The following is a 144,179-nucleotide window of genomic DNA, read 5'->3' as shown; positions in this document are numbered from 1 at the left end:
AATTTTAGAATAGAGTTCATTACTAAAATTAGAAGTTAAATTTGACTTGTCATCAACTTAATTAAGAGATACGAAGTGTTAAAATTAGAATTAGAGCATGTTGCAAAGTTGGTGTAATTCTTGAATTATATATGAATGATAGGATTTTGAGGTTTGAGAGGTGATAAATGAGTAATAATGGATTTAAGTATATGGATGTGAGTTAGGAATATGTAAGGGGGGAAAATATGAAGTTTTTGAGCTAAGTTGAGTAATTTTTGTGCATAAATTGGAATTCTGGGCTAGTGTGTATCGGTATACAATCAACATGTACCGATGCATCAAGGGTAAATTTTCAAAAATTATTCAGTGTGTATCGATTCACAGAAAGTGTATCGATGCACCCCTTAAAATGAAAACATCGAATGTAATTTGTGTATCGATACATAGTTGGTGAATCGATACACATGTTAAGGAATGTACCGATACACTACAGAGTGTATCGATGCCTACCTTAAATAAAAGATGAAAGTAGCCTTTCTTTTAGTTTAAGGAATAGAAGATTAGAATATGTCAATTAAAATATTGATATGGATCCATGTATTATTATGTAGATATAGAACATAATCCCATTCCGGAACAATCGAAGAATTAGGATTGAATCAAGCAAGCAAGGCTAAGGTGAGTGCAATTTAATTGTACTTATGTTATCGAACAAACATTGGCTTACGATGAGCCAGTAAAGGAGTTACTATGGTAAAAAGTACTCCTAAAATATTATTTAATTTGTGATTGATGTGATTCTTATATGTGCATGAGTACATGAAAATGGGTATATGTGTCATATGTTACTATATGTGACATGATCTACATGATTACATGTATATGCGACATGTGCTACTGAACTACATGAATATATGAAAATACAATACATACCATGTGGAATTGACATAAGTGACTATAGGATCACGATTTTTGTAAAATAGCAAGGACTTATGTGATAACAAGAGAAAGTGATATAAACTAGGTGGTATAGATATAAATGATAAGTTAAATGACATGGACATATGTGATTATATGAGAAAGAATATAAGCTATGTGATTATGAACTGGTGGATATAAGTCTAGTTGAAGATATAATAATAAGATATAAATTACATGAGTTAGATATATAGGAACTGGTATAACCAACTTATGAGATTAAATGAAAAGTGTGATAAGTTAAATAACATTGACCTATATGACAATATGAGAATAGTATATAAATTAGGAGCATTGACAGAAGTGATTATACGAACATGTAAGATAAGTTCTAAGGGGAAGAGTTATGGGCTTAAATGAACATATAATATATGAGTCATATGGTAAAGATCTATGAAGCTATAGGAAAATGTTATGGGAGTTATGTGATGATAAGTTATAAGAATATATATATATATATGTAACAAGCTATGTGAAATTGAATTAAGTAAATATATGAAACTAGAATATAATTAATGTGTTATAAGTGATTATGTAAAATTGTGAGATAAGTTATATGACATTGATATACGGAATATACGAAAAGTATGTACATGAATACATGTATAAGTTTATATGTTATTCTATGTGCTATGTGATGTATATATGAACAAGATATGTCATACGTGTTTACATGAACACATGAGAAATGATATGATCTATGTGATTTCATGATATATGTTACATGATATGGGTTATATGACAAGAATGATATACAAGCTACATGGAAACGAGTTATGAGATTTCATGTTTATATGATACAAGTGATGTGAATATGTTATAAATATGAAAGATAATGCCTATGTTATGTGTCATGAGATCTAGAGGTATAGTTTGCATGCCAAGAGTAGAGGGTCTACGCGGTCCTTCGGGACATATATGTATTATTTGGAACATTTTCGAGGTCATTTGAGACACATATTTGATCCTTAACATATGTATATGATTCTTAAGGAATTTCTATGTGGTACTTATGGACATCTTATATGGCACTTGGGTGCATTTCTACGCGACACTTCGGTGCAATTCTATATGGCACTTCAGTATATTTATACGAGTTATGGTGACAGCATATGTGCACAACTTCAATGTACTCGCATACCTTGAGTTCTCAGTAATGTACATGGGCTTATAAAAGATATCAAAAGTGTTTGAATTATTATATGATATCCTGTTATTATTGTTTACACTGTGTACATGAGCTAATAAAGAGATAATGACAAATACAATAAATGTGATGTATATGCTTTTGGTGATAGGAAATGTGTTACAGGAACTATATGATGTTATGTGTGCTTCTTTGTGAAATGATATATGTGTTATATGATATACAAAAATTATAAGTACAAGATCATATGATAAAAGGGGTTAATGATAATGATAGAGATCATGATAATGATGTTGATGTTGATGTTGATCATGATGGTATATGTGCATGTATGCATTCTGTTATGTGAAATGTTCTATGGTTTCTATTATATATTTTATATGCCTCACTAAGTCAACGACTTAGCGTGTGGTTGTTTCACACGTAGGTTTCAAGAAGAGAAAGAATGATAAAAGTTAAGCAAGACATGCCAGTTTCTCATTTCCAAAGATCATATCAGAAAAGAATTTAATGGTATATATTTTGTAATACTGATTGTGGGTGGCATATAAATAAAGATTTGAATCTGATATGCTCTAATCGATTTTGTAAAAACATATATGATTGTATTTTATGTAATTATTCAGTTGTATTTAGTAAAAGTTTTAAAATTATTCACTATTTTGTACAAGTAAATATTTTGAAAAGTCAATGTGACACATCGGATTCGTATCCGGGTCGGGTACGGGTTGGGGGTGTTACAATATCAGCTTGGGTTGAGAGGTTATTTTAGTTGTTGCTCCTTAGACCACTTCATTAAGGACTATCTAAGGGCTTAGAGTACAACTCTCACATCAACTTATAAATTTGCACTATCTATTTAGTGAGGTCGAGGGACCTCAATAGGTTGTGGTGGTATGTCTAGATAACATAGTAGGGGGAAACTATATTAGTAGTCGGTGTTGAGTAGGGATTAACTTCTAGGCAATACGCGGTGAGAGCCTAAGAGGAGTATGACACTGCAGACATGATTTCTGATATATTTACAGTATTTTCCATTCAGTTAATACCTTAATAGATTCAGATTCCACTCATTTATATATTTGTTATGATTTGGTTTGAGAGAGAAATATTCTAGTGAATGACTTAGAAATAGGAGTTCGCGTATCCAGTCCCTTAGAATTACACATCATAGTTGACAAGGTCCACCAAAGACGTCTAGTAGAAATCCAAAGCTAGATCTTCTTATTTGATTTAATGGAGTTATCGTTTTGAGAGTTTGACATTATCTTTTTATTTGACACGAAGTTACGTCTAGTGTTAGACATCCTAGTTGACAAACTCATAAGGGTTGATGACACCAAGTTAGTAATGACCTTTAAGAGGTTGGGATGTTTTGAAAAGGTTGTTTTAGCCATGAGGGCTTAAACAATGATCAATTGGGGTTGTGAAGATTTCTTGGCTCACATGGTCAATGCCAGAATTTCTGTTCCAACACTCGGGGATATTTACATGGATGAGATTTTTTTAAGTGTTTTTAGAGGAGTTTCTAGGGCTACCACCTAACTGAGAGTCAGAGTTCCTCATTAAAATATTATTGGGTTTAGCTCAAGTTTTAATTACTTCAAACTTCATGAAATCGATAGATTTAAAAAGGTAAAGAACCAAATTCAAGAACTACTAGAAAATGGTTTTATCCGTCCGAGCATATGTCCATAAGAAGTGCTAATTCTCTTCATCAAGAAGAACGATAGGTTGATGAGGTTATGTATCGACTACGGGAAGTTGAATAAGTTAACTATTAAGAACTGTTATCCTCTTCCTATGATAGGGAAACGGTGACGGGTTAATGAACGTTGCTCTTGTTGAAGAATCAAACCTAGAGAGCTCTAGACTCGATGAAGAACACTGGGGAATGAATAGGGGAAGGTGGCGACAGCAAGTAGGGTTCTTATGGTTTCTTTTAGGTGCTAGAAACAAGGTAAGAAATAAGATTAGAACAAGATAAACAAAAGATAAAGAAATTGAAAATAAAGTATGATAACCAAGAAATCAAAAGATCTCCCTTATGAAGGTGAACGGAAAAGATGATGATAGTGAGGATGGATTTGTGGAAAATAAATGGATAAGTGTCCTATCGATCCCTCCTAGTCACAATGAAAAGGCAAACACGATAATATGACTCTAACAAACCCTCCTAGTCGCGATGAAAAGGCAAATTGGAGTGTGAAGATTAATCTCCCTCACAAGAACTTGAAAGAACTCCAGGAGAAGAAGCTTCGAAGGCACAAGGCAATCAACGCTTGCAAAAATGAACTATCATTGTATTATAAATCAAAGAAATCTGATTTACAAAGTTGAATGAAGCCTCTTTTAGGCTGAGTTCTAAAGGTCCTAAATAACTAACGAATAAAATAATAATAAACTAAACATGTCTTGACTCTAATTCCTAATAAAATAATAATAACTAAAAATAATGTTTTAACTCAGTGTTAATTCCTAATAAAATAATAAATCTAATCCTAAAATATAATGCATCATCCTATATTAAATTATATTACAAATAATCAATATAAATATTGAAAATTCGTAATATTTACAAAATCACGTATTGATCTCGTATAAAAATTTCTGCATGCGCTATCTTCAGAAAAATGAATGTATTTTGAGTTACCGATATCGAATTGATGCAATTAAAAATCCATTAGAAAGATAAGAGAAATAATATTGTATCTCCAGAAGACATGTTGACCAAATAAGATCAGGATACCATTCAAAAAGTCATTGTAAGTCTGCTATTGTTCTGATCTTCTTTTCCAAGGCTTGGACTAGTGGATCATTTGGAAGAGTTATTACTTCTTCCTTTGATGTGAGCCTTGAAATGCATGTATCATCCTCCCTTTATTCAAAAATATTTTACCTTGAATCTGAAACATTAAAGGGAGAAACATTAGAATCGTTTAATGATTCACTCACAATATGCTTACCGAATAGATATGCTTTGAATCTTCGAGACATTGTTCTTCTAATATGTTCGAGTAGAAATATTAGTCCAAAGAATCATGTATTATGGACTCTGGTGCATGTATCATTCCCCCACTCCTCAAAAGGATTTGTCCTTGAATATGAAAATCCAAGAGAAAGAGAATTAGATGTGTTGAAAGGAAAACTTGTGAAACATTTACCAGGATCAATGTGATGTGTCTTTATGTGTTTTAGTCGAGGTTTCTTCTTTGTAGGAATTAATTTCTAGTAGTCTTGAAATACTTTTTTGCATGCAAGTCTTGTAATATGATGTTTAGGTTGAAATTCAACATGGTGTCGACCACTGTTGGCTTTCTGTATGATTGCTTCAGATAATTTCTCCATGGTTTTATTCGTGTGTGGCGAGAATGAGTGTTTAAAAACCATGTCAATTGGTTTGTTAAAGTAATCCCTTAAGTCTCCTAAGTGTGGTTCATGAATTAAGAATTCTCGAAATGAGATTTGTTGATTGTAGAACCTGTTTAGTTGGCAAGGAAACTCATATACAAGATAAAGCTCATTAAAAACACTTTTAAAAGTATGGGTAGAAATATTAGAAATATTTGAGTTATCGTGATATACATCTTTAATAAGTTCAATTCTTGGAATATTAATTTTCTTAGGAGTACACCTTTGTGGTAGTGCATTGTCTACTATGTTTTACTTACCTCGATCTGTTATGCACTTAAAAGAGTTGTGTTTAGCATGGATGACAACTTCAAGAGTCTTACTATGTAAAAAGGAGAAGAAGTACGTTACAATATCATTAAAATGAGTAATAAAATACTTGCCTTTAGACTCTCGTAAATCGTGACTCTTCATTGATATGACATACGTATTAGGGCTTTCAAGTGGTAACCCGTCAGGAGGGTCACCTAGCATTATTCGAGAACTCTTGGCGATGGAAGATGGTGTGGGCCAGTCTCGTGTTACTTTTACTTTCTTATCATTTACATGGATTCCTTATGCACGAAATATAAAGCCTGTGGAGCTGTTCAAGTCATGTTTCGTCATTAAGATGGCGTCACGACTAAGGCTTTCTTGGATGTAGCCTTTTTGTAACAGATCTAACTCTTTGGTTTCTTCGAGATTATATGTTTGATGAGATATGATGGAACCTTGAATTAGATTGGTTTGGTGTTGTTTTCCTCTTTTCGGTGGTAATTTCTTAGGTGGATCACGTAACACTTCTCAAAAATCATGTAACAAAGATGAAAACACACTAGGAAAATCCTTGTTAATGTTAGAAATTGAAACAATTGATTCACTAAAGCAAACAAGGATGAAAGGTTATTTGTAAAGAAGGTTCTCTCTCAGTTGTTTTGTGCTCACACATAGATTTTGAGTCACTCTTTTCTTCTCACAATTAGGTTCACTCACCTTCCATGTGTCATTATTCTTTTGACTTTTGTAACTAGTGACCTCTTTTTCTTTTGCCTCCTTCTCAGCTTTTTCTTTTTTTCTTTCCCTACCTATTCATAAATTATCATATGATCTTTAGGGGTTGGAAGTGTGTCATTCTTTGTTGGCCGTTCTTTCTCCTTGTCAGGTTTGCCATCTCTTGGCTTTTTCAGAGAAGATGGAATAGAAGATGAGGAAGGATTTGAAGGATTACCTTGGTAAGAGGATAAAGTACCTTGGTAATGTTATCTGAATCGGAATCTCCTTTGGATTTGTGCTTCGATTGTCACGGCTTTCTTTAGTGTATATTCAAGGTTTTCGTACCCATGGAGGTCAAGAAGATCAATGATATTTGAATTCAAGCCAACGAACAATCTTGATACAATGACCTCTTCTTTTTTTTTATGTTAGCCCTATTGAGTAAGGACTGCATCTCCTTGTAGTAGTCTTCAACTAAACTTCTACCTTGTCAAAGTCGGTGTAGTCGTAGTTTAACTTCTCTAGTATAATTTGTCGGTAAGAATCACTTCCTCATGGTTTGTTTGAGGTCAGTCCAAGAAGTGATTGCTTGAATTTGGAAGTTCTGGATATTTTTCCTTGTTTGCATCCACCAAGTTTGAGCATATCCTTCGAATTGCATAGTGATGAGGGGAACTTGTTTAGCTTGGGGCAGTCATGGTATGCGAACATGAGATCAACTTTTCCTTCCCAATCGATGTACCTTTCTGGATCGTTATCTCCTTTGAAAGACGAGATCATGAACTTTGGTTTTGCAAAGAGTTCGGGTGCTTGGAAACGTGGTTGTTCTCGCTTGGGTACCAAAAACTCAGCATTGTTTGGCCTTGGAATCTGGTTTGGTAGATCCAGTTGTGGTTATTTTCATTCTCTCATGGTTTCATCAAATCTTTCAATTTGAGTATTGAATCGGAGTTTGATTACTAGCAAAGGAGATAAGAAAAACCTTAAAGCTCTAAGAGACCAAACAAGGGTTAGACTCCAAGAGAATGAGAATGCAAAGAAGGAAGAAGTATTCAAACTGTTTATTCCTACTAACACAAGAAAGATAATGTGTTAGATAATGAAAAAGAACAATAAAAAGGAAAAACAAAAGAACCTAAAGCACTAAGGGTCAAAGGAAAAAAAAGAACCAAACCAGAAAACCTAGAAAAAACATGATCAACTTAAGAAACGTTTTTGAGAGGGTTACTTGTGACTAAAAATTTTGTAACAATTCTTGAATGTCTTTTGATACGTCTAGAAATCACCTGTAAAATTTCAGAACCGAATACCTTCATAGTATCCAGTAGACTCTGTTGAACGGTGAGTCCTCAAACAATCTGTTTTTTGTGATCGCTTTGTTCGAAGGTGTTCTTAATCTCCAAAAATTCTGATATTTTGTGTGAATGATCTTAAATATATTAAATTTCAATATGAAACTTTTCACCACGAAATTCATTTTTTATAATTTTCAAGAAATTCGACAAGATTCTAGACCGAATCTGCCGATGAAACTTGAATGATGTATTTGAAGGATCTAATAAACTCATATTGGGGTGAAATTTGTACTGGAGATTAATCTTAGGATGAATATAATATCTGGATAAAATCATCCCTAAATTCGTTCGTTTGTTATTTTTTTTTTAAATTTTGGCTTTTTCCCCCTTTTTTTGGATTTTTTGGCCTTTTTTGTTTTGTTTTTTGAAAAAAAATAAACTAACAAGAAGGATTTGAATATAAATTAAAACTAAATAAAAAGAACCTGAAATGATGAATCTTTTGCGAACTAGCTCCATTGGGGTACCTTGACGATTTTGTGTGCAAGAACAAGCAAGATTGCTTGTTTCTTTCCAAAAATCGGCCCAAATCTGATACCAATAGATAGAGAAGTGGAGGCGGGCTAATAAACGTTGCTCTTGTTGAAGAATCAAACCTAGAAAGCTCTAGACTCGATGAAGAACAATGGGGAATGAATAGGGGAAGGTGGGGATAACAAGTAGGGTTCTTAGGGTTTCTTTTAGGTGCTGGAAACAAGGTAAGAAATAAGATTAGAACAAGATAAACAAAAGATAAAGAAATTGAAAATAAAGTATGACAATCAAGAAATCAAAAGATCTCCTTATGAAGGTGAACGGTAAAGATGATGATGGTGAGGATGGAGTTTTGGAAAATAGATGGATAAGTTGCAATTAAAAGGCAAACACGATAATATGGCTCTAAACAACCCTCCTAATCGTGATGAAAAGGAAAATTGGAGTGTGAAGATTAATCTCCCTCACAAGAACTTGAAAGAACTCCAGGAGAAGAAGCTTCGAAGGCACAAGGCAATCAGCACTTGCAAAAATGAACTATCGTTGTATTATTAATCAAAGAAAGTTGATTTACAAAGTTGAATGAAGCCTCCTTTATATAGGGGCTGAGCTCTGAAGGTCCTAAATAACTAATGAATAAAATAATAACAAACTAAACATGTCTTGACTCTAATTCCTAATAAAATAATAATAACTAAAAATAATATTTTAACTCAACCTTAATTCCTAATAAAATAATAAATCTAATCCTAAAAGATAATGCATCATCCTATATTAAATTATATTACAAATAATCAATATAAATATTGAAAATTCGTAATATTTACAAAATCACGTATTGATCTCGTATAGGAATTTCTGCATGCGTTATCTTCAGTAAAATGAATGTATCTTGATTTCCCTATATCGGATTGATACGATTCAAGAACCATTGGAAATATAAGAGAAAGATAATTGTATCTCAAGAAGACATGTTGACCAAATAAGATCAGGATCCCATTCAAAATGTTGTTGCAAGTCTACTTCTGTTCTGATCTTCTTTTCCATGGCTTGGACTAGTGGATCATGGTATGGCCACATTAGATCAACTTTTCCTTCCCAATCGATGTACTTGTCAGGATCGTAGTCTCCTTTAAAAGACAGGATTGTGAACTTTGGTTTTGCAAAGAGTTCGGGTGCTTGAAAACGTGGTTGTGTTCGCCTGGGAGCCAAAAGTTCAGCATTTTTTGGCCTTGGATTCTGATTTGGTAGATCTAGTTGTGGTTCTTGTCGTTCTCTCACGGTTTCATCAAATCTTTCAATTTGAATCATTAGTCGGACAAGTACGGCTAAGATAGCCGTAATTGTCTTGTTGTTATTGTCGTCCATCCTGAAATTATAACACTTAAAAGAAAATATTAAAGTAAAATAAAAATAAAAGAAAGAAAATTCAATAAAGCAAGAAACCTCATAAGTCACTCCAAGAAAGTAACACAGCAAGAGGCAAGTAAGCTGATCTTGTACTCTTTAAAACTCACTTTACCAAGTACTCTTCCATAGTTCGTATCGGAGTTTGATTACTAGTAAAGGCGATAAGAAAAACCTAAAATCTCTAAGAGGGTAAACAAGGGTTAGACTCCAAGAGAACAATAATGCAAAGAAAGAAGAAGTATGCAAACTCTTTAGTCCTAGAAAATGCTGGATCAACTTGAGCAACGTTTTTTAGGGGGCTAACGGGACCAAAATTTTAGAGAAATTCTTGAATATCTTTCGATGCTTCGAGAAACCACCTATAAAATTTCAGAACCAAATACCTTCAGTAGTATCCAGTAGGCTCTGTTGAACGGTGAGTCCTCAAATAATCTGTTTTTTGTGATCGCTTTGTTCGAAGGTTTTATTGATCTCCAAAAATTCGGATTTTTTGTTTGATTGATTGTCAATATATAAAGTTTCAATATGGAAATTTTCACCGCGAAATTTCTCCTGTAGAATTTTCAATAAATTCAATAAGATTCTAGATCGAATCTGCCGATGAAACTTGAATGATGTATTTGAAGGCTCTAATGAACTCCGAATGGGTGAATTTTGGATTGGAGATTACTCTTAGGATTAGTATGAGATATGGAGAAAATAAGTCGTAAATTCCTTCGTTTACAATTTTTTTTGAAATTTTGACTTTTTTTGACTTTTTTTGTTTTTCTTTAAAAAACAGTAAACTAGCAATAAGGATTTGAATCTAAATGAAAATTAAATAAAATGAACCTGAAATGATGAATCTTTTGTGAACTAGCTCCGTTGGGGTACGTTGACGATTTTGTGTTCATGAACAAGCAAGATTGCTTGTTTCTTTCTAACAATTGACCCATCTTTGATACCAATTGATAGGGAAGCGGTGGTGGGTTAATGAACGTTGCTCTTGTTGAAGAATCAAACCTAGAAAGCTCTAGACTCGATGAAGAATAAAGGGGGATGAACAGGGGAATGTGGTGGCAGCAACTAGGGTCTTTTAAAGTTTTTTTAAGTGCTGGAAATAAGGTAAGAAATAAGATTATAATAAGATAAACAAAAGATAAAGAAATTGAAAATAAAGTAAGATAACCAAGAAATCAAAAGATCTCCCTTATAAAGGTGAACGGTAAAGATGATTGATAATGTGGATGGATATGTGGAAAATCGATGGATAATGTCCTATCGAGCCCTCCTAGTCGCAATGAAAAAACACGATAATATGGCTCTAACCAACCCTCCTAGTCGCGATGAAAAGGCAAATTGGAGTGTGAAGATTAATCTCCCTCACAAGAACTTGAAAGAACTCAAGGAGAAAAAGCTTCGAAGGCACAAGGCAATCAGCACTTGCAAAAAAGAACTCTCGTTGTATTATTAATTAAATAAATCTGATTTACAAAGGTAAAATGAAGCCTCCTTTATATAGGGGATGAGTTCTAAAAGTCCTAAATAACTAATGAATAAAATAATAACAAACTAAACATGTCTTAACTCTAATTCCTAATAAAATAATAATAATTAAAAATATTATTTTAACCCAACCTTAATTCCTAATAAAATAATAAATCTAATCCTAAAACATAATGCATCATTCTATATTAAATTATATTACAAATAATCAATATAAATATTGAAAAATTGTAATATTTACAAAATCACTTATTAATCTCGTATAGGAATTTTTGCATGCGTTGCTTCACTAAAATGAATGTATCTTGAGTTCCCGATATCGGATAGATACGATTCAAGAACCGTTGGAAAGACTACTGTTGTTCTTATCTTCTTTTCCAAAGCTTGGACGAGTGGATCATTTGGAAAATTTATTACTTCTTCCTTTGATGTGAGCCTTGTGATCCATGTATCATCCTCCCTGTCTTCAAAAAGATTCGACCTCGAATCGAAAACATTAAAGGGAGCAACATTTGAATCGTTTAATGATTCATTAATATTATGCTTACCGAATAGGTTGATGATCTCTTTGACCAACTAAAGGGAGCATGCATGTTTTCCAAGTTCGAATTGAGATTAGAATACTATAAGCTAAAATTCAAGGATTTTGATGTAGCAAAGATGACTTTTAGGACTCGATATGGCCACTTCAAATTCCTGGTAATGGCGTTTAGACTCACCAACGACATTTATGAATTTGATGAATATAGTTTTCCACCTCTACCTTGACTAGTTCATGGTCGTATTCATCGATGATATCCTCGTGTACTCACGATTAAAACAAGAGAACGACCAGTACCTCAACATCATTTTGTAAATGGGAATCGCTGAAGAGCATATCAGAGGTGAAGAGCATATCAGAGGTGCGTAGCATCTTGGGTCTTACTGAGTGCTATCGTTAGTTTGTTAAGGGTTTATCGATGATAGCTACCCCTATGACCAAACTACTCTAGAAGGGAGTTCCCTTCGTGTGGGATGAAAAGAGACAGAAGAGCTTTATTAGTTGAAGGATATCTTAAGTTAGGCCCTTATTTTAACTCAGTCATAATTGGGTAAGGAGTTCATTGTGTTTAGCGATGCATCGTTAATTGGGTTAGAATGTGTTCTGATACAAAAAGGGAAGTTAGTGGGGTATGTATCCCAACAAATCAAGCCTCATAAGCGTAACTACCCTACTCATGACCTAGAACTAAAAGTAGTAGTATTTTCTCTAAAGATTTAGATATACTATTTTTTTGAGAAAAGTGTCATATATTTACAAACCATAAGAGCCTAAAGTATCTACTCACACAGAAAGAGTTGAAACTGAGGCAACATAGGTGGGTAGAGTTGTTAGAGGACTATGATGTCATGATTGAATATCACCCATGAAAGGCAAATATAGTTGTAGATATCTTTAGCAGAAAATCAATAATAGAGTTACGAGCCTTATTGGTGCGTTTGAGTTTAACCATTGATGGTGGATTATTAGTTGAGCTGTGAGTGGAGCCCGAATTAGTAGTTGAGGTCAAGAGGTTACAGAGTTCGGATGATCGTTTAAGGGGTTAGGTTGAGCGAGTTCACCAAGAAGGGGCACCGGGTTTGAGTTGCGAGATAAGGATGTGTTGTTCTTCAGGGGTCATTTGTGCGTACCCGCAAACTAGCAGTTGCAAAATAAGATTCTCTACGAGGCATATTATAATTCATTCTCCATTTATCTGAGTAGTAACAAGATATACTAGGAGCTCCGATAGTTATTTTGGTGGCCTAGTATGAAAAAGTTAAATATATGAGTCTGTTTCTAGATGCTTAGTATGTCGACAAGTTAAGGCGAAACACCAGGTTCTTTCAGGGTTACTCCAGCCCATACAGATTTTATAGTGGAAATGAGATAGGTTAATTATGGACTTCATGATCAGGTTATCGATGACTAGACTAAGACATGACATTGTATGGGTTATGATAGACCATTTGACAAAGAAAACCCATTTCTTTCCAATTCGGATGGACTATACCTTAGACATATTAGCTCAACTATACATATAAGAGATAGTGAGATTACATTGATTATTAACTTCGATCATATCCGATAGAGACCCACGTTTAACTTCCTCGTTTTGGAAAATATTTCATGAATCCCTAGGCACCATATTCCATTTTAGCAACACTTTACATCCTTAGTGGGCAGTCTGAGCATGTGACTCAGATCCTAGATAACATGCTTAGGTATACCATTTTAGACCTCGAGGGTAGTTGAGAAGACTACTTACCATTAGTAGAGTTCACCTACAATAATAATTATCAGTCAAGCATTCAAATGGATCACTATGAAGCCTTGTATAGACATAAATGTAGGACTCCATTATGTTGGACAAAGCTTAATGAAGGAAAATTTGTTTTTCCCGATTTGATCAGAGAAACCAAAGTGAAGGTTCGATTAATCCAGGTTCGATTAAGAGAAGCCTTCAACAAACAAATATCGTATATAGACTTGAAACACAAGGATATCGAGTTTGTTGTGGGGACAAAGTGTTTCTCAATATATCTCCACGGAAGAAGGTTTTACGATTTGGACGCAAGCGAAAGTTGACCTCGTGTTTCATAGGGCCTTCAGAGAGTTGGACTTGTAGTTTACTAGTTAGCTTTACCCCCCAGAGTTAGAGTGCATTCACAATATGTTTCATGTATCCATGCTTAATAGAAATTGTTTCTATCCTTCACACGTCATACACTTAGAACAAATTGAGGTGAGCCAAGACATGTCTTATGAGGAAGAACTAATAAGGTTTTTGGCGAGAGATGTATGGGAATGAAGAAACAAGAGGATTCCATTAATGAAGGTTCTGTGGAGAAACCATGGAGCCGATGAGGAAACATAGGAGATCCATGAAGATATGTAACACTAGTATCCATGTCATTTTTATCCAGTTAACTTTCAAGGACGAAATTTCTTCTTAGGAGAGGAAAGTCGTAATGCCCCGAATCTTAGGCTAGTAGTTTTAGGCTAACTTAATAGGTATGGATAAAACCATTAGAATTGTAGGAAGCCTTCGTCTAAATTTGAGTTTGGATAAGACTTGGTTTAAGCCCAATTAGAAATAAAAATGATATTTTTTATTTGAGATCAAATTTTGAGGGACCAAGAAGGTGAATTGCCCTTTTTATTTTTGAAAGGATAAATCTCACTGATTAGGAATGAGGTCATAAAGGAACACGTCTCTTTTTCCTCACACTTCTTTGCCTCTTACTTCTTTTCTTTCCATCAAGTTGAATTAACAAAGGTGTTAACTTTGTGGCCTTATAAGGTTAGCTCAGAATCATCAAGGTGAAGGTTGTAATCACCTCTCTTAGAGTTTCTTTTTAAGCATGCAAAAGTAAGGTTTGGTTATAGAAACCATATGAAGGGTTTTAAAGGGGTTTAGAAACCCATGTATGTCTAGTTCATTTTTGGGGATTTTAGCCTTAGGAAACCTTCTTAACATCTTTCTAAATTTCTAAGCAAGTTAGTAACTCATGTATTTGATCCTTTTCTAATGAAAAAAATTTGAAGAAAGCTCCAAAAGAACGAAAAATGAGAAGCTAGCACTTGGTTGAACCTTGAGTGTTTCTAACAGTTTAAGATTCAAGGTAACACCTTTATAACTCATCTATACCACTTGTAGATCACTAGATGTGTTTAGTTGGCATGTATGAGTTAATAAAGCACGAAATACATCCATGGTATATTTCTATTTATGATGTTATACAACATGAAAAATGACTCATTATGACCCATATCAGCTTTCAAAATACTTAAATAACGTTTAAGGGCCCTAGATAGACAAGTGGATTAAGTTGGGTGGCATCTTTCGAGCAAAAAAAGATCATTTCAAGGCTCGAGTATTGTTACTAAATGAACAGTATCGATATTATTCGTTAGATATCAAAAACAATAAGGGGTTATGATTGGGTAGTATCGATACCCGCTCATAAGGTATCGATATTGTTCGTTGGGTATCGATACTAGCGTTAAGTTACAAATCCTAGTAGCTAGTTTTGCTATCGGTACTCTTGGAGTATCGATACCACTCAAGAAGAAAGTATTAATACCCTAAGTAACAATATCGATATTGAATTTTAATTTCTCAAAACATCAAATCCAATTTTGGTATTGATACCCAAGATGGTATTGGTGCCCTAGTAAAGAACTATTGATACTCTCAATAAGGGTATCGATACTACAAGGCTTCCTCAGATTCTAGTAGACAATTTTGGTATCAATATTGAGGTTGGGTATCGATACTAAAGGGTCAATACCAATACTAAAAGGCTTAGTATAGGTACCATCATCCTAATTCGATCAAGAAATCCAACATGATCCAAGGGCTTGAGAAGGGTTCTATAATCACCAAAACTTTTTAAATGAACTTACTATGAGAACAACTAATAAACACAAGAAACACTAAGAATGATATGAATAAAATATCATAAAACTAGTCATTGTGTGACACTCGAGAAACAACAAGGACATATGAGTTACTATAGCAGTACGATGATTGTCTTGTTTAAGTAGAACATCTGGATATAAATCAGCTAGTTTCAAGGAACTTCATTTTTGGCTAGGTGCAGATGCCCCAGATACTCTCAGGGAGTAACTTGGTCGGGTGTACATTTTTTATGTAGTTCTGGATCTCACCCCAGATACCTCTGGATATCACGGGTAGGCTAGAATGGTGTGTGTCCCGATATGTAGAACCCTCCGACATACCATAATGCCTACCTCAACTCTTCATGTATATGTTCTTGCATATTTATAACTCTCCAAAATAGTTATTATGTAGTATTTTTTACCTAGGTGAGATTGAACTTAGCATTGTTAGGATCATTTTTATATATTTTTTCATCATTTGCATCATGGGATTGAGCTGATGGAATTTGGGTTGATTTTAATGCTTTATGCTGAAAATTGGTAAGATGATGTTGTGGCATTATTTGAAGTTGCAGATTATGTTGCGCTGCGATGCTAGGCAGAATTAATGAATAGAACCTGCAGCAACTGGTAACTCAACAGGCAGTTATGGAACTTTCTAGATTCAGAAAGATTTCTAATACAGTTGTAAAATAACTGGAAAATATTAAAAAAATCATAATTTTCCTATTAGATGATGCTTTGACCTTTTGGGTTTATAAATAGGGCCTCTCTTCACACTTTTGGAGGATTCTTTCAACTTTCATTTTTTCTCCACCATATTCAATCCGTGAAGACAAACTAAGTCCCTCACCGGGGAGTGCATCAACAGTAGTGGGCAGCCGTGTAGTAGCGATGACTAATTGGAGTTCAATCTTGTCTTCGTGTTATTTTCTTGACAGAGGGATACACTTTGCTAAGTTGAATGAATACTTTATTATTTTTATTTGGTTATGAACATAAATTGTTCGGTAAAATGCTTGAATTATGGTTTTTCTTAAGTTACATATTTATGAGTTGAATTGTTATTGGATGTTTTTAGAGATGAATGCATTCTTTTGTGTGTTAATCTTGATTATTTTTAGAGATAAGAATTGATGAGATTTCATGCTACTTTAGTTCCAACATTAGTGTTTATGAAAGTAAACTAAATCAGATAGAGATGCATGATGTCGATTGTTATGCTTTGTTAACTGTTTAATCTACGGTTTTGATAAGAATGAACTCCATTAGATTAGTGTTTAATTCTTTAGAGAGGAATAATGTATTAATTGTTGCATAACTCATAACTGTATTCCCACGACATAACCATTCTATCAGCAACCAAGTAATCACAACATTCTTAGGTCCATCAGTCTAATTGCTTTACTATTTGCTGTAGCATTTCTCTTCTTCCATTATTCCGATTTCTCTATTTTGGTATTTGTTTATTATTTTACCACTTCAACCACATAGTTTTATAAATATTTGTCACAAAACTCTTGTGTAACAAATTGCTCTATGTGGTTTGATACTCGTAGCTTTTTGAGCTACCACTTTATTACATGAACGATAGTGTATGCTTGCACTTTTGTAGCATTATTCTAGCACTTCATAGTACAAGATTTTTCATCATTGGGCATCATCAAAATTTCCTAAAAGAAAATTAACTTCATTGATTTCCTAATATTAATCCTACATCATCACAAATGCAATTCCTAAATGCTATAACAAAATGTTGAATTCATGCAATTAATACTAAACAAAATGCATTCATAATCACGAACAAACAACAAAAAACTAATAAAAGAAACACAACATAAACTAGACAACACATATTTATGCCTCTGCTTATTATCATGATCATATAGTGAATATATGTAGTATAGTAAAGTTATTAGTGTGACACTGATCTTGTGAGCTCAACGTTTAGAATTTGTTTTCATACGCATGTTCTTAGGATATCTCTTGCGAAGCATTATCACCGTTAGTGGTTTTAGACTTGTTGAGGTATTAGAGTACGTCTTGATTCTTTCTAGAGGGCATGTGCTATTCATATACCTTCATGTATTGAGTCGTAACTTTATTATGTAGTACTTGATATATGTATTTTGAGATGTTTGGGAGCTCCCCTTATGGTAAACTCGAGTATTTATGTTTTCATGTATACTTTAAACGATGATATTTTCAAATGAGTATTATGATGTCGTTTTTTTAGGTTAGCCACTTTATGGTCCCGTTTAATATTCTAATCATTCAATCTTTGATTCGGGATCAGATTAAGGTGTTACAAAGTGCTTAGAATACTTATTAATCATTATCGTCATCACGCTAAGTTCATTATCATATACCCTTATTCATGCCAATTTCATACACACCATAAAGAAATTTAAATTTAGTTTCTTTCATTTTTTATTTATCTTTTATTTTTATTTATTATATTTGTAGACACTCATTTTTGTCCGGGTCTTTTTTATTATTATTTATATAAATATTATTATTATTATTTTATTAATATTACATTTACATATTTTGCAAGCCCACTGGAGCCCAGATTACAAGCCTACTCAACCTATCCCAAGACCCAAAGAGTAATCCAACAGTAGATTCTCATCTACAATTATTCCATCACTAACCATCAAGGAGTGGTGCACCGACTTTACCACCTCAGAGGCATTAACTAAGTTAGATTACATTGCAATGAGAGGCATCATTTTTTAGGACGAATATCCAAGACGAAGCAACGAACCATTTCAGACTCAGCATCTAAGCGAATGCATGTCTGTAAAGTGTACTGTCTTATAATGTGGAGGCTTTTATCTCAGGTGGAAATTTTATATGGTATTCATCGTTGGGATCAACATTTTTTGCATATGCATTTGCATCATTGCATTTTACACAACATTCATTTAAACATTTTACATGCATTAATCATACTTTGTGGGAAACTTTGAGGAAGCGTTTCTAACTGTGCAACTGTATTCACACAGTACTGAGAATAGAAGCAAGAAGTTGAAATCAGCGAGGGAAGCTTGTTCGGATGGTTGTAGGGTTGAGCCTTCCAGAATGATCTGAGAAAGGAGTCCACATATCCTGAGGTTTATGATATTGAAGCCGTGTGTAGTTACCACATAGGAAGCTCCAGACATTCCGTTGAAAACTGTAAGGCACTGAAACGCAAGATCCAGAACATGATTTACTCAGGTGCATGGGCAATCGAAGAATAATGGGGCATTGCATCTACCACTTGCACTGAGAGATTATTTTGTTTGAACTCATTTTTGTTCTACCTTTAATATTTTCTTAAATATTTTTAATCTTAATGTTTGAATTTATGCTACCTTCTAAGGTGGAATAATTGAACAAATTTTAATATTTAGTTCTTTGAATATCGAATGAATTACGTATTCTTTTAATTCTTCAAGAATTATAGATTTTTGAACTATGACAAGATTAGACCTTTATTATCCTGTCTAAAACCCAGAAATAAAATCTCGATTTTTACCCAGAATAATCCATGGTCACTACCAAAAGAACCAAATTTTGACATTCCCTATCTTCGAGACCTCGAAACATTTTTTTGACCTTTAAACTTTGCATTTATCCTTTCGATACACAAAATTCATACCATTACCTTTCTTTGAGCCAATAAAGACACCATTGTCTTCTTAGATGTAAAACCAACATTTTTCTACCAATAAGACCTACAGACATTGAGAACAAGATGTTCACTTGAACATGAAGCCTCTTACAAGAAGACACAGCATGGGGCATCTCAAAGCAATTTTCTGAGGACGAGCCTGAGCAACTGAGAAATGTTGGGAGCAAGAAGCAGAAAAACAAAATTAATTCAAAAATAATTCTATCATGCATTAATTACATTTTTTTCATGTGAATAAAAATTATTCCTGAAAATCTATCCCCTTGGTGATACCTCTTCTACAAAGACTTTCATGTATGAGATGATGAACGGCTTTCTTTCTTTATCCCTTCACAACAGGAGAAAATATATATCCCTTGCGTCCTTATTTGAGCCTAAATGATATTTTCTTCTGATTCAACCCTAACCAAGGATCACCCTCCACACTGGGGGGCAAGTTGGAGGAAATCTGCTTGCATGAGTGAAGACCATTGATCTAGATAAGATACCGAAATGTGAACCAGATGCAGAGTGCAAAGATCAAATAAAAGCGAAGAACAAAGAAAATCAAAGAGAAATAAAAAAGAGGAAAACAAGCAGAAAGAAAAAGAAAAAAGAAAAAAACAAAGAAAAAAGAGGACAAAGAGCACAGACAAAGAGTCTCTCGACTCAAATGACGCATCGAGCTTCAAACCGCGAGATTGATCAAGCACAATCACTTCAGAATCACTTCACTCGAAGATCATATAACATTAAGAGAAAGACATATACGAGCAGATCCAACTTGAGCAAAACCATATTGAAGGCATCAGATTGAATTGATCATTGTTTCAATTACCCTTAAACACTTATTTGGGCCTTTTATCCATTTCTTTTATAACCATGAACCCCAGTCTACATTATGTGCCTTAAAAGTCCATTCTAATCATACATGGATTTCTAAACAGAAGAGACTATCTTCAGATTTCATCCCGCCCATCAGGATTAATCTTTTATTTTCAAAAGGTTTTCTAAAATATTTAATGCATGATAGATAAAAAAAATAACAAAAGGGGGTTCAAGACGTAAATTCTGAGTAACGTCTTGAAACCAAAGGAGGATTCAAGTTGAAAACCTGAAAAGATGGCTCGAATATAAAGAATGTACAATTATTGCATAGGAGGCGATCACACAAATTCTTTGATGAGGCATCGCACAACCCGAATAAGATCACGAGAGCTGGGAGTCGGAGAACACTTCCAATAACTGAGTACAGAAGCTACTCCATCAGATCAGTGAACAACAATAAATGAGAATACCAAACCTTTGACCAAAAATAACCACTTGAAATTTTTTTTAACCTTCCTTAATTAACCATTTCTCAAAAATAGCAATAATCTTGACACTTGTCAAATAACTATAATTTATTGAATGATTAACAGTGTAATTAATTCTTTGATATCCGATGAACTCTTGTTTTATGATATGTCAATTATAAAACCTCGAAAGGGGCAATATTTTGATTAACTATTTTTTCAAAACTCTTTTAATTGATATTTTCATACTTTTGAAAAAAAAAAGAAGAAAAACGTTTTTCAAACAAGACAATCTCTTTGGAGTGGATCTTGATAGTTGACATGTGGCTCTCAGACCCAAAGTTCATGCTTAGAATCAGTGATGAAGCAAGAAACATTAAATGTTGGGGCATCTTTAGAGATTCAACATCGAAAATTGGAGGCATATCTTGGAATTCAAAGAAGATTTCTCTGAAGTTCCAGATTGAATCTGGGGCAAGAAAAGACAAATTTATGGGGTAAATTTTAATGGGGCAAGGAAAACAAATTGTATCAGGTTGAGGTTTGCAAGAGTACACCATAGTGGAAATGCAGACAAACTGAATCAATGATAGAGTGAAGACTTCTCTAGCAACCATTCTCCTTCCAGATCGAGAAAAGCATAGATCAATACATACATACATATATATATACTTACATCAATACATACATACATCAACACATACATACATGTTACATGAGTTTGCATCTTTGCATCAAACATTTATCATCAGATTCATTAAAGATATTTTTTCCCCTCTCATGAGGACAAATTCAAAAATTCATCAAATCAAACACATTAAATAAATTTCATCTTGGCATCCATCATAACATCCAAGATAGACAATCATAAATATACCATTTCGATCTTTCAGGAAATAAAAGCTCGGAAATAACCAGATGTTTTCAACCTGAAAGAACAATGCAATCCACAGATTTAGCTTCTTGAAGTCAACAATCAGATCTTCTGAAGACGTTTCCTCAACGTACAAGAATCAATAGAAAGACTTTGAGCTCTTGAGATTATTTTCTTAAAAAACAAAGTGTCGTCTCACTAGAGATAGATTTCTTAAAAGAAAATTTTGTCTCGCTTGAGACAACTTTCTCTTTAAAACAAATTATGTCTCGCTTGAGACATTTTTCCACAAAGTTTGAAAATTTTAAAACAAATTGCGTCTCGCTTGAGATATTTTTTTGTTGAGATACAAATTTTGAATTTGTTTCACTGGAAACAAAATTAATCTCACTTGAGATTGTTGTTTCTTTCAAAACAAACTTTGTCTCGTTTGAGATAATTTATCTAAAAACAATTTTTTGTCTCATTTGAGACAATTTCCCTAAAAACAAATGTTGTCTCATTTGAGAAAATTTTCCAAATTATGAATTTGTTTCATCGGAAACAAACATCATCTTTGAGTCGTTTCTTTTGAAACAAAGGATCTTTGAGTATGTTTCACTTGAAACAAAATAAAAAATCATTGAGTATGTTTCTTCGATAACAAAATTTTGTCTCTTTTGAGAAAGTCTCTTTTGAAAAATCTTTGAGTCTGTTTCTTTGGAAACAACATTAACCATCTTTGAGTCGTTTCCCTTGAAACGAATTTTGTCTCTCTAGAAACAGTTTCTCTTGAAACAAAAGTCTGTGAGTTGTTTCTTTTGAAATAAAAAACTTTTAGTTGTTTCTTTTGAAAAAATCTTTGAGTCTGTTTCTTTTGAACCAAAGTTTTGTTTCTCTTAAGACAATTTCGTGAAAAAATCTTTGAGTCATTTATTTTGAAACCAAAATCTTTGAGTTTGTTTCTTTTGAAACAAAGTTTTATCTCTCTTGAGACAGTTTTTCTTGAGAAAAATCTTTGAGTCTGTTTCTTTTGAAAAATCTTTGAGATTGTGTCTCTTAACAAAATCATCTGTGATTCTATTTCTTTAAAAACAAATTTTGTCTCTTGAGACAATTTTTAAATGAAAAAACCAACCTTTAAGATTGTTTCTTTTTAGAAAAATTCTTGAGTCTGTTTCTTTGGAAACAAAATTTACAATCTTTGAGTATGTTTCCTTTGAAACATCATCTTTGAGTCGGTTTCTTTTGAAATTATTATCCCTAAAGATGGCCAGAACTCTTCATCATGTATGAGCCGTGTCATCTCATGACCAGATCTCTTCATCACGTAGGAGCCGCGTCACCCCTAGATAACTAGACGTTCTCATCACGTAGGAACCGTGTTATCGCCCTTCCTAAAGATGGCCAGAACTCTTCATCACGTATGAGCCGTATCGTCCCCCGACCAGATCTTCTCATCGCGTAGGAGCCGTGTCACCCCTAGATAACCACCCGTCCTCATCGAGTAGGAACCGATTTATCACCTTTCCTAAAGATGGCCAAGAACTCTTCATCACGTATGAGCAGTGTCATCCCTCGACCATATTTCCTCATCACGTAGGAACCGTGTCACCCTTAGACGACCAGACCTCTTCATCGCGTATGAGCAGTGTCGTCCCCACCAACACACATATCCAATTTATAGGTAAAAAAAAGAGAACCAGACAAAAACGTGTTGTCTTGTAGTCTTTGCCCTATTCTTGTTAACACAAGAATGTGCAAAGAGGGGCAGCTGTAGACACCCGTTTTTGTCCGGGTCTTTTTTATTATTATTTATATAAATATTATTATTATTATTATTTTATTAATATTACATTTACATATTTTGCAGGCCCATTGGAGCCCAGATTACAAGCCTACTCAACCTATTCCAAGACCCAAACAAAACCCGGTTTAAGCCCATATATGTGCCCCAGGATCCGACCCACTTGACAACCCAGCTAAGGTTTCATCTCAACGTTCCAGCCACCCCAATCTCACAACCCTTGGATCTGGACCTATCCAACGGTCCAGATCACTTTAGGGATTAGGGTTTGAAACCCTAAAATTATCAACAGCCATCAAACCACTGTCGCCAGTGAGTTTCAGCTTCCTCAGTCACGCGTGCACTGCACCGTCCAATTTCCCAGTCGACGAGCCATCGCCGAAAGCTTCCCGAGCCGATCAGAGCCCATCCCTCAAGTAGTCAACAGTGACAACATACCAAATCAATTAGCAAATCAGAGAAAAACCCCAATAAAAAACAAAAATAAATCTAAATGAAATCCCGAGGGAGTCAAATCCGACTCTGTCAAGCAGAGATAGGGTACTTGAACCCTATTCTCTTAGAAAAAAGAATCATCATTCACATCCAGAAATCACAAAGAGGGGATCAAAGACACGGAGGGAGAGAGGAGAGGTATTCGGGGAGGGTGAAAAAAAACGAGAGAGAGAAAAAATGAGAGCATCGGTTTGAAAAAATAAAACCCATTCGAAACTACAACAAAAATCAAATAGAAATAGAGAGAGAGGTATCTCACCGTGGTTTGAGGCCGTGGAGGCCTGAAGGTCGCCGTGCTCTTTGTTTCCTTCGAAGGTAACTACCTAGATCTAGGCGTTTAGGGTTGGTTTTAGGTCGAGTGAGGTGTTTTTTGAGTATAGGGAGAGGAGATGAGCATTTTGGGGTCCCTTTGACTTCCTCTGGTCACCGGCGCCGTCGCTCGCCACTGCGAGCTCCGCCATTGTTCCCTTCCCCGGCGAGGAGAGGTTGAGAGATTTCTAAATCTCTCTTCCTTCTCTGCTTTGGCTGAATGGAGAGAAATGAGGGGATGAGAGGAAAATAAGCTCAGTTTTGGGCTTATATTACCCAGCTAAAACGACGCCGTTTAAAGGGGTAAGGGGTTGCGTGTTGTGTAAAAAGAGTTTAACTACACTGTTGGTCCCTTATGCTTTGTAATGATATATTTCAGCCAGTAAATGGATTGTTGTTTTATTCGATTTCGAGCTCTTATATTTCAATTTTTATATTTTAGTCATGTTCTTATATATTAAGTATTTATGTTAATATTTGAATTCTGTTATGAAATTTTTAGATCTTTTATTTTAGTCACTGTTTGAGCATTTCGTTTAATTATTGTATAGTCCTTTATATTTATGTTTAGTTCAGTTTAGTCGTAATCTTTATTTGTGGGTTATTTACATTTTCTGGTGCTTGTATTATTTAATACTTGCAATTTGAGGTTATGAGTTATTTATATTTGTTCATTAGTCCCTGATGTTTCTGTTTTTTATTTTAGCCCTAAATTTTCTATTTTTTATTTAGATCCTTTAATTTTTTGTTTTTGTCATTTTAGTCCTTTAAACTTCTGTTTTAGCTATGTCAACCCTTTTAGTTTGTTTAAATTGTTATTTTGGTCCTTTTATTATCTTATAAATATATTTGTTTTTATGCATGACATTTGCCCTCATATTTCATTTTGTTTATATTTAGGTAATGTATGTTTCCTTTATTTCATTTTAGTCATCATCACATAAAGCTTTGATACTTTGGGTTTATTGCTTGTTAGGTCCTTTATGATCTGTATTTTTATTTCCTAAAATTATTTTAATTAATTTCTTATTTTTTTCATGTATGTATATTCATATATTTTTATGTAAGTGTATATTATATTAGATTACATATGTGTACATCTATTTAATATTTTAGTCTTTTTATTAAATATGATTTGTCTTTATTTTAGTATATCTTATTTGTAGATGCACATTTTAATCTGAATTTGTAACTTTGTTTTATGGACAATTATATATGCATGTATACATGCATATATATAGATATATATAAATCATGTAATTATTATAAGTATTTTGTATAAAATTTTATGTCTTTGTTACGCATGTACATATTTTATATATGTATTTCAGTTTACATTTTCAGTTTGGATCCTTTACATAATTAAAAATGTTTTTTATTTCTAGCTATTGATTTTAAATTCCTTTATTTGCTATCACTTGAACGAAATTTCAAGTACACGTATTTGTGTAACGGGTGTGGAAAGTACTACTTGATCAAAGTGGTACAATCCAATACGACATTCGAACAAATACGAACTTAAAATAAATCCATTTTCTTTTACTAATTAATTTATTTTAATGATGCAATGTGTGTGTTATTTTTAATTCACTATTTATTTCCTTTTATTCAAATGCAAATGTCAATTTTATTTATATTTGATTCGCATATTTATCAATGAGGGAATATTCTTTTATTGACAAAAAATAGTCGAGTTAGCTTTTCCGATGGAGGATTGCTAATTTCGATATTTCTTTTCGAATTAAAGAATTTTCCCTAATATTAATTAATTCGAAGAAAATTAATTAAATTTCAATAAATGAATCACATTTTAACTGTATATTCAATTTATATTTTCCATCATGTACGACAACGTGTAAGCGACACAGTACCAGTTTTTGGGCGTTGTGGGGTGCTAATCCTTCCCCACACGTAACCGACTCCTGAATCCGTTTTAAATCGAATCTTTGGTTACGCAGACCAATTTTTGTCTTATAAAAATGATTTTCCTTAAAATTGTTTCTAAAAGACGCTTTTAGGTTATTCGACCTACCTAACCCAAAGGTCGATGGCGACTCCCTTTCAATTTAAATCAAATTAATTCCAAATCACCAATTTTTCCAAATTAAAGTCATAATCGTTTTTTAAAATAATATTTAATTATTTTACCTAAAAAAAATGGTTATGACAATATTCATAATTTATTATTCATTATCTTCCAGTTGAATCTAATCATGTTCAATTTTGTGTCAGGAACTTCTCGGCTATAACTTTAATCTTGGTTAAGTTTTTCTACCTTCGTTATTTGTTTTCTTTATTCGTTCTTTGTCCATCTTGTTTTCAGATCTATGGAGGATTACTTCAAAGAAATGGATTCTTTAATGCGACAAGAAAATATTAGTGAGAACAAATATAAAACTTTGAATTGATTCATAATAAGCCTCCATCCAAAAGTCCGTGATGAATTTGAAATACAAGACTACATAAACCTTTCGAATGTACTACAGAGAGTAATCACATCTGAAAATGAACAGCAAATGAGACATTTGCTCAGAATACAATACCAAGGTACAGCATTCCCTTCCATGTCTTCTAATCCTTTTGTCACGATAATGGAATCTAGGGATGAGAAATTTATTGAGGGGATAGCCTAGAATAACTACAAATGATATGACCGAAAATCGTAATAAGCCCCAAACAAGAGATACTCATTGTCTTACATGAAAAAGATATGACCATACTAGTCGTGAATGTCCTAATTTACTTATTCATGACGATGATGCTTATTCATCAAAAATCGAAATCAAATTGTCCCGACTCTAAGGAGAATGTTACTATGAATAATGAATCAGACACTTACAGTGATGAATATGATGTTGAAGGTATTATAATGGAAGATATCAATTCCCAAAAAAGAAATATCTTACTGTCCCTTAACCTTACACCATTGGAACAAAAAGATTCACTTGAAAGTCAAGCGATGACTATGACTATTTAACACGTTGATGAATATATATAACTGTCACTTGAAATCGAATGAAATGATAGACAACTCTGCTTGATTCTTAGAGAGTTTATTACGTTAATTAATATTTGGGTAAACTATAACTATGACCATTTAACTATGGGAGAATTTTATTTGATCATCAATCTTTTAATTTTATTAATCGAACTATTTAATTATTTAAATGGTATCAATCAAGTAATTTATAGTTAACATTTTATGGAAGAGTTGACATGATTGTTAAAAACATTGGCAGTATGGTTTAATCTATATTACTTATAAATTCTATCAATTTGGTCTTAAAAGGAGACTAAATATATAATTATACCAATTTTATTAACGGACATATCATTTCATTCGTCAAAAGTTAACGATAAATTATTTAAATAATTAAGTGGCTTTATCGATAAAACTAAAAAAATTAAATCAAATTAAAATATGTAATAATTTAAGTGATTATGAGTATAATTTACTCTTAAAATTTTACAACTGCGGGAATGAAGTTAGGAGAAAGTATTATATATTTGGTGATGCTGAGTCAACATCTACCAAAATTTATTCAAATTGTAAAACATTTAAAGGGTATTAATTTATTTCAACTAACAATTTTCGTTTATTTCGCGTACGATAAAATGGCAAGTTGGCAAAACCCAAATTAACCAAACATATTAAATAAGGCTTAATATTAAAATAAATTATCAAATTATATATTTTTTCTTGAATAAATGTTTATCAATAAAAAAATAAACCAAACATTTTAAATAAGGTTTAATATTAAATAATTTTATGATTTTTTTTAAAAAAAATAAATATATTATCAATAAAAAATAGATAACTCTACGCAGGCATCAAAGATTCAAATATGGATGGCGCCGTATCCTTTATTATCACCGCCCCATCGTGTGATCTTTTCAACTATAATATCATTATAAAAAGAGAAAATAACCTTAGTGACCAAAAATCCCATATAATATACGATTTTAATCAATTTTTTTCGGATTTGCCAAAATGACCAACAAAATCACAATGCGATCGCTAATTCGCAACGCGATCTCCATTATCGCAAATCAGTTTCCAGATTCGCAACGCGATTATTACTATCGCAATGCGATTTTCCAATTTCGCATTGCGATTTATTTATTCGCAGCGATTTTCCCAATTCGCAATGCGAATAAGTAAATCGCAATGCGAATTTGGAAAATCACAATGCGAATTTGGAAAATCGCAATGCGATACTGACTATCGCAACGCGATAGTACAAAATCGCAACGCGATACTAACTTTCGCAACGCGATACTTACTTTCGCAACGCGATACTGACTTTCGCAACGAGATAATACATAATCGCAATGCGATTTTCAAAGCGCCATTAGTATCGCAAAGCGTATTTTATTTTCAAATTCCAAACACGAATATTAATATATTGGAACACTGAACCATCCACAGTATTTCCCGTAATCGCAACCCTAAACCCTAAAACCTAAAATCACAACTCAGTCCCATCTCCATCTCTCACTCTCTCACCCATCTCCGACGAAATCTGTCCACATCTCCGGCGAAATCCGTCTATCTCCATCTCTCAGTGCCACCCTTACAATCAGAAATGGAAAATCAACCAAATCAACCACCGAGGGTTAGTTTTTTTAATTATTTTCTTTTTGAAATTTTTGCATTATTATTAGGTTTTTCATATTGAAATTGATGATAAGTTTACTGGTAATTTCAATAATAGATTAACCATTTCACTTAGATTTCTTATTAAATCAACCGAGAATCGCAACGCGAAATGAAAATCGCAACGACAAAATCGCAACGCGATTTTATTCTCTCGTTGCGATAGTCAAATTCGCGTTGCGATTGTCATTTTCGTGTTGCGATTTTCATTTTCAGAAACTATTCTTCTTCTGCAAATTGAAACTTGAATGAATTGCATTACTTCAACCAAAAAACAAAGACAAATAAGAAATTCACAGTGTTGCAAATTTAAGTTTGAAGAATAAACTACTACTCTTTATGTTTATTATTGTTTTTGGTATATCTTCACAGTGTAGTTTTTGGTATATCTAACTTAGTATGTTTATTGTTTTTGTAGAACTTTTATTCGGCTCAATTGACCTTAAGAAATAAAGTCAGCCTGGCCAAAACAATTGTGTCGAAGCTTTCACCTGCACAAAGAAAAATGTTTAAGGATACTTGCTTCGGGCCATGGCTGAAAGTACAACATCCCGGTGGAGATGCGATGTTGACACACCTGTTTCTTCAAACCATGACTAGGGATCTACCAGATACTATACAACGTCGTGATGAAGAGATATGGTTTGATTTTCCACCGGCGTATACGTGTTTTGGGCGGGAGGAGTTTTGCTTAATCACCGGTCTACTCTTCGGACATGATGATGTAGGTCGGTACACTAGACACATTACCCGCCCATCATGGTTATCCCGGGTTTTTCCTGAGCTGGAGAGGTCGAATCTACACGTAGAAGACCTGACGAGATTATTGAATAGGAAAGATGGTTTTACTCAGATGGATGACGTCGATGTTGTCCGAGTATGCCTTCTAATACTTTTGCATGCCGGCTTTTTAGGCAGAGAGGCCAGACAACCTATTCCGAATGATCTAATCAAATTGGTAGAAGACCTAAATGCGTGGAACCTGTTTCCGTAGGGCTCGTATTTATGGAAAGCTACATGGAATAAGTTATCGTCTGCCTTGGATGATCGAAAAAGTTTGCATGGCGATGGTTCCAAATACACTTTGACAGGCTTTATTTGGGCCTTTAAGGTAAGAATTTTTATATAATGTTTCCAAAATTATAAGTAATTATTTAACAATTACTAATGTTTGTTATTATATTGTTTGTAGATTTGGATATTTGAGGCCTTTCTCGCCATGAAGACATATGCAATAAAAACTTCAAATGATATTCCCAGGGCTATTTCCTGGAAGAGGAAACGGACCTTGCAATGGGAAGATTTACTACGGTATACGACAATAAATAATGTAAGTTAACATAAATACTACCATATGTTTATAAACAAGTTATTACTAGTACACGTTTAACTTTGTTTGAGCTTTTATATTGTTAGGAGGCCAACACTCCATTACAGAGGCTGACACCCACGGAAGCTGAGCTTGCCACTGATGATGAGCAGCCTCCACTTCGGGAGCCATCACCTCACCCAGAGCTATCACCTCACCCAGAGCCATCACCTGATCGACCCGACTATACACCTCCACAACGACAGCCATCACCTATTCTGTCACATCATCGAGCCTCTTCTCCACCATCACCGCAAGATAGGTGACTGGCAAAGATGCCATGACGTTTATCTCCCTGTTCTCCACCTCCACGGGATGCGTTAGGGGAGTTACGTGATGAGGTCAATGCCTTGTGTGAGGAGGTCGGTACTTTACGCAAAGACGATGGTGCATGGCGTGTTGGGGTGTCTACTTTACGTGGTGAGGTAGCCGCTCTACGTGAGATGGTAGCATCGTTGCTGAATGAGGTTCATACTCTACGCAACGAGGTAAGTTTAAGATTTTTCATATTTAACTTGATGATAAATTTACTCGTAATTTCACTTAGATTAACCATTTCACTTAGATTGCTTAATAAATTCATTCGGTTGCTGCCAATACTGCTAAACTGTTTTTGTTAGTATCTGTTTTTGGTTTTGTTTTTGTCTTTTGGTTGAAGTAATGCAATCCATTCAAGTTTCAATTTGCAGAAGAAGAATAGTTTACTTTCGCAACACGAAAATGATTTGTGTTTCGCGTTGCGATTTTGTCGTTGCGATTTTGTCATTACGATTTTCATTTCGCATTGCGATAGCCATTTCCGCGTTGCGATAGCCATTTCCGCGTTGTGATAGTCATTTTCGCGTTGCGAAAGTAAGTTTCGTGTTGCGAAAGTAAACTATTCTTCTTCTGGAATGTTTATATATGTTGTCCTTTTAAATGTTTATATAAGTGCTTACTTCTGGAATGTTATCTGATGCATTTTGTGAACTATGATAGAATAATGACTTGGGTGAATACAATGCAAGTTTGAAACATATTTGCCTTTGTTTAATATCATGTCTGATTATTTACTGATTTATGTATTAATTTTTTTAGCGGCCCGATAAGGTGGATGTTTTACGTCGGGTTTTCCTTGCACGACGGAGTTCACACATCAGACGGCGTGCACGTGCTATTACATCTCCGTTCACCCCAATGGTGCGAAGACTCCGCAAGAAGAAGACCAACTCACCTTTCATCCCTCAAGAGTCCCCTCCAATCGTTCAAGAGGCCCCTATCATCCCTCAAGAGTCCCCCCCCCCACCGTTCAAGAGGCCACTGTCATCGTTGAAGAGGTCCCTCCCACCATTCCAGAGCCCGATTCACATGGGGTAATATATCGAATTATTGAGAAACCCCCACCGTTGTCGGACATGATGGATGAGAGTTGGCTCTCGTATGAGTTACCGGCTAGTACCCTTCCGGTATCTGAAGTGGAGAGGAGACAACTACCGGAAACAATTCTGGATAATACCCTTTGGGCTAAGACCGCAGTTGATTTTTATCTACATGAGCGGAGCCAAGGGTGTTACACTGACATAAGCAAACTCAACGATGAGATGTATTTGTTGCTTAATCGGTCTTGGTGGGGTGTGTTATTAGGGGTTGAAGACAGTGGCTATTTCGATGGGGAGGTAAGTCTTATATTTATCTTATATATGATTTTGATTAATTTTTTTAAAAAATTAATGTAATTCACTAATATATGTCTTTTTTTGTAAAACAACATATCGATGCGTGGGTGTCACGTCTTCTAATAATAAGGAAGCTTAGGAAAAATTAAAAAAATTCGCGATATACAATAATGTCGGCGGCTTTTCACGCAGTTCACTTGAAGAATCAACGAGATGAATCATTTTCGTTGGGCAATGGACAAGCTAAACTTTATCCTGCATGGTGGGAGGTCGATAAGGTTAGTGTTTATTTTTTAAATTTTTTAAAGGTGTTTATAAATAAGTGCGCAAATAAATGAATTATTACTTATGATTGCAGGTGTTTATCTCTGTTTTGGAACGTCGTCATTGGCTTCTCGTCCAACTTCAGCTTCCATCCCTGAAGATAATAGTATATGACAGCATGATAAATTACATATCACTGTCTGATTTGAGAGATATTATCAAGGGATGGAGCTCTCATTTGGCTAAATTCTTTGATGGGATTAATTATTGGACTCATTCTGGACACAAGAAGCCAAAGAAGTTCAATGTCACAGTTGTCAGAGACGAGATCGCGCCACAACAATCACCGGGAGCCAGAAGGGATTGTGGTCCTCTCGTATGCATGTGCTTGGCGCGTTTGACGACGGGAAGCACAGAGTTTCTACCTCCCACCGATAGAGATAGAGCTGCAATAGGCTTGTGGTTTCGGCATTATATGGCTAGAGCGATATATTCGAGACGCTGCCTACCTGCATCCGCGTTATGAAAGTATCCATTGTTAATTGGTAAGTCAAATGCAAGTTTTGTTAACATATATACTCCTTTTGGTTTGAAAATGTTTGGTTAAGTACCTAGAATTCAATAATTTGTTGTTTGTAGGTTTTAGATGTGTAGGAAGTCTTTTTTGAGCAAATGTTTGGTTTCTGCAGGTTAATCCTTAAGTGAGCTGCGTGAAATGGATGTATGGGTGCAAAAGTTGATTCATTGATTCAATAATTGATGAGGAAATAAGAATTATTATTATTTTTTGATTGTTTAATTGATTTGTAAATGTTGATTTGTTTAATTGATGTGTACATAATTCTTATTTGTGTTTGTTTAATTGATTGAAATATAATAGTTGATTTGTTGATTTTCAATATGCATTATGTTGAAGGCAAAACAGACTATCGCAACACGAAACTGACTATTGCAACGAGAGAATCGCAATGCGAAATGAAAATCGCAACGAGAAAATCGCAATGCGATTTTCATTTCGCATTGCGATTTTATCGTTGCGATAGCCATTTTCGCGTTGCGATAGTCATTTTCGCGTTGCGATTTCCCCGTTGCGATAGTCAAATGAATGTCTAATAAGTGATAACAACTGAACAGATCATAGCAATGTTCAAACTCAAGTTACTAATACATGCCTAACTGAAAATGTTAAAAGTGCACACATAAAATACACATAATACAACGTTTGCATTTAAAAATCACCTAAGTTAATAGTCCCAAAAGGTGAAGCCGGTTGTGATTGGGATTTTGAAGATGATTGCGATTTTAATTGCCTTTTGCTTGACACCATATGAGCTTTGGATTTTGATGAGGATCCATATTTTGGTAGAGGAAAATATGATTGTGATGGCACTGGTGAACCACATGTCAACCTTGTATGACCACTTTCCTTGCACCGACTACATGTCGATCTCTTCTTCTCTTCACCCTTAGACGGTATACGATCGTGACTTTTTGGTCGGCCAGGTAGCCTTCTGTCCATGGCTGGTGGCAAAACTGTTTGTAAGTCATCTGGTATGTCCCACTCAGAAGGATGTTGCGAAACTAAAACATGTTGCGAACTTTGAAAATCGCATTGCGATTCTGTATTATCTCGTTGCGATAGTCAGAATCTCGTTGCGAAAGTCAGAATCGCGTTGCGAAAGTCAGAATCGCATTGCGAAAGTCAGTATCTCGTTGCGAAAGTCAGTATCGCGTTGCGATTTTGTATTATCGCGTTGCGATAATCAGTATCGCATTGCAATTTTTCAAATTCACATTGCGATTTACTTATTCGCATTACGATTTACTTATTCGCATTGTGAATTGGGAAAATCGCAACGCGAAATTGAAAAATCGCATTGCGATAGTCATAATCGCGTTGCGAATCTGGGAACTGATTTGCGATAATGGAGATCGCGTTGCGAATTAGCGATCGCATTGCGATTTTGTTGGTCATTTTGACAAATCCGGAAAAAATTGGTTAAAATCGTATATTATATGAAATTTTTGGTCACTGAAATTATTTTCTCTTATAAAAGAATGGCATAAATGAATATTGTTAAAGGAAACTACATTTTGAATAAGAAGATGTTTGCTCAAGAATCAAGGCAGGGTGAAAAATATCTTCCAAAGCAAGTCAAGAATCGATAATCCTGGAAAGTGAAGTAAATGGTGTGGGGCTGAACAAGATGCAATTTAACCTTTTTCATCAGTACATATTCTACACGCTCACAAATCACTTTCAACCTATTCTACTTAGAAACCCCATGCAAAATTAAATGCATAAAGGGTCCCAGAAACATGTCAAACATTCATCAGTTTGGATGAAGCACCAAAATTGGGACACCCTATGGCTATTTCCCTCCTTTATCTTCTCTTCTGTTTTCAACCTGTGGAACAACCTAGAAAACACACATAATAACTACTGTTTAGCTTTACCCATGAATCTAAAATTGCTTTTTTGAACAAGGCTACATAAGTACTTTGATAGCGGTTTGTTTAGAACTATAGATTGTTATATAGCAGTAATAACACTAATAATATATATTATGTACAACTAAAAACGTGATCGTAAAGGTAGTTTAAATCCTGGGTGACTAACCTGATCTTGTGTTGAAGCAAGAGGCTGAGAGGATGATCTTCTTGATCTTTTACCAGGCCTGGCCTTCATTTTGCGTCGATTTGTTGCAGTAAAACCTAGTGCAGGGAAAATCCAGAATGATTAAATAAAAGCAGGCGGATTAGTAGAAGGTGAAGAAATAATACCGGAAGTAGTGTGGTTCCTTGTGGTGGGAGCATTGTGTTTGCAATTGCAATCAAGAGTGGAGTCAGAGGTGTCAGGCACGTGACGGTCCAGACGGAGATTAAAGCGATCTTTGTTGTCAAGCATAGTACGGACGAACCATGCTTCCATGGAGTTGAGGAACTTCACATGCTTCTCCTCCGTCCACGACTCTTCGTTTGGGTTGCTCGGCACTTGCGAGTACATCTCCGATACACAAACAGGCGCCGCCTTTGGTTTGGTTTGTTCAAATGCCAAAAGTCCAGATTTTAGTGGTGATGGAAATTTTGCACAGCTAATCTAGAAGTTGGGGTGAGAGAGAGTTTGGGGGGGGGGGGGGTTATAGAGTTGAGGCTCCTTTTTCACCTACTTCAAATAACAATACATTATTTATTTATTTGGATATCAAATAACATACATTAGACCCTCTAGTCTTTCTTTTAACTACAGTTTTCCAAAGGTCAAGCTGAGACGTGATCCTACCAATGCCTAACCGCCACCTGTTTTGGATAATTAATTTTGGTAACTGCATAAAATACTATTTTGTTTTTCAATAAATAAAGATAATTAACGAAAATTTTTAGGAATCAACAAAATTTTAAAATTTAGCGAAAATCAAGTACCTCAGTGATAAATAAATAGTTGAGAATTCGAATACTAAGAATGTTGAAGTGTAAATATTTAATATCAAATGATTAAGGGTTATATTTAAACAGATAATATTTTGTATTTATCTCAAATTAATAAAAAAAGTAATATTTAATATTTTTATACTATTTTAAAATTTTAAACATAAAAGCGTTAATATATCTCTAATAAAACCGCAAAATTCACAATTCAAACATAAAAAATATTAGAAATATGGTAATTGTTTTTTTTATGTGAGTGAAGCAGTATTAATCATGTTCAATAGTATAATTTAATAAAGATATTTTTATTTTCTAAAAAAATATCTACTTGTTTTTACATCATCGGACTGATTATTAGGTTAAAAAATGATGAGGTAGCTGATTCACATAATTTCTTATTTCTGTTGGTTGATGTTTTTAAATGATTTACAAACTTTTCACCAAAAGCATCTACTTGCTTTTTGGGATTTTTCTCATTATATAATTGAAGAAAGACCCTACTGAAAATATTATTAATTTTTTAATATTTTTGATAAAATGTTACTTAAAATATTATTTTTTATTGAAAATGTTAATATTGGACGCTACCTAAAATGTTATTTTTTTATCGGTTTTTCTATAGGAAATTAAGTAGCGAAATTAACGTTTCATGTAGAAAAAAATAATATTTTCAGTAACGTTTTATCGAAAATGTTAAAAAATTAATAATAATTTCAGTAGCGATTTTCTTTAACCGTATATTAGGTTGTCGTATGACATATACTGCATAACTCCTTTTACATCACTAAAAGTATTAGATTAAAAATTTTGTTGATAAATCATTACATCATTATTATTAGTATAATACTTTTAGATTTAGATATGAACATTGATTGTTAATACAAAAAATCTACTACATTATCACCAAAAACATAAAAGTATTATATATTCAGTTGCCAAATATCTAGATTTATACACTAAAAAAGCAAATTAAGTCGTCGATGTTGTTTTATGGGTAAATTACGTATTTAATATCTAAACTGTTAATTTTGATCCATTTTAGTATCTAAATTTTTAATTTTTTCAAAAAAATATCTAACTTTTAGTTTTTGTTTCAATTTAATACCTACCATTAAAAATTTAACGAGCTTAGTACCTAAACAATTAGTTTTGATCCATTTTAGTACTTAAATTTTAAGTTTTAAAAAAACTCAATGTTAAATTTTAAATAAGAGTACTATAATGAAATAAAAATTAAACTTTAAACATAGTTTTAAAAATTTAGATACTAAAACAGGTAAAAACTGATAATTTAAATATTAAACGCTCATTTTATAGACTTTGTTTTTTTTTTATTAAAATCATACCAAGAGCTTTCAACTTTATAGTGACAAGAAATTGTCACAGCAGGCAAGGCCTGATTATTTCATCTACTGATCATCAAAGATCTTTCATACTATCTTGTCATGTTTGAATAATGCTGGCTTGGTCTTTAATATCAAAGTAGTCAGATTTTTTTAATATCTCCTTGTAAATAGACAACTTAAACTCTTTTTTTGAAGGGCTTAAACTTTTTTAATAGACTTCTTCAATATAATAAAAATAAAAATTATTTCTTATGTGTATTTTTACTACAAAAACTTCATAACTTAACCTATCATTTAATGTCATATATACATTTATAACGGTAACATGCATTATATAATCATAAAAGTCATCAAATTAAATTAAATTTGAATTTTTTTTATAATTGAAGAAAATAGAGTATCAATATCACTTAATCAATGAAATAATAAATTTTATTTAGAATATTAAAAATAAAAAATTAACTCAATTTGAAATGAACTTATTTTTATTAGTAAATATTTTAATTTGAATGTTTTTTAATAAGATAAATCCATTGCAATACAGTGGGAAATGGGGAATGCTCACGTACGACAACCTTAATATACGGCTAAAAGAGACGTTTCCGATAAAAAATGACCGGAAACATTATTAGGCGTTAAAAATGATCGGTTTTATTATTATTGGACGTTTTAAACGGATTTTTAAAAAAAATGAACGGAAATATTATTAGGCATTAAAAAATGACCGAAAATATTATTAGGCGTTAAAAAATATCCAAAAATATTAAAAATGATGTTTAGGTAAAAAAATAATATTATCGGTAATTTTTTATCAATTTATTATTTAAATAATAACAAAATCAATAACATTTTATTTTAACCTTATATTAAAAGTAAAATTTTTCCCGTTAGAAATGGAAGTAGATATTTTTATTAGTATATATTTATTCATTGCAGGCGAGGATGGGTGGAGAAAATATCTGGGATGGGTTTTGGGGGCATAAAAGAAATAAAAATGAATATGGAAACTAAGATATTTTGGGGATCAACCAAAGAATCTGCTTTTTTTATTTATGAATCTGCTGGGTTTGTTTCCAAAACAGCTTCTTCCTTCTCTGCGGATTCCAAAGTTTTTCTTTTTATATTCTCCCAATTTGTTAGTTGCATAGGGCAGCAGCTAAACTCATAATTAACGGGTAAACTATATTATTGATTGCTTAACTATTTAACTCTTTTATTTTAATCAACAATTTTTCAATTTTATTAATTAAATCACCTAATTATTTAATTGCATCCAATTAAATCACTTGCCGTTAACATTTAACGGTACTGATAACTAGGGGTGTTTAAAAATACCTGATCCGATTGACTCGATCCGTACCTAAAAAAAAGGGTAATTTTCTAAAAAATTTACCCAACCAGGACAGGTACCTAACCCGTGATTTATCCCGGGTACTTGGGCTAGGTTTGGGCCAAAAACTTTTTTATAACCGAGCACTTGACCCGACCCAGTAATTTTAATATATATATATATTTATTTATTTAGTTTAAAATATATTTTAAGTTTAGGTTTCGTAATATTTTGACCTTAAAATTAAATTTAAATTCTTAAATTTTTCTTAGGTTTGTATTATGTTCTTTTAAATTTTAAATTTTTTAAAGAAGTTTTTATTAATTTGTCAAAATAAGATTCGAAAAAAATCACGATCGATATCAATATTTTTAATATTTTCTTTTGAATATAAACTTTAATTATATATCCAAATATTTCTATTAAAAACTAACTTCAAATCACTAATTTTTGTACGTGGATAATATATTATAATTTTTTAATTTTTTATGTATTTTTATTTAAATTTAAATTTAATATATATATATATATGAATCGGGTACCTGTGACCCAAAAATGTGAGTACCCGAATTTTATGGGTACCCGGACTTAACAGGCTGAGTCACAGGCCGATATATACACTACTCGAAAAATCGAGTACCCGAAAATTAGGGTACACAATTTTGAACACCCATAACTTAATTTTAAAATGCATCATTTAAAATATAACATATTGTAAAAATAGAAGAAAATAAGTAAATTAACATGGAAATTGAAGGATTAGATTCTGAAAAATCTAGATAGATTGGGTGCACCTTAGACACCTGTAGACGCTCATTTTGTCCGAAATTTCATTCGATCCCATTACATCCTTCAACCCATTTATAAGCCCCACGACCAGTCACATGTCGACGATGTTTCCATATACCGATCGATGAGCATCCTTTCAAGAGAATACGAGTTTTATGGCAAGAATAATAATTTTTTGAAAAGAATATTATTATTTCCTAAAGTACAGTAGATCCAAATTAATCTAAGAAGGAAAATAATCTCTCTTTTATGAGGAGAGATTTTCAGATCTCTTAATAAGGGAAAAAATATCCCATTTGAAAATGATAAATAGTCAAGTCTCAGCACCATCTGCACCTGGCTCACAAAGCGGTTCTTCTAGTGGAGATGAGGGTTCCTCCACGTTGTCCACATCTAGGTCGAACAATCTGGTACTTGCATGCCTTCCCCTTGAACTTGAAGGCATCTCGACATTGAGATCGAAGAAGCTCGCAGTAGAATGCCTCCCCCTGAAGCTTGAAGTCATCGTGTCAAATGGAAACTGCACAGATTGTTGCGTCGACGACATCTCTATATTCAGGTCAAAGAAATTTACAGATGAATGCCTTCCCCTTGAACTGGACTCGATTTTACTATACGGATTGTTTGTGAACCCACCTCGGTACACATTGTAAGGAGTGGATGATGAATGTATTTCCATTGAACTTGATGGGATGGCACCATGATGCGAATTTCTCATTATGGCGTTACAATCATTACACATTATTGTAGTTGGGTTGTCAACCTGATCAGCTTGTTGAGCTAGCCCATAATGAGAGCATAATGACATACCACGAATGGCACGTACTTCAACAAACATCATCATCGTTCGATAGTTCGAATGTTGTATAAGTTAACGAAAACATCGATGTTGGAAATATGTACTGAAGCAAGGACAGTCTTCTACTACTTCCAACATAAACCTTCCTTGAAATCTTCGTTATCAACTCCTCAAGAGTTATGTTTCTCTTGAAGGATATTTTAACAAAATAATTTGATGCGAACACAACGCCGATTTCATTTTCCCGAATTTCTCCATCATAGTAAACAATAGCTTAAAGTTTAAAAGATAGAGAGTCTTATATCCGCAAAAATAATAGCTGAAATACGCCTAATTAAATAAATAATATATGAATTAAAATATAACGTAATAAAATATTTATAATAATTTAAATTATATAATTTATATTATTATCGTATCGGCAAAAAAGTCTCGACGTATGATCCCGCTTTCCAATTTTACAACCACAAAAAATAATGAAAAATAATTAGTACAATAATTTTTTTTCTTCAAATAATCATATATATAAAAAATATTATATATTAAAAAATCACCTTACAAAGAAAGATCGAACAAACTAGTGAAGCAAATATAGGAGGAATTGATGGGGGTGATGTTTATGGTTGAGGGGGTCTTATTTATAATTGAAAGGAAAGTTTAAAGGCCGATAAATTTGGAACCAATAATGAAAGGCGTAGATTATGATCCGCGCCTTTCTGGCACGTGTCATAATTGCAGAAAGGCGTTGATGATGATCTGCGCCTTACTCCGCGCGGTGCAACATTATTCGTTTTTCTGCAAAGGATGTTAGATCGGTAAAATTTTTTAAAAGAGTGTCTGACAGTTAATTAAAAATTGTCAGGGTGATTTTTAGGTAAAAATGATTAAATAGGCAACTTAAACTCTCTTTTTGAAGGGATTAAACTTTTTTAATAGACTTCTTAAATATATTAAAAACGAAAATTATTTCTTATGTGTATTTTTACTACAAAGACTTCATAACTTAACCTATCATTTAAAGTCATATATACATTTATAACGGTAACATGTATAATATAATCATAAAAGTCATCAAATTAAATTAAATTTGAAATTTTTTTATAATTGAAGAAAATAGAGTATCAATACCACTTAATCACTGAAATAATTAAATTTTATTTAGAATATTAAAAATAAAAATTAACTCAATTTGAAATGAACTTATTTTTATTAGTAAATATTTTAATTTGAATGCTTTTTAATAAGATAAATCCATTGCAATAAAGTGGGAAATGGAAGTAGAACCTAAAACGTGGAAATAAAAAATATATATTTTTATTAGTATATATTTATTCATTGCAGGCGAGGATGGGTGGAGAAAATATCTGGGATGGGTTTTGGGGGCATAAACGTAATAAAAATGAATATGGAAACTAAGATATTTTGGGGATCAACCAAAGAATCTGCTTTTTTATTTATGAATCAGCTGGGTTTGTTTCCAAAACAGCTTCTTCCTTCTCTGCGGATTCCAAAGTTTTTCTTTTTTATATTCTCCCAATTTGTTCGTTGCATACGGCAGGTAGCTAAACTCATAATTAACAGGGTAAATTATATTATTGACGCTTAATTATTTAACTCTTTTATTTTAATCATCAATCTTTTAATTTTATCAATTAAATCACCTAATTATTTAATTGCATCTAATTAAATCACTTGCCGTTAACATTTAACGGTACTGACGACTAAGGGTGTTCAAAAATACATGATCCGATTGACCTAACCTGTACCTAAAACAAGGGTAATTTTCTATAAAAAAAAATTACCGACCGGGCCAGGTCTCAACTTTTAAAACTTACAATACAGTCTCTCAACATTTAGTTTTTTTGCAATATGGTCCCTCAACATTTAGTCCATTTGTAATATGGTCCCCGATGTAATTGTTGGGGGACCATATTGCAAACGGACTAAATGTTGGGGGACTTTATTGTAAGTTTTAAAAGTTGGGAGACTTAAATGAAATCTATAGAAAAGTTCAGTGATCTTTACTATACTTTACCCTAATTATAATTAACCCCCTTTTCAAACTCATTCCATAACAATAGGAAGCCACCGCGTGAACCTGAAGCTGATCTGTTCCACACCTGATCCACCCCCTTGCATATTTGATGAAGAATATGGCGATGAGATGATTTTGTATTTCATGGACTGCATTCGATGGCCATGTTTGGTGGAATCAAATGGCCAACTACTAATGGTCACTCAAATATGGGATATCATGAACTCTAGGGAAATATTAGTAGAATAAGGAGGAGGGGGAGAAGGAGGAGGAGGAGGAGGAGGAGGAGGAGGAGGGGGAGAAGAAGAGTACGGTGAATACATACTCATGTATTATCAAACTGCTACAATCGAGATTTTAAAGATCCAAACAACTGAAGATACAGTGGGTGTAACAAGGTTAACTGATCTGGGTAATCGATCCTTATTCCTGGACCCCGGGTGTTGACTTCCACTGCAAAATCCCAATCAGTTTGATAAGAATAGTATTTACTTCTTACAAGTGTATGATTATGGAGATCACCGCGGTTCTTCACGTCCATTAGTTTGTCGTGAAGCGGTGTTTATCACCTTGACGATGGTTGCATTCAACGATGCTTCCCGAGCAGTCAATCTGGAAGCATTTCCAGACATTGGTTTTCACCAAATATGAAATATGTTTAAATTTAATACGCATTATTTCAACACTTTTTTTTGTATTTGTTTTCCATCTTTCGTCCTATTTTAATGTCTATTTCTTATTTATTATTCATTTGACCATACAAATTCAAGTTTACTTCGCATTTTTTTTCACCTGGTATTTGGCTTGAACTAATTCCAAGTAATATATGTTTTTAATGGAAAGTCAGCCAGCGGTTTTGAGCCATGTAATTTGATTTCATATTTTTCTTTAACATTTTCGAATGCTGTCTTAGATTGTAATGTGTTCCTATCTGGAATTTGGATAACTTTGTGCAGTACAGTTTTAATTGGAGTTGAAGACACTCAAATTCGTACTCTAATGTTATATTATATTGAAGACACTCAAATTCGTCCTCAAACGTTATATTATATATATATATATATTATCATATTATATATATATATATATATATATATATATATATAATTTATTTATTTATTAGGGTACAAGTCCAATAAAGGACCAAACCATGGCCCAAATACAAGCAATTCCGGGGCCCAACCGAAAGACGGTTCCGACAGCTTGGCGACTCCGCTGGGGACACAGGTGAGTGAGTCAGGCTAAGGTAATTTCCAGTTGTCTTTTTAACGAAAATGATAAGTTTAAATTTTAAGGTAATATTTCGATCCTTATTACTTATTTTTGATTATATTTTTTCGAGTAAATAGTTGGACTGACCGTTTTCTAATGATTTCAGCTTTCCAAACATTTTTCATCTAAGGCTCTAAACCCGAGCTCCGAACCTGTTTTAAGTGGGGGTGAAAGCAACGCCTTCGTGTGAATTTATTCACCGTATGAGCCTAGCAAGTAACCTTCGGGATTCATATACCTTATGCCTTCGTGTGAATTTATTCTCCGTATGGGCATAAGGGAATGTGTCCTCTCGAGTTTAACTTAGTCCATACAAGCCTGTGATGGGTTTCGGACTAAGGGTCTGGTCGGCCCAAGGGGGCGCCAGCAAGGAGAACTCGAGTACCGTTTTTAGAACCTAAACCGGGAGACTTTGAATAAATAGAGCCTACCCCAAAACCACATTCCAAAACCTAGGACATTTCTTTCCTAACCTTTTTTTGTGTCCTTATTTTTTTTTCTTTACCATTTATTTATTTATTTTATTATTTTTTTCTTTTTTTTTATTTCTATTTTACTAACCTTTTTGCCTTTGTGTTTGTTTTTAGCATTTGCATCATAACAAGAGGCCATTAATCCCTAAAAAGGTGTTTATTAAAACTCAAATAATCTGAATTCATGGACAAAGGTGTTGTAATACAAGAGATTGAAAACGCTGAGGCACGACTATGGTCCGAGAAGACTCAGAGTGAAAAGGGAGACAGTTTCAAGGAAGCTATGTGTCAGAGTTGGTTCGCTACACCCCTATCAGCCTAAAACAGAACAATGTACAAGAGCTTCGAGATATCTGGGACAGTTGGAAGAATGATCGGAGACAGAAGTTCAGCCAACGGTACGGTGACATTGCACTCTTGCTTCATGTTAAGACTGATGAGCCCTTAATCAGAGCCATGGTTCAATTCTGGAACCCAGGATATAGTTGCTTCACTTTTAACCAAGAGGACATGATGCCCACCATCGAAGAATACACTACACTGCTGCATTGTGAAAGCATCAAGCTTGAGCGAGCCTACATTAAACACATCAAAAGCCAGCCCTTTAAGAATGCACTGGCCAAAGTTGCAGGAGTAGATGAGAAATGGGTAATCGATCGGACTCAGCGTAGAGGCAGTGGAGAAGGAATTGAATGGATTCACATAAAGCAACTAATGAAAAACCACCCTGATGAGTGGAAGACTATAGACCTTTTTGCACTGGGTCTGTACGGTTTGATCATCTTTCTGAAGGCTTTGGGGTGCATTGACGCTGCCGTGGTGGAACTATTTGAGCAACTTTCTAAACGAGTTAACCCAGCACCAGCCATCTTGGCCGAGACCTTTCGATCTCTCAACCATTGCCGAAGAACTGGCGGAGAAAGATTCACCGGGTGCATTCAGCTACTTCAGGTCTGGATTCACAGCCACTTCTGGAAGACTGACGGGGTTGCCTACCACCGTTTCAGCACCACCTATTCACCTCTAGGTGAATTTATCACCTTAAAATGGCATGAAGGCGCCTCGAAAGAAAAATGGATGAAGGTCTTTACACATCTTCAGGACCGGGATATTGTCTGGAGAGCCCCCTGGCTATTTCTCAGTGACGTTCTTTTCCGATGTGGTGACTCTGACACTGTGACCTTACTTGGACTTTGGGGAGCAGTCGGGTATGCTCCGCTATTAGCACTTAGACAGTATGGAGCACGTCAGTTTGTCCCAGCAACGTGCGGGTTGGCTAGGTCAGAGTTTGAGTATCACGGCGACAGCTATAAGAAGATGATCAAAGAAGCAGCCGATTCGTGGAGGAAAGTATTCCGGATGGATGTTGTAGCTGCCAGAAGCATGCTCACTCCGGATTATGTGGAGTGGCGAAGATTGAGAAAGAATGACAACATCCCTGTGCCAGACTGTGATGACACCCGAACCATGGAAGAACATCTCAGGCATGTCCCTTCTGAACTCGAGATAGCCAAGACCGAGTTTGAAGCCGTGAATAGTGAGCTGAAGCAAATGATAAAGGAACTTGAAGCCGAGCGCTATCAGTGGAAGCTAGATGCTGACTCTCAGAAAGACCGGGCAAATAAACTGGAAAGAGAACAGAAAAGAGTCTGTTTTGAGTTCGAAGACTTGAGAAAGGGGTATCAAGATAAGGTCAAGGATAACGCCAAATTGAAGGTAACCTCTGAATACTGGAAAGACGAAGCTCATAGCCTGAAAAGGAAGTTTAAGAGGCCTGATGAGAAAGCTTGGAAGGAACAGATGAAGACTGCCCAAAGACGCTTGGCAGATAGTCAATATCAGAACCAGCGCTTGAGAGTTCGGGTAGCTGACTTAGAAAAACAACATGAGAAAGATGGCAAGACAATAGTTGAGTTAGAAGCTATTGTAGATGGGTTCAAGAGGCAAGCAAACGAGCTTCAGATGGTGCCCTTCGACGGAGGATTACAATGGCGTTTCCGTTGGGAACAAGCACAACGAAGGGTGAGGGCCCGAGACGCAACCATCCGAGATTTCCTGGATCAAGTGCAAAAAGCAGCCCGTCATCTTCACGGCCTAGCAAGGGAAGCTGGTGTGGTTCGACAAGGCATTCAACCAGTGACAGATGAAGGCAGAAGACTTGTCAACCTACTGGAAGCTGTTCGGGGTCTAGAGGATTTAGTCCGAATGTACCTTTAATATGTTTTTATGTCTCTTAAAAGATAATACATTTTTGTCTGAACAAGGGTTATTTATAATAATGAACACTTTTCTGGATCAATGCCTCCAATTGCATACATCATGCATTGCATTTCTTGCATTTTATATTTCATGTCTGTTTATTTTATATTTTTTCCATGTTTTTACATTTGTATTAACTAACAGAACATGTCTCAGACACCGAGCTTACCACCACAAGCATCAGATACACATCACCCGCACAATACTCGAGCAAAAAAGAGACAAATGGAAGCCAGAATGGAGAAGATCGAAGAGCACATGACAAGACTTCAAAAGGAACTAGAAGATAAGATGGCTCAGAACAGTGAAAGTACTCTTGAGTGCATCAAGAAAAATCAGGAGTCCTTGGTTGACCAAATCGTAGCCAAGTTGTCGGGTCTACAACAAGCTAGTGCATCAGGGGGCATTTCTTCCGAGGGAGTGGCCATACCACCAACCCCGTAAGTGGTTATCTCACCCGGAATATTACCCGGGGACGCATCTGCTACTAAAGGGAAAGCAGCACTACCCGGGGACTCATTCGTTACCAAAGCGAAAGTTGCACCTGCTGTGAAGATACAAACTTCTACAATCATCCCTGATGATCATCCGGATGATTATCATGTCCCAGACTTTGATGAGGAAGATAAAGCCAAAAAGATGGAAGAAAAGATAAAAATATTAAAAGATCAAATAAAGATGGTCCAGGGAGACCATGATTATTATGGAGTGGACGCAATGGAGCTGAGCCTAGTTCCAGACTTGGTGCTTCCACCAAAGTTTAAAGTTCCCGAGTTTGAGAAGTTCGACGGGAACAGTTGCCCTTCAGCCCATATCACTATGTTCTGTCGAAAGATGACAGGATATGGCGGGAATGACCAACTCCTGATCCATTGTTTTCAGGAGAGCCTGTCCGGTTCAGCTATTCGGTGGTACAACCAGCTTAGCCGAACTCATATCAAGACGTGGAAAGACTTAGCCAAGTCTTTCTTGGAGCAGTATAAGCATATCAACGATATGAGACCAGACCGGGTCATGTTACAAAGCCTAGAGAAGAAACACAATGAGAGTTTCCGACAGTACGCACAGAGATGGAGGGATTTATCTGTGCAAGTTCATCCACCCTTGGATGAAAAGGAAACAAGAAAGCTGTTTGTACAGACCTTGAAGGCACCTTACTTCGGGCACTTGGTAGCAATCACATCGGGAAGTTTCTCAGATTTAGTCATGGCCGGTGAAATGATCGAGTTGGCCATTAAACAAGGAAAGATTGAGGGATGAGACTCCAGTAAAAAACCTCCCATGAAGAACAAAGAGCGAGAGATCAACAATGTCAGCAAGGGGGTTACGATCTCAAGCTCAAATTCCACAGCAGCTGTACCATCCGGTACTTCTAGACAGAACCAGAGAGAACCAAGAAGAGAAAGGGAAAGGGAGCAATTTGACCCCATTCCCATGACGTATAAAGAATTATACCAACAGCTCTTCGACACTCATGCAATGTCGCCTTATCCTATGAATCCAATAAATCCCCCTTACCCGAAATGGTATGACGAGAGCGCTCACTGCGAATACCATGGCGGTGTGCAGGGGCATTCGATTGAAAGTTGTCTCGCATTCAAGAGACTTGTGCAACAAATGAGAAACAAGAATTGGATCACTTTCAACTCCGGAGCACCAAACGTCGCCCAGAATCCCTTGCCCAATCATCAGGAGACATGAATCAATGCCATTACTACTGAAGGGGGAAGGATAATTAAATCAAGTGTTTCGGAAATTAAATCTCCTTTGGCTTGGGTATGGAGCCAAATGGTAAAGGCAATATTTCTTGCACCATATCCAGATACGACAGAAAATGAAGATGGTAACCATTGTTGTTACCACAACAAAGAAGGGCATAAAGTGCAAGATTGCCCAGAGTTCAGATTGTTAGTCCAACTCATGATGGATCGAAAGGAGCTGGAGTTTTATGAAGAAATTCAAGAGTCCTTGGAAGCAGATGTTTGTGCCACTGGAGAATCATCAGACAGGGGATTTGGTAGAGGTAGTCCTTTGATAATTACCCCTAAGGCAAGCATGACAGTAACAACACCAGCCAAGGTGGTAATCTCAGCACCTCGGCCTTTTCAATATAAGGACAATCGGTAAGTGCCATGGAAGTACGAGTGTCAGGTGAGTACTTCCGGAGGGGGTAATAGTAAAGTGAGGCAAAGACCACTTGAGCCGTTCAAAGAGGATGTGCTAGTTGTCAATGAACCTATAAAGGAGGAAGAAGCTAAAGAGTTTCTCAAGATCTTGAAGCACAGCGAGTACAACATTGTAGAATAACTCCACAACTTACCTACACGTACTTCAATGCTAGCACTATTTTTAAGCTCGGAAGCACACCGAGAAGCGCTATTGAATGTCCTTAATCAAACGTTCGTACCACAAGACATACCAGTCAGCAAGATGGATCGACTGGTGAACAATATTCAAGCTGATAATCTCATCTCATTTTCAGATGATGAGATTCCATCCGGAGTAAGAGGCCGAACAAAGGCGTTACACATTACTACTTACTGTAAGGGGCACGCTTTACCAAGTGTTTTAATCGATAATGATTCAGCCCTGAACGTGATGCCTTCAATTACATTGAAGAGGCTACCAATAGATACCTCTCATATGAGAGCTTGTCAGAATGTGGTCCGAGCATTTGATGGGACCAAAAGAGAGGTAATCGGAAAGATCGAGGTACCATTGACCATTGGACCAACCACCTATGATGTTGAGTTCCTTGTGATAGATATCATGGCAAGCGTGATAACGGAGGCTCCATACATCGAAGTAGACGAGGAAGCGGTAGAATGTTCGTTCCGCTCCTTGGAGTTTGTGAATGCCACATTCGTGGCGGAAGGAAAGAGAATCCCAAGACCTCGACTCTCCAAATGCACAAGGATGGAGATCAAGCAAACCCTAGGCCGAGGCGCCAGAACCGGGAGAGGTTTTGGGAAATATTTGCAAGGAATGATTAATCTTGTCTGTCCTATCCCAAAATTAGACCAATTTGGGCTCGGTTTTCAGCTCAATTATCATGAAAAGAGAAAGGAGATCCAAAAGAACCGGGAGAGAAGGTTGGCCAGATTGACTGGAAACGAACTCCAATGGAAGCCTATGACATTCTTGCCGCTCTTCAGAACATTCAAGTCAGGTGGTTATGTGTTTGAGACCACCATATCCGAGTTAGAAACGGCTCTGGAAGATCTGAACGTTAATGCCGTGAACACAGAAGATGTTGACAACGGAGATAGATCCAGGATATGCCCTCTGCCACATGGGTTCGTACCTAGCAGTTGGTCGGTGGAAGAACTACCTGTGGTTTACAAGAATCTTTCAGAGTAATATTCGAACTATCCCTATTTGCCTATACCCGGGGCAATAGGTGATCTTTTGTAAGGGTTAATAAACATTTGGTTTAAGTTTAATAAAAGATGCATTTTTCTTTTCCATGGCAAACAAACTTTTCTTTTATTTTTGAATTCATTCTCTATCTCCTTCATTCCAGTACTTCATTTCCAATTACTCTCAAAGTTAGTTCTTGACCATTCCGTGTGGGATATTATCTTCTCACACATGCATATCTTCCTCCTTTCAGGTTCCCAGATAACGATAATGTGGGCACTGATGATCCTGATCCAGAGGTGGATTTTGAATCAACCATTTGTCTTGGGGAATTTGATGAATGCGATAATCAAGAGGAGTACAACTTGCCTACCGAATTGTTGAGAATGATAGAAAAAGAAGAAAAGCAAATACTGCCACATAAGGAGGCGATCGAAATCTTAAATTTGGGCACTGAGGAAGATCGAAAGGAGGTTAAAATCGACACAACTCTTTTGACTGAAGCAAGAAAAAACATGATAGTCTTACTTCAGGAGTACGGAGATGTGTTCGCTTGGTCGTATCAAGACATGCCGGGACTAGACACAGATATGGTAGTTCACAAACTGCCAATCAAACCAGAATTCAAACCTGTGCAGCAAAAACTGAGAAGAATGCGGCCAGAAATGCTCCTTAAGATCAAGTAAGAAGTCAAGAAGCAATTTGATGCCGGTTTTCTCCAAGTAGCCAAATACCAGGAGTGGGTGGCCAACATAGTGCCTGTGCCGAAGAAGAACGGGAAGGTACGCATGTGTGTTGATTACCGGGACCTTAACAAGGCAAGTCCCAAAGACAACTTTCCTCTGCCACACATAGACACTCTGGTGGACAATACAGCCGGGAACGCCTACTTTTCATTCATGGATGGATTTTCGGGGTACAATCAGATCAAGATGCATCCTGAAGATATGGAGAAGACCACTTTCGTCACAATGTGAGGAACTTTCTGTTACAAAGTGATGCCTTTCGGATTAAAGAATGCTGGGGCAACATATCAGAGAGCTATGGTGACCCTGTTCCACGATATGATGCACAAAGAAATCGAGGTTTATGTCGACGACATGATTGTCAAGGCACAGACTGAGAATGAACATGTCGAGAATTTGAGAAAGCTCTTCCAGAGATTGAGAAAATTTCAGTTACGGCTGAACCCTAGCAAGTGCACCTTCGGGGTGACATCCGGGAAGCTATTAGGCTTTGTAGTCAGCAGAAAAGGCATTGAGGTTGATCCTGATAAAGTCAAGGCTATCCAGAGTCTACCTCCACCACAAACACAAAAGGAGGTCCGAGGTTTTTTAGGAAGATTAAATTACATAGCTCGGTTTATATCTCAGTTAACCGACAAGTGTGATCCAATCTTTCGCCTTCTTCGAAAAAATAGCCCTGGGGCATGGGATGAAAACAGTCAGATTGCATTCGAGAAGGTAAAAGAGTACTTATCTCACACTCCTATCCTGATGTCCCCTATCCCAGGCAAACCTCTGTTCCTGTATCTCTCCATATTCGAGAACTCCATGGGGTGTGTCCTGGGCCAACATGACGAGTCCGGGAAGAAGGAAAGAGCCATCTATTATCTAAGCAAGAAATTCACCGATGGCTAGATCCGATATCCTCCTATTGAGAAGGTTTGTTGTGCTCTGGTCTGGGCTACAAAAAGACTCCGGCAATACATGTTGTATCACACTACTTGGCTGATTTCCAAGTTAGATCCATTAAAATACATGATTGGTATACCTGCTCTATCTGGAAGGTTAGCCCGATGGCAGATGCTATTGTCTGAATTCGACATCGAATATGTGAGCCAAAAAGCGGTAAAAGGCAGTGCCATATCTGATTTTTTGGCAAGAAGAACTGATGGGAGCTATGAGCCGCTGGAATTTGATTTCCCAGACGAAGACTTAATGGCCATATCTTTAGAAGAAGCAGATACTTCAACAGACAGCTCCTGGAGAATGCATTTCGATGGAGCATCAAATGCATTAGGACATGGCATCGGGGCAATCCTGATCTCTCCGGAAGGGAGTCATTACCCATTTACCAGCAGACTAAACTTTGATTGCACCAATAACATGGCTGAATATGAAGCATGCGTCTTGGGAATTCGGGCTGCATTGGGGCAAAATATAAAGACTTTGCGGGTGTATGGTGACTCAGCTTTAGTAATCTATCAGCTCCGAGGAGAATGGGAAACTAAGGATATAAAACTGTTAGAATACCAGAGACTAGTGATGGATCTACTCGAAGAGCTCGACGAAGTCACCTTCCACTACGTACCTAGAGAAGAAAATCAGATGGCTGACGCTTTAGCTACATTGGCAGCCGCATTCAGGGCTGGTGGGGAGTCTGAAATGATGTCAATTAACATGCAGTCGTATGAGTACCCAGCTCATTGTTACCAAATTGAAGAAGTGAAAGACACTAAGCCTTGGTACGACGACATTCTGTAGTATATCAAGCATCGGAGTTATCCAGAAAAAGCCACCGAAACCGATAAAAGAACCCTTAGAAGGTTGGCAGCTGGATACGTCCTTGACGGAGAGGTTTTATACAAGAAAAACCATAACCAAGTTCTGTTAAGGTGCGTCGATGCTGAAGAGGCAAAAATGATAGTGGAAGAAGTACATGATGGAGTTTGTGGAGCACATGCAAATGGGCATATGATGTCAAGACAGATAATGAGATGCGGATATTTTTGGTCCTCGCTAGAAAGCGATTGCATCAACTATGCTAGGAGATGTCATAAATGTCAGATTTATGGAGACAAGATAAATGTTCCACCCCATCCGCTTCATGTAATGACGTCACCATGGCCTTTCTCTGTGTGGGGCATGGACGTTATTGGACAAATCCATCCGAAGGCTTCGAATGGTCACCGTTTCATTCTCGTAGCAATTGACTATTTCACGAAATGGGTAGAGGCTGCGTCATATGCCAGTGTCACTCAATCCACTATTTGCAAGTTTCTGAAGAAAGAAATTATATGTCGGTATGGTCTACCTGAAAGGATTATCACCGATAACGCAACAAACTTGAACAACATGATGATGAGTGCTGCTTGCGAACAGTTCAACATAAAATATCACAATTCCACTGCTTACAGACCAAAGATGAACGGAGCAGTAGAAGCAACAAACAAAAACATTAAGAAGATAGTGGAGAAAACGGCTGAAACTTACAAAGACTGGCATGAGAAGTTGCCTTTTGCTTTGTTCGCTTATCGAACCTCGGTACGAACTTCGACTGGGGCAACTCCATTTTCATTAGCCTATGGAATGGAAGCAGTGCTACCCATTAAAGTCGAGATTCCGTCTCTCAGGGTCTTGTCAGAAGTTAAACTGGATGATGCAGAGTGGGCACAATCCAGATATGATCAGCTTAATCTGATAGAGGAAAAAAGACTGAAAGCCATTCATCATGGTCAAATCTATCAGAAACGAATGATTCGGGCACATGACAAAAAGGTGCGCCCGAGAATATTCCGCGAAGGGGATCTAGTGTTAAAAAGAATTTGGCCAGTCCAGAAGGGTTTCCGAGGAAAATGGACGCCAAATTGGGAAGGACCTTATGTCGTGAAAAAGGCTTTCTCCGGAGGAGCCCTCGTCCTGGCTGAAATGGACGGACCTGAACTGCCACATCCCATCAACTCGGACGCAGTTAATAAATACTTCGCTTAGGATGAAAACCCGAGAGGGCGTCCTAAGTTGAAAAAAAAAGAATGAAAGAAGAGAAAATAAGGGGGGTTCAAGATGAAAACCCGCAAAGGGCGTCTTGCAACCAAAGATGGGTCCAAGTTGAAAACCCGGAAAGGGCGATTTGGATATTAACAGTGGAAACATCCCGGCACATGAATCTTCTACGAACTCAACAAATTGGAGAAATGTTGCACTCTCCCAAACGTTATCGCATTTTCAAGGATCCTTTGGCAAGGGCTGCGTTCAAGGTCATCAAACGGCTTTTCAGCTCAGAAGTGCCCACATTATCGAGATATAAGACATTCATTTACACATCACCATGTATTAGTTTTCTAGAATGTTTGCCATGTATTGTTTGTTCTTTTCCTCCCTTATGAATAAAGACCATCGTTCCTCTAATTCCTTTGGAGCATCTTGAATTAGATTTAAATCTAATGATTTATTTATTTTTATGAAAGATAATCGCATATTACTGTACAAAGATTCATTGAAAAGTACAGGTACCCAAAAACCGATCAAGGCTCGTGCACATACTTGAGTTAGTTGAGGAGTATCTCCCAAATCAAGAAAAAACAGAATGTGCACATCAGATTTAAACATTTGAAGAATTTAAGATCAGAGATCGGAACCTCAAGCTTTCAAAATCAAGAGTCAACAACGACAGGCCACCGGAGATCAAGATTTCTCTCCAGAGCCCAGAATAACATATGTTGCCTATACATTTTAGGTATACCTAAGAGCATGACATCCATACCATCGCATACATGCATATCTTTGCAAGTTTTACCCAGAGCCAATTTCAACTTCACAACAGAGGATATTGGACTCCAGACAACGCAAGTTCAACTTCATGACGAAGGGACCGCTGGTTGTCAACAAACATTTCTCAATTTCAGAGCCAATTTCGACTTCACAACGAAGGATATTGGACTCCAGACAACGCAAGTTCAACTTCACGACGAAGGGACCGCTGGTTATCAACAAACATTTCTCAATTTCAGAGCCAATTTCAACTTCACAACGAAGGATATTGGATTCCAGACAACGCAAGTTCAACTTCACGACGAAGGGACCGCTGGTTGTCAACAAACATTTCTCAATTTCAGAGCCAATTCCAACTTCACAACGAAGGATATTGGACTCCAGACAACGCAAGTTCAACTTCACGACGAAGGGATCGCTGGTTGTCAACAAACATCTCTCAATTTCAGAGCCAATTTCAACTTCACAACGAAGGATATTGGACTCCAGACGACGCAAGTTCAACTTCACGACAAAGGGACCGCTGGTTGTCAACAAACATCTCTCAATTTCAGAGCCAATTTCAACTTCACAACGAAGGATATTGGGTTCCAGACAACGCAAGTTCAACTTCATGACGAAGGGACCGCTGGTTGTCAACAAACATTTCCCAATTTTAGAGCCAATTTCAACTTCAAAACGAAGGATATTGGATTCCAGACAACGCAAGTTCAACTTCATGACGAAGGGACCGCTGGTTGTCAGTAAAGAATTTCCCAGTTCCAGAACCAGTTTTAACTTCACAGCGGAGGATATTGGACTCAGAACAGTACTTGGATTTCAACTTCACGACGAAGGATATCCAATTCTCAGGTTCAACTTCACGACGAAGGGGCCATACACAATTCCAACTTCACAAATAGATGAACCCAACTTCACGACGACGGAGTCGTCTGTAACACCACAACACCAAAGTCTTCAAGTCGAGTTTCAGCTTCACAACGAAGTATCTTTGGCTAGAAGACAATCCATGAGCTACTTCCAGTACTCTGAGTTCGATTTCGACTTCACGACGAAGGATTCAGGCTCAGAATTTTCTAGTTTTGACTCGACCTCACGACAATAGAGTCATTCCATATTTCAGTACAATTGACAAACCAGTCCTAATATTGGATTTCAACTCCACAACGGAAGACATTCGATACGACTGAAATTCGTGTCTTTTAGTCTTTGCTCTATTGTCGTTACACGATAATGAGCAAAGAGGGGCAGCTGAAGACACTCAAATTCGTCCTCTAATGTTATATTATATTGAAAACACTCAAATTCGTCCTCAAACGTTATATTATATATATATATTATCATATTATAATATATATATATATATATAATTTATTTATTTATTAGGGTACAAGTCCAATAAAGGACCAAACCATGGCCCAAATACAAGCAATTCTGGGGCCCAACCAAAAGACGGTTCCGACAGGAGTCAAATAAATCATATGGCTCAAACACTCGATAATAAATTTGACGGTCAAATGTGATATGATAAATTAAATTAAATTTTGAGTAATGCAATTATCCTAGAGTTTTGATTCATATTTATACCATTTTTGTGTGGGTGTATTTTGTGGCAAAATAAATTATTATTAATTTAGCTTATATTTATATATATTAATTTCAAAATTATTTTATTTTGATTTTTCTTTTTGTTTTAATTAGATTACACTATCGATATAACTTGAGTATTTTAAACGCTTTTACATCACAAAACAATTTTATCATTTCATTACTCAAGAATTTACTACATATTTAATTTAGGGTAAAGTATAGTAATGGTCACTGAACTTTTCTAAAGTCCCCCAACATTTAGTCCGTTTGCAATATGGTCCCCAACAGTTACGTCGAGGACCATATTACAAACGAACTAAATGTTGAGGGACCATATTGCAAACAGACTAAATGTTCAGTGATTCAAACACAATTATATATTTCAAAAGACCCAGATTCATGTCCTATCTTTCTCGCCTTCTTAATGATTCTATAACACTTATCTTGAATGTTAAAAGAATCGACACTTATGTTAAATTTTAACGGCAAGTGACTTGATTATATATAATTAAATAATTAGGTGATCTGATGGATAAAATTAAAAAAAATCAATGATTAAAGTAAAAGAATTAAATAATTAAATGATCAATGTTAAAGAATCAACACTTATGTTAAATGTTAATGGTAAGTGACTTGATTAGATATAATTAAATAATTAGGTGATCTGATGAATAAAATTGAAAAATCAATTATTAAAATAAAATAATTAAATGATTAAATGATCAATGTTACAATTTACCCTAATTAATAATTCAACTCCAATTGCTATTTTATTAATTTATTTTTAAAATAATTATCCAGATGCGTACTATTTATGTTTATCATTATGATAATAAGCACTTATAACTTTAAGAGAAAAAATACAAATGTCTAATTATATTGACATGATATGTTAAAATTTATCTATTGAGTGATTTTAATGACTAAAATTATTGTTATTCTTTTGAGATTTTGAACTCGAGCAACTGCAATGTTGTTCTTTTGAGATTTTGAGTTCGAGTAACTGCGTTTGCAAGATATGTGTGCCTTGTTAATGATTAAGAAATATTATGAATCAATACTACTTTGTCAAAAGTTCGGGATTACAAGTAGTATATGTTTTGAATTTTTTAGTCAATTAACAACTGACCTATCTTGTGACCACAACTATTTAACTCAAACCCTCTAAGAAGAACAATGTTTCTTTTTATCATTGAGACTAGTCAATAATATCTTTAAACACATTGGTTTTAATTAAGAAAATAAAGAAATAAAAACATTGGCCTATAACTTTAGAAAGTATGATTAAAGAAAAAATATATTTTCACTTGTATATTGTTAGAGGGATTGTCTCACCTTTATCAGCATGGCTTGTGAATACATTCTGTATTTACCTGGTTTTTCCTCTTATATGTAAACAACAAAATACCATATGAGATCTTTGTTTATAAAGTTTCTTTTGAAAGAGTGTCACAAAAAATATCAATGAAATTGAAAAGAAAAAGGGTCCGGATGCGTTTGGTGAAGGTGGCAAAGTGGGTTTGCAGTATGACAATCACATGGCCTTTGCCTAGGGTAGTATACGTGTGTCTACGGATCAAGAAGAGATATTATAAGCATATATTATTTTATAATCATCCATACTATTAAAAAATAAATGCACGGTAAACTATCAAAATGGTTGTTTTCATTTTATAAATGTTTACTTTTATTTATATAATTCTATAAAATAAAATCTTGATTATTTATATTATCTATTTATAATATTGTAGTCATTCGAACATTATATATAATTAGTTTGATGATGTATCATTTTAGTAAAAGAGATTAATTATTTAATTTAAAAAATATTAATTTAATTTCAAATTCTAGATAAAATACTAATCTTGTCCTTAAAATTTAGATAAAATATTAAGGTTTAATAAAAATTTTAGTTCTTGAACTATACCTCAAAATATGATTTGGTACCTAAAGATTTTTTTTTTGCTAACAATAGGTGTTTAACGTTTTCACCGTTACACTTTTAGGTATTTACCGTTATATTTTTAATTTTAAAATTTTTAACAATAAAAATATTAATTTTAAAAAGAAAAAAGAAAAATAAAAAATCCCTCCCCTCATCGTCCCTCTCCCTCCCATCCCCTACCGCCAACGATAAAGGATCACCATCAGTCGAGTTTTGTTTGAAGCAGAACGAGGAACTCAACAACGACAGTCGTGTAACGTACGAATGACTGTTGCCGTCAACATTGTCGGAAAACAAAAACGAAAAACCTAGAAATCTGGCGACATTCACAACATTTTACACGATGAATGATGTAGTTTCATGGTGGGTGGGATTGAGTTTTAATCGCGGCAACGAGACGGTTCTGATGGTGTTAACAGTGACGGTCACGGACCGACAACGACCAATTGACGTGCGGAAGATATAAAATTGGAGTTTTTTAAAATTATAATATTAAGTTTTTTAAATAAAAATAAATTTTAAAATTTTGTATACATGACATGTGTTAGGTAACAATAAAATTTAACGACGTTATGATATAAACACATAAAAATGTAACGTTTAAAACATTAGACATTTATTATTAACAAAAAAGGTTTTTAGACACCAAATCGTGTATTGAAATATAATTTAGAAACTAAAAAAAAATGTATTAAGCTTTCTTATTTAAATCTATCAACCACTAAGTGTTTATTAAAGTGTCTCAATCACTATGTTCTGCATTAATAACGTGGATCGATATAATTCATTTATGGTACATGAAATTTATACATCTAATTGCATCAAATGTTATCCAAATTAGCAAATGTAGGCAAATAATTTGTTGCCGCGAACAAAGCGAGGGGATTCACCCCCGTAAATATCTATTTCATAGGACATGCGCCGGCAATTTTTTTTTTTACACTTTAAAGTATATGAGAAATTATTTTTTGAAGTAAAGTATTTATTACAATGTTTATTAAAAGTCGTCTAGAATATACAACGGCTTCTGAAAGTCATTTAAAATATAATTTTTTTATATTCACACACACATATATATATATAATAGGGATAATCAAGTGATACTGTAACAATCGTCTGATGAGTTAAACATTTTCTAGAATACATATAATCCAAGTGACTTTCAATGAATACTTTAATAAAAATCCTAATTGAAAAGAATAATTTTTACCCTATATGATCAAAAAAAAATTCTAGCACATTATTAGAACAATTTTGCCTAATTTGCCATCAACGTTTTAAAGGACTGAAGTGTACACCAATGGTAGGAGGCTAAAACCGCTGGGCCGAATGCAAACATGTCTGGGTATTTAAGCTTTGCTGACCGCTGTTTTCTGAACTGGTTTAAGTTGTCGATCAAATCCTTGAGACATATCATAAATAAGTATATTAAGTATATTATTCTTTTAATAGTCTAAAGTATTTACAAGATAATGTTTGTTTAAAAATTTTATTAGTTATTAATAATGGACATACCGTATATACACAACTATTCGAACCCATGTATTCTAGAGAAAATATTTTTTTTTGCCATTGAAACTACTTGATGAATTTAAGGATGCAAATTCAAGTGTACTAAAAAAACATACATTATCCTCGGATTGATTACTCATTACACAAAAAATATAATCAATAAAATATTAATATTTGATTTGGTAACATTCCAACTGAATTTGTAACGTTAATTTGGTTAAAAATAGCAAAAGAAAACGTGTTTAGATCTTCAGTACCACTCATCAGTTTTAAGCCCAGATGATATTATCAACCATGCGATTTGTCAATAAACACAAATATTAATCAGGGTGACATTGTTTCAAAAACCTTGCCCCTATCTTATTCGTTATAGACCCAAAAAATAGAAATGCTGTAAGAGTTAATACAAACATGCCAAATTAGGGAAAGTTATATACAGGTCTAAGTCAAAAACTGGAAAAATACATGGCCAATATTTTCCTTGGCACCAAAATAGCATCAACCCGCCACAAGGATGGTCAACAGAGTCAGCTTACAGGTCCCGACAATGATCGGATGACTTCACAATCCATTAGTTGGACCTGCAGAAGATTTTTGAGGCACAGTTGCAGTGCTTACTTCCATTTCCATGTCTTTGACACTAGAGCTTAATGAATACGATGGATCACCTTCCGCATCATCATCTTCGTCCTCAAGGAAAGAACCTTTGCTTCGCAATTCCTTTATCTTCAAAAACTCATCATAGTGGGCTTTTCTAAGTTCCTGAAAACTCATACCACTCCGATCTGTTTCGGCAGAAGAAGCTTAAAACAACCAACCATAGATTGAGCACAAGACAGCAAATCAAAAACAAAGTAATCAACCAAAAGACGTAACGTGGATTGGGAATTTGGACGTGAATGAGCAATGTTGAACCTTCTCTGAGTGGAACCGAGTAAATGTATGATTTGAGACATCTTATTTGTTTCTGTTTAATTGCTAAATAATTGAAATAGCAGTAGAGAAAACCAAGGGGAAATGGCACGACAAGATGACAATTCCTAGCTATAAGGAAAACCAAGCTGTAAGCCTTTTATTGACGTTCAAGGTTGTGAATCTTTCAACCAGGTACAACAGTGGGTAAATCCTGAGTGTCAACTATTTTTTTAGAAACAATTAAATATTATTTTAAAAAATAATTATAACTTTTATTTGGAAAAATTTGTGATTTTGAATTGATTTGGATTAAATCGAAAGGGAGTCGCCATCAATATTTGAGTTAGGTAGGTCGAATACCTAAAAACGTCTTTTAAAAACAATTTTAAGAAATATCGTTTTAAGACAAAAATTTGGTATGCTTTTACCAAAGACTCAATTTTACGAGTTAGAGAGTTGATTACGCGTGGGGAATTATAAACACCCCCACAATGCCCAAAAATTGGTACTAAATCGTTTACATGTTGTCGTAATGGCGGAAATTATGAATTCACATCGATAATTAAAATTATGATTCATTTACTAAAGTTAATTAATTTGCTTCGAATTATTATTATTAGGGAAAATTCTTTAACTTGAAAAGAAATCTTGAGATTAGCAATCCTCCATTGGGAAAGTTATATCGTCTATTTCTTATCTATAAAGAATATTCCCTCCTCGATAAAAAATGTGTATCGAATATAAACTAAAAATTGATATTTGCGTAAAATTACATAAATTGTTATTTAAAGAAAAATGCATTACATTATTTGAATTAAAACAAATTAATCAGCGCTAAAAATAACTTCAATTTGTTTCAAACTCTCATTTCGTTCGAACGTCGTATCGGATTGCAACACTTCGATCAAGTGATACTTTCCACGCCCATTTTACAAATATAGCTCTTGAAATATTTGAGCAAGTGACATTTAACAAACTATTAAATAAAATAGCATTTAATAATAAGTTAAAAAATATGTACTTTACTTTACTACATAAAACACATAAATATCCATACACATAAACATATAAATCTAAATATTTAAAATAGCATAACATGCATAATAATGTATATAACAAAAATACACCGATCTTAAAGTGTGTAATGTGCAATAAATAAATAAAATAGATATCAAACCAACAAATCAACAGGGGCTAGACAGGTAATAATCCATTTATATTTTTAAGCTGGAACAATGATTAATTTACAAATACTGAAATACAAAAGGGACTGATAACCTAAATAAACCAAAATCAAACGAATAATAAACACAAATGACTAATATGAAATAAAAACAACCTACTGGATCAATCGAAATATTTAACCAAAACATTAAAACATATACATGATGACTAAAACATAAAAATGGAAACATAAAAGGCTCGAATAAAAAATATCCCATTTCAATTCAGATCAAAATACCATATTACAAACTCAGGGGGCTAAACTCACAATTTTCCCCTAATATAAGAAAAACACAAGATTAATGGGTGAAAAATGACACCGTTTTGTGCGTAGTACATAAGGCCAAATAAGGCCAAATTCGGCCATAAATCTCATTTATTTCATTTCTTCAAAAATAGAAAGAGAGAGAGAGAGAGAGAGAGAGAGACTCTCATCGGAGAAGGGAGAGTTGACCACCGCCAACGACGTACGATGATTGGAGAGAGAAAACCACCAAAAGCTTATTCCCTTCACCCCTAATCCGATTCCCAACACCTTATACCCTAAAAACAACCCTAGAAACCCATATCTAAGCCCTTTACCTCTCGAAGACTTTGTAAACTGATGGTTTTTGGACTTCCCCACTGGCTACGAACCAAGGTATGAACCTTCTCACTCTCTACTTTCTTCAGTTTTTCCTCTGTTTCATCTTTGTTGTTTTTTTTTTAATTTCGAATATGATTTTTGTTGGTTTTTTTTTTGTTTTCTTGCTCTATTTTTTTCCTCTGATTTTTCTCTCTCAAACCCTGAATGGTTTCCTTAATCTCTCTCTATTTTTCTCTTTCTTTTTAATTTATATCCATGCATGTGTGATATTTGTGATGGATTTTTTGTCCTTTAATCTGATGCTGCTACATGACTAAATCTCATCGGGAAACTGTTTTTTTGTTTTGTTCTTAATTTTTTAGCTTTTCTGACTTTGGTGTGACTTTCTATCACTGTTGATGAGGGTGGCGGCTCTGAGATGGTCGAAGGTGGCATCAACAGCGTTTAGGCGGCGACAATTTATAAGGGTTAGGGTTTTAGACCCTAAATGGCCATTGATCTAGACCATTGGATAAGTCTATATCAGACAGCCCCTGATGGTGCAGTGCTGGGGCAGAGATGGGAAACCCTAGCGGGTATGGGTCTGGAGCTAGGTCGTTTCGGGTCGGCCGGTTTCATATTGGGCTGCTGGATTGGGATGTAATCTGGCTTGGGGATTGGGCTTACAACAAAATATGTAAAATGTAAATAATAATAATAATAATAATAATTTTTAGACCCGGATAAAAATGGGTGTCTACGGCTGTCCCTCATTGCACATTCTTGTGTTAACAAGAATAGGGCAAAGACGAAAAATACAACCAGTTTTTGTCTGGTTCTCTTTTTTGCTTTGAAAATTTGATATGTTTGTTGTTGGGGACAACATTGCACATACGTGATGAAGAGTTCTGGTCGTCTAAGGATGACACGGCTCCTACGTGATGAAAAGATCTGGTTGATGGATGACATAGTTCCTACGTAATGAGGACGGTTGACCATCTTTAGGAAGGGTAGTAACATGGTTCCTACACGATGAAGATGGCTGGTTATCTAGGGGTAACACCACTCCTACGTGATGAGGAGGTCTGGTCGGTAGATGACACGGTTCCTACGTGATGAGGACGATATGCCATCTTTAGGGATGATAACATGGTTCCTACGTGATGAGGATGATTGATTATTTAAGGGTGACATGACTCCTACGTGATGAGGAGATCTGGTTGATGGATGACACGGTTTCTACGCGATGAGGACGGTAAGCCATCTTTAGGGATGATGTTTTAAGAGAAACTGTCTCAGGAGAGACAAAACTTGTTTCAAGGGAAACAGACTCAAAGATTTTTTTTTTTATTTCAAGAGAAATTGTCTCAAGAGAGATAAAACTTTGTTTCAAGAGAAACAGACTCAAAGTTTTTTATTTCAAAAGAAATTGTCTCAAGAGAGATAAAACTTTGTTTCGAGGGAAACAAACTCAAAAACTTTTGTTTCAAGAGAAACTCTCTCAAGAGAGACAAAACTTTGTTTTAAGAGAAACAGACTCAAAGATTTTATTTCAAAAGAAACTGTCTCAAGAGAGACAAAACTTTGTTTCATGGGAAACAAACTCAAAGATTGTTTTTGTTTAAAGAGAAACTGTCTCAAGAGAGACAAAACTTTGTTTCACGGGAAACAATCTCGAAGGTTGATGTTTCACAAGAAACTGTCTCAAGGGAGACAAAATTTGTTTCAAGAGAAACATACTCAAAGATTATAAATTTTGTTTCCAGTGAAACAACTTTAGAAGAAAATATGTCTTTAGCGAGACAATGCTTTGTTTCGAGAGAAACAATCTCAAAGGCGATAAATAATCTACTTGTTCCTGCATGTGGAGGAAAGGCCTTCAGAAGATCTGATCGTTCACTTCAGGATGTTGAATCTCCAAAGATGCCCCAATATTCATCATTTCTTTCTTCAACACTGATTCTAAGCACGACCTTTGTGTTTGAGAGCCACATCTCAACTACCAAGATCCACTCAAGAGAGATTGTCTTGTTTGAAAAACGTTTTTCTTTTTCTTTTATTTTCAAAAGTTTGAAAATTCAATTAAAAGGATGTTGAAAAATGTTTAATCAAAGATTTTGAAAATATTGCCCATTTCATGGTTTTACAATTGAGGTAAATCATAAAACAAGAGTTCATTGGATATTAAAGAATTAATTACACATTTAATCCTTCAATAAATTATAGCCAATTTTACAAGTGTCAAGATTAATGCTATTTTTGAGGTATGGTTAAGTAAGGAAAGGATAAAAAAGTCTCAGGTTATTGTCTTTGGTCAAAGGTTTTGAATTCTTGTTTCTCTGACATTCACTGATCTGATAGGGTAGCTTGTATGCTCCTCTACTGGAAGTGTTCTCTGACTCCCAGCTCTCATGATCATATTCGGGTGTGCGATGCCTTATCAAGGGATTTGTGAGATCACCTTCTATGCAACAGTTGCACAGTTTTTTATATTCAAGTTGTCTTTTCAGGTTTTCAACTCGAATCCTCCTTTGGTTTCAAGACATTATTCAGAATTTATGTCTTGAACCCCCATTTGTTATTATTTTTTCATCTATCATGCATTAAAGATTTTACAAAACCTTTTGTAAATAAAAGATTAATCCTGATGGGAAGGATGAAATCTGAAGATAGTCTCTTCTGTTTAGAAATCCATGTATAATTAGAAGGGACTTTTTAGGCACATAATGTAGGATGTGGTTCACGGTTATGAAAGAAAGGAATAAAAGGCACAAAAAAGTGTTTAAAGGTTATTGAACCAAGCATCAATTCATTCTAATGCCTTTAATCTTGTCTTGCTCGTTTTGAATCTGCTCGTATGTGTCTTATATTTTCTCTTGATGTTTTATGATATTCCGATGAATTGATTCTGGAATGATTGTGCTTGATCAATCTTATGGTTTGAAGCTTGATGCGTCATTTGACTCGAGGGACTCTTTGCATGTTCTTCTTGTTTTGTTTTTGCTCTTTGCTCTTTGCTTTTTCTTTTGCTCTTTTTTCTTTACTTTTTTCTTTGCTTTTTTTTTCTTTTTGTTTTTTTTCTCTTTGCTTTTTTTCTCTTTGCTTTGATTTGATCTTCACACTTTGCATTCGGTTCACCTTTCGGTATCTTATCATGATTGATGGTCTTCAATCATGCGAGAAAATTTTCTTCACCTTACCCTCTAATGTGGAGGGTGATCCTTGGTTAGGGTTGAACCAGAAGAAAACATAATTTAGGCTCAAAGGGGACACAAGGGATATATTTTCTCCTTTTGTGAAGGGATAATGAAATAAAATCGTTCATCATTTCATACAAAGAAATCCTTGCAAAAGAGGTATCCCTAGGGGGATAGATTTTCAAGATTAATTTTTATTCACTTGAAAACAATGTAATTAATGCATGATAAAATTATTTTGAATTAATTTTTTTATTTTTTCTTCTTGCTTCTAACATGTCTCAATTGTTCAGGCTTATCTTCCGGATATTCGAGATACACCACATTGTGTCTTCTTGTAGGAAGGTTTACGTTCAAGTGAACATCTTGTACTCAATGTCTTCAGGTTTTATTGGTAGAAAAATACCAGTTTTGCGTCTAAGAAGATGATAGTGACTTTATTGGCTCAACGAAAGATATGAGTATGACTTTTTGTGTCTTGAAAAGATAAAGGCAATGTTTTAAGGTCTCAAAGAGAGGAAATGTCAAAATTTGGTTCTTTGGTAGTGACCATGAATTATTTCGGGTAAAGAATCGAGAGATTTTATTTCTGGTTTAAGAAGGGATATGAAAGGTCTAATCTTGCCATATGTCAAAAACATAATTCTTGAAGAATTAAGAGAATTCATAATTCATTTGATATTCGAAGAACTAAAGATTAAAACTCATTCAATTATTCAACCTTAGAAGGTAATATAAATTCAATCATTAGAAGATTAAAAATATTTAAGAAAATATTAAGGACAAAACAAAAACAAGTTCAAACAAAACAATGCTCTTAATGCAAGTGATAGATGCAACACCCCGTCATTCTTTGATTATCCATGCCCCCGAATCAATCAGATTCTGGATCTTGCGCTTCAGTACCTTACAATTCTTAGCAGAATGTCATGAGCTTCTTATGTGATAACTGCATGTGGTATCAACATCGTAGCCCTCAGGATATGGGGACTCTATTCTCAGATCATCCTGGAAAGCTCAGCCATATGACCGGCTGAATAGGCTCCCACCGTACTGTTTTCAGCTTCTTCCTCTAATTGTTCAAATCTTGTTCCTATTCTCAATGTGGTATCACGTGATCAGGACAACTATCATCTAATTCTCCATGAATTAATTTCATGTTTTCATGAATGATACATGTGAAAATGCTTAAAAAAATGAAATGCAGATGCAAAATGCAAAGATGCAAAAAGATTGATCCCAACGATGAATATCATAGAACAATTTTCACCAGAAATAAAAGCCTTCACATTACAAGACAATCCACTTTACAGAAATGCCTTCGCTTAGATGTTCAGTCTGAAGTGGATCACTACTTCGTCTCGGATCTTCTTCCTTGAAAATAATACCACTCAAATACTCTGTAACCTAACTCCGTTAATGCCCCGACGGTGCTGAAGTCAGTGCGTCGCTCCTTGATGGTTAGTGATGGAATAATCGTAGATAATACTCTACTACTGGATTACTCCTAGGATCATTGGATCATCATTTCAGTCTCGAATATTGCACTATCTTCGAGCAAGTCTCATTCTTGTATTCTGAACTTCTTTTAGCCCTCAGTGCATGTCTGTGTATACGACTGCTTGATTGAAAACTTTTACCTCTTCTTGTGAAAAAAATTTCTCGAATATCCCCTTACAGATCAACACTTTCACATTATGTTATGCTAATGAAATGCGATGAAAAAATGATGAAAAATGATACAAACAAAAGAAAAGAAATAAATTAGTACAAGTAAGATAATTGATACAATGAAAATATATTATCTACAGATAAATATAACACTTACCCAATCATGATATATACCCGAGCATGCTTTCAATAGATAACAATCCTACCCGGACATGTTTTCTACCAACAGTGATTTATTTTCAAGAAATTGATCCTAATCGCATGGTATCTAGTTCGCATGTTGTTATTCAACAGAATTTAAAGCAAAATGAAAGGTTCAGAAACGCTCCTCCTTTGTGTACACTTATTTTGGGTACCTACTGACGGACATAAGTTCGGTATGGCTATATCTAGGGTGACTATTCTACTGTTCACTATATGCATAGTTTCGGCTCTATGAGAACAGGGTACTCAAATCGTCCTTGATGTCGGTGCCTCATTGGGCTGCCAAACCCTCGATCCTCGCCCATTATAGGTTTCGAACTGAACGAGTTCAGTTTGAGGGAATTTACTGCCTTATACTCATACGGGGAATAAATCCCTACGAAGGTATAAGGTATGTATCCCATGGGTTATTTGCCAAAACTCATACGAAGAATAAATTCTTACGAGAGTAAAACATTCACCCTGACTTATTTGGATCGAAGCTCGGGTCTAGAGCTTATGTTATGAAAATGCACGTGATGTGTGAGAGGAGGAACATACAAACCTTTGCCTCTAAAGAAAAAGAAAACTCTCAAGAGAGAGACTTGAACACTGCTGAAAATAAAGATTTTAAAAAAATTAGTATCAGAATTAAAAATGAAGAAATTAAAAAACCTCAATAAATGGATCATAAGTTAGCCATAGACTCGAACTTATAATTTTCACCACTACGACAATGTGTAAGCGACTTACAGCCTGACTCTCTAAAAAAAGTTCCCAGTGGAGTCGCCAAGCTATCATAACTATTTTTTAGAAACAATTAAATATTATTTTAAAAAATTATGACTTTTATTTGGAAATATTGGAGATTTTGAATTGATTTGGATTAAATCGAAAGGGATTCGCCATCGACCTTTGAGTTAGGTAGGTTGAATACCTAAAAACGTCTTTTAAAAACAATTTTAAGAAAAATCGTTTTTAAGACAAAATTTGGTATGCGTTTACCAAAAACTCAATTTTACGAGTCCGGGAGTCGATTACTCGTGGGGAAGGATAAGTACCCCCACAACGCCAAAAAATTGGTACTGAATCGCTTACACGTTGTTGTAATGGCGGAAATTATGAATTCACATAAATAATTAAAATTATGATCCATTTACTAAAGTTAATTAATTTGCTTTGAATTATTATTAATAGGAAAAATTCTTTAACTTGAAAAGAAATCTCGAGATTAGCAATCCTCCATCGGGAAATCTATCTCGCCCATTTCTTATCTATAAAGAATATTCCTACCTCGATAAAAAAATGTGAATCGAATATAAACTAAAAATTGACATTTACGAAAAATTACATAAATTGCTATTTAAAGAAAATTGCATTGCATTATTTGAATTAAAAGAAATTAATTAGCGTTAAAAATAACTTCAATTTGTTTCAAGATCTCATTTCGTTCGAACGACATATCAGATAGCAACACTTCGATCAAGTGATATTTTTCACGCCCGTTCTACAAATACAACTCTTGAAATATTTGAGCAAGTGACATTTAACAAACTATTAAATAAAATAGGATTTAATAATAAGTTAAAAAATATGTACTTAACTTTACTACATAAAACACATAAATATCCATACACATAAAAATATACATCTAAATATTTAAAATAACATAACATGCATAATAATGTATATAACAAAAATACATACACCGATCTTAAAGTGTGTAATGTGCAAAACTAACAAAGCAACAGAGGCTAGACATGTAATAATCTATTTATATTTTTAAGCTGAAACAATGATTAATTTACAAATACTGAAATACAAAAGGGACTGATAGCCTAAATAAACTAAAATCAAACGAATATTAAACACAAAAGACTAATATGAAATAAAAACAACCTACTGTATCAATTGAAATATTTAACCAAAACATTAAAGCATATACATGATGACTAAAACATAAAAATGGAAACATAAAAGGCTCAAATACAAAATATCCCATTTTAATTCAGATCAAAATACCATATTACAAATTTAGGGGGCTAAACTCACAATTTTCCCCTAATATAAGAAAAACACAGGATTAATGGGTGAAAAACGACATTGTTTCGTGCGCAGTACATAAGGATAAAATCAGGCCAAATTCGGCTATAAATTACATTTCTCTACTTTCTTTAGAAAAGTGAGAGAGAGCTCTCTCTCAACTCTCTCATCGGGGAAGGGAGAGTTGGCAACCGCCAGCGACCATCACGACGGCGGACGGTGGCCGGAGAGAGAGAAAGCCACCAAAAGCTTTCTCCCTTCGCCCCTAACTCGATTCCTAACACATTATACTCTAAAAACATCCTTAGGAACCCAGATCTAAGCCCTTCACCTCTCGAAGACTTTGTAAACTAGTGGCTTTTGGGCTTCCCCACTGGCTGCGAACTAAGGTATGAACCTTCTCACTCTCTACTTTCTTCTGTTTTTCCTTTGTTTCCTCTTTGTTGTTTTTTTATTTCGAATATGATTTTTGTTATTTTTTTTGTTTTCTTGCTCTATTTTTTCCCTCTGATTTTTCTCTATCAAACCCCGAATGGTTTCCCTGATCTCTCTCTATTTTTCTCTTTCTTTTTGATTTATATCCATGCATGTGTAATCTTTGTGATTGATTTTTTGTCCTTTAATATGATGCTCCTACATGGCTAAATCTTCTCGAGAAACTGTTTTTTTGATTTGTTCTTAATTTTTTTTTGCTTTTCTGATATTAGTGTGACTTTCTGTCACTGTTGATGAGGGTGGCGGCTCTGAGACGGTCGGAGGTGGCAGCAGCAGCATTCAGGTGGTGACAGTCTACAAAGGTTAGGGTTTTACCCTAACCGTTGGATGGGTCCAGATCAGACGGTCCCCTGATGGTACGGTGCTGGGGCAGAGAAGGGAAACCCTACCGGGTCTAGGTCTATAACTGGGTCGGTTCGGGTCGATCGGTTTCATATTAGGCAGCTTAGGGATTGGGCCTACAACAAAATATGTAAAATGTAAAATGTAAATTAAAATAATAATAATAATAATATAATTAATAATATTTTTTAGACCCGGACAAAAACGGGTTTAAACAATCAACTTCCGACCAAATAAAAAAAAAGAATTACTTTCTTGAAATGATACTTTTACAAGGTAAAACAACAAAGGGTACGACTAGGCAAGTGAGCTAGCACAAATTAATTTGGTTTCCCCTCAAATTCCAAAGAATTCCACCATAGCCTGGATGGCCATCCTCAATAGTTTGCTTACTTAAGATGTGTTAGTCTGTAGGGGAAAGAGCATAAATGGTTCTTGTGTGTTCTGCCAGGAGCTAGAGACTAGAAATAATCTCTTGTTTGAATGTGCCTTTGCAAGGGAGATATGAGGAGAGATCCTCAGACTAAGTAAGTTGGAAAGGAGTTGGAAACTGGAATCTGGAGCTGGCTAGGATAGTCTCTAAGCTGAAACAAAAAAGGCCTTATTTCGATTGTCCTTAGGCTAGCATAGAGTGCTCACATTTACCTAGTGTGACAGGAAAAAATGACAGTTCACTCGGCAAACAAATTCAGATCAGGAGGCCCTTGCAAAAGTGAAGGAGCTGGTTAAACTTAGATTATCAGGTTCAGGAAAAGTGGTCCAAAAGGCTATTTGATGCATGTGGTATAGTTAGTGCTTAGTAAGAATTTATCAGTGAACTGAAAGTACATTTTGATCTGAAGTGCATATAGTTGGTTCCTTGTCTGATTACAGTTCAATTGCAGAAATATTTCCTTTGCTTTGTTTGTAGATAGTATCTTGCTAGCAGATTGTTTACTTTGTAGCAGCTCTGCTGCTTTTCTGGATAAATGCATATAATTTATTCAAAAGAAGAAAAAAGGAAGAAGATAAACTGATAAACCAGTCATTAGAAATGCTAACCCTCGTAAAGGAAAGTAAAACATTTTTAAATATGCCAAGGGAAAAGGAAAACATAATAACAATGATTAACAAACCTTCTTCGTCAGCCTCATCCTCAGAAGATGTCCAGCCACTAGATTGCCCAGTTGTTTTTCTACTCGAGGAAGCTACATCCTTCAAAACAGAGCGTAATTCCTCAGCATCCATAGTATGACCGATACAATCATTGAAACCATGCCCTACGGGAGACAAAGACCCTACTACCAAGATCCAGTTTACAAGGTGAGAAATGTAATTGGATTTTTAGAATAAAACTCTAACCAAAAGCAGAAAAATATTTAAAACAAAAAAGAACAACACCATTTTTGAATATATACACATTCTATGCATGATATAATAGGCTTATGAAGGTAAACACTACGCATACCATCATCATCATCAATCATGGGGTGGTACGGCGTCTCGGGTTCTGTTATTTTCTGCCTTAACAGGTTTATTTGCTTCGATTTCCACCAGATTGTCCTCATTCCATCTTACACGTCTACTGTTACCCCAACAAAGAATTATTTATTACTTACTAGATCCAAAACACAGCATAGAAAAATGCGACTCTTAAAAAAGAAAGCAAGAAAAATTCTTTCTTCAGTAGTAAATTAAAATAAAAAAGGGAGCATAAAAATGAATAAATATAATGAAAAATGGGAATCTACTACAAAAGCAGCTAATAATAAGACCACTTGACTCAAGAAACTGGATTTGGACTCTAGCCATAGCCTAGAGGTAGTAATACAAGGCTTAATTTTAGATGTGTTTACTAATCGTTCCTTATGACTGCTATATCTACAAAATGCATGTTCACTCATCACATCATATAAATAAATAAAATGGACACATTTATCCCATTTCCACTGGAGAAATAGAGCCATTCACTGATACGTTTTAAGAGCCTTTCTTAACTGAAGAAATACCTCACGAATCCTAATTAATTTGAACAATTTGTATGGTGAAATGTTAGAAAAAACCACCTGGAACTACTTAGCTGAAACCTAAATAGGGAGAATAAAGGCAAAGAACTGAAGCGGAAGAACTTGAAATTGTTGAGAAAAGCAAGAAAATGATTCAAACATGCATCAACTTCATATTAAATGTTATGGCGAAAAATGGTAAAACAATTTTTTTTTTATATAAAATGTTAACATTAACCACCAATCATCCCATTCCATCCCCTTCTAAAATGCAAATGGAAAGGATAAACGAAAAACATGGAAAATTCTGATTTACGTCATCTGGAAAACTCTTTGGGTATAAGCAGCAAGCTTCAAATAGTCCTGATCCACTGAAACATTATAATAATCACTTTATCTACACCAGTACATGGAAAATGAAGCATCCAAAGTCTAGACTATTTGCAAATAAGACAGAGTGATATGATGATTCATACTATAATCAGGCTGTTATTTTATGTAAAGCCCAAGATAACAAGGTAAGAACCAAACCTGAATGAGCTGAAAGGAAAACAATGTTTTGAGTGGATAAAAAATGTGAATTGAGAAATTAGGTACTACCATACTAGAAAACACCAGAGGTCAAGACTCAGATACCGATTTGTGTATGAAGGCTAGCTATTCAAACTCCAGAGAAAAACTATCCAAAACATCATAATAAAAAATGCTAACAGTGCCATGTGTGGGAAAATTACACAGAAGTATTGATGCAGCATCCAAAATTTGTTTAATTTAATTTAGTTATGTGAAAAGGATATTATAGAACTCTTAGTAAGAGTTTTAGTAGAGAGTAAATATGACTTTAGTGATTGTTTTATTATAAATACCGATCGAAGTAATTAAAAAGCACATATAGAATTAATCTATATGCAAAATGGACAATGTCTAAAAGTAGGAATCATCAGAGAATGAAACCGAACTCATGCACATAAATTAGACAACTGAGAAACTGAAAAATCCTAATTAAATGAATGAAATACAACTAATTAAACCTAGAATGAGAAGAACAATGAAGCAAAAGTGTGAAATTGCATAATAAAAAGGAAATCATAATCCATTGAACGAAGTGTAAAGAAAAAAGTAATGCAATCCATTTGATTCATCCAAGGATCCGCCATTCAACTACGTTTGGTTGTTGAGAAAATGAAGGGAAAAGATACAATAAAAGTCTAAAACGGCCACATTAATTCCAACAATCATACACAAATCCAATAAAGAGTTCTCCATTTTTTCCATTTTCACGAAACCGATTTCAAATGGAAAGAAGAAAAACAGAAAGAAATTCGCACCTTTTGATCGCCCTCTTAACAACCAAAGTTGCGCGAAAATGTTGTGTTTGAGCAGGGCCTTCTATTTCTCCCGGCCGTAGATTAGATTTTGTAGATGTTTCCCATTTCTGCCTTCTCGTTTATGTTTTATCCATAAATATCGTTTAGAAATAGAAATCATTTGAACTTTTTTTTTCTTCATTTTTTATTATTTAAATTTAAGTTTAAAAATTGTGTGCAATACCTAATTTAACTAATATTAATATTAAGGAGAAGCATTTATTGAATAATGATTTAAAGGTCAAACCAACTTAGATCTTGCCAGGTAAGAGAGATGGGATCCATTGATAGGGTTGTAAATGAGAGGAGACAGATCGCGAGTTATTCGAGATCGACTCGGTCAAGGCTCGATAAATACTCGGATCGAATGGACTCGACTCGAGCTCGAACTCGACTCGAATTCTTAACGAGCCGAAACGAGCTACTTGATACTCGACTCGAAAAGCTCGTGAGCAGCTTAAAAATATAATATATTAAGATTTTATTTTTTTAAAATAAATTATTAATAATATTAACATTTATGTGTTGTTTTTTAAAAAAAATACAGTAAGATTTTCATGTATTTAAGGTTCAGTTTCGAGTTTGAGGCTTCAATCTAGTTAAGTTTAAGATTTTTTTTTTCATTTTGAGCCTTTTCGAGCTGCTCACGAGCTTCAATTCAGGATTTCGAGTTCGAGTCGAGCTTAAAAATTTTAAGCTCGCGAGATTTCGAGTCGAGTCGAGCTGCATTTCAGAGTTTTCGAGTCGAGTCGAGTTCAGCGATACTCGAGCTCAACTCGGCTCGTTTACACCCCTATCCATTGACGTGGTTCAGGGGCGATACTGCAATACGAAAGCTGAGGTACGGAAGAGGCTGTAGAGACTCGTTTTATCCGAGTTTTTTAAAAAAAATTAATCGAACGTTTCAGCACCGTCAAACCTTCTGGAAGCCGTCATTGTCATCACTTACATCATCAACAACAAAATATCAAGCGAAAGTAAAAAAATACACAATATTTTCAAGCATGTTGAAAAAAAAAATAAAAAATATACAAATCCGTTTATATAACCCGAAAGAAAAAAATGTAATGAGAGATTGGATTCGGATTCAAAAATCAATAAAGCAAAAAAAAAGTTCAAAGATTTTTCTGGTATTTACGTTTATTTTATTTTTTTATTAGCTTTTGAAATAAAAAAAATAATAACAAAAAGAAGGGAAAATGGCATTTTATCGTTCTGTCAGAGCCTCGCCGGCGTTCGGAGTGTCGGTTCGTTGATCCAAACGGTGAGAAGAAGCGTCTCGAGGAGGGGAGCAGCCTATTGAAATTTGGACCCGATCCAACGACGGACAGTGGAGATCAGAGCCTGGAAAAGCTGAGTCATCTTTGGTCATTTCACGACGTTCGGAGCGCCACTGACGAAAAAGAGCTCAGATCAGTGACCACTGCGTCGAGACGAGTCTCTCGGCAAATTTTGGTGGCCAACGGCCATTGAAGACGGAACCGGGGTGCAACAGTCAAGAGAGTTTGTTGTTTGCATATTTCTGGGATGATTCACGTAAAACAGGGGATATATTATGTTGGTGTAGAAAAAGGGTAAATCATGCATCAGGTCCCTGGTTTTTAGGATATTTCTGCTTTGTTCGCCTAATTTAGGCTCAAATCGCATTTAAAGTCCTCCCAGTTTCAGCGTGTTTTATGCTTTGGTCACAGTCAGGGTAAAATCACTTTTAAGCTCCCCGTATTTTAGTTTCTTTTGCATTCTGGTTATTTACTTTGTTATTTGTTTCGAATATGCATATTGGTTTTATTAAATTTCGATTTGGTCATTATTTTTGCTATTTTATTTGTTATAATTTAGTAGTTGTTTTATTATTTGTTACAGTTTGATCAATTGACCTTTAGTTTCTAATTTATTGCAATTTTGTCATTCTGTTTTATTTTATTTTAATTTAGTCACTATTAGTTTATGATTTAGCTAATGTTATTTTAATTTTTATATTTTAGTCACTAATTTATATTTTTATTCGAATCTGACCTAGAAATTTATGCATATTTTATTTTGGTCACTAATATAAATTATGTTCTTTTATTTTGGTCTTTTAATTTTATAATAATTTTATTTTAATCACGAATTTTGTGTATTTGGTTTTTTTTAATTACTAGGAGATACTTTAACATTTTTTCATTTTTAGAATAAAAATTATTATTATTATTATTTCCTAATTTTTATATATATTTTTTATTTTTAATTTAATCTTCTAAAATATTTTCTTTTTGTTTAGCATTCAATATTTTATTTTACCATCTAATATTTTGTTTGATTTTTCAGTAGTAATTTCAATCGATAAAAGGTAAGTAATTCGAATTGAATTTTTTAATTTCAATTTAAATTTTAATTTTCGCAATTAAGACAACCGACAAATTAAATGGTATCGAAAGGACAGTTCAAGGGTGTTAATCCTTCCTTGACTGTAACAGACTCCTGAACCCGTTTTAATCGAATCTTTGTAAACACATACTGGTTTTTTGTCTTAAAAATGATTTTTCTTAAAATTGTTTTTAAAAGACGTTTTTAGGTATTCGACTTACCTAACCCAAAGGTCGATGGTGACTCTTTTTCAAATTATATTCAATTTAATTCCAAATCACCGAATAATTCAAATTAAAAGTCGAGACCATTTTTAAAATAATATTTAATTGTTCCACCCGAAAAATGGTTATGACAGCTTGGCGACCCCGTTGGGTACATGTAAGTGAGTCAGGCCGAAATTAATTTTCGGTTGTCTTTTTAAGTGAAAATTACAAATTTAAGTTTTAATTTATTTATTCGATTCTAATTATTTATCTTTGATTATTTTCTCAAGTAAATAGTTGTACTGACGTTTTTTTCAATGATTTCAGATTTTCAAATTTTTTATCTCAGGCTCTATACCCGAGCAAACCTTTTTTAAGTGGGGATGAAAGTGATGCATTCGTGAGAATTTATTCTCCGTGCGGGCCTAGCAAGTAACCTTCGGGATTCATATACCTTATGTCTTCGTGTGAATTTATTCACCGTGCGAGCATAAGGGAATGTATCCTCTCGAGTTTAACTTAGTCCACATGAGCTTGTAATGGGCTTAGGACTAAGGGTCTGGCAAGCCCAAGGGGGCACCAGCAAGGAGAACTCAGGTACCTTCTTTAGAACCTAAACCAGGAGACTGCAGGGAATTACAGCCTACCTCAAAATCTCATTTCAAACCCTAAGCTGCTTTGAGACTATTTCCTACTTTATTTTCTGTTCCAAGCATGTGAACTAGAAATTTACGCGGTTAGGACTAATTCAAAATTAAGATGTGGGATAAAGATCATGTCCGGGTAGGAATAATAAGCATGTGGGGTAGAACTTTTTCTCATTATCATTTTGATTATTATCTTATCTCACTAACTTTTCCCCCTTTCATTTTTGTCTTCTTTCATTTCATTTTATTTATTTTTTATCATATACATCATTCAAAATAGGTGTTGATCCACCAAAAACGTGTTCGTTAAACATAAAAAATTTGCATTAATGGACAAAGGGGTTATAATACAAGAGATGAAAAGCTCAGACGTATGGCTATGGTCAAAAAAGACTCAGAATGAGTCGGGTTTACACCAAGCACATCAAAAGTCAACTTTTCCAAAACAGGTTGACAAAAGTTGCATGGGCAAGACGACAAAAAGGTTACTGACCTGGGGAGTCCCTTCAAAGACAACGAGAATAAGATGACAAAGTGATAGCTGAAACTGGAGGCCATTGTTGACGAATTCAAGAAACAAGCAGATAAACTTAGGATAATTTCTATCGATAGAGGTTTCCAATGGTGTTTTCGTTAGGAACAGACTTAGTAAGGATGAAAGCCAGAGATGCAGTCATTCGATACTTCTGGGAACAAGTACAAAAAGTAGCTCGTCACTTGCACGGTTTAGCAAGAGAAACCGAAACGGTTCGACAGGGTATTCAACTGGTGACAGAAGAAGATGGAAGATGAATCAACCTGTCAGAAGCTGTTCGGGGTCTGAAGGAATATACATTTAAAATGTTTTTTGTCTCTTAAGAAATAACACTTTTGTCCCCCAATAAGGATTATTTATAATAATAGACACATTTTTGGATCAATGCCTTGAATATTTTATGCATTTTTACATTCTGCATCTGCATTTCATTTTTAAGCATTTTCATGAACATGAAATTTCTTCTTAGAGGATTCGATGAAGTGGTCTTAACCACTGACACTACATGAAAGCAAGATTTTAATAATTAAAGAAAAACTAAAATCAATACAGTGGGAGCTTGATCAGCTGGTTGTAGGACTGAGCCTGCCAGGATGATCTGAGATAAGAGTCCCCATATCCTAAGGGGTACGATATTGAAGTTGTGTGCAGTTACCACATAGGAAACTCTAGACATTCCTCTGAGAACTGTAAGGCACTGAAGTGCAAGATCCAAAACCTGATGGATTCAAGGGCATGAATAATCGAAGAAGGGGGCATTGCATCTATCATTTGTACTTAGAGCATTGTTTTGTTTGAACACGTCTTTGATCTTTCATATTTACTTAATTTTTTAAACGATTGAACTTATGCTACCTTCTAAGGTTGAATAATTGAATGAGTTTTAATCTTTAGTTCTTCGAATATCGAATGAATTAAGGATTCTTTTAATTCTTCAAGAATTATAGATATTTGACATATGACAAGATTAGACCATTTTTATCCTGTCTAAAACCACAAAATAAAATACCTTGATAACTCATGGTTACTACCAAAAGACCAGATTTTGACATTACCACCCTTTGAAACTTTTGAACATTGTCTTTATCTTTTAGATACACAAAGAGTCATACTCATTCCTTTCTTTGAGTCAATTATGTCACATCGTTGTCTTTTTAAACTCAAAATTGACATTTTTATACCATTAAAACCTACGACATTGAGTTGTTCATTTGAACATGAATATTATTCTAAGACACAACTTGGGGCATCTCGTAGGGAACTTGAACATTGAGACATGTTGGGAGAAAGAAGTAGAAAGAAGAATTCATTCGAAATAATTCTATCATACATTAATTACACTATTTTTGTATGGATAAAATTAATCCTGAAAATCTATCCCCCCTGGGGGTACCTCTTCTGTAAGGACTTTTGTGTATGAGATGATGAACGACTTTGTTTAATTTATCCATAAATGTATATATATATCCATTGTTGTCCCCTTTTTGAGCCTATAATATTTTTTCCTCTGATTCAACCTTAACCATGGATCAACCTCCACACTGGGGGCAATGTGGAAGAAATCTGCTCATATGAGTGAAGACATCAATCCAGATGAGATACCAAAAGGTAAACCAAATGCCAAGTGTGAAGATCCAATCAGAACAAAAAGAGAAAAACAAAAGGAAAAGTGAAGAAAAAATAAGACAATACACATATACAAAGATTCTCTCGATTCAAATGACGCATCGGGATTCAAATTATGAGATTGATCACGCATAATCATTCCAGAATCACTTTACTCAAAGATCATGGACCATCTAGAGAAAATCAAGAGAAACACATACGAGCATATTCAAATTGAGCAAGACATGATTGAAGGTATCAGAATGAATTGATCCTTGGTTCAATACCCTAAAACACTAGTTTGGGACTATTTACCCTTTTCTTTCATAACCATGAACCATGTCCTACATTACGTGCCTTAAAAGTCCATTCTAATCATACATGGATTTCTAAACAGAAGAGACTATCTTCAGATTTCATCCCGCCCATCAGGATTAATCTTTATTTGCAAAACGTTTTCTAAAATCTTTAATGCATGATAGAGAAAAATAACAAAGGGGGTTCAAGACGTAAATTCTGAATGACGCCTTGAAACCAAAGGAGGATTCGAGTTGAAAAACTGAAAAGGCAGCTCAAATAAAAAAATTGTGCAGCTGAGACGATCGCACAAGTTCCTTGATAAGGCATTGCACAATCCGAGTGTGGCCATGAAAGCTGGGAGTCGGAGAACACTTCCAGTAGGGGAGCAAGCAAGATACCTCATCAAAACAATGAGCATCAAAGAAACAAGAATGTCAAACCTTTGACCAAATACAATAACCAGGGACTTTTTTATCCTTTCCTTACTCAACCATTTCCCAAAGATAGCTTTGATATTGACACTTCTCAAATAACTATAATTTATTAAAGGATTATCAATGTAATTAATTCTTTGATATCCAATGAACTCTAGTTTTATGATTCGTTTCAATTGTAAAACCAAGAAATGGGCAATATTTTCAAAACTTTTGATTAAACATTTTTCGAAACTCTTTTAATTGATATTTTCAGAACTTTGAAAATAAAAAAGAAAGAAAAACATTTTTCGAACAAGAAAATCTCTCTAGAGTGGATCTTTTTAAATGACATGTGGCTCTCAGACACAAAACTCATGCATAGAATCAATGTTGAAGCAAGAAATGAGGAATAATGGGGCATCTTTGGGAATTCAATATCCTGATACGAATTATCATATTTTCTGAAGGTCTTTCCTCTACATGCAGGAACAAGCAGACAAAAATGAGACTCCATCCATGATTAGTTCATATTGCATGCATCTTAGGCATACTTAAGAGCATCATATTTGCTATTTTTTTCACATACATAATGTTTGTAGCTTTTAGAGTCAAGTTTTGACTCCAAAATGGAAGATACCCGATTTAAGAGCACCTTCAACAAAAGACCTTCGAGTTCAATTACACTTAGCTCAAATGCACATCATTTGCAGCATAGCTCAAGGAAAAAAGGGTTATCTGCCAACAAAAGACTTCGAGTTCGATTACACTCAGCTCAAAGGCACATCATTTGCAGCATAGCTCAAGGCAAGAATGACTATCTGCCAACAAAAGACCTTCGAGTTTGATTACACTCAGCTCAAAGGCACATCATTTGTAGCATAGCTCAAGGTGAGAAGGGCTATCTACCAATAAAAGATATTCGAGTTCGATTACACTCAGCTCAAAGGCACATCATTTGCACCATAACTCAAGGCGAGAAGGGTTATCTATCATAAAAAGATCTTCGCGTTCGATTACACTCAGCTCAAAGGCAGATCATTTGCAGCATAACTCAAGGCAAGAAGGGTTATTTGCCAACAAAAGACCTTCGAGTTCGATTACACTCAGCTCAAAGGCACATCATTTGCAGCATAGCTCAAGGCAAGAACGGCTATCTGCCAACAAAACACCTTTGAGTTCGATTACTGTAACATCCTCCATACCGGGTTAGTGATTAAAGTGTAAGATTTTAAAATGTCAGTGATCAAATTCAATTAATCGAAAAGTGAAGGAATTAATTAAAGATGTTAGGTAGGATGAATTATTAAGTGAATGAGAACTAAAAGGGTAAAAGGGTCATTGAGAAAAGGTAATAATTAAATAATAGATAATGGGTATTATAATATCCAAGTGAAAGAAACAAGAGTTTCCAGATAACTCTTGATTCTTCTTTCTTCTTCAACGTAAAGAGCCCAAGCTAAGGTAAGTTTAATTTCTCTTGATTAATCCTTCAAATTCAAGCATGGTTTTAATTATGGAAGCCTTAAGAAAGATTATAGAAGGAAAAAGAGTTGTAGAAACTCAAAGAATTGCAAGTTAAGGGAGATTAAAGGTTAAAAGCCATTGAATGAAATATTGGATTAGAGGTCATAATAAGAATTTGAAGTTGGATTTGACTTGTTATCAAGCTAATTAAGAAGTATAAGGTGATAGAATTAAAGTTAGAACATGTTGGTATTTGAGTATGATTCTTGAATATCATGTAAAAGATAGGATTTTGAGTTTAAGGAAGTGATTATGTATTAGAAACGAGTTTAATTATGTGTATGAAAGTTAGGAATATTAAGAGAAGTGAAGTATGAGGTATGGAGCTAAAAATAAAGGGATTTTTGAGTTCAAAAATGTAATTTTGGGCTAGGGGAATCGGTACCCATTCAAGGGGAACCGATACCCCTTCAAGCGAATAAAATTTCCAGAATGTCATGGGGGAACCGATACCCCCACAGGAGGGAACCGATTCCCCCTAAAGGAAAATTGTGAATATGGGTTTAATAAGTTCGTTTAAGTTGCTAGTATCAAATTACAAGGTGTAGGTATCTAATAATTGTCTTAAAATGTATAATTATGTAGATTCAGAGCCTAAACGAGTTCCAAAATCATTGGCAAGTAAGATCGATAAAAGGGAAGATAAGAGATTGGAATGGACTAGTGAGGCCAGGTGAGTGCATACAAGTTAGTTTATGATGTTTAATGGAAATAAGACTTGCGACGAGTCTATTTCCTATATTATAATGCATTAATTTATGATCATAGGCATATGTTTGATTTGGATATATGTGATATATATTACAATATGTGTTAAATGATTGTGTTAATACATGTATTGTGATAAGTATATGAATTAATATGAATGGTCTATATGATTGCATGGGAATGTGAAATAGGTTATATGATAAGTGGCCATACATGTTAATAGTATAAGTGATCAATTATAAGAATTTATATAATAGATTTATATGACTACATGAGAAAGGTGATGAGTTAAATAAGATTAGACTATAGAGTAATATGAGAATAATATATTAGTGAAGGGAATTGAGTATAAATGATGATTCCAAACCATAAGATAAGTATTTACTTATAGGATAATATGATATTATATGAATATAACATATAACTTTATGAGGAAGAATTGAGTGTTATATGATTTAGGTATGAAAATGATCTATGCGTAAGTAAATTACGTGATTATGTGACTATGTGTGAAATAGAGTAAACTAGGTAAGTATAAGGTATGTAAATATATGGCTATGGAACAAAGTATGTAATAACACAATGTTATTTGATTTATGATTTTGATATGGGCATGGATACATGAAATGGATATAGGTTATTATATATGTTACATGATTATACGCATGTGTGATATGTGCTATGAGATATGCCCAATGTGAAATGAAATAAGCCAAGTGACTATATGAAATATGTGATTGTAAGATCAATGATTACACGTACATGTGGTACGTGACAGAAAGGAAATGATATGAATAAGTAATGTGAACTGTTAAATGACAATGCCCATGTTATGTGTCATGAGAGCTAGGGGTATAGTTGGCATGCCAAGAGTCGAGGGTCTATGTGGTCCTTCGGGACATTGTGGTCCTTCGAGACATATATGTATTCTTTGGAACATGTGTGAAGTCTGGTAAGACACATACTTGATCCTTGGCATATGTATATGATTCTTAAGGAATGATATGTGGTCCTTCGGGACATTGTGGTCCTTCGGGACATATATGTATTCTTTGGAACATGTGTGAAGTCTGGTGAGACACATACTTGATCCTTGGCATATGTATATGATTCTTAAGGAATGATATGTGGTCCTTCGGGATATTGTGGTCCTTCGGGACATATATGTATTCTTTGGAACATGTGTGAAGTCTGGTGAGACGCATACTTGATCCCTAGTATATGTATATGATTCTTAAGGAATGATATGTGGTCCTTATGGACATTATTATATGGCACTACGGTGCAATTCTACGCGGCACTACGGTGCAATTCTATGTGGCACTTCGGTGCATTTATATGAGCTGTGGTGACAGCATTAGTGCACAACCTCCATAAACTCACATATCTATAGTTCTCACATATGTATATGGGCTAATCAAGAGATATAAACAAATATATGTTAGTGATATGATAAATGTTATAGAAATGATATGATGTTGTGTGTGTATAGTGTTTGATTGAAAAGGCTAAGCATAAAAGTATGTGATTACATGATGAACTGTTAATGATGAGTTATGTGTATGTATGTATTTACTGTAATTAATCTGATATGATTTTATATGATACGAAGAAAGCATGTAATTTGGTATAACATGATAGAACAGAACATGCGTGTATTGATATATGTTATAAAGTGCATTATAAGTTTTTATGCCTCACTAAGTCTTCGACTTAGCGTGTGATTATTTCACACGTAGGTTTCGAGAAGAGTAAAGAGTAATGCGGAGCAAGACAGGTCAGTTCTCCTTACCAAATGTCAAATCAGAAAATATATGTACTGTTTATAGAGTGTAGTTGGCATGTAGTCTAAAGATATAAATTGTATGAACTCTGATATATTTTGTAAACATTTTGAATAAGTTAAATGTTATCAAAGTTTTTAAATTACTCACTATTTTATACGAATAAATGTTTGAAAAGTCAATGTGACACTTCGGACTCGTATCCGGGTCGGATACGGGTTGGGGGTGTTACATTTAATGGTATCAGAGCTAAGGTTTAGCCGATTCGCGGCATAAACCGAAGTCCAAAGTGTCATAAAAGGTGTACATGCCAACATAGATTGAAAAATTTCTGATCTGATAGTGTAAGTAATATGTTGTCTTGCTAATAGAATAAGAATAGTTTAATACAGTAGAAATCTGATCGTGATAATTTCGAAGTAAGTGAAAGGTGATATTCCTGATTGTGATAGCTATTCACCTGCCCTGGCCAGGCAGGATGAAGAGCGGACACCTCAGGAAATGCCTAGTAAGATCAAAAGTTGATTTCAGAAAGCTGAAATCATATCTGAATAATGATAGAATGTTTTCATTGTTTTGAATCGGAAACACGATATAGAGTAGTTTTGTTATTATGTGGATAAGATAGAATATGGCGAACAGGTGTCACCATAAGAATGTTAAAAAAATCTAATGACGTGGTGAGTACGTATAGAAGAACTCAAGGATAAATGCATCAGTGAAAAGTGTATAAGATGTATAAAGTCAGAGCTTATGAGTTTGAAACGAAGTGATAGTATTGCGCATAAACAAGAGTATGTTTATGATAAGGGTTTCCAGTTAAGATGGAAAGAGTTAGCATTAGCTAACTAGAGTATGTGATAAAAATGTACTGGAATTATAAGATTATAAGATATTGTCAGGATATGATAACCAAATCTGCAATGGATCTGGATACAGTTGCATATTTGGATCATAGTAATGTGGTATAGTAAAGGAAAAGGAAGTAAGAATTTGTATATTTAAGTAAAGCTGAGGATTGATAAGAAGAGTCTGAGAATGTGTATATCGATGATCAGATTATAGGACACAGGAAGTCAGAATGTTGAGTTTGAGCAAAAGAAATTTCAGGATGTATGAGAATAGAGGTGAAATTGATAAGTTGAGTAAGCGAATTTTGAGATAATTTAGATTGGAAAGGATGTATATGATTGGTATAATAGGGCTTGTGCCCTAGATTGAACAAAAGTTATTATTTAGCTCTCAGAGTAAAGGTGCTAGAGTTATAAGATTGGAGGAAAGATAAAGTGGAGTTAATCAAATATGATATGAATCTGGATGTGGTTATGTATCTTGATCATACCGATATGATGTAGGCAAAGAGATAAACATTGGTATATTTTAAAAAGTGGCTTTAAAGAAGAAAATACAAATACAAGAGATGATAAAGAATAAAGATCGGTAGAAGAAATAGGGATATCAAAGTTATGAGGATGCAATGAAGATGGTTACACAGAGATAAAAATAAGTGATAAGACAAGAGTATGTGAACATGGAAGGAAAGATATGATTTGTATATAAGAAGATTTTGATAATAAAAGGATAAATGGATAAAGAAATGAAAAGATGGTGTTTAAATGAGTAAATATGATAAAGGGTTATAAGGAAGTGCAAATTATAAGTTTGATTAGAAGTAAGAAAAGTATGTAAGGTTATATGAAGAGATTATGTGTATCGTAATACAGACAAGGATGAAAGAATGAGTAAAAGTTTGGATTATGGTGAATTAATTAGAAAATGAGGAAAGAAATGAATTGATTGATTTTTTTTGATTTTTAGTGATAAGAATTGATGTTACTGACTACAGGATAAGTAACATTATATAAATGGAATCAGAGTTATGAATTTGAAACAAAGAGATAGTATTGCGTATAAGAAAGAGTGTGGAGATGATAAGGATTTGTACTTTAGAATGAAAGAGTTAGCGTTGACTAACAAGATTTTGTGATGAAATTGTATTAGATATAGTTGTATATTTTGATTACATAAACGTGATATAGTGAATGAAGTGAGGATTTGTATAGAAGTGTAAATGATAAGTTCGATATAGAAATATGAAAAGTGTGCAAGGTGATGTGAAAATATTGTTTGACTCCTTAAAGTATATGTTTAATCACAATTGAAGAAGATTTAAAGTTGTGTTTTGGTCAAATGATGACGAAATACAAGTTGGTATGGTTATAAGGTAATTAGAGAGTTATGAAGAAATAGATGGATTTATGATATAGAGTGATGAGATGGATGTTACTGTCAACGTGATGAGTGACATTATATGGAATTTTAGAAAGGTCAAAGGAAAAATGCATAATCGAATGAGAGAAAAGACAACAATGGATTGGTATTACTGGTTATTGTTTATATGATAAGCAACAGAAGATGAATGTATAAACGAAAAAGATAGTTGGAAAACTAAAGGATTGAAAAGTAAGTTTCTGATGATGACAAGAAAGAATAAGTCAGAGAAGCAATATAAGAACATTAGAAGATATGTTCTTATTAAGATGTGCAGTGAAAATTCGAGGACGAATTTTCTTATAAGGAGGGGAGATTTGTAACATCCTCTATACCGGGTTAGTGATTAAAGTGTAAGATTTTAAAATGTCAGTGATCAAATTCAATTAATCGAAAAGTGAAGGAATTAATTAAAGATGTTGGGTAGGATGAATTATTAAGTGAATAAGAACTAAAAGGGTAAAAGGGTCATTGAGCAAAGGTAATAATTAAATAATAGATAATGGGTGTTATAATATCCAAGTGAAAGAAACAAGAGTTTCCAGATAACTCTTGATTCTTTTTTCTTCTTCAACGTGAAGAGCCCAAGCTAAGGTGAGTTTAATTTCTCTTGATTAATCCTTCAAATTCAAGCATGGTTTTAATTATGGAAGCCTTAAGAAAGATTATAGAAGGAAAAAGAGTTGTAGAAACTCAAAGAATTGTAAGTTAAGGGAGATTAAAGGTTAGAAGCCATTGAATGAAATATTGGATTAGAGGTCATAATAAGAATTTGAAGTTGGATTTGACTTGTTATCAAGCTAATTAAGAAGTATAAGGTGATAGAATTAAAGTTAGAACATGTTGGTATTTGAGTATGATTCTTGAATATCATGTAAAAGATAGGATTTTGAGTTTAAGGAAGTGATTATGGATTAGAAACGAGTTTAATTATGTGTATGAAAAATAGGAATATTAAGGGAAGTGAAGTATGAGGTATGAAGCTGAAAATGAAGGGATTTTTGAGTTCAAAAATGTAATTCTGGGCTAGGGGAATCGGTACCCATTCAAGGGGAACCGATACCCCTTCAAGCGAATAAAATTTCCAGAATGTCATGGGGGAACCGATACCCCCACAGGAGGGAACCGATTCCCCCTAACGGAAAATTGTGAATATGGGTTTAATAAGTTCGTTTAAGTTGCTAGTATCAAATTACAAGGTGTAGGTATCTAATAATTGTCTTAAAATGTATAATTATGTAGATTCAGAGCCTAAACGAGTTCCGGAATCATTGGCAAGTAACATCGATAAAAGGGAAGATAAGAGATTGGAATGGACTAGTGAGGCCAGGTGAGTGCATACAAGTTAGTTTATGATGTTTAATGGAAATAAGACTTGCGATGAGTCTATTTCCTATATTATAATGCATTAATTTATTATCATAGGCATATGTTTGATTTGGATATATGTGATATATATTACAACATGTGTTAAATGATTGTGTGAATACATGTATTGTGATAAGTATAGGAATTAATATGAATGTTCTATATGATTGCATGGGAATGTGAAATAGGTTATATGATAAGTGGCCATACATGTTAATAGTATAAGTGATCAATTATAAGAATTTATATAATAGATTTATATGACTACATGAGAAAGGTGATGAGTTAAATAAGATTAGACTATAGAGTAATATGAGAATAATATATTAGTGAAGGGAATTGAGTATAAATGATGATTCCAAACCATAAGATAAGTATTTACTTATAGGATAATATGATATTATATGAATATAACATATAACTTTATGAGAAAGAATTGGGTGTTATATGATTTAGGTATGAAAATGATCTATGCGTAAGTAAATTACGTGATTATGTGACTATGTGTGAAATAGATTAAACTAGGTAAGTATAAGGTATGTAAATATATGGCTATGGAACAAAGTATGTAATAACACAATGTTATTTGATTTATGATTTTGATATGGGCATGGATACATGAAATGGATATAGGTTATTATATATGTTACATGATTATACGCATGTGTGATATGTGCTATGAGATATGCCCAATGTGAAATGAAATAAGCCAAGTGACTATATGAAATATGTGATTGTAAGATCAATGATTACACGTACATGTGGTACGTGACAGAAAGGAAATGATATGAATAAGTAATGTGAACTGTTAAATGACAATGCCCATGTTATGTGTCATGAGAGCTAGGGGTATAGTTGGCATGCCAAGAGTCGAGGGTCTATGTGGTCCTTCGGGACATTGTGGTCCTTCGGGACATATATGTATTCTTTGGAACATGTGTGAAGTCTGGTGAGACACATACTTGATCCTTGGCATATGTATATGATTCTTAAGGAATGATATGTGGTCCTTCGGGACATTGTGGTCCTTCGGGACATATATGTATTCTTTGGAACATGTGTGAAGTCTGGTGAGACACATACTTGATCATTGGCATATGATTCTTAAGGAATGATATGTGGTCCTTCGGGACATTGTGGTCCTTCGGGACATATATGTATTCTTTGGAACATGTGTGAAGTCTGGTGAGACGCATACTTGATCCCTAGTATATGTATATGATTCTTAATGAATGATATGTGGTCCTTATGGACATTATTATATGGCACTACGGTGCAATTCTACGCGGCACTATGGTGCAATTCTATGTGGCACTTCGGTGCATTTATATGAGCTGTGGTGACAGCATTAGTGCACAACCTCCATAAACTCACATATCTATAGTTCTCACATATGTACATGGGCTAATCAAGAGATATAAACAAATATATGTTAGTGATATGATAAATGTTATAGAAATGATATGATGTTGTGTGTGTATAGTGTTTGATTGAAAAGGCTAAGCATAAAAGTATGTGATTACATGATGAACTGTTAATGATGAGTTATGTGTATGTATGTATTTACTGTAATTAATCTGATATAATTTTATATGATACGAAGAAAGCATGTAATTTGGTATAACATGATAGAACAGAACATTCATGTATTGATATATGTTATAAAGTGCATTATAAGTTTTTATGCCTCACTAAGTCTTCGACTTAGCGTGTGATTATTTCATACGTATGTTTCGAGAAGGGTAAAGAGTAATGCGGAGCAAGACAGGTCAGTTCTCCTTACCAAATGTCAGATCATAAAATATATGTACTGTTTATAGAGTGTAGTTGGCATGTAGTCTAAAGATATAAATTGTATGAACTCTGATATATTTTGTAAACGTTTTGAATAAGTTAAATGTTATCAAAGTTTTTAAATTACTCACTATTTTATACGAATAAATGTTTGAAAAGTCAATGTGACACTTCGGACTCGTATCCAGGTCGGACGGGTTGGGGGTGTTACAATTACACTCAGCTCAAAGACACATCATTTGTAGCATAGCTCAAGGCGAGAAGGGTTATCTGCAAACAAAAGACCTTCGAGTTCCATTACACTCAGCTCAAAGACACATCATTTGCAGCATAACTCAAGGCGAGAAGGGTTATCTGTCATCAAAAGAGCTTCGAGTTCGATTACATTCAGCTTAAAGACACATCATTTGCAGCATAACTCAAGGCAAGAAGGGCTATATGCCAACAAAAGACCTTCTAGTTCGATTACACTCAGCTCAAAGGCACATCATTTGCAGCATAGCTCAAGGTAAGAAGGGTTATCTGCCAATAAAAAACCTTCTAATTCGATTATACTCAGCTCAAAGGTAAATCATTTACAGCATAGCTCAATGCGAGAAGAGCTATCTGCCAACAAAAGACCTTTGAGTTCGATTACACTCAACTCAAAGGCACATCATTTGTAGCATAACTCAATGTGAGAAGGGTTATCTGTCATCAAAAGACCTTCGAGTTCGATTACACTCAACTCAAACGCACATCATTTGCAGCATAGCTTAAGGCAATAAGGGTTATCTACGAACAAAAGACCTTTGAGTTCGATTACACTCAGCTCAAAGGCACATCATTTGCAGCATAACTCAAGGCAAGAAGGGTTATCTGCCAATAAAAGACCTTCGAGTTCTATTACACTCAGCTCAAAGGCACATCATTTGCAGCATAGATCAAGGCGAGAAAGGTTATCTGCCAACAAAAGACCTTCGAGTTCGATTACACTCAGATCAAAGGCACATCATTTGCATCATAGCTCAAGGCGAGAAGGGTTATCTGTCATCAAAAGACCTTCGAGTTTGATTACACTCAGCTCAAAGGCACATCATTTGTAGCATAACTCAAGGCGAGAAGGGTTATCTGTCATCAAAATACCTTTGAGTTCGATTACACTCAGCTCAAAGGCACATCATTTGCAGCATAGCTCAAGGCGAGAATAGCTATCTGCCAACAAAAGACCTTCGAGTTCGATTACACTCAGCTCAAATGCACATAATTTATAGCATAACTCAAGGCGAGAAGGGTTATCTGTCATCAAAAGACCTTCGAGTTCGATTACACTCAGCTCAAAGGCACATCATTTGCAGCATAGCTCAAGGCGAAAAGGGCTATCTGCCAACAAAATACCTTCGAGTTCGATTACCCTCAGCTCAAAGGCATATCATTTGTAGCATAACTCAAGGCGAGAATGATTATCTGTAATCAAAGACCTTCGAGTTCGATTACATTCAACTCAGAGGCATATCAAATTTACAGCATATCTCAAGACGAGAAGGGCTATCTGTCAGCAAAAACTAACGAGTTCGATTTCATTAAGCTCTATGACACATCAACCACATGGTAGCATCGAGAAACTACTTTCTGGTTGAAGTCGAGGTCTTTAAATCGAGAAGAAGACCAAAGCCCAATTTCAGGCTCAACCTGATGCCCAATTACAGTTGTTCTCCAAAAAAAAGATAATCGGACAAAAACTAGTTATCTTTTTCATCTTTGCCCTATTCTTGTTGACACAAGAATGTGTAAAGAGGGGCAGCTGTAGACACCCGTTTTGTCCGGGTTTTTTTTTAAAAATCAGTCAAACGTTCCAGCGCCGTCAAGCCTTCTGGAAGTCGCCATCGTCATCGCCTACATCACCAACAACCAAAAATCAAGCCAAAGTCAAAAAAATACACAATATATTCCAAGCATGTTGAAAAAAAACAAGAAAAAATGTACAAATCGAGCTATATAACCCCGAAAGAAAAAATGTAATGGGAGGTTGGATTCAGATTCAAAAATAATAAAACCAAAAAATGTTCAAAGAATTTTCTGGTATTTACGTTTATTTTCTTTTTATTAGCTTTTGAAATAAAAAAATAATAACAAAAAGAAGGGAAAAAATGGTATTTTATCGTTTACCAGAGCATTGCCGGCATTCCGAGGGTCGGTTCACCGATCCAAACGGTGAGAAGAAACATCTCGAGGAGGGGAGCAGAATACTGAAATTTGGGCCCGATCCAACGGCAGACGACGGAGATCAAAGCCTGGAAAAACTGTGCGGTCTTTGGCCATTTTACGACGTTCGGAGTGCCCCCTGACGAAACGGAGCCCAGATCAGTGACCACCGCGTCGAGACGAGTCTCTCGGTAAATTTTGGTGGCCAACGACCACCGGAGACGGAACCGGGGTGCAACAATCAAGAGAGTTTGTTGTTTGCAGGTTTCAGGGTTGATTCACGTAAAACAGGGGATATATTATGTTGATGTAGAAAAAGGGTAAATCATGTATCAGATCCCTGGTTTTTAGGATATTTATACTTTGTTCGCCTAATTTAGAGTCAAATCGCATTCAAAGTCCTCCCAGTTTCAGCGTATTTTATGCTTTGTTCACTGTCAGGGTAAAATCACTTTTAAGCTCCCCGTATTTTAGTTTCTTTTGTATTCTGATTATTTACTTTGTTATTTGTTTCGAATATGCATATTGGTTTTATTAAATTTCGATTTGGTCATTATTTTTGCTATTTTATTTGTTATAATTTAGTAGTTATTTTATTATTTGTTGCATTTTGATCACTGGACCTTTAGTTTCTAATTTATTGCAATTTTGTCATTCTGTTTTATTTTATTTTAATTTAAATACTATTAGTTTCTGATTATCTAATGTTATTTTATTTTTTACATTTTAGTCACTAATTTATATTTTTATTTGAATATGTCCTAAAAATTTATGTATGTTTTATTTTGGTCACTAATGTAAATTATGTTATTTTATTTTGTTCTTTTAATTTTATAATAATTTTATTTTAATCACTAATTTTGTGTGTTTGATATTTTTTTAATTACTAAGAGATCCTTTAACATGTTATTCATTTTAGAATAAAAATTATTATTATTATTATTTTCTAATTTTTATATTTTTTATATTTTTTATTTAATCTTATAAAATATTTTTTTTGTTTAGCATTCAATATTTTATTTTACTATATAATATTTTGTTTGATTTTTCAGTAGTAATTTCAATCGATAAAATATAAGTAATTCAAATTGAATTTAAATTTCATCCCAAAGAAGAAAAGATAAATTTAGCCCTTACCGAGTACATGACCTCTGATAGGAAAGTATGGAGACTTAAGTTCAGGGTAGTCGAGTAGTGCATGTCACATCCATAGGGTGTATCATCTCTGTCTTCTTTTAATGACTTTGTAGTAATTTCCATGACTTCTATTTTTTTATCGTCTCTGTCATTGGAATTTATGAAGGTTTAGAACTAGTGTAGCGGAGTAGTGTTGACTTAGTTTAGGTTTTAACTCATTTTGACTTTATTCCTTCTCGTTGCTTGTTATCGTTGACTATTGTGTATCATTCTCGTCATGGTTTCATCTTTTTAAATTTTGTCGGATCTAACGTTTCTGTCTATATACATAGATTTTTACGTAGGGATTCATTTGCAGGGATTACTTCCTATTACAGACGCGCATATGAAGACTGCATATGAAGACTGTTAATCTATGTATTTATATATTTATTTATACATGCACTACATTTTATCTTTATTTTTAAATTTTATAACTGTCGGAAGTCTTCCACGGAAATTGTTCTCAACCTGACATTGGGGACAGCCAACTACTCTACCCCTTACCCCAATTACATTTGGAAATATGATTTTGTTGTTGTTGTTGACAAACATCATAAATCTGTCCTTTGATGGCCATGAGGAGTGGCTTCTTGGGATCCGACCCATCATATTGCTTAAGTTCCTCCTCGGATACCTCGCCCAGCTGAACCGGAGGTGGGAGCGGCTCCATCTGCTCCTCCAAAGCCCTGGAGCGTTGATGGTGATCACCGGAGGACCCGAATAGACCCGTTATTACATAGTAAATGGCCCACAACACAGCAAGAACAGTGAAGAAAGTGGCCGGAGATAGACCCGTATACGCCGTTATCGCCTCCTTCGAAGTCTCCCACAATTGCAAAGCCATGGCTTAGATATTTCTCTTTGGTTCGGCGATTTTTTGTCTCAACTCAGAGTCAGATATTGAATCTTTCGGAGTTTGGTCTTAAAATAGTTTTAAATACTCTATTCAATGGATTATCATAAGATTCTTTTATTTTTATATACTTTTAAATAAAAAATATTAAATATTAAAATAATTATTTATAAATAAATTTTTAGTATTATAATCTCATTTCAATAATATAAAAATATGTTTTCACAAATTTAGTATTATGGAATGAGTGTAAATTAAATACTGGGTTGCAAGAATCAATTTACCTTAGTAGTTAAAGGAATCGTTGTTATTTTTCGAGGTCATTAGTTTGAGCACCAGCGGCTGCAGCAGGATGATTGAGCATAAATTGTCAGATGATTAAAAATATTTAAAACATATACTACTTTGTAATCACCTTAGCTTAATGAAAAAACTATTGAGTTTAAAGGAGGAAATAAGATATTCATTAGAAAAATAAATAAGAAATTAATCTCAATACTTTATTTTTATTTATCTAACAATCTTAAATTTATATAAAATTTAAAATATATTATATTATATAAGTAGATCACAACTCTCTCTCTCTCTCACACACATATATATATATATATATATATTAGAAATTATTCTCTAGATTTTGATGTCTAAAAACTATATCTTTAAAATGTGTGTATGTTTTAAATTAATTAAAAAATTTGAATAGATATTATTTTATAATCACTTGAAACTATATATATATATATATATATATATATATATATATATATATATATATATATATATATGAAAAATATAATATTCATATTCTAAAGAGAAAAATCTTTTCACGATGATAGGATTAAAAGAATGAAGAATTTATCTTCTTTAAATTAATTAAATTACCTAATCGTCCTTAGAATGGTAGGTTATATAATGTTTTTATTCTCTTTGTTTTATGAATTTTATAATTATATATAAGTAATATTTAATCAATAGTGCAATTACATTTTGGTAATATATCGGCCTCTTACATTTTAGTAGGTGTAATAATTCGTTTTATTATATATATTTTCTAATTTTTTCCGATTAAATAATTCAATTACTGAAAAACCTAAAAAAAAATCAATCATAGAAATGAGGGTAAAATAGTCATTTGACATATAAAGTCTGGTTGGTGACGAACTGACGGTCGAATCAAAATTATCCAATGTTACTTTACGCAGGTATAAACTTTTTGAGTAAACTAATATAAGGTCATTAAACTATTGTCTCGATTCTTTTTTGACCAATAAATTAAAGCTATTGTCAATTAGGTTAATGAACTTTTAATTTGATTTTAATTAAGCCATCAAATATTAACTATTGATAGAATTATAAACGTGATATTTAAAAAAATATGTAATAAATATTTGGTCATTATTATTTATATTATCTATTAATTTATTCTAATTTTAATTAAAAACAATTTAATAAATTTAATCTTTTAGTACAATGGAAAAAAAGTTATTTGGATGTGCTTAATCATTGAGTTAAGCTCAATATTTAAATCATAATTGATAATATATAGATTAAATTGTATTTCAGTAGAATTTAAAGGGATTTGATCTTAGAACCTAGGTGTAAGATAGAGACTTAACCACTAATCGAAGTTAAAATTTTATTTTTTATTTTTTCATATATATATTTATATTAAATTTTGTTTAATGTAAAATATATATATTTTTAACTAAACACTATATTTTTATTTTTATAAGAATATATATAATTTAAATATACTTTTAGTTATTAACAATATATACATACTCTACAAATGTAATTGTTTAAATTTATGACCTCAAGATAAATTACAGTTCATTTTATCACTAAAGTCATTTGATGAATTTCTTATATACAATTATTAAAATATAAAAATAGATAGAAACAAAAAAATGTTAATATATTCAATTGTTATATTTTTTGGGATTGTTGTTGTATTTTTTTTAAAATCATTTATTTAAATTATATGTATTTTTAAAAATATATTATTTTTTAAAAACTTCAATAAACTTTTCTGCATAATATTTGTTTAGAAAGACAAAAATTTTTTTGTATTGTTTGGATTTTTAAAAAAAACTAGTTATACATTTTGCAGTATGAATAAATTATAAAAGGAAAAATACCTTATTTAAAAAAATTATAAAATCTAAGATCTGTATGGATTTTTCTATTTTTAATTTTTTTTATTATAAAAAGGAAAAAATTAACATTTTTTGAATGAGGTTAAACAATGTGCATCCGGGATGAAAAATATAGAGATTTAGTTTGACAATAGAAAAATTCTTTAAATACAAAAATGATAAAAAATACAACTTTAATAATCAAAATATCATTTAACACTTTTCTAAATAAAATTATTAAATTAATCATAAATCTAATCATATTTATAACAACAAGGGTAAGTAATAATTTGAATATTTGTATTACGTAGACTCAACTATTATCATTTTATTGTTGTCTAAAGTATAGAAAATCACAAAGGTCCCTTCCATCTATCCATATCAACACATCATACAAAAAAAAAAAAATAAAGAGAAAGATGTCAACTAAGGACTTTTACACACTCTGAAATTATTGAGAGCCACAAAAGTTTCGAAATGCAAAAATTCAATTTGCTACCATGAATAAGATTTAGAGTTTTGAACCATATGCTTTGACATCCTAGTCCCTAATCCAAGCATTTAACATTTATTTACAAGACAACTTAGTAAGCTTCATTAATTTTTACAAATATTATTATTATGTGAGGTAAACTGTCGCATTAGTCATTGGGCTTTAATTTATATATCAATTAGATCATTAACTTTAAAACATTTCAACTTTAGCATTTAATTTCCAACATTATCTTTTTTGGTTATTAAATTGTTAAGTCATTAAAGCTCAGATGGTGTGGTGGTTTGGTGTTGATGTGTTGAGAATGAAGCTAACAAAATAATTTTTTATTCTACCTCATCATCTTTTTCATGGATATTAGGGGTTTCAAACCATTTTCAACCATCATAAAAATCATTATTCTTTGACGTCTTTTGCGATCATCCTAGATAGCGATGAATTTGTCTTGTCGTCCTCCATCACTTTATCGTTTAGATTTTCCCTAATACTCTTTAGAACTCATGAAATTACACAGAAAAATCTATCATTTATAAGATCTATAGACTTTCTCTATTTGAGGGCTTTGGACGTTTGCTTGAAAATTAAAATGGTGAGAAGCATTCTTTCAAGAAGGTGAACAATATTTCTTAAAACTAAGCTTATCAAATACTATCAAAGGAGATCAAAGCTTTTGAATGTCAAATCATTAAATAGATTTTTACGATTTTGATTGTGTTCCATGAAAAATCAATCAAATGAGAACAAAGAGAGGTAAAATCTCAATATTTTGTTACTAATATTGTCGCAAATTGCAATCGATGATAGACAACGATTGGACAACAACAATGATAGGAGTTGACAATATTTTGTAGAAAAAGGAGAAAGAAATCATGTTGTTAAAGATTTAACAATCCAGTAACAAAAAAGACAATATAAAAAAATTAGTGCTAAAATTGAAGGGTTTTCAAGTTTAGTGATTTAGCACACAAACTAAATTTCAATAGCTAACAAGATAATTTACCCTTTTATTTATTTAGGTAAATAATTTATCCCTTTTATATTTCAAAATTTAATGATAAAAAATGTATCCATTAATGATAAAAAACAAATCTCTCTTTAGCATCGAAAATTTTTATGAATGTTAGGAAAAATCTATAATGCTCTCAATTAGCAACTCTAATGTCCAATCAAAAATTTCCGAGGAAGCCAGAGCGGGACAAATGGATCCTCTAGATCCAGGAGACAACCATGATTTTGTGATGGTCGTGGATGACATAGCCGAACATTTGAAACCACCAGATCCTGGAGACGCTTAGGATGCTGAGATGGCCGTAGAGCCCGTGGATACAACAATGGAAACTCTTCCCTCCTACGCTTCAATTATGGATGGTATTTCCAATGATAAGGATCAATCCAACGCTAGCCAAGTTGTGGAGGGTAAAAACCTTGATTTAACGAATGAGGATCTTATAAATTAATGGAAGCAATTATATCTAAAACGGTGATCTTGAAGCTTTTGGATCATAACATCTGTAACATCCCAATCATCGGGCCAATGACCAAAATGTAAGAACTTCTAAACTTAGTGGTTGAACTAGAATAATGTGATAATTCAATGATTTATGGAGGAATTTTGTGTTGGGTATTATAGCAAGTATGGATGGTTAACAAGGGTAAAATGGTAAATTGTAGGGAAGGATATTTAACTGCTTTTTTATTGGATAAGTTTGTTGGAAAAGAGAGAAGTGTCTAGAAATACTTCCTTGCTTTTGTTCTTCTACGTGAGCTCCCCCTTTAAAGGTAAGAATTTTGGATTTTGTAGTTTTATTTTAATCTTTGGTTTGATAATGGAAATTTTGGTATTATATGAGCTTAAGAAAAGCTTATATAATATTAAAACAACCAGATGAGTGTTTTAGAGATGAATTTATAAAATGGGTTTTGAAATAAAATTTTGATTTGGAGTAGTTTTTGAAGTTTTAATTAGATAATTGACTTGTCAAGGATTACACTTAAGAGTTAAGTGTTAGATATGTCTAAGAACATGTTCGAAAATTTGGTTTGACTTTGAGATTCAAGTGTTCAAACTGGAATTGGGATAATGCGAAGTAGAAAATGAAGACTAATTGGTGTGGAAGTATAAGAGTGAGTTTTAAGGCTTATGGAGGGTTTATATATGAGAGTTAGGAAGGTTTTTGGGTGAATTTCGAAGTAAGAATGGCAAATCTGGGCTTGGAGTATCGATATCATTAGAATAATACTGATACTTCAAGGGCAAAATCTATGAAATTGTTAAGGGTAGTATCGATACATGTTGAAGAGGTATTGTTACTGTAAGGGGTAGTATCGATACCTGAAGGATGACATCGATACCTTGAAACATTGAATTCCAGATTGGTATCGGTACCTTGAGGAGGTATCGATACCCTTGATCATCGAATGCTACTTTGGTATCGGTATCATAAGGAGGTATTGATACCCTTGTAAGGAGGTATCGATACCCTTGTAGGGTAGTACTGATACTTCTAAACATAAAAGGGAATTGTTGGGTGTCTTACTTTCCAAGTTATTTTGATTCGATATAATTGAGTTAAAGAACGATATTGATTTTAGATTGTTTTGTGTAGTGATTGTACACAATTAACTTCCCGTCAGCTTGGTATTTTGAGTATCATTTTGAAAGGATTTAGATTAGACTTTAGTGAGACAAAAGTGAGTGCAACTTATCTTTCTTATAATAGAATTGAGGAAGGCTTGCGATATGCCAACCTCCGTGTTTTCGATCGAAAACTTTATATTTATTTTATGTTATATTTCAATGTTTTATTCAATTTACATTATACAAACTATGTTTTATGATTATATGTTATGGAAATGTGAGTTTTGAACCAGTAAATGTGAACAAACTTTATGAGAAAGAAACTATGTGAATAAGAAACACTTTGAATAATGATTGAACAATATTATATGATTAATAACCCAAAGTATATGTATGAGGATTAGAGGTATAGTTGACATGCCAAGAGTCGAGGGTCTTATGTGGTCCTTTGGGAGAAATATGTGGTCCTTTGGGACAAATATGTGGCACTTCGGTGCAAAATTATGTAGCACTTCGGTGTAAATTATGAGCTGTGGTGACAACATTAATGCACAACCTTATAGTACTCAAATACGTAGAGTTCTTGTAACATCCTCAATACCGGGTTAGTGACCAAAGTGTGAATTTAAAAAAAAAATTAGTGACCAGATTGGATAAATTGAAAAGATGAAGGAATTAATTGAAATATTTTATATAGGATAGTTTAGTAAATGAAGAAAGCGTCAAAGGGCAAATGGGTCATTGAACAAGGAAATAATTAAATAATTATAGTGGGTATTCTATAAACCCACGTGAATCATAATTTGGGAAATCAAGTTTCCAGATTACTCTTCTCTATTCTTTCTTCATCTTCATCTTCTTCTCCAACGTGAAGCACCCAAGCCAAGGTAAGTTGGATTTCTTTTGGTTAATCCTTAAAATTTAAGTATGGTTTTGGTTAAGGAAAACTTAGAAAACATGATGGAGATGAAAAAGGTTATAGAAACTCAAAGATTTGTAAGTTATGAAGGATTAAAGCTAAGAAGTGGATAAGTGAAATTTTGAATAAAGATGTATGAATGGATTTAGAAGCTGAAATCAAAGTTTGTATAACATGGAAAATTGGGTATGATTCTTAACTTTAAGAATTTGGATGAAATATGGGAGATTCTAAACTGCTGTAATGATAGAAATTAGTTAAAGTTTCTATAGATGGGTTTAATAGCATAATAAGAGTTGTATACATGAAAATTTGGGTGAAGTATAGATGATTTTTCGGATGAAACCAGTTTATTATTGACAGGTGCATCGGTATACTATGAATGGGTACCGATGTACTAAGACCAATTTTTAAGGTGTATTGATACACACTGGCAAACATCGATACATGAAAATTTCGAAGCTATTTTGGGTACCGATGCACCTATAGTGCATCGATATACCACTAAAGGAAAAATGAATTTTTGGTTCATTGAATTAGCTTAAGTTATTAATACCAAGTTATAAGGTTTAGGCTTCTGAAAATCGTCTCGGAATTTATGTTTATGTAGATATCGAGCCTAAACGAGTTCCGGAACAAGTGACAAGTAAGATTGATCGAGGGAAAGGTAAAGAGATATAGGTGAGTGCATATGCATAGCATGAATATAATAATATATTCAATTCTAGACTTGTGATAAGTCTAGATTTAATATCTTGATACATGATTACATTCCATATTATGATACATGACATGAATTCATATCATATGCATTATGTGACATGAATATGCAGTAAAAGTTATATGAGCTACGTGATAAAGGTATGGAAATGATATGTCTATGTGAATTATGAAAGCCCATGTTATGTAGATGAATAGTTGGTATGCCAAGAGTAGAGGGTCTACGTGGTCCTTCGGGACATATATGTATTCTTTGGAATATGTATGAGGTCTTTTGAGACACCTACTTGATCTTTTGTATATGTATATGATTCTTAAGGAATTTCTATGTGGTCCTTATGGACAAATCTTATATGGCACTATGGTGCATTTCTACGCGATCCTTCGAGACAAATTCTACGTAGCACTTCGGTGCAAATTTATATGAGCTGTGGTGACAGTATAGTGAACAACCTCACAGTACTCATATACCTCAGGTTCTCAGTATTGTATCATGGGCTATTGAACTTATTGATATGAATTCATGATGGATAATTTAATAAGATCATGGGTAAGATACATAGTTATGTGACTTACATGGATTGAATATATGATTTCATGATATTGCATTTCATTATGACATTTTCATTCTATTTTATTGTCATTATTATTATGTCTCACTAAGTCTATGACTTAGCGTGTAAGCGTTTTACACGTAGGTACCGAAAATCAGAAAGATCCATTATAAGGTCAGCAGAACAACATATCTCCACTTAAAGATCAGATCAGAAGTAAATTATACAATATGTATTGTTATGTGATAAATAGGTTGGCATGTAAACAAAGTCTTAAAATTAAGTATGTGTGCTCTGATCAAGTTTTGGAATATTTTAAAAGTATTTATGTAAATGGTAAATGTATAGTGATGAAAGTTTAATTTTTATGAGTTTTATATAATTTGATGTGAAGTTATTGTAGCAGTACTGTAGCAGTGCATCAATACACAATTTATATTCGATGTTTTTATGCAGCAGTACACTGTAGCACTGCATCGGTACACTGTAGAACTATTCATGATATTGTTCATTACTGGTTACAATACTGTTCATACCATATATTACTGTTCATAAAAACGTTTTTGCCTTAAATATCTATAATGAAACATAATTTAATAGTATATTATCGTATTTTGTAAGAATATTGTTTTAAAAAGTCAATGTGACATCTCAGACTCGTATCCGGGTCGGGTACGGTTGGGGGTGTTACATTTAATAGTATCAGAGTTACGGTTTAGTCGATTCTCGGTATAAACCGAAGTCTAGAGTGTCTTATAATGTATACATGCCAACAAAATAGTGAATTTTTTTATCTGATATAATAGTGAGTATGTTGTTTTGCTAATAGAATGATATGGTTGTGTCTTAATAGATGTCCAGACATGATAGTTCTAGAAGTGAAGCGGGAGATGATAGGCCCGCTGAAAGCAGTAATTCACCTGCCCTAGCCAGGCAGAGTAAAGAACATACACCTTCTGGAGTGCTTGTATCTGATCAAGATGTGTTATTTAGAACGTTAGATGCAGTATTGACGCGTTTCAAACCTCTTGCTCCATTAACTCGCAGAGTAAATGTAGCAAAGGAGTTGAGAGGATTAGGAGCTCTCGAATTTAAGGGAGAAACCGAGGAAGGTCCGATTGCAACGGATCTTTAGTTAAATAATTTAAAAATCATGTTAGATGGTCTCCACTATTCTGAAGTGGAGAAGCTGGATGGAGATGTGTCTTTACTTAGAGGAAAAGGTAGAATATGGTGGATGAATGCCACCATAAGGATGTCAAGTGATCAAGTAACTTGGACTCTGTTCTTAGAAGAGTTTAAGCACAAATACATTGGAGATTAATTCATCAGGCCAATGAAGCAAGAGTTAATGAATTTGAAACAGATGAATCACTCCGTATATGAATATGAATGTGAGTTTAATAAGGTGAGTCGATTTGCAGCTGAGCTTGTTACTAAAGAGAAAGACGCTTTTGAATTGTTTTTGGAGGGCTTGCATCATAGATTGAAAGAGATGTTAATAGTACTGAACTTGTCCTCGTTCTAGGAGGTGATTAATCGTGCTAAAGCTCTTGAGAGAGCTCAAAATGAGAGATTTGGGAACTCAAGAGTTCAGGCATCTAAGAGGATTAACGCTTCTTCAAGCACATCACTACCAAAAAGAGGAAGAGATTCGAGGTTTTAACCTCAAGCTAGATCTAAATCTATTGCAACCTCTGCTAGAGGAGCAAGTCAGGTGAGAGCGAGACAGACACAATTATTAGGATCTGGTGCTGGGAGAGCCACTCAAATTCAAGCGAGACAATGTGAGCATTGTGGGAAGAATCATTTTGGGACATATCGAATGGCTTCCGGAGTCTGTTTCTGATGCGGTGATGCCATACATTTAACCCAGATTGTCCATTAATGGTGGGTGAGTCTACATCATCTGAAATAAATGTTTCTGCCTCACAACGAGGACGAGGAAGAGGTAGAGGGAGGAACCAGTCTGAATCCTATGCATAACCTGAAATTCGCTCTATTGCACGGGTATACAATTTAAAGACAAGTGAAGACCATGATGATCCTGATGTTATAGCAGGTACTTTCTAATTGTATGATAAATTAGTATTGGTGTTGATTGATTCGGGTTCCAATTATTATTATAATAGCAGTAAATTAGTAAAAGAATTGAGAATTCCATTAGAAGCTACGAGTAATGAGGTGATAGTAACTAACCCTTTAGGGTACAGTCCTCGGGTAAATAAGATCTGTAAGGGATGTCTCATAAGGATTCAGGGAATTGAATTTCCTACTAATCTGATGAAACTACCCTTTGATGAGTTTGAAGTAATTCTGGGAATAGATTGGTTGTTTCGTTATTATGGGAATACTGATTGTAGATTGAAAAAGGTAACCCTGAAGAGTTTAGAACTGATAGAAGTAAGTGTGATTAGTGAAAGGTCTAATACTTTAACAAATGTAATATCAACGATGTCCACAAAGAAGTTGATGCTACAATGATGTCAGGGTTTTCTTGCAAATGTAGTAGATACAAGAGTTAAAGAAAAAGGGTTGAATGAGATTCCAATAGTAAGAGAATTCCTTGATGTTTTCCCTGTGGAGTTGCTAGGATTACCTCCAGATATAGAGGTAGAATTTCAAATTGAACTAATACCGGGAACTACTCCTATTGCAATGACACCCTATCGTATGGCTCCGAAAGAGTTGCAAGAATTAAAGAAGCAATTGAAAGAGTTGCTAGAGAAGGGATTTATTTGACCAAGTGTGTCGTCTTGGGGAGCTCCAGTGTTATTTGTTAAGAAGAAAGATGGTTCAATGCTTCTTTGCATTGATTACCGACAACTCAATAAGGTGACAATCAAGAACAAGTATCCCCTTCCTCGAATTGATGACTTGTTCGATCAATTAAAAGGAGCTTCGCTATTTTCAAAGATTGATTTACGTTTTGGTTACCATCAATTGAAGATTCAAGAAAAAGATATTCCTAAGATAGCTTTTCGAACGAGATATGGAATTATGAATTCATCGTGATGCCATTTGGAGTAACAAATGCACCTGCTGCTTTCATGTATCTCATGAACATGATTTTTCAACCATATTTGGACCAGTTTGTTGTTGTCTTTATTGATGACATACTGGTGTACTCGAAATCACATGAAGAGCATAGCACACATCTGAGGATAGTATTGCAAAATCTCAGGGATAAAAAGTTTTACGCTAAACTGTCCAAATGTGAATTTTGGGTAAATGAAGTAATTTTCTTGGGGCATGTGATCTCTGCAGATGGGATTAGGGTGGACCCTCAAAAGATTAAAGCTATAATGGACTGAAAAGTTCCAAAGAATGTATCGATAGTTCGAAGTTTTCTTGGACTTGTTGGTTATTATCGAAGATTCGTTAAGAATTTTTCGATGATAGTGTTGCCTTTAAAAAAGATGATGAGAAATAACGTATCATTTGTCTGGACTTCGGAGTGTCAACAAAGTTTTGAAGCTTTAAATAAAATTTTGACAGAAGCTCTTGTATTGGTTCAACCTGAATCTGGTAAGAATTTTGTGGTGTATAATGATGCGTCCCATAATGGCTTGGGATGCGTACTAATACAAGAAGGCAAGGTGGTGGCCTATGCTTCGAGGTGATTAAAGCCGCATGAAAAGAATTATCCAACTCATGATTTGAAAATGGTTGTTGTAGTGTTTGCTCTCAAGATTTGGCGTCACTACCTCTATGGAGAACGTTGTTACTTGTATACAGATAATAAGAGCTTGAACTATTTGATGACTAAAAAAGAACTTAATTTGAGGCAAAGGAGATGGGTTGAGTTCTTAAAAGATTATGATGACATAATTGACTACCATCTCGGAAAGGCTAACGTGGTAGCAGATGCTTTGAGCAGGAAAACGTTTCCAGCTTTACGAGCTATGGACGCAAGATTATCTTTAATTGGAGACAGTGGTCTATGTGCAGAGTTAAAGCTTAAACCAACGTGGTTAGATCGAATTGGAGAATTACAAAGTAAAGATGAAATGTGTTTGAAAAGAATAGAGAAAGTAAAGACTAAAGAGATCAAGGATTTTGAGGTTAAATCGGATGTGAATTTGTATTATAAAGGAAGAATTGTAACCGATAATGAGGATTTGAAGAAAGATTTATTGACAGATGCTCATTGTAGTCCGTTGATGATGCATCCGAGTAGAACCAAGATGTACATGGATTTAAAGGATCGATATTGGTGGTCAAGAATGAAAAGAAGTATCACCGAATTTGTGTCTAAGTGTTTGGTATGTCAACCAGTTAAAGCTGAGCATCAAGTTCCGTTAGGATTATTGCAACTGCTTTATATTCCATTATGGAAGTGGGAAAATGTGATGATGGATTTTATTTTAGGGTTACCCTTGACTCCGAATAAAAGAGATTCAATTTGGGTAATTGTTGATCGATTGACTAAGTCATCGTATTTTCTTCCGATTAGAACAGATATCTCTATGGAAAAGTACACAGAGCTGTACATTAGAGAAATTATTAGATTGCATGGAGTGCCTGTTTCCATAGTTTCTGATCAAGACCCTCGATTTACTTCGAGATTCTGGAAATCCCTACATGGAGCGTTGGGAACTCGCCTAAACTTTAGTACGGCCTTTCACCCTCAGACTGGTGGACAATCGGAGAGGACTATTAAGATCTTGGAAGATATGTTGAGAGTATGAGTAATTGAGTTCAAAGGGTCGTGGGAGAAATATTTACCACTGGCAGAGTTCGCTTATAATAATAGATACCAGTCCAGTATTAAGATGGCACCTTATAAGGCTTTATATGGAAGAAAATGTTATACGAGATTATACTGGTATGAGCTCAAAGACCGAAGTGTTCTTGGTCCGGATTTGATTCAAGATGTGGAAGAAAAAGTTTGAGAAATTCAAAATAATATCGAAGTGGCATTCGATTGACAAAAGTCATATTCTGACCTTAAAAGAAAAGAAATTGAATTTGAAGTTGAAGATAAAATTTTCTTGAAAGTATCTCCTTGGAAGAAAGTATTACGATATGGTGGGAAAGGAAAGTTGAGTCCTAGATTTATTGGACCTTATGAAGAAGAACCACTGTAAATATTAACTCATGAAATGAAACAACTAAGGAATAACATTATTCTATTGGTCAAAGTATTGTGGAGAAATCACAAGATAGAAGAAGCAACGTGGGAACGTGAAGAGGATATGCGGCATCAGTACCCCCATTTGTTCGTGCAATGAAAATTCAAGGACACATTTTCTTAAGGGGGAGATTTGTAACATCCTCAATACCGGGTTAGTGACCAAAGTGTGATTTTAAAAAAAATTAGTGACCAGATTGGATAAATTGAAAAGATGAAGGAATTAATTGAAATATTTTATATATGATAGTTTAGTAAATGAAGAAAGAGTCAAAGGGAAAATGGGTCATTGAACAAGAAAATAATTAAATAATTATAGTGGGTATTCTATAAACCCACATGAATCATAATTTGGGAAATCAAGTTTCCAGATTACTCTTCTCTATTCTTTCTTCATCTTCTTCTTCTCCAACGTGAAGCATTCAAGCCAAGGTAAGTTGGATTTCTTCTGGTTAATCCTTAAAATTTAACTCTGGTTTTGGTTAAGGAAGACATAGAAAACATGATGGAGATGAAAAAGGTTATAGAAACTCAAAGATTTGTAAGTTATGAAGGATTAAAGCTAAGAAGTGGATAAGTGAAATTTTGAATAAAGATGTATAAATGGATTTAGAAGCTGAAATTGACTTGTCCTAGATGTGAATAAGAAGTTATAAGTGTTAAATCAAAGTTTGGATAACATGGAAAATTGGGTATGATTCTTAACTTTAAGAATTTGGATGAAATATGGGAGATTCTAAAGTGCTGTAATGATAGAAATTAGTTAAAGTTTCTATAGATGAGTTTAGTAGCATAATAAGGGTTGTATACATGAAAATTTGGGTGAAGTATAGATGATTTTTCGGGTGAAACCAGTTTATTATTGACAGGTGCATCGGTACACTATGAATGGGTACCGATGCACTAAGACCAATTTTGAAGGTGTATCGATACACACTGGCAGACATCGATACATGAAAATTTCGAAGCTATTTTGGGTACCGATGCATTGAATTAGCTTAAGTTATTAATACCAAGTTATAAGGTTTAGGCTTATGAAAATCGTCTCGGATCTTATGTTTATGTAGATATCGAGCCTAAACGAGTTCCGGAACAAGTGACAAGTAAGATTGATCGAGGGAAAGGCAAAGAGATATAGGTAAGTGCATATGCATAACATGAATATAGTAGTATATTCAGTTCTAGACTTGTGATAAGTCTATATTTAATATCTTGATACATGATTACATTCCATATTATGATACATGACATGAATTCATATCATATGCATTATGTGACATGAATATGCAGGAAAAGTTATATGAGCTAAGTGATAAAGGTATGGAAATGATATTTCTATGTGAATTATGAAAGCCCCTATTTTGTAGATAAGAACTATAGGTATAGTTGGCATGCCAAGAGTAGAGGGTCTATGCGATCCTTCGAGACAATTCTACGTGGTCTTTCGGGACATATATGTATTCTTTGGAACATGTATGAGGTCTTTTGAGACACCTACTTGATCTTTTGTATATGTATATGATTCTTAAGGAATTTCTATGTTGTCTTTATGGACAAATCTTATATGGAACTATGGTGCATTTCTATGCGGTCCTTCTGGACAAATTCTATGTGGCACTTCGGTGCAAATTTATACGAGTTGTGGTGACAACATAATGCACAACCTCATAGTACTCACATACCTCAGGTTCTTAGTATTGTATCATGGACTATTGAACTTATTGATATGAATTCATGATGGATAATTTAATAAGATCATGGGTAAGATACATGGTTATGTGACTTACATGGATTGAATATATGATTTCATGATATTGCATTTTATTATGACATTATCATTATATTTTATTGTCATTATTATTATGCATCACTAAGTCTATGACTTAGCGTGTAAGCGTTTTACACGTAGGTATCGAAAAACAGAAATATCCATTATAAGCTCAACAGAACAACATATCTTCACTTGAAGATCAGATCAGAAGTAAATTATACAATATGTATTGTTATGTGATAAATAGATTGCCATGTAAACAAAGTCTTAAAATTAAGTATGTGTGCTCTGATCAAGTTTTGGAATGTTTTAAACGTATTTATGTAAATGGTAAATGTATAGTGATGAAAGTTTAATTTTTATGAGTTTTTTATAATTTGAGCTGAAGTTATTGTAGCAGTGCATCGGTACACTATAACAGTGCATCGATACATAATTTATATTCGATGTTTTTGTGCATCGGTACACTGTAGCAGTGCATCAGTACACTGTAGCAGTGCATCGATACACTGTAGCACTGTTCATGATATTGTTCATTACTGTTTATGGTACTGTTCATTAATGTTCATACCGTATATTATTGTTCATAAAAACGTTTTTGCCTTAAAGTTTTATAATGAAACATAATTTAATAGTATATTATTGTATTTTCTTAATATAAGTCAAAATGTTATATTATTTTGTAAGAATATTGTTTTAAAAAGTTAATGTGACATCTCGGACTCGTATCCGGGTCGGGTACGAGTTGGGGGTGGTACAGTTCTCAATAGTATACCTTGGGCAATTGGATCAAAGACCTATAAAGTGAAAATATTAATAAGTATACTTTTTGATATAAGAAATAAAGAAAGTTCTTTGTAAGACATTTTGAATAAAACCAATAAGATTTTGTTTACTAAGTTAGCATTGTCTCACTAAGTCATCGACTTAGCGTGTGATTTTCTCATGCGTAGGTTTGAAGAAACTTGAAGACTGAGTTGTGGAGGATAGCATATCACCAGAAGATCAGATCAGAACAAATTAAATATAGGTTTTTGGGTTAATTTTATAAACTATTGGCATTTACTATACTTTTAATTTGAAATGCTCTGATCGATTTTGTAAACTAATACTTTTGGATATCTATGTAAATTATTAAGATTTTATGTAAAATTATTATCTTATTATAATGATTTATATTTTCTTTATTTTGATTTGGACAACAATTTTTAATTTGTTCATATTTGGAAATTTTGTATGTTTTGAAAAGTCAAATGTGACACCTCGAATTCATATCTGGGTCCGATACGGGTCAGAGGTGTTACATTTAATGGTATCAGAGCCATAATTTAAGTGGCTTTAAGTTTGAAATAAAGTCATTTTGGTTTTAAAAAGAGTACATGCCAACTTTTAATAAAGTCTTACTGATCTGATAAGGAATCAATATGTTATCCTTGCTAATATTTTTAGTAATTGATCTTAATAGATGTCGAACTTTGAAGGCTCCCGAACTGATGCGGGAGATATGATTAAGGAGAGTAATAACTCACCTGCCCCGAGCAGGTAGGGTGAGGAGCAGGCACAACTTGGAGTGTCTATTAAAGATCAGGGGACTTTCTTTTAAACGTTGGACGCGATCCTGATGCGTTTCTAACTGTCTGTCTCCTCATCCCCTAAGATGAATGTCCCTAAAAAGTTGAGAAGTTTTGGAGCGCCTGCGTTTAGGGGATAAATTAAAGAAGGTCCGATTGTCCCCGATATGTGGCTCAATGATCTGAAAGTTATGCTAGAGAATCTTCATTGTTCCGAATTGGTGAAAATGGACGGTGCAATTTTGTTATTAAGAGGTCCAACCAGAATTTGGTGGTCGAATGTGACGATGAGAGCTTCAAGAGATCAGGTGAATTGGCCATTTTTCCTGGAGGAGTTTAAGAATAAATATATAGGAGATTAGTTCATTCGACAGATAAAGCAGGAGTTTATGAATTTAAAGCAAAGGAATCACACGGTATATGAGTTTGAGTGTGAATTCAACAAGTTGAGTTGATTTGATGCCGAGTTAGTTCCTACAGAGAATGAATCTTGTGACTGGTTTGTAGAGGGTTTACGGCCCCGATTAAAAGAGTTATTGTTGGCACTTAACCTCTCTTCCTTTCAAGAGGTTGTGAACCGAGCTAAAGCTTTGGAGCGAGCTCAGAATGAAAGATTTGCGGAGCAAAGGAATAAGAGATTGGGTGCTTCGTCTGGTTCTTCACAATTAAAGAATAGTAGAGGTTTGAGTTATCGACCTCATACTAGAGAAGAATCTGCAGCATCCTCGGGTAGGGGATCAAATACGGGAAGAGCAAGATAACCTTATTTAGTGGAATCCAGAGTGGACAAGCCGAAACAATGTCAGCACTGTGGGAAGAACCATAGTGGAGTTTGTAGAAAGGTCTCTGGAGGTTGCTTTAAATGTAGAGAGGCAGGGAATTTTATTCGAGACTATCCGATGATGACGGGAGAGCCTGCCCAAACAGAGAGATCCACGGCTACACCAATGAGAGGTAGAGGTCAGGGAAGAGGAATGAATCAATCTGAACCGACTGCTCAACCTGAAGTATGCTTTACCGCTCGGGTGTACAATCTGAAGACCAGAGAAGATTGTGATGATCCGAAAATCATTGCATGTACTTTTCAGATAGCTGGTAAATTTGTTTTAGTCTTGATTGATTCGGGATCAAATTATTCCTATGTCAGTAGTAAATTGGTTAAAGAGTTGAAACTTTCGTTAGAGCCTATTCGTAACGAGATGATTGTGACAAATTTATTAGGAAATAGTGCTCGGGTGAGACAGGTCTGTAAAGGGTGTTCCATAAGGATTTAGGGAATTGAATTCCCTGCTAATCTAATATAATTACCCTTTGATGAATTTGAGGTTATTCTTAGGATGGATTGGCTTTATCATTATTATGTCAACTTGGATTGCCGACTTAAGCGAGTTTATTTAACAAGTATGAAGGGATTGGAAATTAGTGTGGTTAGCGAAAGAATCCATCCTTTAGCTAATGTGATATCGGTGATATCGGCTTGAAAGTTAATGTTGCAAGGATGTCAAGCGTACATTGCTAATGTATTCGATACATGAGTTATAGAAAGGAAGCTGGAAGATATTCTGATAGTCAAAGAATTTCCAGAAGTATTTCCGGATGATTTGCCTATGTTACCTCCATATAGGGAGGTTGAGTTTCAGATTGAGGTGATGTCTGGATCAACACCAATTTCAATGGCTCCTTATAGGATGACTCCGAAGGAGTTGAAAGAGTTAAAGGCTCAGTTGTAGGAACTTTTAGATAAAGGATTCATTAGACCTAGTGTGTCACCATGGGGTGCTCCAGTATTACTTGTAAAGAATAAAGATGGTTCAATGCGCCTATATATAGACTATTGTCAGCTTAAAAAGGTGACCATAAAAAACAAGTATCCTCTTCCAAGGATAGACGATTTATTTGATAAACTCAAGGGAGTGACAGTGTTTTTAAAGATCGATTTACATTCAAGATATCATCAGCTGAAGAATCAAGAAAAATATGTTCCAAAAACGGCGTTTAGGACTCGTTATGGTCATTATGAATTTGTAGTAATGCCATTCGGGTTAACTAACGCACCTAGAACGTTTATGGACCTGATGAATAGAGTTTTTCAACCATACTTTGATCAGTTCGTGGTCGTCTTTATTGATAACATCTTGGTGTATTCTAAGTCGAGAGAGGAGCATGACACCCATCTTCGTGTGGTTCTCCAAGCATTGCGAGACAAGAAACTCTATGCAAAGTTCTCAAAATGTGAGTTTTGGTTGTCTGAAGTGACATTTTTAGGTCATGTGGTTTCTATTGAGGGGATTTGGGTAGATTATCATAAAGTTAAAGTTGTGTTAGAATGGGAGATTCTGAAGAATATATCGGAAGTTCGAAGTTTCTTGGGTCTAGCAGGTTATTATTGGAGGTTTGTCAAAAACTTTTTGATGATATCTCTACCTTTAACCAAATTTTTAAGAAAGGATGTACATTTTGAATGGACTTTTAATTGCCATAAGAGCTTTGAAACATTAAGGAAAGTTCTAACTAAAGCTCGATGTTGGTGCAACCGGAATCAAACAAAGATTTCACTATTTTCAGCGACGCTTCCCATAATGGTTTGGGATGTGTTTTAATGAAAGATGGAAAAGAAGTTGCTTATGCTTCAAGACAAATTAAGCCTCATGAAAAGAATTATCCGACGCATGACTTGGAGTTAGGAGCTGTGGTCTTTGCATTAAAAATTTGGAGGCATTATTTGTGTGGTGAACGTTGTTACATCTTCACCGATCATAAGAGTTTGGAGTACTTGTTGACGCAAAAAGATTTAAATTTGAGGAAAAGAAGGTGGTTGGAATTGCTGAAAGATTATGATGCAATCATTGATTACTATTACAGGAAAGCCAACGTAGTAGCAGATGCTCTTAGTCGAAAGACTTTTGCCGCTCTGAGTAGTATGGACGCTCGAATGATGTTAAAGGAAAATGGTGCAGTGATGGCTGAGTTAAGGTTGAAACCATTATTGTTAGAGCAGATCAAGGAGTTGAAAAAGAAAGACGATATGTGTTTAGTTTAGTTTGATCGAGTAAAGAAATGTGGACTTAAGGACTTTGAGGTTAAGTCAAATGGGTGTTTATATTTTAAAAATCGAGTGTGTGTCCCTAATGATTGTGAGTTAAGACGAGATATTTTGTATGAAGCACATTGTAGTCCCTTAACGATGCACCCAGGAGGAAACAAGATGTTTCAAGATTTGAAAGAGCGGTTTTGGTGGCCTGGCATAAAGAAAGATATTACGGAAATTGTAGCAAAGTGCTTAAATTGCCAACAAGTAAAATCTGAGCATCAGGTGCCTTCAGGTTTATTTCAACCCATCTCAATTCCTCAGTGGAAATGGGAAAACATTACGATGGATTTTGTAACGGGCTTACCTTTATTGTCGTTTAAAAAGGATTCAATTTGGGTTATTGTGGATCGCTTGACAAAGACTGCACATTTCATTCTGGTGCGAACATATTTCTCTATGGAGAAATATGCAGAATTGTATATCAAGGAAATAGTGTGACTGCATGGTGTTCCAATCTCGATACTTCAAGGGAAAAATCTATGAAATTGTTAAGGGTAGTATCGATACACGTTGAAGAGGTATCGATACTGTAAGGGGTAGTATCGATACCTGAAGGATGGTATCGATACCTTGAAACATCGAATGCCAGATTGGTATCGGTACCTTGAGGAGGTATCGATACCCTTGATCATCGAATGCTATTTTTGTATCGGTACCATAAGGAGGTATTGATACCCTTCTAGGGAGGTATCGATACCCTTGTAGGGTAGTACCGATACTTCTAAACATAAAAAGGAATTGTAGGGTGTCTTGCATTCCAAGTTATTCTGATTCGATATAATTGAGTTAAAGAACGATATTGATTTTAGATTGTTTTGTGTAGTGATTGTACACAATTGACTTCTCGTCAGCTTGGCATTTTGAGTATCGATTTGAAAGGATTTGGATTAAACTTTAGTGAGGCAAAGGTGAGTGCAACTTCTCTTTCTTATAATAGAATTGAGGAAGGCTTGCGATAAGCCAACCTCTGTGTTTTCGATCGAAAATTTTATATTTATTTTATGTTATATTTCAATGTTTTATTCAATTTACATTATACAAACTATGTTTTATGATTATATGTTATGGAAATGTGAGCTTTGAACCAGTAAATGTGAACAAACTTTATGAGAAAGACCTTGGGCAATTGGAACAAAGACCTATAAAGTGAAAATATTAATAAGTATACTTTTTCATCTGAGAAATAAAAAAAGTTCTTTGTAAAACATTTTGAATAAAACCAATAAGATTTTTTTTACTAAGTTAGCATTGTTAGCATTGTCTCACTAAATCATCAACTTAGCGTGTGATTTTCTCACGCGTAGGTTTGAAGAGACTTGAAGACTGAGTTGTGGAGGATAGCATACCACCGGAAGATCATATCAGAACAAATTAATTGTAAGTTTTTGGGTTAATTTTATAAACTATTGGCATGTACTATACTTTAATTTGAAATGCTCTGATCGATTTTGTAAACCTATACTTTTGGATATCTATGTAAATTATTAAGATTTTATGTGAAATGATTATCTTATTATAATGATTTATATTTTCTTTATTTTGATTGGGACAACAAATTTTAATTCGTTCAATTTGGAAATTTTGTATGTTTTGAAGAGTCAAATGTGACACATCGAATTTGTATCTGGGTCGAGTACGGGTGAGGGGTGTTACAACATCGGCATCCATGCCCTCACGAATAAAACATTTGTTCTGTGGCGACCCTCAACCTTTCACGCTCATAGACCTAGAAAATGGTTATTTTCTTGCTCGTTTCCAAAACGACTTCGATTACGCGAAAGTCCTGGCCGAGGGACCTTGGATTATATAAGACCAATACCTGATGGTTCAATTGTGGACTAGGAACTTCAATACTTCTCAGGCGTATCCTACCACGGTCATGGCATGGATCCGGTTTCCAAGTTTGCCGAAATATTTATTTAATAAAAAAATTCTCACTAAGATTGGCATGCTTGTTGGTAGGGTTGCTAAACTGGACTTCAGGAAAGACACATACAATAGGAGAAGATTTACACGCGTTGCCGTCTACATCGACCTCCAACAACCTCTTATCTCACAGGTGATCGTCGATGATAAAGTCCAAACAGTGGAATACGAGAACCTCCCTCAAATTTTCTTCTCATGCGGGAGATTTGGCCACTTTAAAGAAGCTTGCACCTTCACCAACCTTTCCCAAGCTACCGGATAAAAAAGAAGAAGCTATTCCTTTGGAAACATTCTCACCTACTCCCGAAACACCTAACCCGAACCTAAAAAATAGTGAGAACCACCCTACGCCCAACTGTGATGACCAACCAGGTGTTGCACCGTACGATCCTTGGATGGTCGTTGAGAGGCGACGACATCGATCTCCCGAAAACTACAAGAAATAAAACATCGTTAAGGAAACAAATCCTTCTGGATCTCGGTTTGTCGTTATTACTTATTCTTCAAATGAAAAAGGAAAGCAACCATTTACTCATGGAGAAATTAGTGGCGTCTCTACTGTTGTGAATTATATGGATTTTGTTCCCAAAAATATTATTGATTCTCTTAATAAAAATAGAATCCCGTCCACCCAATCCCCAACTGTTCCTTTACCCATTAATCACGCCTCAAAATATGTAAAAAAAAATCTTAGCCAATGGTCCACTGTTTCCAATGGAAACTACCCTCCAAAAGTCTCGCCTAAAACTCAGCGCACAGCCCCTATGGACCCCAGCAAGCTTTCACCCAAACCCAGCAAACTTCGCCTAAATTTCATTACGCCCTTTCAACTGGCCCGAGAGATAGTTCCACGGTACCTCCCTTTAATTTTAACTCCTTGCAAGTTGTCCCCAATTCTCTCTCCAGTAACCCAATGCCTCCTATGCACGTTAATTCTTCGCCCAACATCACCAAGACCATGCATGATAGTCACGTCAAAGACCCTATGCATTTGAGCCCAAATACTGTAGATATTTCTATCAACCTTGTTCCTAACACAACCTCTTTTTGCGGCAACCCGAGTAACTCCAACATACTTTCGATCGTAAGTCTTAATGGTACTCACTTCATTTCTAATAATAACCCTATTTTTAAGACTTCCTTAGGTGACGTTGATTAAGCAATTGACTCCTCTCTAGACCCTAATTCTCACATGATAGTCATATTTAAAGAAGACCTTCGTGCCTTGTCCCTCCCACCCCACGAACAAGACTATGCTAAGATAGCTACCCCGTTTAGAAACCGTGCTGCTCCTTATGTGATCCGTAAGAAAGGCTCGAAGCCCAAAACGCTCAAGCCTCCACGTGTTTCCATTAAAGGCGTAATGGATAATGTTTTGGATTCATTACAAACTCCTCAGGCCGTTACCGACCCTGTTGATGTTATTCCTGGCTCTAGCCAATAAAGGTATCCCGTTTTTCTCCGTTGTTATGGATTTTAGCTTCTTTATTTGGAATTGTCAAGGGAGTGGTGGAATCAAGTTCCCGAAAGTTTTATCTGAATATATACGAGACCATAAACCTTACATGATTTCCCTCTTGGAACCGCGTATTAGTGGTAAAAAAAGCAGATAATGTCATTGGTAAACTTGGTTTTGGCAAATCCTTTAGAGTGGGGGCGACGAGCTTCTTTGGAACTCCACTGTCTTTGTTGAGGTAATGACTGTTCATCCCCAATTCATTCACGGTAGGGTCTCCGAAAACCTCTTCCCGATCCCTATCTCCATTACTACGGTCTACGGTAGTCCTAATAGTGCCAAACGCAAGTCCCTTTAGCAGAACTTTAACAAGTTGTCTACAAATCGAACCCCTTGAATCCTTACGGGTGATTTTAACGCTCTCCTCTCCAGCGTCGATAAGAGAGGGGGAGCTAGAAGTGGCTCAGGATGTAAATTCTTCCAGAATTTCCTGGTTAATTATTGGGCCAACATAGATTTTATTTTGAAAATTACTGTATTCTCTACAGTGAGCACCAAACTCGTCACCTTAAGATATTATTTCAGGCGACGAGTTCCTGAAGATATTATTTTTAAATTTTCCCCGTGAAGTGGATTCCACATGGGTCATTATTTTTTTATCATTAAAATGATTTGTCATCTCAACGTGACAATCCCATTTTAAAAATATTTTTTAAATTACAAAATTAAAATAAAATAAAAAGTATAAATAATTTTTTTAAGTGAAACTCATTACGTCGAAGTGATGAGTTCCTTCAAATTCAAAAAAGTAGCTGTTGGTCAATGACTATATGGGCAACAGTCATCACCAACGATCACTTGGGACTTGTCACTGGAGGTGACGAGTTCGGCTGAATAAAATTAAAAAAAATTAAAATCAAAAGAAAAATGAATTTATTTGTATTTTAAAAAGTATATAAAGTAATTAAATAATTGAAAAAAATAAATATTTACAAAGAAAATTTATTTATATTTCCTAAGTTCTTAACGATGTTGCGGAGTGGTCGAATGACAATACTGTGGGGCTTGTCGAGTACGCTGGGGTCGTAGGCATTGATCACCATCGTCATCGTCGTCATCGTATTGTCGAGGTGTATTTAACACACTCTACAATCCACCTTCGAAATGTGGTGATGGATTTATGACTTTTGAAGCCATCATTGCCGTAACTACTTCAACTTGACTTCTACTTTGTTGATCATATAGGATATGGTCTCACATACTCGCAACCGCATATTCTGTCGAAGATGCTTGAGTGTATTACGATGCATCCTATGAACCAATAAATCAATTCGGTCGAATCTCGGCTGAAGTGTGAAATGGAGGATAGAAACTGAAACTAGCATGAGATGCATAATAGTACTCTTGAACTACATATGCTGAAGCGGAGGAAGACGACAATGATGCTTTCTTCTTGGGCTTGGACTTGGCGCATGTGGCTTGATGTTGTTCCCTTTCTCCTCTCTCTTCTGGTGTCGCGAGACATGGTTTCTCATTTGCTTCGTAATTTCAGAGATATGAAGAATAGTCAAAATATAGGTCCAGCAGTGTAATGTCGAGACGCGGGGGAGCGATTGTTCACACTGATTCCACGTGTCCGACCATTTTTTGGTATGTTTCCCACGCGCATCAATTCTATGGAGTGTGTCCATATCAACCATCTGCGTAGGAATCGGTTGATGCGACACAAATTTTCGCATCACTCTATCAATAGTGTGTCACTCAACAATCGTATAATGCAATAACGGCGTCACGGTACACCATAAGTGAGACCCCTAAAAAATCCCCTTTACAATAACTGGTTGATCTCCTCGTTAACCTATAGAAGCCAAAAGAAGTGAAAATATTAAATATCAAAATTAGTATATATAAAGTTAAAAAAATCCAAAAATAAAAATAAAAAAATAAAAAAAAATCGTGTGTCATATCGCACATCAACCGGCAATGTTGATCCTCATCCGTATATCTCGTGTAGTGGTACCCTCCAACTTCATCTCGGATATTTTATTACGCCATCTAAAATTTTTAAAAATAAAAAAATATTATAAACCTTACAGCTAGATGAAACTCGATAGGGACTGTTGTAATTGACATCATAAATGGGAATCAATACCAAACCCATGACTATAGCTGTATCAGACAGCCTGCGACATCGACTTTTTGACCCGGCTTGAAAATTACATCCTTGCAAAGCTCCCGGTACAGAAAGGTCAAAATCGCTAAGCCCCAACTGGTATTACATCACACATTGAAGTCTTCCAAATATCGCAAATACTGAGTGTGCACCAAATTATCAGATTTATCTTGTAATAATACCCCTCCGATCAATTGGAGAAGATATGTTTGAGAAGCGAAAATAACCTCCTCTTCGGTAAACTCGCATGTCACTTATAATTTTGATTTCAACCATGTTATTCGTACCCGAAAACCGTCAATGACGTCGGATGGTGGCCATTTTCCCAAAACTTGGTAGACCAACGATGCGGGGTCGTACATGTTCTAACTCACCACGGGAGTTCCATTCACAGGAACATCGAGTTGGTAAGTGACTTATTCTAAAGGAATTATCGCTTCACCACTTGGGAAGTGGAACGTGTGCGTCTCAGGCCGCCAACGTTTGATTAGAGCCTCAATTAACGTCGGGTACAACTTGAAGCCACAAACAAATACGGCCGAAAATAGAATGGATTGCTACAGATATATCATGATCTGTTGATGCGGCTCTCCGTATGTCATCTCGCGCTTACGAATATTCCATTCATCATATGACTGGTGTACGATCGACGAAACATTGACATATCCAGGCGCAACATATATTCTCGAGTTGTCATTTTTTGAGATTTTGACAAAAGATGTTTTTTTTGTAATTTATTGAATTTAGGGTTTTATGAGAAACCAAAACCCTAAATTCCTATTTATAACCTTACTAAACCCTATTTATAGCCTTACATCTAACAACTATAAACGACTAATTAGAAAAAAATATATGATCGAACAAGTCATATCGAGGTGACGAGTTCCAAGTGACTGTTGGCCATGACCGTTGCTCATATAGCCGTTGACCAACAACTACTTTTTTGAATTTGAAGGAAATCGCCACGTCGAGGTGACGAGTTCCATTTAAATTTTTCAATTTATACTTTATTTTATTTTTGTAATTAAAAAATATTTTTTTAACGGGCTCGTCACGTCGAGATGACGAATCATTTTAATGATAATAAAATAATAACCAACATAGGGCCCACTTCACGGGGATAATTTAAAAATAATATCTTTAGAAACTCGTCACCTAAGTATTCACTGTAGCAAATGCGTAGTTTCAAAAAATAAAGTATGTGTTGGCCCAATACCCTAAATAATTAACCCGCATGGGGTATTGGGCCAAAAAAAAACCCATAAACTTTAGCCAGTTCCTTTTGGCATGAAGCATGTCATTCCTCGAGTGATAAAAAAACGCTCGAATATTGTTTTGACATATCCAAAGTATAATTCAAAAATATTCTGACATATCCAAAGTATAATTCAAATACCAAATATAGGTAAACTGACCTTATGCCTAAGATGTCGAATTAATTCATCGAAATTAGAATACCGTAGAACTACTTGTTCATCTGTAGCCCCATATTCTCTGACTCCAATGTATAATTGAAACGAAGAAGAAGAAGAATATCTGAGAATAAAAGCTTGAACGCAATTGTGTTGAATCTAAAAGTGAAGAAGTGAGCTCTGTGAACCGTACTGTGGCTTGGAGAGTTAACGATCCATTTTGGAGGAGGCACTAAAACTTTCATTGAAAAACAAAAGCAACAGAATTGAACTTCATCTATTTGAATGCTGAAGAGAGAGTTTTTGGATTTTCCTTTTTACGGCAACGAGATCGCCCAAGTGACTGATGATTAGAGGAGCGTATTAGGGTTTAATAATAACTTAAAATAATTATCTTGAAGCTTTTTTCGTAAGGGGTCCATAGCTCAGTGGTAGAGCATTTGACTGCAGATCAAGAGGTCACCGGTTGGGCCCTCTTATTGTTTTATGGAATTTGAATTCATTTACAGTTTATAGTTTCGGCTACGAACTTGGGGTTGCAGCTGCAGGCCATAATCTTTGTGGACTAAAAAAAAAAAGTGTTCAAATTGCCATATTTTTTAAGATTAAAAGGACCCTTGAATTTAGTAACTTTTAATAAACTGGCTTCTAAACCTTAAATTTTTAACTAATTAGAACGATTTGTTTAATCCATTTCATTTAATTGAAAAATCTAAATAGTAAAATGTTTTAAAAATTAAAAAATAATACATTTTTACGAAATTAATTAGTGGTCCATGTCGAGAAGCTTTTAATTAAAAGAAATTACGGTTTCGTTTCTTAGATTCCACATCGACTATTAAGGTTGTGGCCTGTGCCTCACTAATTGACTGCCCTCTCGATCTCTGGGTGAAATATCTCTCACAAAACATTTATCTGACATGGAACCCGACTATTAATTTGGTCTGGTTGAGAATGTTAAATTTTAGAGTAAAGTATAGTAATGGTCACTGAACTTTTCTAAAGCTTTCATTTAGGTTCTCAACTTTTAAAACTTGTAATACAATCCCCCAATATTTAGTCCGTTTGTAATATGGTCCCCGACGTAATTGTTGGGGGACCATATTATAAACGGAATAAATGTTGGGAGACTATATTAAAAGTTTTAAAAGTTTTGGGATCTAAATGAAATATTTAAAAACGTTCAGTGATCATTACTATACTTTACCCTTATTTTATTTACAAATTATAAAATATAAAATAATTAAATTCGGGTATTTTCACTTCTAATTTCCGAGCGAAAATTTCTTTGAAAGTTATATATAAAAACAATCTTCAACTCCCACTCTAAATTGGCTTAGAGTTGGAATAAACAACACGGAAATTTTCGAGTACCATCGAATCTTCCCGAAAGTAATTAACACCAATTTAAGAAACTTGGCCCTTGACTCTATCAATCAATTCTTTGGATTCTCAGGTTAGTTTCTTTTACCCAATTCTTAGATCTGTCTCGTTTTTCTTTTAATTTATAATTTTGTTAGATTATACTTTGTGATGAATGCAGATGCGGTCGTATTTCTATATTTTTTCTGGGAGTTTTTAAAATTTGATTTATATTCTGATTTTAGATTAGGGTTTTCGTTTTTTTTGCCTAAATCTAATAAATTGTTGAGATTGGCTAATGATTAGTATCGTTTATGGGAATAATTTGATGAATTCGAAAGATTTAATTTTTAGAGTTCTATAAGGTTTGTGGTGGATTTTTTTGAAAAATGAGAACTGGGTTTGGAGTGATTGACTGAAAGTGGTGATGTTTTCTTTTAATTCCATAACTTGAATTTCTGGATTTTTTTATTTAAGTTTTGCCCTTTCAATTCGTGCATTTTCCTCATGATATTTTGATCTTTTGGTTTAGGTATATAAGCAATGGTGAGGGGTCTTGGGGAATCAACAAGCATGCCTCCCCCAAGTCAATCTTGCTCTAGTAGTAGTAATGCTAATGATGCTGGTGATTTCGAATGCAATATCTTCTTTGAATTGGCTCAAGATCCAATCGTCACACTTTGTGGTCATCTATTCTGCTGGCCATGTCTATACTGGTGGTTGCACCATCACTCTAATTGTCAAGAATGCCTGGTTTGCAAGGCCCTCGTACAAGAGGAAAAACTTGTTCCCCTTTATGGCAGAGGCAAAAACCAGACTGATCTGCGCTCTAAATCGTATCCGGGTATGAAAATCCCTAACCGGCCAGCAGGACAAAGACCAGCAACTGCTCCTCCTCCACCCCGGGAAACAAACCAGTTTGTGAATTACGGGATTGGACTAATGGGCGGTTTTGTTCCAATGGCAACTGCAAGAATCAGCAACTTCATAATGGGTTTTGGAGACTTATTGCCATCCTTGTTCAATATTCGGTTTCATGGATATCCAGATCCTGCTGTGTATAGAACACCTTCAGGATTTCCTTGTGGATTCCATACGTTTCATAGTGGTCATGCTCATGGGTTTCCCCCACCGACGACTCGGTGGCAGCAGGCAGATAATGTATTGAAGAATATTCTTTTGTTGATTGGTTTCTTTGTCGTGTTTGCTCTGCTTTATTGGTGAAAATAGTTTCAAGCCTTCGGCCAGTGGTGGTTATTTAGTGTCTGTAAATACACCAACAGTACTGTAGATTACATTTTTGGCTTCAAGAACAACTCACACCAGTGTCAAATCATATTTTTCAAAAAAAAAAAAATAGTTTAAGTTTTCGGCCAGTGATGATCGTATGTTCGGCTGTACCATTGCCCTCTCAACTAGCAGTGGAGACTGGAGCTTGAAAATCTTGTTCTTGTTCTTCATCTTCAGGAGGATGTTCCGGTTGGAATACTAACGTGTTTCCAGTATCTTGTCCGGTAACAGTGGAAAACTGTTTTGATGTTGGTACTCTTCAAGGTTTACAATGCGTTTGCAATTACCATATTTTCATTTGGATTCTCACAAGGTTTCGTTAGATATCAACCTTGTTAGATTCATTCAAAGTTACAGTTGGTTTCTTATTCAAACTTGTATCTGACTTCAGATTTATATCTTGGAAAACAAGTGTATTCAAGACGGTTTAAAACAGATATTGGTTGTCTGTATGAGCAGAGGTGTTTCTAGTAATGTCCCGTCTGTTTTGCTTTTTTTTTTCCTCCTAAAATTAAATTGATTAAAATCTTAAACATTTATATATATAATTTCAATGTTTAAATAAAATAAAGGGTAAAGTATAGTAAGGGTCACTGAACTTTTCTAAAACTTTTATTTAGGTCTTTCAACTTTTAAAACTTACAATATAGTCCCTCAATATTTATTCCGTTTGCAATATGGTTCCCCAACAGTTACGTCAGGGGACCATATTGCAAATGGACTAAATGTTGGGGGATCATATTGCAAACAGACTAAATATTGGGGGATTGTATTGCAAGTTTTAAAAGTTGAGGAACCAAAATGAATGCTTTAGAAAAGTTCAGTGACCATTACTATACTTTACCCTAAATTTTAATGTTTAGTTGAAAAATATAATATTATTTAAATTTATATTTTATTAAATTATTATTTTGATATATTTTTAGAAAATAAACTTTAATATTAAAATATAAATATCAGAATGAAAAATCATAAATTTTTTTAATCATTATATTATCTAATTTTTGAGTAAAATACATTTAATATATAATTAGTATATTAAACTTATGTTTTTAAATAATTTTCATAAGTATCATATTTATTTATATAAAATATAAATAATATGAAAAAAATAATATTTTGGTTTTGAGTGGACAAAGATATTATCTTTTAATTTATAAGATCTATTTTTCAATAACTTAAAGTTATATATTATTTTATAATTATATTTTTACAATAATATTATTTTTCACCTCATAAAATTTTAAATAATTAATATTTTAAAATATTCAAATTTATTAATATTTTACTAAATCAAATTGTTTGCATATTATTATTATTTTAAATACATTTAATTCCGAAAATTAAAATTAAAATCAAAATTAAATAAAAAAAACTCGATTCGAATTGCTTACCTTTGTTCGATTGAGATTACTACTAAAAAAAAGTCAAAAGAATAATGTTAGATAAAAATATCAAAGGAAAAAGAAATTAAAAGAAAAACTAAAATAAATAAATAAATAAATATTATATTATATTATATACTTTGATCGTTCTACACTTATTGAAGTTGTAACTTTCATTCCGGGAGTTATTGCTTTGATATTGATTCCGTCAAACACATGTAATGCAGCTTCTATATTTCCTCTATCTCCAATGGTTCCTCCACCAAATACTTCATCAGAACCCCACTATTAGCAAGTGAAGTAAACAATAACCCAAATAATGCACAGCCAACATATGAAGCCCAGAAAAATCCCCAGCAGAAATGAAACACGAGGTTCCATATTGATTTATGATAGGTTATGCAATCATTCATCATAGGACTAAAATAATCACAAATCGAATCCCGTGAATTTAACAACTTTGCCATTATATAAGCCCTACCATGGCTGTGAGTTTGAAAAGGATCAATAATAAACATGTAACCGTAACTTAAAACTGATATAGGCAATGTAACGGAACTAATCATCAAATTTATCTGGAAACCGATTGCCTTGATCACAAAACCAACTATAAACAATAGCAAACTGGAATTAGAATTTAGTGACTCACTGGGTTCAGCGCTCGAGTTGGCGGAGATTCCTACCTTGTCGCTTTGACTGTTCTTTCTGTTGATTCTTGTGTACAATGGCTTGATTACATTCAAGTATCTGCGCACCAGATCTTTGGAAGATCTCTTCGAGGAATCATCGGTTCTGCCATTTGTTTTCCGCAACTGTTTTCTCTGGTGAAACGTTCTTCGTGCTTCGTGGTCTCTGGTTTCAGTTTCTTGGGAGTAAATACCCGAAATTTAACCCCATGCAAAGAGAACTGCAAGTCGATGAAACCGTCGTCTCCTTCATCCAAATCATGATCGGAAACCTCGGTGGTTGTGGTAGTGGTGGCGCCGCCGCCGTTTCCATTACAATGACGGGTTTGGCTCACTTTATGAACACCTTAACCATTTTTCCAAAACCTCAGAAAATTCAGAGCTTCCATAGATAAGAAACAAAGGAGAAATGATCCAAAGGAAAAGTAGAGTGATCTTTTATGATCCACAGGAACCGTGGCAACTCTCCTCAAATGCAAACTCCTTTGCTTCGATGGGAGCAAGACAAGGTTAACCAGGAACCGGTTCTGGTTCCTTCACTTTTTCCTCCCCCCTAAGACGAAGACCCCCCAACATTATTTAAAATTGATAAATAACTAGCCCCAGATTCCCACTTTCCTTCAAACATGCGTGAGTTTAGACGTGCGAGGTGGTGGGTGGGGGTTGGTCATGTAGGTGAGTAGTGGTTTAGTGGGTAGTTTGTAGGAAATGGGGGTTAGAACAAAAAACCTGTAAAAATAATAATAAAAATATTAATAATAAAAAATAAAAAATAATATTTTTTTTAAACTCGAAAAAAAAAGGGTGTCTACAGCTGCCCCTCTTTACACATTTTTATATGAACAAGAATATGACAAAGACAAAAAGACAATCAGTTTTTATCCGATCCACTCAAATGTGATTGGACTTCCTGGAATTGGGCCTTTATCTTCTCCTCGGTTTAAAGATTTCAGCTTAAAAATTCTTCCAGAAAGTAGTTCATCGCTGTCATTGAGCTGAATGAAATCGAACTCGTCAGGTTTTTGGTTGGCAGATAGCCCTTTCTCGACTTAAGCTATGCTGTCGGAAAACAATTTCTTGTCACTAAGGCACGACTAACCCATGTCTTCTTCTTGACTTGAAAACCTCGACTGCAACCGGACAATAGTGTAATTGATGTGTCATCGAGCTAAATGAAATCAAACTCGATAATTTTGTTGACAGATAGCCCTTCTTGCCTTGAGTTACGCTGTGAATGATGTGTCCTCGAAGCTGAGTGTAATCAAACTCGAGGGTCTTTGGGTTTCAAGAGAAACATTTTCAAAGGCTTTTTTGTGTGTGTGTTTCAAGAGAAACAATTTCGAGGGTTTTTTGTGTTTCAAGAGAAACTGTCTCAAGAGAGACAAGATTTTGTTTCAAGGGAAACTGTCTCAAGAGAGACAAAATTTGTTTCAAGGGAAACTGTCACAAGAGAGACAAGATTTTGTTTCAAGGGAAACTGTCTCAAGAGAGACAAAACTTGGAAACTGTCTCAAGAGAGATAATGGTGAGCACAATTCCCTTCGCCGTGAAGTTGAAACCGTGGATGGCCCCTTCGTTGTGAAGTTGAGCCTTAGAATTGGATATCCTTCGTCGTGAAGTTAAAATCCAGTATGTTGTTTCGAGGCCAATATCCTTCGCTGTGAAGTTGAAATTGACTTCGAAACTGAAAAGTTTGTTGACAGACACTCCTTCTCTGAGTTAGATATCCTCCGCCGTGAAGTTGAAATTCAATATGGAGATGGATGCTGCTTGTGTGTACGATTCCCTTCGTCGTGAAGTTGAAACCGTGGGTGGCCCCTTCGCCGTGAAGTTGAGCCAGGAATTGGATATCCTTCGTCGTGAAGTTAAAATCCAAGTAAGTTGTATTGTTTCGAGTCTAATATCCTCCGTCGTGAAGTTGAAATTGGTTCTGAAACTGGGAAGTTTATTGACAGACACTCATTCTTTGAGTTGGATATCCTCCGCCGTGAAGTTGAAATTCAATCTGGAGATGGATGCTGCTTGTGTGCACGATTCCCTTCGTTGTGAAGTTGAAACCGTGGGTGGCCCCTTTGTCGTGAAGTTGAGCCTGGAATTGGATATCCTTCATCGTGAAGTTGAAATCCAAGTAAGTTGTATTGCTCCGAGTCCAATATCATCCGCCGTGAAGTTGAAATTGGCTCTGGAACTAGGAAATTGTTTGTTGACAATCAGCCGCCCCTTCGTCGTGAAGTTGAGCTTGTGTTGTCTTGAGTCCAATATCCTTCGTTGTGAAGTTGAAATTGACTCTGAATGAAATTGAAAAGTTATTTGTTGACAATCAGCCGCCCCTTCATCGTGAAGTTGAGCTTGTGTTGTCTTGGGTCCAATATCTTTCGCTGTGAAGTTGAAATTGGCTCTGAAATTGGGAAGCCCCTTCGTCGTGAAGTTGAGCCCCGAATGGCATGATATCCTCCATCGTGGAGTTGAAATCGTGGATGTGTGGGTATGATATCCTCTGTCGTGGAGTTGAAATCGTTGATGGCCCCTTCGTTGTGAAGTTGAGCATTGACTTGAATATCCTTCGTCGTGAAGTTGAAATCCAAGTATTGTATGTTGCAGGTGGACACGATTCCCTTCGCCGTGAAGTTGAAACCGTGAATGACCCCTTTATTGTGAAGTTTAGCTTCGAGCTAGATATCATTCGTCGTGAAGTTGAAATCTACTCTCGAACAAATTGTGTTGTTTCGAGTCCAATTTCTTTCGCTGCGAAGTTGAAATTGACTCTAAAAGCTATAAAAATTATGTGTGCTAAAAATGATAAATGTGATGCTCCTAAGTATATCCAAGATGCATGCAACATGAATGAGTTATCTTGGATTGGAGTCCCGTTTTTTGTCTGCCAATCTGATCTATGGAATCGATCGTGCCCCATTTGCTTCTCGAGCTTTGGCTTTACCGACCTTTCATATTTGAGGTTGTCCTGTTTGAAAATGTTTTTCTCATTTTTCCTGTTTTAGGTGGGAAAAGGATAAAAATTATGTAAAATATTGTTCTCAATTGAATCAAATTGTAAACATGAGTTCAAAGTATATTAAAGGAATCAATAGCTCTTTTTAATGCCTTCAGAGTTATAGATCTTTGACAAATGTTCAAATGGATGAGTTGACTTCAGGTTGACTTCCTTTCTAAGGTTTCGGTAACCCAAAATGTCATTTTTTGAAATATCGCAACATGCTTTTTCTTTGGTTTGGCATTTTAATTGGGTGCGGACAAAATGACGCAACTAGCATGATCAATTACTAGACTTTTTATTTCAGTCCTCTGAAATCTTCCATTTGTTCAAGTTTTGTAAGCTTCTCTAACAAAGGTAGTGCAGAAATATCGGTCTAAAAATGAAATTATTGAGTGCTCGTGTGTATTTGACTATAACAGGTGTTCCTTAACTCCCTTAGTCCATCATTACCGAAAATTTCTTGTTTAGATAAATTTGATTTAATTTGCCATTATCTGACTAGACAAATCCATAAAGCCAGGGCGTTTAACCAATTGCTTTAGAGGGAAAGCTTAATATTATAATCACTTTTATTAGGTTAACTGAAGGGTTCATCTCATCACAAAGTCTTCAGCCTGATAATAGCAGTGGAGCAAACACCGAGTTGCCAAGTGTCTGAGTAATGTCATGGTTTGAACGCAATCTATTCATAAAGCCAGGGCCTTCGAGTTTCCTCTATAACCAATTGCCTTAGCGGAATAGCTCAGTTTTTACGGATTTAATTTCTTAAGATTGTCAAAAAGAACCTGTTATAGCCTAAGTGTTGTTAAAAGTCAAGGAATCTCATCTTTAGAGTTCAATTTCCAAGCAACTGGCCTAAACTAGATTTGCTTACTCGACTATTCCATCCGTGAAGATTATTATCATCACTGAACGCCTTAAATAAAAAGTATAGTAATGTCATATGCAAAAGGATGCCCCATGTTGTCCGCACCTTATGAAAGGAAAAGGTCACATTGGTTAATTGCAAGAGCAGGGTACGGTGTTTGAGTGTATATTCTAGGTAATGTCAAAGTCCTTGTTTTAAATCATGTTACTTTGTCAAGGATTCTTAACTTTGAACCATTTACAGAGCTTCTTAATTCAGTTGATATTCAAAGAATTGTAAGTTTTCAAATGTGATTCATTGCTCGTCATCATTAAAGTAACATAAATTTATTCAAATGTTCTTACAAAAACTTGAGAAAAAATGAAAAAACAAACTCAAACAGAATGCCTCAAATGATGAAATGATCTGTCTCACTTGGATTCCCCCGAGTTGTTGAAGTCGATCCAGTTCTTGTTATGTATTTTCTGTACGATTCTCTTGAATGTGGAGTAGTTCTCGATAGTGCGCCCTAGGACATCGCTATGATATTCGCAATGAGCGTTCTCATCATACTACCTGGGGTATGGGGCTTCATGGATTTCTCTGGATATGGTGACACAACATATACGTCAACAACTGTTGGTAAAACTCCTTATATGTGATAGGATCGAAATGTTCTCATTTTTTATTAGACATGTGAATGTAATAAAAAAGAGAAAAGTAATGCGAAATATGCAGGAATGCGTGATGCATGCAATGTTCGAGGCATTGATCCAAAAAATGTGTTTGTTATTAGGAATAATCCTTATTGGGGACAAAAGTGTTTTATCTTTTAAGAGACAAAAATATCCTGACAGCTTCTGATATGTTGACTAGTCTTCTATCTTTCTCTGTCACCGGTTGAATAACCTGTCGACCCACTCTGGCTTCTCTGGATGAACCATGCAAATATTGAGTTGCTTTTTGTACCGGCCCAAGAAGTCTCGAATGATTGCATCTCTGGCATTTATCTTTTGTTGAACATGTTCCCAACGAATACGTCATTGGAGTCCTCAATTGATAGGAATTATGTGAAGTTCATTTGTCTGTTTCTTGAATTCGTCAGCAATGGTCTCCAATTTCAGATATTGTTTTGCCATTGTTGTCTTTGAAGGGACTTCCAAGATCAGTAACCTTCATCTTGCCCTTGCAAGCTCTACCAGTCAGTTCTTCAAAGATAAACTTTAATTGTGCTTGACATAGACCCGGTTCATTCTGAGTCCTTTATGATATAGTAGAGTGATATACTTTTCAATTGTTGGCACCACATCATCTGGATTGAAGGTGACACATAGTCGCCTTGTAGACTGTCCTCTGTATTTTTCTCTTGTATTACAACCCCTTTGTCCATTAATGCATATTATTCATGTTTAACAAACACATTTTTTGTGGATCAATATCTCTTTTAAATGATGCGAATGATGATAACAAAAAAAAAGAGTTAGTGAGGTAAATCAAAACAATAATAAAAATGAAAAATCCTACTCTACATGATATCTACCCCACATGCTTATTATTTCTACCCGGACATGATCTCTATCTTGCATGCTAATTTCAAACAAATCATAACCGCATATTTATCTAGTTCGCATGCTTTGAACAGAAAGTAAAGCATGAAATAACTTAGGCATCCTAGGGTTTGAAATGAGGTTTTTGGGTGGGCTCTAATTCTCCATAGTCTCCCGGTTTAGGTTATAAAAAACGATACTCGAGTTCTCATTACCGGTGCCCCCTTGGGCTTGCCAGACCCTTAGTCCTAAACCTATCACAGGCTTGTGTGGACTAAGTTAAACTCGAGAGGACACATTCCCTTATGTCCGCACGGTGAATAAATTCACACGAAGACATAAGGTATAAGAATCCCGAAGGTTACTTGCTAGGCCCGCACGGTGAATAAATTCACACGAAGGCGTCGCTTTCACCCCCACTTAAATAGGGTTTGAAGCTCGGGTATAGAGCCTGAGATGAAACTTTTTCTTTTTAAAAAAAATCTGAAATCATTGAAAAAAAATGTCAGTACAACTATTTACTTGAAAAATAATCAAAGGTAAATAATTTGAATCGAATAAATAAATTAAATTTTAAATTCATTATTTCCGCATAAAAAGACAACCAGAAATTAATTTCGGCCTGACTCACTTACCTGTCCCCAGCGGAGTCGCCAAGCTGTCGGAATCATCTTTCGGGTGGGCCCGGAATTGGGCTTCGACTTAGATTAAATGGATTGAGAGTCGCCATCGATCATTTATTTAAAAGTAAATAGGTTGACTGAGTACCTTATTTCTTACCTGATATGCGTCTTACCAATGATGTGTCGGGTTCGGGAGCCAGTTACGGTCAAGGAAGGATTAGCACCCTTGAACCGCCCTTTCGGTACCAATTAATTTGTCGGTTGTCTTTAATTGCGAAAATTAAAATTAAAATCAAAATCAAAATTAAATAAAAAAAACTCGATTCGAATTGCTGACCTTTGTTCGATTGAGATTACTACTAAAAAAAGTCAAAAGAATAATGTTAGATAAAAAATCAAAGGAAAAAGAAATTAAAAGAAAAACTAAAATAAATAAATAAATATTATATTATATTATATAATTTGATCGTTCTACACTTATTGAAATTGTAAGTTTCATTCTGGGAGTTATTGCTTTGATATTGATTCCGTCAAACACGTGTAATGCAGCTTCTATATTTCCTCTATCTCCAATGGTTCCTCCACCAAATACTTCATCAGAACCCCACTATTAGCAAGTGAAGTAAACAATAACCCAAATAATGCACAGCCAACATATGAAGCCCAGAAAAATCCCCAGCAGAAACGAAACACGAGGTTCCATATTGATTTATGATAGGTTATGCAATTATTCATCATAGGACTAAAATAATCACAAATCGAATCCCGTGAATTTAACAACTTTGCCATTATATAAGCCCTACCATGGCTGAGTTTGAAAAGGATCAATAATAAACATGTAACCGTAACTTAAAACTGATATAGGCAATGTAACGGAGCTAATCATCAAATTTATCTGGAACCCGATTGCCTTGATCACAAAACCAGCTATAAACAGTAGCAAACTGGAATTAGAATTTAGTGACTCACTGGGTTCAGCGCTCGAGTTGGCGGAGATTCCTACCTTGTCGCTTTGACTGTTCTTTCTGTTGATTCTTGTGTACAATGGCTTGATTACATTCAAGTATCTGCGCACCAGATCTTTGGAAGATCTCTTCGAGGAATCATCGGTTCTGCCATTTGTTTTCCGCAACTATTTTCTCTGGTGAAACGTTCTTCGTGCTTTGTGATCTCCGGTTTCAGTTTCTTGGGAGTAAATACCCGAAATTTAACCCCATGCAAAGAGAACTGCAGGTCGATGAAACCGTCGTCTCCTTCATCCAAATCATGATCGGAAACCACGGTGGTTGTGGTAGTGGTGGCGCCACCGCCGTTTCCATTACAATGACGGGTTTGGCTCACTTTATGAACACCTTAACCATTTTTCCAAAACCTCAGAAAATTCAGAGCTTCCATAGATAAGAAACAAAGGAGAAATGATCCAAAGGAAAAGTAGAGTGATCTTTTAGGGTTTCCTGGTTGTTGTTGACGACAACCACAACAGGAACCGTGGCCACTCTCCTCAAATGCAAACTACTTTGCTTCGATGGGAGCAAGACAGGGTTAACCAGGAACCGGTTCTGGTTCCTTCACTTTTTCCTCCCCCGGAGCAGAAGTCCCCCCAACATTATTTAAAGTTGATAAATAACTAGCCCCAGATTCCCACTTTCCTTCAAACATGCGTGAGTTTAGACGTGCGAGGTGGTGGGTGGGGGTTGGTCATGTAGGTGAGTAGTGGTTTAGTGGGTAGTTTGTAGGAAATGGGGGTTAGAACAAAAAACCTGCAATAATAATAATAAAAATATTAATAATAAAATAATAATAATAATATTTTTTTAAACTCGGACAAAAACGGGTGTCTACAATTTATTAATATTTTACAATAATATTATTTTGAGTAAATTGTTAAAATAAGAATTGAAAAGGATTATTATAAAAAGAATTTATTAGTCTAAGGATATTTTTATCCAAAGTGATAATAATTATCTAATACCTAAAAACTTAGAGATAATGACATTCCTAGCATTTTAACCAAAAATATTACTACCAAACGTGGAAATACAATTCCAGGAAAAATTATTTCTCTTGCTAAAATTTTTTTTCGTGAACCAAAAGTCCCTATAGGTATTTGGATGCCAATGTTTTTTTCACCTTCATCAATTTAACAATCACAAGATGGGTGTGAAATCCAAACCTTACATTATTCTTGGATATTCACCAAACCATCGATGATATGGATAAACCTGACCGAATCTTTATTTCTCATAATTTTATTTTTAAAGAATCTATATTTCTTTTTGTTATCAAATCTACATCTGATCCTTCTACATTTGAAGTATTTCACTCTTTTTCTATACCTGCTTTACCAAGTTTTTAGCTGAGAATTCATTGATACTTTCGGTCATGTTATAAAAGTTTTCACAGTTAACACTATTCTTTCTTTAGCTATCACTGGATAATGACACGTACATCAGGTGGACACGAACAATGCCTTACTGAAGGAAGATCTCAATAAAGACGTCTACATGTAACAAGTTAGAAAAAAAAATTATTAGAGAATGAGGTTGTTTATAAATTAAAGAAAGTTTTGTACGAACTTCGTCAAGCTCGTTGAAACTTCGTCTACATGAGAGAATTTTCCTTGTTAACCTTAAATATTTTGTTGGTATTGAGGTTAAACGTACTACTCAAGGGATGTTCTTATATCAACAAAAGTATTTTTTTGAATTAACTTATCGCACTAGTATGATGCATGTTAAACCAATAGTCACTCCACTTGCGATCTCTCCCAAGCTCTCTCAATCTTTAACACTCGTCCAGATATGCTGTTAATTTGTAATAAAAAAGGTTGCACAATCCATGCAAGAGCCTACCAACTTCCATTAATGGTGTGCAATTATATTCAATGGTACTTAACCTTGGGCTTTGGTTTTCTACTCAGTCCCGTCACTCACTACCTTGAATCTGTTTTCTTATGCGGACTGGTGCAGCAAGTATTGGCCAAAAATAAAATTAAAAAAAGCGATAAAAATAGACAACCAAAATACTTGGGCATGCAGACCAACAACGTGGTTTATTGATAATGTGCAAGAACTGTTATTGTGGAGATTATTAAAGGCTTTGGAAAGTTGTCTGCCCATCAAATTTCTCTTCACCCACCGTATTCGTCTCGTTTCTCCCCTCAATTAAGGATCCCCCTTCTACATTTTCTTTCTTATTGCTCTTCATTCCCCCCACAAGGCTTCTGTTTCCCCCTTGGTCGACAAAATGGTAAGTTCCCTCTTCCTCCAATATCTTAAATATTCCTTGTTCCTTTATTTTTTATTTTTGTTCATTAGGAACGCATCTTTGTCTCTCTCTCAGCTTCTCAGAAGCTGGATTCTATATTAGAGGTATAAATTATAAATTTAAGGAGCGTAAAATGATAAATTTTCAAACGATACAAAATTCAATTGTCGATAAAAATATAAAATATTGTCCTATGTAAGATTTAAAATTTTTAGGGGTACAACACACTCATTTGATTCCTCGATCCATCATGTCACTGATGTATTGTGTTATGGTGAATGAGAAGCCATTAATCCCTACATCGATTGTGCTCGAATCAAGGACGAATGCATGTTATATGTGGGAGGGACAATGAACCCAACTTTGATGGATTAATTACATTTTAGATCATTGATAATTTCAAAACCTTTATAAACTAAGCTCTTGTCCCTCTCAATTTTTTGGTATAATTATTTTTTAGGACATTATCAATTTTAAAATTAATGTATTTAAGCTTTGACCTCAAATTTATCTGATTTAATTAGTTTTTAAGACCTATAAATTTTAAATATAATGAAATTAAATCCTTCCTCTCTTAACTTTTATGGTTTACTTATTTTTTTAAGATCTTATTTATTTTAAAGTTAAGCAATTTGTCTCTTCATGGTTCACTCCTTATTCTGCCACTAACTAGAATCAATAACAGATCCAGAAATATTGTTGAAGTTGAAGACATATATGTAATAATAACATAAATAATTCATATGAAGTGGATATAAAAAAAATTCAAGATAAACTCCGTAAATAAAACCGCGTACAATTGATATTAAGATATAAATAAATATTTATTGTTTGATTTTGATGTATAAATTGGGGGTTGGGGAATATAAACTTAAAAAACAGGCGAACGCGGCATCTGGAATGGCAGTGGATGATGAATGTAAGCTGAAGTTCTTAGAGTTAAAGGCGAAGAGGAACTACAGGTTCATCGTCTTTAAGATCAACAACCAGCAGGTGGTGGTCGACAAACTCGGCGGCCCCGACGAAACCTATGAAGATTTCACCGCCGCTCTACCTGTGGACGAGTGCCGCTACGCCGTCTTCGATTTCGATTTCACCACTTCCGAGAACTGCCAGAAAAGCAAAATCTTCTTCATTGCCTGGTGCCAACAGCCAACCCTTTTTTGATTCAACACTCCACAGTTTTTTGTTACATATGAATCACCAAAGGTGGTGAAATGCATGCAGGGCACCTGGTACGTCGAGGGTGAGGAGTAAGATGGTGTATGCGAGCTCAAAAGACAGATTCAAGAGGGAGTTGGATGGGATTCAAGTGGAGTTGCAGGCTACGGATCCTAGTGAAATGAGCTTCGACATTATTAAATCTCGGGCTATTTAAAAGCCTCTTCTTCCTGCATTAATCTCACCTTATCAACATTTTCTTATTTGTATTTTTTTTAATTTGTCAATCTTTTTTGTCTTTCTTTTTACTCTTGTGTCTGTGTTTTTCTTTTTACATTTTCACCAATGTAGTAATATTATCCATTCCTTCATGCTTTACGTCTCTTCAATCATTACTGTTTGAGTGGTTGATTCTTATTTATTTTTTCAATTAATCGGATTTAACATGTTGAACTTATCTGAAATTATTTAATTTGTTTTTGTTGAATATCAACACTTGAAAACCAAAGTAAGTTTTTTTTTGAAAGATGGGCACTTTGTATTGAAAATATACAAGGTACACTATCCTATGGACCTCATTAAAACCAACCATAATGAACCACATGTGGGAGGACAGCGAAAACGCTAGCCACAAAAACTCCTATGTCAAGGACCTAAGCAGAACACAACAACTACAACATAAAAGAAAAACCTCGGACTTCATCCTAAATCCTGGATACAAGGGAGCTTCACTGGCCATACAAAGATCAAACAGAACTCCAGTCTGCAAATCAAGCAACTCCAGAACGAACAACCAAAGTAAAATATAACATATTAAAATGGGGAAATGAACAATCTTTGGATTTTAAGTGACGAGACAATATTATGGTGAAAAAATTGATTGAATAAAATACCTAAGAAATCATTTTATGATCTTGGGTGATTGCTATAGTATTTTGAAGGGTATATTATGAGAATAATTCATTTTGTTTACAGTTTGACCGACTTTAGTTATCGGTTCAAAAATTAAGTGTGTTTGATCTCTTACATTATTAGTCCATCCGATTTAACTCTCTCGCCTATTAATGTCCGCTTACCAGAAAATGAGTTCGGGAGTCGGTTACGTATGGGGAAGGATTAACATCCCCACAACGTCCAAAATTTGTACCTTTGTTTATTAATTAATGTCTTTGCAATAAACTTTACAAATTTGAATTTAATTTAATTTACAATCACATAAAAACATTTGTGTACTAATTTATACCAACAAATCATTTAAAATATTTTTCTAATTAATTAAGGAAATATTTTATGATTTATTATATAAAATAAAATAACTCGAATACATGTAATAAATTTAATGATTAAAACATGAAAATACTAAACTTTTAGGTTACTATTACAAAATATTTAATATGTGAAGTACTATAATAGTAAATAATCCTAAAATAATATTTAAAAATAAAATATTAAATCTAAGGGATTAAATTGCATAATAATAAAACTAGTGGGCCTAATTCAAAATATTACAAAAGCTATGTACTATTAGTGTAATTTAACCATATATAATAATACATGATTAAAATATAAATTATAAAAATAATAGGGACTAAATATGCAATTTTACCCTAAATATATATAAACATAAGCAAGGACTAAAATATAAATAAAATAAAATTCTAAGACAAAATTTAAATGCGTAAAAACCTGTTTTCGTGACCAAAATTGAAGTTTACAAAACTCAAAGAGACTGCGGGCGAGATTTGCCCATCTTCGAATTACACAAAAACCCCTCCCCAAAACGACATAGTTTTGGAAGGGGTATAAAAAGGCCCTAACCGGCCCTAAAGAGCCAAGTTCTCTCATTTTCTCTATTTGGCTAAAAACCCTCCATCAGAGGGATGCCAGTCATCGACCAACAACTGTCTGTCGCCGTACTCCGACATCGATAGCCATCACCGACCACCATTCACTGTGGCTGGAAATCGAAAAAAATACACCGAAACGAATCCCAAACTCTCCTAAACCCGATTCCAAGCTCCTTTTGTCATAAAAAGCTCTCAATAGGCCTAGATCTAAAGTTATACCTTCGACGTTTCAACTCTCCAAAAACGCGTGAAGGCTCCGGCGGTTGGGTAGGTTCTCTCAATCTTTTCTTTCTGCTTTCGGTTCGTTAATGGCTGTTATGGATCGTTGCTCGTATATAGCTCTCGTTTGTTTCTGTTTTCTTTCGTTGCTCTCTCTTGCCCTCTGTCTTTTTTTTTCGTTCGTTACAGGTTCGACCTTTTATAGGCCTCGATGATACCTCCTTTGGACTGGTTATAAAGGGGAACCTCGGTGAGTCACCGGAGCTATAGTGGTGACTCACCCTAGGGTCGATGAGATGTTCAGCCATTATTCATCTTCTGGAGTTTTCTGGTGAAGCGGTGATGGCGTGGCAGTGGCTAGTTGGACCATCTAGAGGCGGCGGCTGGAATAGCCCTAGGGTGGTAATAATACCCTAGGGTTTCTGGAATCATCTGGATTAATCTGGGGCATTGATCTTCATCTGGACCGGACGGCTGAGAAGAGGCAACGACTGAAGATGTGTTGGAAACCCTAGCAAAAACCCTAATGAGTCTTGGGCCTGTTAGGTTTTTTGGGCCTTTGGGTCAGATAGATTGTCTGGGCCACCAAAATTGTATTTATTTGTAATAATAATATAATAGTAATAGTAATATAATAATAATAATAATAATAATAATAATAATAATAATAATAATAATAATAATATATAGGAACAGACAAAAACTAGTGTCGACATTGTGTATTGGAAGACAATAAGTAATCCTGCAAGTAAGATAGACTCAAAAAGAATGATTAAGGTAGGATGATGTAACGATGATAAGGTGGGCTAGAATTCAAAAAAGAAAGAAGAATAAGAATGAAGTTAAGAGGACTATTTGGTGATGATATGAGCGTGGTGATTGGTTAAGAAAGAAATGAGAGATGGTGATGTTTAAGGTATGAATAAGAAAAAGGTAGAACCTATGCTATAAAGAGCATAACCCCACACCTTATAAGTTCATGTTCGGGTGGTAAAAGCACTTAGTCCCTTTGGTTATAAAACAACAAAGAACCACAAGTATCAAGATGAATAGACAGGGGTTGATGCCACAAGCACAATGGCTTGATAAGTTGATATAGTTCAATATTGAAGAACTTGAAGAGATAAAATTCTCACAAAGATAATTTAAATGATAGGAATGAGATGCCTTACAAATCCAAGGCATTCATTCTTTACAAAATTCAAGGGTGTGGCCAATTAACAATGTAATGGTTTGACTAAGGGTGATGTCCCTTTGAAAGTACATGATTAATGAATGAATGCATAAGACCCTTCACAGTCGAATAGTTATGGTGTTGGTTCGGCAAAGCCTCCTTGAATGCTCATGACTTCTCATGATCGAGTGAAGATAATGGTTCGATTTGAAATGCTCCTTGAATGCTTGTGACTCTCCATGGCTGAATGGTGATGATAGTTCGGCTAGAAGACTTGATGAATTCTTGTGTTGGTTCAACTAGGATTCTTTTTAAATAATTAGCTTGGACAAGGTAGGACCTTAGCTAGGTGCCTAGTTTCCTTCCAGCTCCTCAGCTCACACTCCAATTCACTTGTACCTAGCTTCACTCCACTGGTCAACAACTTGATCCTCAGCTCCCTTCCAGCTAGATTCAGCTCCTTGCTTAGCCTTGAGCTACCTTGCAGTTGAGTTCAACTACCTTAGCTTGTGTTTGAGCTCCTTGAAGCTAGATGAGCTCTCATCCTTAATCAATGAGCTTCCATAGCTTCCCTTGCACCTAAGAAAGTAAGCAAACAATCAAATTAGCTAAAAATAAGCTAATAACATAAAGAATGCATGATGCATGCCTAGTTAAAGTATGCAAATACAATGCAAACATATGCAAATGATGTGCAACATAGAACATGCATACCATATCCAAGTATAAGTATAATATAAAGATGTGGAATATATAATGCATTACATATCAAATATATTCATGTAATATGCAAAGTATGAAGGTATATTAATGGAAACATATACCCTAACATAAGATTTATAGTAGAAGTATACTAATGACATGAATATGTACGATATACAAAACATGATGGTCATGACATAGTAGGATTTGAATGAAACATGTGGCATAGTTATACAAAACATAAAATAAGTAGAAATGTGACAAAAAAGTAAAATTTCCTTCCACTTTCATCGTTGAGAATAAAGATGAAAGAATGATGAATAAAAGTAGATGCTTGATTAGGATCACATCAGTAACCTAACGAAGATGTTGGGAATGCTATTTGTGAATTAAGCGGTATTGTAATCATTGAATTCCCATATATATATATATATATATATATAAAACAACAAGGGAAGAAATATTGTTTTCAGATTGCACTCTAAGTGGGAAATTTTTTGACATTTTACTACAAGTCATAGGTGGAGGTGGGATATCTGGGGGAACATGATATACATATGGGGGATATTGCAAGCCATAAGGTGGAATAGGCTGACTTGCAATAGGAGGATACATGGTTGATGCATGAGAAGGTGGAGGGAGCGCATAGGGAGGAAGAACTAGTGGTTCCCATGGAACTGAATTCCCGGCAGAAGAAGAAGAACAAGAGGCTAATGGATGTACAATAATTTTTTTTTAAAAATAATTACCACGCAATACTTCTATTAATATATTAACAAACATTAACAATAGAGGGACTAAAATGAATATATAAATAACATAGGTGTAACGCCTCGATTCCTGGGTCAATAACTTCAGGATAACTCGAAAATATAAAGGTAAACCAAAAAGTCTTGTAGGGGACATTGGTCTAAGCATGTGATGGATTGGGCTTAGGTTGGGCCCAACTAAAGATAAAATAGACATTTTTAAGTTAAGGAAAAAAGATCAAGGACTAGAGTGGTAATTATCCGCCAAACTATTTAAAAGCTGAAAATCAATTAAAAAAAGGGAAAATACCCAAAAAATCTCACAACAGGGAATACTTCATTATCCCGAAAGAGGATGCTCTTAAATAAAATATGAGAATGTGGCAATGGAAAAGATCATTCACTCTAATAATGATCTTTTTTGGAAACCATTTCATCATTCAAGATTCATTTCTCTTTTTTCTTTTCTTCGTTTTTCTTTACCGATCATTATATTTGACTTAATAGGAAAGTTCTACAGTGCATGTCGTACAACACAACACACTACTAAAGCGACATACTGAAATACTATTAGCTAAATTTTCCTTATTAAGAAAATTTTAAAAGGGTAAATTACAAGTTTTGTACCTAAATTATCTTTTTTGTTTCATTTTAGCATGTAAAATTTATTTTTTTTAAATCATTAATGACAATACTTATGTCACATGACATGTCAATTTTTTTTAATTACAACATCACCTTTTTTTCCTTTATTTGTGTCATTTTTAATTAGTTTTATTTAATCAATTAGGTGGTGACATCACCACCTATGAGGATAAAAAGATTGAAATCATTCTTGCTCCTAGTATGAGAATAGAACTTGTTTCTATTACATGAGGAATAAATCACTCAACCATTAAGATAAGCTAGTCATTTAGATAAATTTCACCACATTCTATACTTAACTTATATAATAGTATCACCACGAAATCAATATTTTTTTGATAATTATAAGATTCAAATATGCGACACTTTAAATTAATCACCAAAAACTTAGTCACTCAACTATATTGTGAATTTTTTTATTATACTGAACTTAATATTTATTTATATCATTATTAAATTAAAAGACTAAATTTTCACTTTATTTAGAAAAAAAAAATAATCTATTTAAAATTTAGTGTAAATTATATGTTTAGTATTCAACTATTATTTTGGTTCGTATAATTTATTAAAAAATAAATAATTTAAAAATATTATTATTTCAAATAAATAATTAATATTATTTCAAATATATAAATAATATGATTTTAAAAATTAATTAAGTATTTTCATAATATTATAAATATACTTTTTAGAATACTTTGATATAAATTTTTATAAATATATATAAATAATTATTTAATTATTTTTATTTCCAAATAAATTAAATATTATTCTTTAATTTAATAATGATATAAGTACGTATTAAGTTTGATATAATAAAAACAAATTCACATTATAGTTGAATGACTAAACTTTAGATTATTAATTTAAAGTGTCACATATTCAAATTTTATAGTCATCGAAAAATATTTATTTTGTGTTGATATTATTATATAAGTTAAATACAAAATATGGTGATATTATATAAGTTAAATACGAAATATGGTGAAATTAGCTTAAATGATTTTATTAACTCAATGGTTGAGTGCTTTGTTGTCACACCGCAAATTAGGGGTCAAATGTTAAGTGTTTTAAAGTTTTGTGTTGTTTGTTTAGTTTCCTAAAAGTTTAGGGACTTGTCCTGTTTTTAACCCTAAACCCAGAATATTCAAAATATACATTTGTTTATTTTTCAGTTTTGATTTTCCCCCCATTTTGGAAAATTTGAAACACATTTTTTATCTCTCTTCCCCCTCTTTTAGCTTCGGTTTTTGTTTGATTCGTTGGCGGTTTGGTTGTCGTGGAGTGCACCAACGACACCAATCTGTTTGAATCGTTAATTCAATTCTGTTTGGGTCTTGCGTGCATTCACCGTTGCCATCATTTGAAAGTTTGAGTGGAAGAAGTGTTTACGTTTCTTAAAGACATCTTCACCGCTGCTCACCCTCGTGAATTGACACTGGTAATGTACTTTCAGACCCTTAAAATTAAATTCTGAAATTTTCGGTATGAAACTGATCACCGGAGGGTGGCCCATACGCCCACGTGCCGCCATTGCACGTGTGGTATAGTTTTCTACAAATCAGTTGGACCGATTAAACCGAACAAGATTTAGACCGATTGAACTAAACCATTGACCGAACTGACACGATAACCCGAATCAACCTATTGATTTTGACTTTAATTGTTAACTTTCTCGATGACCGTTGATTTTTTTCAGAGACCTCACTCCTACTGTTTTTCGACGTCCAAAATCAGTTTTCGCAATTCGTTTTACCAAAGTCTAAATTGAAAGCCCTGTTTTTGCATATTTTAGTGCTTTACAATATGGTTATGTTAAGTAAATTTGGAATATATTATCTTACTCTTTATTATTATTTTCTGAAGATGCTCATGTATCTCGGCCAGATTTCCAATATATTTTGACTTTTTTCACTTAGTTAAGTTCGATTCCGCTCGTCCGTCTCGACATACGCCTAAGTGTTATTTAGTGGTTTAATAGTCTATTTCTACCTGGATAAATGATTCCCGTACTTATACAATAGTGTGTCATCTCAACTGCAGAGATATATTATGTTGTTATTCTCGATGAATACTTTGGAAAACTTGGTGGTGGTAGTAAAGCTTGTGTAATGAGTGTCGACACCGTTTTTCGTCCGGGCGGGGAAAAAACTTAGTACGACTTGAGGTTTTCTTTGAAAAGGTTTTGAAAAGATTTTGAAATGTTTTGGAGTCACCATCAACCTTTTGAGTTAGGTAAGTCGAATACCTAAATATTTTCTTTTACAAGAGTTTTTTTTTAAGAAAAACGTCATTTTAAAAGATAGATTGATCCACTTGTAACCAGAAATTCATTTTTAAGCAATAATAAGGGTTCGGGGGTCGATTACGTGTGGTGAAGGATAAGCACCCCCACAACGCCCATAATTGGTACCCATCGATTATAAATTGTCTCTAATAGTGGAAATCTAAGAATTTGAATATAAATTTTAGTTACGATCCTATTATTCCAGATTCAACCATACAAATTTTATTTAATGAAAAATTCTAAGGAGAAATAAAAAATATTCTAATACTTCCAATTGAAGAGAAAATAATCCCTAAAATACTGTAGGACGAATATTTATCTTTCCAACTGAAATAAAAAGAATATAATAATTTCTCCCAAGAACTCAATATTAAAATAATGTGATTCAACCAAAATGAATAAAACTAAAATAGGCATATTCAAAAGTTTTAGGTTTTTCTAAATAGAGTATTTATTTATTTTAAAATATCAGAATATGACATCTAGTTACTTTAAGACCGCCCCTTCTTAATATTTTAAAATAAATAAATACTACCCTTAATCTAATTATGAAATCGATTAAGTTATGCTTATGAAGCTTTCATACATATTCCAAATATCTAGATCTATATGCAAAAACAAATTTTCATGGAAAAAGTTATAAATTAAAAATACTAATTAAGAACAAATAAATGAAAATTAAAGCAAAGATAAAAATTAAATGCTATTCAATGATGGAAATAAAATTGGACTAAATTAACAAGTGCATACTTTAAAGCATAAATATTACGTTAAATAAGCAAACAAAATATAATTACTAAAATGAACATTACAAAATTAAAGTTCTAAATAATAAAGATTAAATAATAAATACAAAAATGAACATTACAAATGTAAATAAAGAAATTAAAGTACTTAAGTTTAAAAAACATAAAATTGTACATTCACCTAAATTATAAATAATAAAATATAAAACATATGCATCACTTAAAATACATACTACAAATTTTACATGCCAAATATAATGTATAATACATTACACCACAACTCGGGACTAAAATAGAATATTACAAATTATATGCCAAATGAGAAATAAAAAAAAGTGACTAAAATAAATAAATTACAAATATCACATCCAAATCATAATATAATAAGAAGCAGAATCAAAACAGTGACTAAAATGAATAAACATAAAAAAAGTGACTAAATTCGAAAGCTAATAAAATTAATATACATATTCGAAATAAATAACAAAGTACATAATCAGAATGCAAAAGAATCTAAAATAAAGGGAGCTTAAAGATGATTTTACCCTGATAGTGACCAAATTGCAAGACACTGAAAATAGGAGGTCTTGAAATGCGATTTGACCCTAAAATAGATGAACAAAGCAAAAAGCACCTAAAAGCCAGGGACCTGCTACGTGGTTTACCCATTTTCATACAACAACCATATTCTCCCCCTCCATTTACGTAAACTGCAGAGAAGTTTATTAAAGCTTCAAACGATCCATTCGACCGTTGCTAATCGGCCCCCACACGCCTTCCACCGGCCAGGGACCGACTTACACCCACCGTCGACCTCAAGCACGACGGAGGAGGACCGACCGACCCCTTGAACGATAAAAAATCTCACCGTTCTTCCTATCGCACTCTCTCGTTCTTTCACTCACCCCATGTCGATGAGACTTAAAACCGACCCTAAACGAAGACCAAAATACCTTGATGACCACCCCATGCTCTGAACGGCGACCGAGCCCGCCGAGGGATGATAAAACGAAGGTCAAAGTGACCTTCTCCTCTTTCTTTGCTTTCAACCAAGGCCCTAACAAAGACCCTCCCTACGCTCACCTCCGACCACCAACAACCGACACTCTCACTCATCGGCCACAACTCAACGGTGGCCACTCTCCTATAACTCATCAACCCCGAAAAACTAAAGAAAAAGCAAAGCAAGAAAGGAAAAAAAAGAAAGCCAAAATTGAGAGCCAAGACCAAGTCAAAAATGAAATCTGCTTTTCTTCCCAAAATCAGGGAAAATAAGTCCGATCTTACAAGTGTTGGTTGGGGTATTAATAACGCAACCACTACAATATATATTGTTTTTTTACATAATAAAATAAAATAGAAATGGGAAAAAATGGTGTTTACAACTGCCCCTCTTTGCTCATTGTTGTGGAACAGGAATAGAGCAAAGATAATAAGCACCATTTTTTATCTAGCCTAAATTGCTAAAACCTTGAACTCCAATTTCTTCTGATCGGGCGAGTTCTTCTCATTATGAACTCTTTATTAGGGATGTCAATCCACTTTCTTCTGTGATGGAATCACCAAGGTTGAACAAGTTCTTCTTATTATGAACTTCTTCTCCCTTATCGGATGAGTTCTTCTCATTATGAACTCTCCACTGGAAATGTTGATCTACCTTCTTCTGTGATGACATCAAACAAAGTTGAACAAGTTCTTCTTATTATGAACTTGTTCTCGCTCATCGGATTGGTTATTCTCATTATGAACCCTTTCATTGAAATGTTGGTCCACTTCCTTCTATGATGGAAAAAAACTAAGGTTGAACAAGTTATTCTCATTATGAACTTCTTCTCCTTTATCAGATGAGTTCTTCTCATTACGAACTCTCTACTGAAAATGTTAATCCCTCAAGCGAGGTGTTGCTGACTCGAAGTGTTGTGAACTGAGCAATAGGTCAAACAAGCTCTTCTCATTATAAACTTCTTCTCCCTCTATTAGATGAGTTCTTCTCATTATGAACTCTCCATCTGAAATGTCATTCCCTCAAGTGAGGCGTCACTGATTCAAAATGTCATGAATCAAGTGATAGGTCGAACAAACTCTTCTCATTATGAACTTCTTCTCCCTTTGTCAGATGAGTTCTTCTCATTATGAACTCTCCACTGGAAATGTTGAACCCTCGTGTGAGGTATTGTTGATTCAACTCCATATACGATGAAACGAGCTAAGGTTGAACAAGTTCTTCTCATTATGAACTTCTTCTCCCTCATCGGATGAGTTATTCTCATTATGAACTCTCCACTGGAAATGTCATTCCCTTAAGCGAGGCATCACTGATTCGAAATGCCGTGAATCAAGTGATAAGTCGAACAAGTTCTTCTCATTATG

General features: G+C 34.5%; 5 protein-coding genes and 1 long non-coding RNA gene across 10 annotated transcripts; 3 read left to right on the top strand and 3 right to left on the bottom strand.

Annotated features, from left to right (window-relative positions):
- Positions 1 to 34,374: 34,374 nt before the first annotated feature.
- Positions 34,375 to 35,108, bottom strand: LOC120158798. The gene is made up of 3 exons (XM_039169551.1): positions 34,787 to 35,108; positions 34,623 to 34,717; positions 34,375 to 34,422 (listed from the first exon to the last, which is right to left on the bottom strand). The coding sequence occupies exons 1-3, from the start codon at positions 35,007 to 35,009 to the stop codon at positions 34,375 to 34,377; spliced, it is 366 nt and encodes a 121-aa protein (XP_039025482.1). The 5' UTR covers positions 35,010 to 35,108.
- A 24,072-nt stretch (positions 35,109 to 59,180) lies between these two features.
- On the bottom strand, positions 59,181 to 71,610 carry LOC120158657 (protein phosphatase inhibitor 2-like). 4 transcript variants are annotated; one of them, XM_039169466.1, is made up of 4 exons: positions 71,571 to 71,610; positions 70,711 to 70,833; positions 70,385 to 70,549; positions 59,181 to 59,419 (listed from the first exon to the last, which is right to left on the bottom strand). In XM_039169466.1, the coding sequence occupies exons 2-4, from the start codon at positions 70,814 to 70,816 to the stop codon at positions 59,196 to 59,198; spliced, it is 495 nt and encodes a 164-aa protein (XP_039025397.1). In that variant the 5' UTR covers positions 70,817 to 70,833; positions 71,571 to 71,610; the 3' UTR covers positions 59,181 to 59,195. The 4 variants fall into 4 exon arrangements, with proteins under 4 accessions (XP_039025397.1, XP_039025399.1, XP_039025400.1 ...); XM_039169468.1 differs by lacking the exon at positions 71,571 to 71,610 and having other exon boundaries at positions 70,717 to 71,086; XM_039169469.1 differs by lacking the exon at positions 71,571 to 71,610 and having other exon boundaries at positions 70,385 to 70,546; positions 70,717 to 71,086.
- Positions 68,554 to 69,459, top strand: LOC120158659. The gene is made up of 2 exons (XR_005519260.1): positions 68,554 to 68,821; positions 69,140 to 69,459. It is a non-coding gene; the product is annotated as an uncharacterized LOC120158659 (long non-coding RNA).
- Positions 71,611 to 89,971: 18,361 nt separating the features above from the next.
- On the bottom strand, positions 89,972 to 92,384 carry LOC120158797 (membrane steroid-binding protein 2-like). Its single transcript, XM_039169550.1, has 2 exons — positions 91,996 to 92,384; positions 89,972 to 90,003 (listed from the first exon to the last, which is right to left on the bottom strand). The coding sequence occupies exons 1-2, from the start codon at positions 92,333 to 92,335 to the stop codon at positions 89,972 to 89,974; spliced, it is 372 nt and encodes a 123-aa protein (XP_039025481.1). The 5' UTR covers positions 92,336 to 92,384.
- A 27,240-nt stretch (positions 92,385 to 119,624) lies between these two features.
- Positions 119,625 to 123,740, top strand: LOC120158599 (E3 ubiquitin-protein ligase RNF185-like). 2 transcript variants are annotated; one of them, XM_039169426.1, is made up of 4 exons: positions 119,625 to 119,733; positions 120,172 to 120,900; positions 122,951 to 122,958; positions 123,730 to 123,740. In XM_039169426.1, the coding sequence occupies exon 2, from the start codon at positions 120,183 to 120,185 to the stop codon at positions 120,861 to 120,863; it is 681 nt and encodes a 226-aa protein (XP_039025357.1). In that variant the 5' UTR covers positions 119,625 to 119,733; positions 120,172 to 120,182; the 3' UTR covers positions 120,864 to 120,900; positions 122,951 to 122,958; positions 123,730 to 123,740. The 2 variants fall into 2 exon arrangements, with proteins under 2 accessions (XP_039025357.1, XP_039025356.1); XM_039169425.1 differs by lacking the exons at positions 122,951 to 122,958; positions 123,730 to 123,740 and having other exon boundaries at positions 120,172 to 121,221.
- Positions 123,741 to 132,231: 8,491 nt separating this feature from the next.
- Positions 132,232 to 133,668, top strand: LOC120158611 (actin-depolymerizing factor 7-like). Its single transcript, XM_039169432.1, has 3 exons — positions 132,232 to 132,261; positions 133,162 to 133,421; positions 133,507 to 133,668. The coding sequence occupies exons 1-3, from the start codon at positions 132,259 to 132,261 to the stop codon at positions 133,655 to 133,657; spliced, it is 414 nt and encodes a 137-aa protein (XP_039025363.1). The 5' UTR covers positions 132,232 to 132,258; the 3' UTR covers positions 133,658 to 133,668.
- Positions 133,669 to 144,179: the final 10,511 nt, after the last annotated feature.

Source organism: Hibiscus syriacus, unplaced genomic scaffold (genome assembly GCF_006381635.1).
Source record: "Hibiscus syriacus cultivar Baekdansim isolate YM2019G1 unplaced genomic scaffold, ASM638163v2 tig00111330_pilon, whole genome shotgun sequence".
In the NCBI taxonomy this organism is placed as follows: domain Eukaryota; kingdom Viridiplantae; phylum Streptophyta; class Magnoliopsida; order Malvales; family Malvaceae; genus Hibiscus; species Hibiscus syriacus.
This window is presented reverse-complemented; position numbering and strand designations above follow the sequence as displayed.

Coding starts and splice junctions, on each gene's coding strand:
- LOC120158797 (XM_039169550.1), bottom strand. CDS start 92,335: ATGGCTTTGCAATTGTGGGAGACTTCGAAGGAGGCGATAACGGCGTAT. Junction 90,004..91,995: donor TATTTCCAAATGTAATTGGG/GTAAGGGGTAGA, acceptor TTGGTGATGTAG/GCGATGACGATGGCGACTTC.
- LOC120158599 (XM_039169426.1), top strand. CDS start 120,183: ATGGTGAGGGGTCTTGGGGAATCAACAAGCATGCCTCCCCCAAGTCAA.
- LOC120158798 (XM_039169551.1), bottom strand. CDS start 35,009: ATGTACTCGCAAGTGCCGAGCAACCCAAACGAAGAGTCGTGGACGGAG. Junction 34,718..34,786: donor AAGGAACCACACTACTTCCG/GTATTATTTCTT, acceptor TCCCTGCACTAG/GTTTTACTGCAACAAATCGA. Junction 34,423..34,622: donor TTGCTTCAACACAAGATCAG/GTTAGTCACCCA, acceptor TGTGTTTTCTAG/GTTGTTCCACAGGTTGAAAA.
- LOC120158657 (XM_039169466.1), bottom strand. CDS start 70,816: ATGAGGACAATCTGGTGGAAATCGAAGCAAATAAACCTGTTAAGGCAG. Junction 70,550..70,710: donor TGATGATGATGATGGTATGC/GTAGTGTTTACC, acceptor GGATCTTGGTAG/TAGGGTCTTTGTCTCCCGTA. Junction 59,420..70,384: donor GGATGAGGCTGACGAAGAAG/GTTTGTTAATCA, acceptor CTGCCGAAACAG/ATCGGAGTGGTATGAGTTTT.
- LOC120158611 (XM_039169432.1), top strand. Junction 133,422..133,506: donor AAAATCTTCTTCATTGCCTG/GTGCCAACAGCC, acceptor AAATGCATGCAG/GGCACCTGGTACGTCGAGGG.